We start from the raw sequence: 121896 nt of genomic DNA, 5'->3' as shown, positions 1-121896 counted from the left end.
TTCCAGGCAGAGACTGAACCAAGTTCTGAAGGTACAATTTCAACTTCTTTATGCGAGAACATAATAGTAGAGTGGATAAGACCCAGAACTCTTAAAAAAGATAGCCTAGATTCAAACCCCACCTGATGTGTATGTCCTCAGATATGATAGTTTACCTACTTAATCCATCATCAAGAAGGCATATAATCAGGTACCTTGCAATGGAGGAATAAAGATAACCATGTTAGGGCCAAGATGTGACTACGACACCAAGATTCTATGATAAAGTGTGCCGTTTGATGCAACTTTGCAATTGTAACCATGGGAGAACCACCATGGTACACTCATTCTGTAGTACACTGCAGTAGCATCATTAGAATTTCAATTGCGGTATGAAAGCATTTACTATTGCAAGTGTAAAAAGACACAAGTTTAAACGATAGTCATACATTCATATTTGTCAGTTAACCTATTGATTTCATTTGCTTCAATAAAAAGGCTGATGCATTCTAAAGCTGGACTGGTGTCGAGTACGGCCCCGGTCGATTCCAGTAGTCCACAGCTCTTACTCTATACCATCCATCCACAGCTGATCCTTTGCCTGTTCCTGTCCAAAAAATGATATAGTGATAATGATGCTAGTGACCACACACATGCAGTAAATTTTGCAGCATTTTAGTTTTTCAGAATGTTGCAGGTCGACTGATATTCATGAAATTCACAACTGGCAAAATTACTGCCTCCTGGAACACAAAAGGGTTGAATACTATCTTCAAGGTGGGAAATTACTAACTTTTCTCTTGAGGAGGGATAACATTAATTCATTGCCCCCTGTCGTTCTTGATAGCAACTACAACCGCTTGCAAATTCACAAAATATCAATCTAAAGAAATACATAGTACCACACTTCAAAGCCATGATACATCAATGTAACACATGATATGCATCCGCATATCTTTGAAATAGTGAGTAAAGGTTTAGACAATAACGACAGAGAATACCAATGACAATATATAATGAATAGCAATTAGTGCATATCATTATTTTGACACAAGAGCATGACATTATTTTCCCTAAAATCTAAACATATCACAAGTCTTACCATCTAAACTTTTGAAAAGTTAGAATGTAACAAATGTTGTTTCGAGCACTCTTATCAGCAAATAATGAAATACTTCGTCTGTTAGCCTTATAGGAAAAATCTGTGAATGCCGCCAACATGCATGTTTAGATTCACTATACACACTGAGAAAACATTGCGCTCATCAAAGACACAACAGTAACAACACAAATGGACAATCAAGGTAGAAATACCAGGTAGAAACTACTTTAAAATCTAATTTTTGGAAGAATGCTCAAAACACAAATACCTGTCTTCTTCTGTTCATCTGGTGAATACACAAATACGGTGAATATGAGGTCGACATCGTTTATTTGTTGATAAGGCCCCTGCAAACCTTGGATAGAGTGTTCAACTTGAAAGGTCAGAATGCAGCGAGAGGAGATGGCGCTGTCATCCCAGACGACAAGGACATCAGATGCTGTGTACCGATGCAGACGCAAATTCGTCACCTATGACACAAAATGGTGAATTTTCATTCAACTCCAGATGTCAATTCTCAAGTGACATTTTTGTTTGGCCTGCTTAGGTAGATAAAATGCAGAATGGAGATAGCAACATGCTATTTAACAAGAATGAAACCCAAACATGCCTGTGGATTGAGTGAAGGCAGCAATACTAGCAGAACACATCAGTGAAAGTTTGAGGAAAATCAAGCACAATCCGTTCAAAAGTTATACAGATTTTTAAGGCATCGCTGGCTCAGGGAGACTACTTCAGTTTGTGACATCACGTATGGCAAACAATGAAGAGAAAATATAAAGAACTTTTTTTTTCCATAAGTACAGATTCCCTTGACTTAATACTATCATATGTTAAGGTTAATATCATTTCCCCTGTTTTCTGAAAGAGGAAAGTCACATGCTTTCATGATGCCAGCAAAGAGAAAATATGTTGAATTTTCGTTATAACCCATATACAATCAGCATAATCAACATACATACAATCAGCATACAATGAACAGGAAGAGTCTCTGAATATTAACTGTCAAAATGATGGCAAAGCAATTATCCATTTAACAGTGAGCAATTACAACTCTGAATCAATGATAGTAACTGGTCACTCATAGTCAAGAAATAATGCCTATGTAAAAGATCATATCGTTATCACCTTTTCTGGTATTTTGTCTGGCTTTGCACAGATGTGTAGCACGGTGACTCCAGGCTTGCTAATGGACAGGTCAAGGGTCAAATTTGGTCCTGTGACCGACTTTGGATCACTGATGCGAATCGGTTCCTGTGTGGTATGGACACATCAAAACTCTATTACGACAGCTGCTATGCTTACATGAGCATAAGTTCATAATAGAAACTGGTTTGGAGATATTTGTAGGTTACCAATTGATGATGGTGTACTTTTAATGGAGAAACAGTTCATCAGAGGTCAATGTCAGGGACATTGAAGACAGCTCACTCCTTCACCACGTATCCCTTCCAACATTCCTAAAATGTTATATAGTTATCAAATGTGCTATAAAACAGAGCAGTCATCTTGTGTAACAGCACTAAGTTGGCATTGCTCAATATCAGACTAAAGAATAATGCCTGCATGGGATAAAATGATCTCTGGTTTTAAAATCATTTCCTACATAAGCTTTTGAATAAATCATCAGTGGGGGGATGCATGCTTTTCTGTCAGTTTAAAAAGCAATCACATTTCACACATCAATAAGACACTATGAAATGTATTGGCAAGGTCAATAAAACTTAAACCCACTGTTAAACACAAATCAATACATGACCTTTAAATCTGTAAACAGCCATGAAATTAATGATTCAGTATCTCTAAAGTAAGAGGAAGATTTCAAGTTCTTCCTAGTTACCAGTTCTTCGATGCCCTTGAAGGCTTTGTGCAATTTACCTCCAAGGACCATCATTACATCATGAATGCAAGTACATTTTGTATCACAAAGATACAAACCTGGTTCTGTCTGATCTTCCTGAACTGCTCTTGGGTTGGGTAGACCGGTGATTTAAATTGTGTCCAGACGCTTGCTGGATTGCCATGTATGTTGTTTAGGATGTACTCGGTGTAAACAATGTCACCAGTACTGTCTGCAGAGTGTATGTATATGGGGGGGGGGGGGGAGGGGTGGAGGGAGTTTAACAAGGAATGACTGTTTAGCAATTTCATGTTTTGCAATCCTTCATTTGTGCCTGCTTTATTCAAATGCTTCTTCATAAATTCCATATCTTGTTACCTGTTCATAAGCTCCTCCACTGAATCAATGATGAGTAATTTATTGGCTCTTTATGGTCTAAGTATGGACATTAAATACCAGACAGATAAGTATTAAAGGCTTCCAGTGAATGCCCTACATGAGATATTATACAAAACCTCATAAATGTCTTTTAAGGGAAGTCTTGTCATATTATATTCAATATGACATGTCAAAACTAGATATATCGCTACGGCGACTGATATGCCTCCGCCATAATGCATGGTTCTCCTAATAGGTCTACAGTACAATGTCTTGACAATGTGTGATGACAGTTTCACACAATTGGCAAAATATCAAAATGACAGGTTTGCCACAAATGTGCTGAATGTTCACTTTCCTAGAACTAGGTTCAATTGGATGAATGATTAAAAATGTCAGAGTGCAGGTACTTGGGGAACTGATGATTTTTACTTGACTTTCGACCCTTTTATAAGTTTATGCATTGAGTAATTTTCAAGGTATTGATAAAAAGTATAATTTCAGTATCAAATGGGAAAATAGCATTATCTAAACCTGGCCTTTGACCTTTGACCTCACAGTTCCAAAGAGAATCACTGTTAGGTTGAACATGCATAAATATGTAAGTTTCATGATGATACCTTGAGTTACTTTTGAGATATGGAGGAAAAAGTGCAATTCAACACTTTAACTTGACCTTTGACCTTTTGACCTTTGACCTTTTGGCAAGAAACTTCCAACAGAATATATATCGGGTAATACATGCATACATCAAGTTAAAAAAAAAAAACCTTCCGGCATTGCGTAAATATAAGGAAAGTAGTGATATTTTGAGGAGTTGACCTTGACCTTTGACCCCCTGACCTTTGAACCATGACCCCCCAACTTCCCTAGATAATCACTGCCCATTGGAACAAGCATATATACTAAGTTCCATGAAGATAACTTGAACCATTTGCGAGATATGGAGAAAAACATGAATTTTCAACCTTTTTTTCACAAAATAACCTGTGACCTTTGACCTTCGACCCCATGACCCTAAAATCCAAATAAAGTATCATCCCCCCAGGATATACCCTCATACCAAGTTTGATGTAAAACCACCACACGGTTCTTGAGATATCGACAAAAACAAAATGGGACGGACGTACGTACGGACGACCCGAAAACATAATGCCTCCGGCCACTTCGTTGGCGGAGGCATAGAAAAAATTGGTCACGAAGCAAGGCCAGCGTCGCACACACAAACAGACCCTGTTAAATTTACTTTTTCATGTATAAAGACGGAACAAGCGAGGGCACCATCACCAAAAACAATAGGGGTCTTCGTTTTACCAGAACACACCTTCATGCCAAATTTGAAGATGATCTAAGAAGAACTGCAGCCAGTAGAGTGCTCACAAGAAAATCTCTGCGGCGGACGCGGCGCAACGGGGCCAAATCCATAGTATCCTCCGAACTCTGTTCGGGGGATACAATGAGTGGATGACCTATATGTCAACACTCGGCATACTTTCACACCCCATGATAGCATACTATGCAAATGATATGCAAATGAGTCCATTATGCCCATTGCATATGGATATGAAAGATTGAAAATACTGAAAAATGTGAAATACATACACTTTGTATGACTACGTTCCTCTTTAACTGGAACATTTTCTCTGTGTGTACAGCTATAATTGTCATCTACAGAAACATTCAAATCCAAACTTCAAAACTTTACCTATTCCTCTCAAACTGAGGACTATAATTACAGTCTATAATGTTCGGAACAATTGTATTCTTTATCTGGTATGTGTTTGTTGTTGTTTGCCATTTTCTTCTCTGTTGTCATGTTTGAACATGTGTTATATCTATCTTTTCATTTATGAAGCGCCATGAGCGCTAAAAAGCGGACCTGTGCGCTATACAAGTAGCCACTATTATCATTATTATTATCATTGCTACTTCTACTACTATTACTACTACTACTACTACTACTATTACTACTACTAATACTAATACCAATTGAACTCTGCAATACATCTTGTAAAACTATGTCTGCTGATTCTTTAACTCCTTTACATGTATCAGTGTTTTTTGTGAGTGAATATATGCTACTGTCATACATTGTATAGTACATGTGTGAATAATGTGCACAGCTATTAATATTTACCAGGTACCATATTTTTTCCTTTCATTGATTTCACATTTTTCACAGAGGAAGACATTCAAAACTACAGAAGCACTCTGAGAGCGCAGACCTCCGCCAAGCATGCAGCTCATTTCCACCACTGACCTTGTTCTTCCATAGAAGTGATTTCCACCCATATATACATACTTATAGCATTGTGTGCTGAAAGTCGCCCAATTTCCCAATATAGAAGCCTTTGTTACGTCATAAACCCTCAGCTGCACGGCGCGCCTCGCCCTAGCAGAAACTAGAGCACGCACTTTAGTGCGCGCATGCAAACCTCAAATACGCGCAGCCTGAACTCCCAAGTTCATTGACCCTACCTGCCAAAATATCAAAAATCCTTCATAAATTCCTCCAAAATTCTCAGATCACTACCAAAATTTGATCATCTGTTACTTGTATCAATCTAAACCTTCCCTGCAAGTTTCATCCAAATTCGTTACCTACTTTTTGAGTTATTTTGCACACAGACAAACTAACTAACTATAACTAACAAACAAACAAACAAACAAACAAACCAACGGTCACGAAAACATAACCTTCCCCCTTGGCGGAGGTAATAACACAGTAACAGCAGATTTGTGACTGAAAAAAATCTACTTTGTCTGCAGATTATCCTATCATTGTTTTGATAGCAGAAATTCTAAAGAATTTGATAGGGTTGGGGTTTTAGGTGGTATGGAATTGTTAAATGGTATTATTAAATTCAAGTATCAGAATGGCTAGTAATCACTTTCGACATCCAGCTGAATCCCTGCTTGGCAAACTGCTTGGCACACTCTCTTATTGCCACAAACTAGCATTAGACTAACATGAAAACATATGAGTGGGACTGCAAGGACAGCAGCAATTCTGCTTAACCCACCACCTAGGCTTCAGTTTCTGTACCCGTTCACATGGGTGAACCAACATTTAAGAATTTTTAGCTGGCAGAAATGTATCAATACATTGCTTTGAAAGTGGTTGCTATACAGAATCAGAGCGTATGTGAGTTTTGTCCTGGCAGCTCATATTACAGGATATAACAGTAGTTGTTGAATTCATGTTCATGGAATACAGCAGTGAACACAGAAATGTACACATGCACGTTACATGATCAGGAGTTGATATTTTCACATGTTGTTAGATTTGCGAATAGTACCCAGATCGCAGGATTCCCACAAATAACCCCAGGAAAACAGGTACGGTATGAAGTCTCATTAATACAGATTGTCTTTGATGTGTTTGAGGTGACAAAAAATGATGTCAAGTATCAAAACTAAATGCAATCCTAAAATTTGCTTTGTGTTTGTTCTGTGTTGTGGGCTGCTCAGGTACAGCCCTGTCGCGATTTATACAGCGACTGGGCTGTGTATAGTTAGTGTACAGTGTATTTACATAATATGCACAGCCCTGTACAGTGTATTTACATAATATGTGTATGCACAGGCCTGTCACATCATTATCACAGCAAGTCATGACTGTGTATAGTTAGTGTACAGTGTATTTACATAATATGCACAACCCTGTACAGTGTATTTACATAATATGTGTATGCACAGGCCTGTCACATCATTATCACAGCAAGTCATGACTGGTACTCTTAGTGGTCTCAGTCCGCCTTGGGCCAGCACTTAGGCTCCTGGCCTCGGCCCGGCCTTGGGCCCCTGGGCCACTGGGCCCGGGCCCACTTGGGCGCTGGGCCCCTGGGCCTGGGCCCACTTGGGCTCTGGGCCCCTGGTTCCGGGCTAAGGCCCATGGCCTTGGGTCCGGCCTTAGGCCCCGCCTTTGGCCCGGCTGTACTTTGTACATGGTCTATGAGAAATCAGGCTTGTCTGTAACTGTATAATTACAAATAATTACAAATAATCACAACTGATCAACAGATCCATACTACATAATAGGACTATATGAATTTATGAATATATGATTATATGAATATATGAATATATGATTATATGAATATATGAATATATACAATGTATGTGAATATATATATTATATATGAATATATAAATGTGATCAGCCATTCTGTTACAGTGTCAGATCTGCAGTCATTCATATATAGCAAATTTTATGCATGTATAAATAGCATACATTCATGTGTACAGTATGCTACTTGATTGAACCAGCCAATGGAGAAAGATCACACCACTGAACAATACTTGAAAGACATGTACAGTTCCATGACTCAATGCTTGTTATTATGAACTCTGTAGAGGTATGCAGCCCTCTTCAGATGGAAAACATACAGTTGGCTATCAAACAGAGCTTGCAAAACCATCAACAATTTACTGAGTTGGATTTGTGTGTGTGTGTGTGTGTGTGTGTGTGTGTGTGTGTGTGTGTGTGTGTGTGATAGAGCTATTTGGCTTGTTTCCTTTGCATGCATCATCACAAATTCCCAAAGTCTGAATAAAGTGAAACCAAGACCTTCATATAGATGTGCTGCATTGTAAGGTGCTGGATCAGAGCACTACCATAAGATTGACACCATGGCGGGAATTGTGCTAACAGTGTACTATCCTTCCTGTGCATTTATGTTAAAGTGTACCAATATCCCGAAAAACACATTTTAAAAAATAGCCTGTGACCTTGACCTTCGACCCCGTGACCCTAAAATCCAAACAAAGTATTATCCCCCCAGGATATACCCTCATACCAAGTTTGATGTAAAACCACCACACGGTTCTTGAGATATCGACAAAAACAAAACGGGACGGACGTACGTACGGACGGACGACCCGAAAACATAATGCCTCTGGCCACTTCGTTGGTGGAGGCATAAAAAGCCAGTGGTAACAGATCTCACTCAAAATGGAAAGTGACAGATTCAAAAAGCATTTGAACACTGCATAACAGATTCACTGGAAGCTTATAGGACTATAAATGAAATATCACTAAAAAAAAACAAACAATTGTACAGTTAGGCAATAGTAAGCAAATAATCAACGTTGGTGAAGGTGATGGGACAAACTATCACTTCCGAGGCGATCTGGATGTAGCTTTCTTTCTGAAGCGCAGCTGAGGAAAGATAGCGTACACATTCAGATCGCCGAGGAAGTGATAGTTTGTCTCATTGCTTGAAACTAAAAGTTGATTATTTGCTTTATATTCCACATCTAGGGTCCTAGATATTCCCGTTTTATTCCACATCTGAATCCATTTTAGCTGCCTTACGGTATCCTCAGGGCATAGGCTACGTAGTTTACTTTAGACGTATGCGCATAGATGAAAAAACAACAAATTTGCGTGGCACCGAAATAAAAGTGCGTTGCACTGTGGTCTATCACTTGACCCAGGTCAAATGATAGACCACAGAGCAACGCACTTTTATTTCGCGCATACTCAAAATTGTAAGTTATATCACGCGTTAGGACTGTGTGGACTAAGAGATCAGCGAAACAAAATGACTATCATCATAGAGTGTAACAAACTTTTATTCTCAGGTAATGTGATGGGCAAAACTACGCTTTATCACGTGATCAGCTCTTGACCAATGCTATAGCAAGATTCTCAGTATGTGGAATATAATACCACCTACACTAGTTAGAGTTGTCTGTACAAGGTTAGTTGAGTATAACTTTCCCTATCCAAAGAATAAGTACTCCTTGAATGATATTTCCAAAGGCGGGCAAAATGCTTGTTTATAAGCATGAAATTTCTCATTTTGTGTCTCAAATCTACGAATTTTGGGAACTGAACTACATTGGCCAAATCTGTTGATTGCTGTATTTGCCTCTGAAAACAGTACTTTTCCATTGTGTAACACCATGAACCGAGATAACAGCAAAAGTGAAAAAGCTGCAATCTGCAGAAGTGATATGGATCACTGCAGTATCACAAGCTTTATAGATGTGTACTATGAAGATACTTGCTCTTTCCAATTGCGCTGCCCTTTTCTTTCGCTCCATAGCAAAATGAACAACAAACAAAATCTGACTGTCCATTATAACTCAAAGTAAGCACTCTTAAGGCCTTGCTGGATACATGCTTCACTGGCTTACCTATAGTATTCGAGAAAATAGGCGACTTAATCCCAGTAATTTGAAGCTGGACACTGTCCCTGCCTGTCACATTAGTAGTGTCTGCACTGTTAAATATCAGGATTGCTGCTTGCCAACTACGGAATGAGAAGAGCATACAGACTGAATATATACACACACACATACACAAATTATACATAATTTTGAGTGATTTTGGTCGAATGTCATTATGGGATATAGTAATGCAGGAAGAAGGAAATATGCTATTTCATTGCAAAGAGGACAAACATCTATACTAACCTGAGCATAAATATTGTACTGGCTCAGAAGAAAGAGAGATTTGCAAAGTTTCACAAGCATCATGAAATAATACTGAGAATTTGGGCAAATTCATTCTAGACACAGATATCCTAGAAGCTCCAAGGCATGTAACACATCACGTTGACTCACTGAATTTGTTTAGTATTGCGTTGATGCTTGTGCCATATTGATAACATTGTGAATTCCCCAACTTTTAACCAAACCACATTGCTGCCATTATATCATGAATGTTGTCATAGAAACATGTCTTTCAGGCAAACAAAAGATATGACAATGCTGCAATAAACAGAAACTGGAAAGATCTGTTGGGGATCCAGAGCAAGCAAGGGAAACTTGGGTTAGCTTCTGCACGTAAAAAAGGTCTGCTTTAAATCTATTCACTAAATAAAAATTGTGGGCAATATACTGGTATTAGGCTTTTGTACTCTTCACTTAGTTTCATGTGAGCTTTGCAGGAGTGCGGTCTGAAATCAATACAATGTGTAGATCTTTTTTAAAATAGAATTATTCTTTCTATAAACATTATGTATCATGATCAGTTATCTAAAGGTCAACTGGAATATTATTCCTACCTATCTGAATTAGACGTCTGCGACGGAGTATGAACAGAGCCCAGGACTCCTAAATCGCTCCATACTGCATTGACTTGAAATGGAGGAAAATGGCAAGAAATTGCGGTAAACCTATCAAATGCAACATGTCTTTCCCCAACTGAAAGCTTGCTGAAAGTTCAAGCTTCCTCATGGGAAAATAAACATTCCAGTCAATACCTCCTTTTCCAAATACACTAGATTACACTCAAATTCAAGATTAATTCTACAACAGACTGACAGTAACATATTCTCAATCACATGGTAATTCTTTTAAAAAGTATGTGTATTAAGAAATTGATATTGAGTAGTGCTATGGGAAAAATGTGCATGAACAGTCAAAGAAGTATTGCCAGGATATGGTATAATTCAGGACTGATACCTTCAAAGAGAAGTGAACCCCATGATGAAATGAAAGGCATGAGGCAGTGGCGGATCCAGGGGGAGCACATCGTGTGCATGCCCCCCTTTAATTTTGTAAAGGCACCCCCTCTTTAAGGAATTCCTGGATCCGCCCCTGTGAGGGGGTCTTTACTAATCTATACCATCCAAACACAAAGTGATTTCTAGTATGTGGCAGAAGCAAGATCCCTGTGAGTAATCTTCTGCAACACAACACTTTAATAGGCAATGTAAACAGAAGGTTTCTGGTATTGCTGGATTGAATGTAGTAGTCTGCATGCCATCATGCAATTCAAAACCACTTTGTTCCTCTTTCATTGTATAGTTTGGATATTTGTTCATTCTGAAATTCCTACGTATGAAGTATTATATCCTGTAAGACTATAGGAAAGAAAGAGGGAGAGAGACAGAGGAAGTGAGAGATAGATAAAAAGAAAATGAGGGAGGGATAGAAACAAAAAGGACAACATTACAACTCTGTATCTTGTGTTTTTTCCCCTTGGGGAGGAGGGGGAATATTACTGCAGCTCAAGGTGATTAGCACTTTAAAACCTAAAAGGATTGCATATGATGAGCAGGGTTCTCTTCTAAATATACTCATTCCCATGACACATACAATTGAAAGAGCTCTGACAAGAACTAACCTCGCTGATGACATTAGTTACCTAAAAGGATTACATGAGCAGGTTTCTCTTCTAAATATACTCTTTCCCATGACACATACAACTGAGGGAGGTCTGATAGGAACTTACCTTGCCGGCCGCTTGTGACATTAGTTACCAGAACCTGCCTCTCCCCAAGCAGAGAGAGTAGCCCCATCAAACTAAGCACTGGCTTCTTGACTGTCTGGACGCTAGGGGGTGTGGTCTTATTCATCTGGAAACGAGCCACCAGGGTACGCTGATCGAAGTAACTGGGGTAGAAATTAAGGAAGCCATTGTCGTTGCTGAGGAGGGTGAACAGGAAGTCTGGATGCTGCCTGATCAGCTGGTCCTGGTGCTGGACAATGATCTGGGGTCAAAGGTGAGATGCAAATGGTGAGATGAATGAACACATCCAGAGAATGAAAAAGAATAGAAAAGGAAAATTCTCCTCTAACCCCGGACTGCTGAAGGCTTTTATTTCACTGAGAGCAATTTGTTTTGAAGTGGAAAAGTAAATGGCAAGGGACAGCTCAAAAGATTGATAAAGCAAGACCAAACAGATAATACGACTGCTATGACTGTTCAGACATGAGTACTGCGCAATCAAAATGAAAGAGCAAATTGCATCTTGGCCAAGCCCTTATCGCTTTCAATTAGAATTGGTCTTCATCACAGTGACCAAATAATACCACAGTCATAATATCTTTCCTTTTTTTTTTTGGGGGGGGGGGGGAACCCACATTCTTAATACATCTACTCAAGTCATGTTGTTCCGATACCATAATCTCATACATCCTCCATCATAACACAACTGATATTTTCTTATTCAGAAAAAATAAAACCTAAAAACAGAGTAACCTCTCCATCTTAGAGGACTAAAGTAAAGAGAGAGAGAGAGAGAAAGACAGAAGGTTGGTAATTTAAAGCAGAGCAGTTATGACTTGACAAGAGGCATTGTTGCTGCTCTACTGGAAAAGAATATGAATGTACCTTAGCGACGATGGCCGCATACGTGGTATCAGCTCTCCACCACTCCGGCTTGCTCCACCCGACCAAAGGATCTCCCTCACTGAGATGGGATCAAAAGAAAAAAAAAATCATAATCTTCTTGCTTGAGATATGGTTATCTTCTATAAAGATTCATCCCTTCATACAAAGATGAAAAGTGGAAATACAAAGATGAAAAGTGGGAATGCAAAAAGTGAACACATCCATGTGTGCCAGGATGAAATTTCTTTATTTTACAGACACTGGATCGACCCTTAACATGCTTCGTTCATCGATTTGCACGAACACTGGAGTGCTTGCTTTGGTGATTGGCACAGATGCCTGGAAACTAACTGTCATTAAATAAAGATATTGAGTCACCATGGCCTTATCTTTAGACAGGGGCACTTTCCTACACCTCAGTGGGTTTGCTAATTTGTGATTAGGTCAAGTTTGGATGGATTACAGAATGCTGATGAAAAAGCTTGGTGAGTGAAGCTCACCCCGGGCACATACAGGGGTGACCTTCTTAGGACCACACGGCAAAATGCCTGAAACATTGTGTACACATAGCCTGCCAATGGCACTGACAGGCTCAACTGAACAACTGAGAAATGCTCCAACTGAGTCTGAAATATCATAACATGGTATTCTAATATCATTTGCAATCTTCTGACGTGACCTTTCTAGACATCTACACGGGCTTTGAAGGGAAAGAGTGTATGTTCTATGTTTGCTATAATCAATCTACATAACAATGAAGGGAGAAACGTTGATAGCACGCTATTACTCACTCATTGTAGAATGGAGTTTTCGAGTACTGTGGGTACTTCTCCAGAATCTCCGTAATCTTTGCTATTTCATCAGTAATAATAGTAGATGAATGCCCACCTCCCTGAAATGACAACAGGTAAATATTAGACATATCCCTTTCATATTGTTTGACTATTAAAAAAAAAAAAAAACCGAGCCTAACTAATGAACATTTAAAAACAAAATACATGGAAAGAGGACCCCACCAGAAAAAAAAAAAAAATGACACAACAACATCTGGAAGTAACTGCATATGAAAGCCCAGCAAACAAACAAACAAAAAAACAAAACAAAAACATAATGATTTGGAAATGGTACAGTTGAATTCAGTGTATTCTATCTCATTTGACATCTACTGAGGATGGAGTAATTTGATCAATTAAAATGGATATCTAATGATTAAGAGTATTGCTATGAAGCAAACCATATAAACAGAAGTGAAACATGAAAACAACAGACTGAGGACAAACATATCCCACAATGCTTAATTAACAGTTGCAACTATAAAGCACAGATAATGTCATGGAAAGGGAGAAAAGAAAAAAAAAAAAACTTCTCTGAAGGAAAAGAAATAACAAAAATAGCACATACTCGAGTAACATATGTAACAGTCCAAAGCAGAAAAGCAGCAAAAGAGGAATGCAAATGAGAAAGGTGATTATAATGTTCTTGTTAACCCTTTGAGGACGAGTCCCAAGTATGCTCAGGCAGGGGTCTATGGAAAATGCGTGTTGTAGCAAAATCAGCCTGTCCTCAATGGGTTAATCAAAAGAAAAATGCTCAATACTAACCTTGAGATGCAGTGAAATGTAGTCTAGCCTAACTCCCTTTTCCTTTGTGAAGTAGTTGATCCCATTGGCACAGTGGTCCAAGAGGGACCAGCTTTTTCTTGGGTGCCTCGGGTCAGGTTCCCTCATGCTGTCTGCTGGACCCCCAAGCTTCAGGCTGGGGTGAGCTGCAAGGAGACCCTCTGAGCAGGCATCGTAGTAATTCAGAAAACCTGGCAGAGAAGTAGAAGGAAGCATTTGAAGTAATCAACAAAAGAAATCTATACCAATTCATACTTTTAAGACATCAAAATTGCACTTGAACTAGCTCTTCCAAAATGGATATTTACCTGAGGATGTTTCTGTAGCAAGTCTAGGAAATGTGCATTTCAAAAGAAGACATTAGACTGGTGAATTCCTGCAATATTTCTTTATACACTATAGTTTGTTATTGTGACATCACAAATTGATGCATAGAGCTCCCACTGAGCAAAGACAGCAAACAGAATTAGCCAAACTTGAATGGATTTTTTGATATTTCCTCCAAATTTCACAAAGTGTTTCATATAATCTTTCTTCTGTTGCCAAATGTGCATATATTTATGGAAAACTGCCCCTCCAAAACATACTGATCATACCTGTATGGGCAACATCTCACAACACACAAAACTGTAAATTGATATGTATGGCCCCATTCATTAAAAAAAAAAGAGAGAGGAGGAGTTTCTGAGTATGTTTCAGATAATCAGGGAGGTGGGGTGGGGGGGGGGGGGGGGGTGACTACCTTGTGCGGTGAAGTTCAGTGTATCAAAGTCATGATGATCGGGTTCATTCCATGATTCAAAGTTCCAACTGCTGACATAATCAAGGCCATATAAATCTGATTGGAGAAGAAAAGCAAGGTGAGAACATATTTGTGATTCATGTTTCTGTCTTGTGAATGCACACAATTTTATGGCTGTCAAAGCCTGGGTGACAGAGTTTGATTTACAATGTTAATTCTTTGAATTCCATTGACAACATGAAAATGTTATATGGCAACAACATTACAGGTTGGTGGTGTTTATTAAAGAGAGTTTAATACATCTCTGCTGGATTCTCCTTTGACATAGCTACCTTTTGACATGAATAAAAAAGAGATCATGTGATATGTCAGTATCGGTTACACCTACATTATGCCTGGAATAAAGGAGCAGATTTCCTCCTGGAATGTGTTGTAGTTAACTTGTTGCAGAGAATGTTTTGATTAACACTGACATCTTATTCACTCATTGCTGACATCATTGGCATGTAATTTGTGCATCCAACAGAGAATTTTGAAAGTTTGTTTGCATATGCACTGATGAAAAGAATAAAACAGAAGAACTTAAGTTTCTGAAAACAAATGCCAGAATCACAATTAAAACTGGAAGAATTTAAATATCTTGATTCAATTAAGACTACTGACATTCATACACCAATAGAAAAAAAAAATCAAAATAGGTAACTAAAAGGTAAACTTATTTGAATAAGAGACATACACAGAATACAGATTTCATCTCATTCTAAGCTTCTGAGATATTTTAACACGAGAGAGCAGTCTCTTACCTATGTACCTCAGGGCCAAACTCTGCACCAAATCCCGCCAGGCATACACCTGTGTCGAATTCTCAAGGTCAGTGTACCAGTCGGATGGGTTTCCCATCAGCTCAAAGCCAGGCCGAAGATTATTGGAATGCAATAGCGCCACCATGTTATCCAGCAGAGTGAAGTTATAGTTGACCTTTGACCCACTGACAGACCTATTCCAGAAAGTTTGGAGAAGCAGCTAAGGCCAAAGTTTATGAGAGCTATTTGGTTAGCTACACGTTGCCTACTAGAAACCGTAATCATATAAAAGGACAAAAGGAAATACAGCACAAAATATTGCAATAGCTGTTCTTAGTTACTATTTACAATGAAATTTCACAAGAGATCACTGCTTCATTGTAACATTCATGTAGATGTAGTTGGAGACAAGGATATCCTCCATAGGTATTAATCTGTCCCTTTAAGAATTATCAATGTCTAGAGGTAGATCTAAGCATGAAAATTATTTTGTCTTGCGTTGCACTTGAGTTGACACCACAACCACATCTGTGGTATAAGCAAAAATCTGCATCCATGTTTAGAAATAATCTAAGCTGTACAATGGTCAGCCTTGATTAAACTTTGTCTTGTGAAAAATATTTTGAATTGGTACCGGTACTTACTCGACTTTGACGAGATCAAGCAGCCAGTGAATTCGGACTTGCTCGATGCCATTTCTTGGGACAGATCCAATAAATGCCAAGTTTTGCTTCTCATCTTCACTCAAGAAATACTTGTAGTCATCTTGATGGGGAGCTGGTGGACTGAAATTATGTTAAAAACAATTTACAGATGGCTCTAAAAAAAAAAAAAAAAACTTCTTTTTAAAAATATGTCAGATATGCCCAAGGTATGCTTATTTCCTGTAGAAACCTACCCCTGCAATATGCAATAAATAATAAATCAAAAGTTAGAACTTACTGAGATTGTGAACATCACAGACAGAATTGATTAACCTTCATTGTGTTTAACATCACACCAAAATTAGTTCAAAGCTCTTAAATCTACTTGAAATGTAGCCCGACCAGACGCTGTTAATACGCTACGCGAATACAGCGTCTGACCAACGAGCGGGCACCTACAAAGTGGGGAACCACAACACAACTACAAAACTTATGAAAATTTATACGTTCTTTATAAACAATGTACACGTTACCAAACGTTACTCACCTTAAGTGCATGCTTGTATTACAGAAGGTTCGTAAGTCCATTGAGAGCCCTCGTGATAAGTCCGTGGAACCAAAAAAATGATACTTTCTGGCGGATTCCCTAACACCGTCAGGGTTCATCGTTGCAGAATTCAAAATGGCGCCTTGATCTCTGCGGCGGAAATCTTTTGCGTGCGTGCGATGCGCTGCTTGAGTGTTGGTGTAGCAGCACGGTCGACAGCGCGACCTTTTGAAAGGGCATTCAGATCATGTGACCTCCCGGATATTGGAAATGGCCTGGCGTGAAAGACGATGTACCGTTCGTGAACCGTTCACACATGCTGCATATAACCATCATTTTAGGTAAGTTATCAAATCTAAATTTCAATATTCATAGCATAGATATGAAGTCTCATTATCATTTTGTTCGTCAGATGAGTTTGAAGTGACAAAAAAATGATCTAAAGTATCAAAATTCAATCCGATCGCATGCTATCGTTGGACCCTCTTCGTGTTTGGAGCTTCGTTGGTACAGCCCTGTCGCGCTACGTATGTACAGCGGCGACTGGGCTGTGTATAGTTACTTGAAATGTAAAAAAAAAAAACGAAAAAATAAACAATAGAAACAGAGACCTTTACAGGCACAGGCTTACACCAACACTGACAGTTGAATGTTTTTACTCGCGTACTACTAATAAAATTAACCCCTTCACTTGATAATTCTGGTTGTTTGTTTCCTTATTAAGTGAAAATAAATGAAATGAAAAATGAAAAATTACTGGATGTCTACCGTGTCGCCGCAGAAAAAACATCAATACAAATAGACGGGACTGTTATTTCAATATTTGCTTGACGCACTGTTACATATTCACACAACAAATCAGAATAATATTGCCCGTATACGCACCAAAATCCAGTGCTCTTCCAAAAGTGACGCAAAGTAGCTACATCCTGGTCGATTGATACACGGAAGATATTTTTGTCTGATAGTGCAAAACAAAACTGTATCATTAATGTGGAAAATGCCAGGAAGCGTCCAAGAAGCAGACAATCCATTTTCCTCTCTCTCGAATCTCAGACAGAAGAGGGCGCAATAGGTTAAACTTTGGCTGAACTTGGGATGCTGCTGTTCTTTTTGGTTGTCCTTCCAATTGCTCCAAATCTTGGATGTGTGAAAGACGAAAAACTTATCATATGCAAGGGCGCCACGTTTTCAAAAGTGTGTGGATGTGTGTGTGTGTGTGTGTGTGTGTAACAAGCAAGCAAGCAAAAAAAGAAAAAAAAAAGAAAAAAGAAAAAAGAAAAAAAAAAGCTTTCTTCTGGTGACGAGAAAAAAAGGCACTCAAACTTACAAGGTTTCATTTTTTTTTCTATTGCCACTTCCAGGGTAAAAAAATGAGGGGGCCCTAACAAAGTGGTAACTCCCTATGTATTCCTTTGCATGGTACAAAAAACAAAACAAAAACAAACAACAATCGGGGGAGGCAAGCACCCCCTCCCCCCGTATAGATTCAGCTATGAATGTTATGTATTCTTAGTAGGCAATAAATGGGGTGCTCATAATGCATAGCACGAAATGGTCACAAAGTTGGATCTGTAGAAGGTGTGTATGTGAAGAGTTTGATTGCAAAGTGGGTCAAGTGTCATTTTTAACACTTTAACGTAGTCCTATAATATGCCCATCATCAGACAGACAAAAGAAAAAATAATTTCATTGATACAGGTAAATCACTTGTTGAATAAGAAGAAATGTTTGTGGAGTTATGACTAGCAATACCTCACATTATTTCCTTCTTTTTTTTTTCATCAGGTTTCTTGTAAATATCTTAAATTGACAAGAATGGAGTTAACTCACTTTGCAAGCAAACTCTTCATGTGCAGTGAAGATTGAACAGAGTTATTGATATGCTAACTTCAAGATTAATGAGAATGAAATTTCACACACAAACACAAACACACACACACACACACACGCACAAGAAACTGAAGCTGTTCATGGCACTTCCTGCTATATCTTTTTGTTTTGTACGTCCTGATCACACCAAAACCTGTAGTGAAAGTCTCTCAATCATTGTACGTAACTTCATATACATCATGGCTGACACATTTATAATGATAATGATAATGAATAACATTTATATAGCGCTTAATACTGATGTTTTTAAGCGCATCAAATCAGGGAAAAAATAATATATATAACGTAAAAACAAAATACATCATTATGTACATATTATGATAACAACAGCAACAACAACAACAGCAAAATTAAGGTTGTGTAAACAGATGAGTTTTCAACAATGACTTAAACCTATCAACATTTTCAGCGTTACGAATATAAAAAGGGAGTTCATTCCAAAGAAGTGGGGAAATAACTGAAAAGGCCCTATCACCATAACGTGTACAGGTGCAGGGACCACGTGATAATTGGAGAGCGGAGGAAGAACGAAGAGAACGGGTTGAAGTGGAGGAGCGGAAGGAAATTAAATCTTTAAGATAAGATGGGGCAAGATTATTACATATCTTGAGTTGTAAACAATAAGGAGGATTTTAAAAGTGATACGTTGATGGATGGGGAGCCAGTGGAGGGATTGGAGAACTGGAGTAATGTGGTCAGATCTTTTTGTAAGGGTCACAAGCCTAGCAGCTGTATTTTGAATTCTTTGAAGTGGTGCAGTACTTGAAGCAGGGAGACCAACAAGAAGGGAATTGCAGTAGTCAAGATGAGAGGAAACAAATGCGTGAATGAAACGTTCTGTGGAAGACTGATCCAATAATTTACGTATTTTACCAATTTTACAAATACCCCAAGCAGCAGAACGACATGAATTCTTAATATGTTGTTGAAAGTTCAGATGCTTATCTACAATAACTCCGAGATCTCTGACGGACTGAGAGATGGGGATAGTACTATCTTCAAAGGAAAATTCTGTTAGAGAGCTACCCCGCCTGAACTGAGAATGAACATATAAAAATTCCGATTTAACACAATTCAATTTCAAATAATTATCGTGAGACCATTGCTTGATATCATCAACGCATCTACTAAGTTTGCAGAGTGCTTCGACTTGGGTATTTGGTTGTATGATTATGTAGATTTGAGTATCGTCGGCATACATAACATGTAAAATATCGTTATGAGAGTTGATTACTGAAGACAGAGGGGTTGTGTATAGAAGAAATAGTAAAGGACCAACCACAGACCCCTGGGGGACACCGTGTCTAAGAGGGAACGACTGAGAAAATGCACCGTTCACAGTAACCATCTGGTGGCGGTCGTGTAAGTAAGATGCAATCCATCTCAAGACTGTTCCCGTTAGACCAAAATTAGTCTCCAATCTGTTAAGGAGAATTTCATGATTGATAGTATCAAACGCAGCAGAATAATCTAAAAGCAGAAGAGCAACTTCATGGCCTTTGTCTACTGCTAAGAGGAGGTCATTGAGTACCTTCAATAAGGCGGTTTCGGTGGAGTGGAAGTGTCTGTAGGCAGACTGATTACTAGGAAACAACTGGTGTTCATCAAGATGATCTCTGAGTTGGCGAGCAACCACTTTCTCAAGAACTTTACCAAGAAAAGACAGATTAGCAATGGGGACGAAAATTATTCAAATCATTACGGTCTAAGCTGGGTTTCTTTAGAAAGGGCAATATGAGCGACCTTTTGAAGTGCTTAGGAACTACGCCTGATGACAACGAGAGATTCAGAATGTGAGTTATTGCAGGAAGAAATTCATCTAGACACTCTTTTAGTAGCCATGTGGGGAGAGGATCAAGAGAACAAGACTTGGACGGAAGAGAATTGATGAGACGTTTCATTTGTGACTCAGTGACTAAACCAAACTCAGAAAATACACACTCGGTGTTTATATTTATGCGAGAGGAATTAGAGAGAGAGATTTCAGGAGACACCGGGAATGAAGATGCAATGGTACTAATCTTGTTGTCGAAAAACTCAGCAAACTGATTGGCAAGTGCAGGATTTGAAGTATGGTCAGGAAGAGAAGAATCTGGATCTTAGGGCAGACTCACATTCTACACATTGCTTACAAATCAAAACATCTCACACATGGAGAAGCTGCACAGAATCAACAGCTACTCACAAAATCATGCATACATGGGACTACATTGTACAGCCTGCAGAACTTGTGATACCTGGTACTTGCCATTAAAGGACAAGTTCATCTTCATATACATGTGGATTAAGTGATTGCAGCAATATTATTAGGACACACTAGTGAAAGTTTGGGGAAAATCGGACAATCCGTTCAAAAGTTATGAATTTTTAAATTATCTGTGCAGTTACTGCTGAATGAGAAGACTACTACAGTGTATGATGTCACATGCGTACAACGATATAAGGAAAATATAAAGAGAATGTCATAAAAGTAAACTTTTTTTTTTTTTAATAAAGTGCACATTTCCTCAACCTGCCACTGATGTATGTTAAGGATAATGTTGTTCCCCTTGCCTTCTGAAAGAGGCAAATCAAGCGTTCTTTTATTATGCAAGAAAAGTGAAAATATGTTGAATTTTCTTTGTTTTCTTTATGTCGTTGTACACATGTGACATCACAAGCTATAGTAGTCTCATCCAGCCTTGACTGAGCAGAAACTTCAAAAATTCATAACTTTTGAACGGGTAGTCCAATTTTCCTCAAACTCTTGCTGATGTGTTCTATCAATATTGCTGCATTCACTCAATCCACATGTCTATGAAGGTGGACTTGTCCTTTAAAGGGAAGATAAACCCCAAGAACAATGTGGATTGAGTGAAAGCAGCAACATTAGTAGAACACATCAGTGAAAGTTTGAAGAAAATCGGACAATCGATGCAAAAGTTATGAATTTTTAAAGTTTTGGTGTTGGAACCGCTGGATGAGGAGACTACTAGAGGTTATGACATATGAGTGGACTACAATATCAAGAAAATATAAAGAAAATACTACAAAAATCCATTTTTCATGAAAATTACAAATTCCATCAACTTGATATTGACATATGTTAAGGGTAGCAATTATTCCCCCTGCTTTCTGAAAGCGGTTGGTCCACATGCTCTTTCATAATTCTAGAAAAGTGAATTTTTGTTGAATATCCTTTATATTTTCTTTGTATTGTTGTCCACTCATACGTCATATCCTCTAGTAGTCTCCTCATCCAGCGGTTCCAACACCAAAACTTTAAAAATTCATAACTTTTGCATCGATTGTCCGATTTTTCTCAAACTTTCACTGATGTGTTCTACTAATGTTGCTGCTTTCACTCAATCCACATTGCTCTTTGAGTTTACCTTCCCTTTAACTTCACACACATTGCATCCAGTTGTAGACTAAAAACAGGACATACAGTATGTGTATGGGCCTACATTGTCTGGACATAACACTAATGTCCAGCAAAACAGAAAATCACTGAATCTCATGCACCACCAGAGAATACCACATAGCAGACACTGGCTACTTATACCATTTTTTTTTTATTATCAAAATTTGATTGCAAAACTATAAAATGTTATCTCTTTCAGGTATTACAATACTCCAGTACTCATACTGATCTTGAAGATTAACAATACCATGATAAAATACTAATATGAACACAGTATTTTGACTGACATGATTTCATGGGGAAGACGTGCAGATGTAGAGTGACCTGCCTTCAAATGGTAAAAATAACACATAGTGCAAATATCAAATCAATTACCGGTAAGTGGAAAAAATATAACATCTAAGTTAATATCACACAGATGACACTTTAGGCTTAAAATAGAATTTTTGGTCACACTGTCCTGACAAGATTCAACATCTTACACAACATTGTTCCATAAAAATTTGATCATCTACAATTGTTTTCCACATTCTTAGTTCTTCTCACACACAGTTTTATACAAATCATTTGTGTCATTGAAGAACACACTGTTTCTCTAATTTCAAGTGTAAACAGTTATTCATTTATCCTATTTATTTTATGACCAGCTTCCTTCAAAAGACTTTTAATGTAATGTGTTTATGTGATGTTTTTTTTTTTTTTCATACATTGTGCCAGACAGAAAGAGTCAAATTATCAAATACATATAAGAGACCAACTTGTGGTATTTTCGTGAACAAAGCACATAGGGTAAGTACGACAAAAAGTGATGTCATATCTATGTAACAATTATCTATCATTTGAACTGTCAATAAAAGTATCTGCAAGATGATAACACAGCTCTAAAACTGTCATGACTTTTTCAACATTCACCAAAATGTTGCTTGAAATATCATTGATCAGGCCTTGTTACTACACCTTTCCTGTTCTTACAGAAAAAAAAAAAACACCTTTCCCATGCAATCAATTTCTCTTGTGTAAATACTACACACAATCTCAATGCATGGCATCAACGACTTACAAGGCAACTGCACTTTTACTCTGTGGAGTGATAAAAGTAAAGGTGGTGTCATTTGTATGGTTAGATTATGAATATTACCGAGTTTCTTAAGTAATTCACACATTGGTCCACAAAAAGCATGATTATCACCCATCAAAAACAATTCATGCAGTAAAAAACAATGGAACACAATTTATCTGATATACTACGGAAGCCATATCTTTGCCATCTCCAGCTTATGTTGTAATTCCAACATATCAATTTTTATGCAAACACATTATTCTGAGGTAGTAACTTACATCAGTTTCCACAACACAGAAACAAACTTCCCCTCATTCTGCTCAATGATGCACACATAAAATGCATGCTATGCACAGACTTCGCATAAATTCTTAAAGGGGAGTTCTGGACCAGTTAAAAATTTGTCTGATAAGACAGAGTAAACTTTTATAAATACAACAGTGAAATGTGACATAAGCAATGGTGTAAATTGTGAGGTAAAGGCATTATTCACAAAAATATTGGTGAATCTTCACAATTTCCTTCATTTTTATCTGATTTTAATCAAACTTACACTGTTGTCCTGAAGAAATTTTACTCTATCTTATCAGACTAATTTTTTAACAGGTACAGAATTCCCCTTTAATCCAAACATCTCCTCAGTGTCCATACTTTTCTTTGCAGAGTTAAACTTAGATATCTATCAACAGATATTTACAACCAGCAGCTACAGCCATATGAAAGAATGAGATAACATATCAAAATGTGGAACAATTAAAACAAAACTGGACTACAGAAGCACACATATAAAAATATCTCTTGATAAATGAATTGCTGATTGGTTCACAACAAAAAGCACGATGCAGAGCGAAATTGTTATTGTTTCGTTGTAATAAATTTGTGAAATGATTTTCTAGCAAATATTATATCAGAATTTCTAATGCATGATAACCTTCTTTCACATGTACAAAGAAATAGAACACACACACATAAAAAATTGCTATAGCTACAAATTAAAATCATACTAATCCTGATTATACTGGTCTGTCAAATCTTTAAGGATCACCATGGCAACAAAGGAAGTAGATTATCTCCACTTTGTTCTCTTACGGCATGTAGTTATTGCAAAATGTTCCAGACACTACAAATATAGACAATGCTATGAATTAGGAAATATATATACATCTACATCAAGTTTCCACCTTACAAGCAGCATCAGGATTTGATTGCACAGTTCTTAGTAGTATTATTTTAATTCACATGGCTAACTACCTGTAGCTTAGATTATGTAACAATAATCTACATGTCAGCAAATGCTAAAAATATGTAATGTTTATCATTCCAGATAAAGTGAAGACGCAGCATATGACACACAGATGTTGAACAATGTGAAAGTATCAACCAGACTTTTTACATGTATAGTGCTAGAACTATTTACCATTAGCATGTCATTGGATATTTCCTTCCTTCTAAGCAAACTCTTTCCTAAGTAGAAATACCAGGAGTGTTGTGCACCATACGTAACAATCGGCAACACACTGTACTGAAAAAGCAGCGGAAGGAATGTTTGGTCACTTCAATCATGATGGAACACCATCATTTGCATGACAGTGATAAATTAGATACAATGTTTTAGATGACACAATTCAAATGCAGCTAAATGAAGTGCCGAAACCAGATAACAATATGATACAAGCTATGTGATATATGGACGACAGCAACAGCAATTAATTTGATGGTCTTTGAATCAAAGCTGTACAATTCAACTTCTTGTAGGAGGTTATTTCCTGAAAACAATACCAACAGACAGATAAATGAAAGTGTATCCGTGAATCTGAAAAGCCTTAGTAGCGCTTCTTCCTTCAGTTTTCTTCTCCATATATTGCTGGCATTTTGAAACAAAGTAGCTAAACAGTTTGAAAAACAATCAGCTCATCCTACTTATTTTCAGAATAATGGCCCACAGCATTCTTTGGTATTTCATCAAATTTAGCACGGTACACTTGACCATATTATCACTTTGTCCACCTCTCACAGACAGAAGTCAATTGTAACAACAGCACATGGTATGGCACAAATTCAAGGACTAATATCATATACACACATACATAAACACAAGAGTTCTGTCCATAAGTTAAAGTACCAACTACACCATACAGATAAATAGAAATACAATGCATACGGCAGCATACCAATGTATATAATTTCTAAATGCAAATTCCCTCATTTTCTGCAGACTCTTGTGCAAAGTAAAAATTTCAGGTTCTTGTGCTCTCAAAACAAGGGAGGAATATTTAACTCGTGCATGCATTTGAATTTCAGTTCAAATATCTACAACTACATGCACCTACAAACAAGCTAACTAGAGAAGCTACCAAAAACTCTACATACCTAACAAGATGTAAACACTACCCACACAAAACATTTAATGCCCTTTACTAGCTGGAGTGCTTCCTTCAACAATTTGCACAAATTTCACAAAATACACATTAGCGGTCAATGTATAGGGACATACCACCCCAACCCCCTCCCTTCCAAGAAGAAAAGAAAAGAAAGAAAGAAAGAAAAAAAAAAAACCCTAGTAATCCTAACTGTATCAGAACAGCTTTCGTGTGCAACAACTGCACTGTGGAATGTGGCTGGTTTTGCCCGACTTGATTAGGGTCACACTTGTAGGTAAAAGCTGAATATCAATAAACAGTATAGCATGCTATGGCCTAGTAGAGAGAAATATCATAACATACTGGGCTGAATCATTCCGCCACATGATTGTGATAAGTGATGTCGATGTGAACAATCCTACTGGCGTCTCCTTAAAATTCTTCACGAATGTAAAACACTGAAGATATACCCGTTATTCACACAACTCTCAGACAAAGAAACTGAGCTGAACCTGAGTGCATAAAACAAATAACATCATAGAGACTCAAATAAAAAAACAAATTAGTTGTAGAATATGCTTGTTAAAAGCTGATATCTAATTTAAATCAAAATATCTCAAATTTACAAGCACCTAAAAATCATGGCCAGTGAAACAAAACCTGACAATCAATTACACGTATAACTCTGCATATTAGTTCCATTCATTGGTGATGGTACAGTGCAGATACATTACTAACAATAAGACTACATACAGCCTATGAAGACATGTGTGCTATAGATAAACATCATAACTACTTACATTTCAGAATATGAAGCAAAATCGTGACATTAGTCTCCCTCTTACACACCTGAAAATGCCTGACCACAGTAAAACCTGTGGAAAAGATCTGTTATTAAAAAAAAAACAAGACAAAAAACATTTAAAACTCCTGTAGGAGAAAGACTATTGTGTGTTGCAGGTTGTTCTGCACTATGTAACACCATGTTCCTGACACAAAATGTAAAACTCAAATCTGGATAGCGTGTAGCTCAGTTATGAAAAAAAGAAACAAAAACAAAATATTTCAGAGGTCACAATTCAAAAGCCATCTTTTCCCCTATGAAAACCCTCTCATTTTACACTAGTTCCATGACCTTCTTTGTGGCAACACTTTTTAAATGCTTATAGAGGTACGGTGCATTCGAGGATAGATAGATATCCATCTGCACTGAAAAGAATATGTCCCCAGGTAAACACAATTTCACTTTGCCATAGCACACATCCACCATAGACATTAGCCCAAGAATACCTTGGACTAGTCTTCCATGGTATCCTACACGTCATTGATTGTTTTCCTCTGTATATTGACTATCTACCAGTTTCAACCAATAAACAAATATGCATCTGCACATAAAGGACCAGAGTGTTGGCATGAATCTTTCCTCTACACTGTGAGTGTGTTGAGAATTTAAAAATTGCTTCATTTGCAATGAGTTGTGCACTGAATTGCATTGTACAAATCTTCATGAGCACGGATGGTAATTTTCAAGACATGCGAGGGACAAATTTTTTGAAGGTAATTTCTGTTCTAGGAGTTGCTATTTTACATCTTTTCAGAGTTGTAAGAGATTCAATGACTGAGCACCATTCACATACTGGTAAACATATGAGTGGATAGAAATGATGAGTGTTGAAACTACTCACTAAAAGAACTTTTTTGTGTTGCACATCACTGTACTAAAAGTTTTGCTCCAACATGTGCTGAATCTACAAAATCCGTTAAAAGAATCAGTGCTGACATGTAGATTTTTTTGAGGCATATGTCCATTATCCCATAATGGGATATACTCCTATGGGACATAAAGTAACTGCATGAAAATATTTAGAAGCTTGTGAAAAAAAAAAAAAAAAATCCAGGTGTTTCTTCTTACCATCAAAAGTGGATTTTAGCACCTTCTGGAATGGAACTTTTCAAATGGACAGCTACCCCGTCTGACCATTCAACCATCCTACTCCAAAGCCTGCCATCCCCCCTTGCTCTCCCAACCCTGACTCAGGTTCCTGCCCAATAACTGTATCACAGCAATGTGATAAGACGTGTCCATTGGGACCAATATACAGCCCACAAGCTAAACAACAACAAAACACCACAAACTCATGATTGAACAGTTGGTGTTGACCCACTAACAGACAGAGACCCCGTTTTATAAAAAGATATAATCGATTGTAAATTCCCTTACCACACAGGCTGCCATAGACTTATGATAGAAATCAACAATATAATCTATCATAACTCTTCATAAAACAGGGCCAAAGAATGACAATGCCTATCTACTATTTGCCCTCATTGATGATACTGTCGATGGAGGCGTACACCCCCGAGACGCCACCAGCCACGCCCAAGATGATGAGGCAGATGTTCTTCACCCAGATGACGGGGTTCAGCTCTTTACCCCTCAACACGAGATGAATGGAACAGGGCAGAATAAATCCCAGTATTGTGCTACCAATGGCACCTGTAATGCAAGCAAATAGAATGAATAAACTTTACATACCAAGGCAGTTATCCAAGATAAAGAAAAAACAACTGGGCAGCGTGGAAATATTTGCATATCTAACACTTTATTTAACATTTGTAAAAACATTTGTGAAAATTGAAATGGTTCAACAGAATATATTTGGAGATGCTTTGTGTGTGTGCGTGTGTGTGTGTGTGTGTGTGTGTGTGTGTGTGTGTTACACAGCTAGTTGACTGCTCACATCACAATAATTGCTAAAATGTTTCAATGCACATTTTTGCTACAAAGGTTGTTACAACATGCTATTGAGCAATTTTGAGTAGCACATACAATAATGCCACTATCACATGATACTGGTCCTATAGGCTCCCCATCAAACACGTAATTCCAATTTCCTCTCCCTTTAGAAATGACATTTGTATTCAGTCATCAGCTTGGATCATACCTGATAACATCCTCGGTGGTGTTTTTTTTTTTTTTTTTTTTTGGTCTTTATTTGTCCAGTGGAACAAGATAATGCACACAGGAAAAAATGAGACCCTCCATTTTATCAGACAAAGCAGAGTCAAATAGAAAATCTCATTTTCTATCCAATGCAAAACCTTGTACCATCGCACATATATTCACAATCTATGTACATATATCACTTGGAGACTATGCTGTACATGCACATACCAACAAACGCTCCAAAGTAGGCAATGCTATCATGAAGGAGTAAAGCTAGTCCAGCTTGGACGATCACCACCAGCGTTCTCAGAACATTCCGCTTCCAGGTGGCGACCTATCGGGCAGATCACACGATAATAAATTTTGGTAATGTACAAAAAGCTGCAATAAACACATGTTTAGGTCTACACAAACACACACTCTCTGTCTCTCTCACACGCATCAACATATACATTAAAACCACTGTCTCTTCTTGATAAAACTGATACATCTTACTCACATAATGCCACCATGCCAGATAATAAATACCTACTACAATATTCTAGTTGGATCCTCTACTTAATCCACAATGTGTGACTTGAAGGTTATATATAGAGGAATAATCGTATTTTGATACTTGTCAAATTATCATGGCACCATCTGTTATGATGCACAAGCAGAGTGGAGCAGGGTCCAAACTTTTAGAGAGATACTTCATAATTTCATCTTAGCAGGCAGGGGAGTAGCAAAGGACTACTGAGTTACACTACACTGTATAGGCTGACATACACACCAAACCAACATAATGACATGAAAGGTTTCAGCACATTTAGAGGATGGCAGTCAGAAATCTATAGCTTGAAATGAAACAATATTGTTGAAAATCTTGTGAGTGCATCATCAAATGACATTTTCACAGGAGAAATATGACCACTTAGAATACCCTGCCTTGACAATGGCAGCTTTCTGAAAATCCCTCATGTTGTAATGTATGTGCCATATATTTAGCGACACTAATTTTCTGCAAATCGCAACTTTATATTTAAACAATTCCATGAGTGATTAAATTTGAAATTAAGGAGTACAGTAATGAACAGAAAACTCCATGCGTTCATGTCACATTTATGTCAATATTTTTGTGTGCTGGTTAAGTAAACAAGGAAAAGTAGAAATTACGCGGTGCGTAATATATGTCCCCGCCGGAAGTTTAAATCTTTGGACTGGCATCAATGAGTTTGTTGCAGCTAAAGATAGCATTTTGTAGCAAAATGTACAATATAGGTCAAAAATCAAGGTCAGAGGTCAAAGAAGTCAAAGGTCAAAATTCTGTGTAGAAGTTTTGAAGCCCTCACCTAGTGCCATCACATAAAGCAAACGGAATCGAAATCGGGTTAGAAATGGAGAAGGAGTAGCATTTTGTAGCCAATGTAAAATATAGGTAAAAAATCAAGGTCAAAGGTCAAAGGTCAAAGAAGTCAAAGGTCAAAATTCTGTGTAGAAGTTTTGAAGCCCTCACCTAGTGCCATCACATAAAGCAAACAGAATCGAAATTGGGTTAGAAATGCCGAAGGAGTAGCATTTTGTAGCAAAATGTACAATATAGATAAAAAATCAAGGTCAAAGATCAAAGAAGTCAAAGGTCAAAATTCTGTGCAGAAGTTTTGAAGCCCTCACCTAGTGCCATCACATAAAGCACACAGAATCGAAATCAGGATAGAAATGCCGAAGGAGTAGCATTTTGTAGCCAATGTAAAATATAGGTCAAAAATCAAGGTCAAAGGTCAAAGAAGTCAAAGGTCAAAATTCTGTGTAGAAGTTTTGAAGCCCTCACCTAGTGCCATCACATAAAGCAAACAGAATTGAAATCGGGTTAGAAATGGCGAAGGAGTAGCATTTTGTAGCAAAATGTACAATATAGATAAAAAATCAAGGTCAAAGGTCAAAGAAGTCAAAGGTCAAAATTCTGTGTATAAGTTTTGAAGCCCTCACCTAGTGCCATCACATAAAGCAAACGGAATCGAAATCGGCTTAGAAATGGCGAAGGAGTAGTATTCTGTAGCAAAATGTACAATATAGGTCAAAGGTCAAGGTCAAAGGTCACAACTGAAATTCTGTGTAGAAGTTTCAAAGCTCCCATGTAGCGCTATCATATAAAGCAAACAGAATCAAAATTGGCTCATAAATGACAGAGAAGTAGCAAATTGAACATTTTGATCACACACGCACGCACACACGGACACACACACATACGGAGCCCGTTTCATAGTCCCCTGCTCGAACTCGTTCGGCGGGGACAAAAATAGCACCCAACTCAATGAAAATTGCAAAAATTAAAACCCCCACAAAATATACGGCGCATACAGTAAACCATTGCAATATTTGTTTTTGACACAAATGTACAGGTGGAGATAAATTAGATTCAGAAATGATCTCGGAAAGAGAGGAGGAACTCACAGAGGCTGGTATCGTCACCGTGACGACGCACTGTTTGAACGTCTCTCGCATGAAAGCTTCTTCCTCATCCTCTGTCGGAGGGACGAGAGGTTTATTCTCCTTGCTTGCATAGTAGGCCTCTTCATCACTGTCACTATCATTGATCACTTCCCTGTCTAGCGATGGCCCGAGGCACTGACCTAAATTGACACGTGATTGAGTACATTTATGAGGATGTACTAGTATGAGTAAAGCATCACCTGGAGTGCACAAGTATCTGAATGTGAGTACCAGGCACATACCCAGTACCTGGTATAGAAATATATTAAAGTTAAAGGGATGGTACAGTATTGGTGGAGGCGAGGATTGGGCTTGTTACTTTTTGCGAGATACCAAGAAACCACTTGTGAAATAGTACAGAGCATACCATTCTAAGATAAATTCAAAGTTTATTTGACGGAAATTGGTCTTGGAATGGCTGAGACATCCAAAAACAGAGTAAAATAAAGTGATTGGAATAAATGTTGGGTCCCACCTTTAGGATTACTCTGTCTAGGGTATCTCAGCCATTTCAAACCAATTTTCATCAAATAAATGCTGAATTCCTCTTGGAATTACATGATCTTTCATATTTCATGGGAGGTTTCTCATTATCTTGCCCCAAAATGCTAGAAACCTGAAAACTATACGATCCCATTATTATTTGAAGGGGCTGGACAGTGCTTGTCCCAGTAAGTCAAGACGAGAGAGATATTCTACCAATAGGTCAAGATGATATTGAAACTATCAGTAAGACATGACATCACCACTTCAGATTAAAATAAAGGTACAACATAGTTATCAAAAAGGCTCAAAGTTCATCTTCCACCATTTGCTTGCTATACATTGAAATGATCTACCAAGAAACTTGTCTGGCTGACTCAATTTACCAGCTGAGGACGAGCTGTTTTGGAGTATTAATATTGACATCAAATGCGTAAAATAATTTTGATGGTAGTATATTTTACACAACTTTTATTCCTGAAGCACCCTCTCTCACAAGTGGGTAGGTAGAATATAACTAGTACCTGATGACTGAATCATGCCCTACCAGTAGTACTGAATCAGATGCAGCTAACAGCTTTCATATGATTCACTCTTACGCGACGGACACTGTGCTAGCTACATGTATGCAATCGATGTAATTGATTATAAAACATCAAAAAGCAACCACAATCTGGTATGTTTTGAGATTGCAAAGACAATTTTGGGTGATATTTCGCATTACATTGTTACACAACTGAAATTGTGTTATCACAGCATTATATCCCACATTTCGTATGTATATGTCTCCATTTTAGAGCAAAATTCAAGTTTTCCTCAGTCACTAAGTTTTATCTTTAAACTGATGTGAGAGGTTGATAAATTAGGTGGTTGCTTCACAGTTCTGATTTCCCTTACAATAAACTGAGCACAGTACAGAAGGTGGAAAAATACCTTGTTGGACTTTTAATCTCATGCCAACGTTCAATCAGTTGTGACTATGATGTGAAAAACAATGCAAAAATATTCACGGGGTCAAAACCACAAGATTTGTGGGTACAAAAAGAAAAGAAAAGAAAATCATAGCAGGAAGTTACTCTCGTGTGAACAGTGAGGCAAGTACATCGATGAGAACTGAATTGCAAATCAAATAGAAATGCCCTGCCTAGACAAAACAAAGCATTGTGACATACAAAAATTTACATAACACTGGCTGGCCTTGGGGAGCAAACACTGAATAAGGTACGGCCTGAGCTAGGTTCATACAACATGAGTTGTGGACTACCAACAGTGCAATATGATACTACTGAGGGCAATATACTTTTCTAGTCTTCCTCAGCTTACCAGCCTATAGATATCTTTGTAATAGTTTACATATTGAACGACTTACTGGCAACCATCAAAGCTCCTCAGCTTTTCATGCAAACCTTGAGCTGCCAGCATTTACAATACAACTGTATACGCTGTTATTTTGGCATACAGATATTTTTGCAAATGAGGGGATCACAGACATTTTCGTGAGATGTTGTTTTCGTGAATTGATGCAGAGATCTTCATAAGTGCACTACTTACTTAACGCACGGTGACATTTTCATGTGTTGTTAAATTCGCAGCCCATGTGTGATTCACGAAATTCATGAAAACTAAACCCTCTCGAAAATAACAGCTTATACAGTACTAGATAAGCACTCTGAGAGTGCAGACCTCCGCCAAGCAGCTAATTTTCTCTACCACTATCTCCCATCCATACATATGCATGCTGAAAATTGCCCCATTTCCCAATATAGAAGCCTTTTGTTATGTCATCAACTTCCAGCTTTGCGGTGCTCCTCCCCCTAGCAGAAACTAGAGCACGCATTTTAGTGCGTGTATGAAAACCTCAAAAATGCGTAGCTTGAACTCCACAGTGCATTGACCCTACCTGCAAAATTTCGAAAATCCTTCATAAAATCCACAAAAATTTCTGGATCACTACCAAAATTTAAACATCTGTTACTTGTGTCATTTTCAACCTTTCCTGCAAGTTTCATCCAAATCTGTTCACAACTTTTTTAGCTATTTTGCACATGGACAAACAAACGGTAATGAAAACGTAACCTTCTCCCTTGGTGGAGCTAACAACAAAACTAAAAGTCACATGTACTGCACTGCATGTACTAACATGACTTGGATAGTGAGTCATACACGTTACGCAGGAATATGGAATTTTTTAAACAGAATGTAATAGAGTGTTATAGCATGAACACACAAGTCAAAAAGCAATATGGGTAGGGCCTATCACAGCCTGCTAATTTTGTACAGTACATTATCATAAAAACAAAAGACATCCTAATAATATGATGCAGCACATACAGGCACTTGCAAAATATACACCCAACCAGGGGCAGATCCAGGAATTCCCGGGAGTTGGGGGGAGAGGGGGAGGGGCGGTGCAAAAAAAAAAAAAAAAAGGGGGCGCACAGGCCCTCTTTCATTTTTTTTTTCTTTTATTTCAACAAAAAATAGTGGTGGGAGTCCGTACCCTTGGTACAGACTAGACCTGCCCACCGCAAATACGACTCATGTAAGGTTCACACATTGATTGTTCACTCAAACAATCTTCAGTGAGACATATTGCCAGTACAAACATACCAAGAAATATAATGCTAATCCTTGGCAGCTGGAATTCCGTTACTATTAGTTACTCATACTGATATGAAATGATGGTGATTAAAGGCAACTTGTGGGATCACAATGAAAAAAAAAGTTCAATCTTGCCACCAGCAGTATCAAGAAGATACTTGTATTAACAAGTAACAACAATATTGTTTAATAACACAAAAATGCATGGTGCTGAGTGCTAAAAATCCAACATGGCCCTTGCTCCCTGTCACATATTACTTCTACCACAAGAAATGTCTTAAACACACAATGTTAGATGCATGTCTCTGGAAACAAATTACAAAATGACATGACTACTACTTTAAGGAAGGCAGCCTTTACTGATTTCACCTGCAGAGTGTATACATTGTTTCCCCGGGAACAGGGCTCCAACACAGCTGGCTGTGAGTGTTGAAGTAATGCTATGTGGTGTTAATCCTTGAAAGGACTGTTTGGATTTTAAAAAAAGGGATAAGTACATGGAAAGTTGAGGAAAAGGAGCATCTTTAGCTAAAAATGAATAACAAGCTGAATTATTTTAGTGTAGGAGGTAGAAGTAGAGAGAGAAGGAGATAGAGAGTACTCTAGTAGAGAAAAGGGAACTCTGTCATCTGCACAGTGAAACTGAAAGTTAAGGTCAAAATGTGACATTTACAAGCCTAGCCTACTGGTGGCAAAGATATGAAAGATGTTTCATTGTGATCCCTCATACTTAAAGAATTGTGTTAGTTTACACACAAAGGACTATGACCAAGTATGACAGAGTTCAACATGAAAGATACCTTTCACTGTGATCCCTCATACTGAGAACTGTGTTAGTTTACACGCATGGGACAATGGCTGAGTATGACAGTGTACAACAACATGGAAAATGTTTCATTGTAATCCCTCATACTGAGAACTGTGTTAGTTAACACACAAAGGGCAATGACCAAGTATGACAGTGTACAACAACATGAAAGATATGCTTCACTGCGATCCCTCATACTGATGAATGTGTTGTTGTTTTTTAAACAGGCAAAGGACTAACGGCCAAGTAAGACAGTGTGCAACAATAATCGTGTCCCTCAAAATGTCTCCCTTCTCATCGCCACTACCTGAAACGTCACTTTCACTGCTGCCATTTCCGTAACCGGAATCATCCGCTTCTTCAATCTGCACGGCAGGTGGACCAAGACAGCGACCTATATAGTGGTTCATTTTCGCGTTGGACAGGAGTATATCAAGGGAATATAAGAATGCATTATATATAAAGCAGTATGTATGGCCTTTTTGATATCAGTGTGAAATAGGAAATTAATCATTCAAAGAGAAAATAAAAAACAAAACAAAAGGAAGAGGATGCTGAAAGGTTAAATTTAGATTTAGTATTGACGAGAAAGAGAGAGAGAGATAGAGAGAGAGAGGAAAGAAGTCTAAATGAAAATATGGACAAGAAGAAAAGCTTAAAGCAATGTAAATTATTAATAATGTCAGAATCATTATATTGCTTGCATGTTACATCAAGTTGATCTCTATGAGAATATAAACCAATGTCTGGATATAACCTACATGTATGTATGTGCCATGTCATAATCACACAAATAATATACATTATTTTCTACATGATCGTAGAGGTCAAATCATCACTTGAGGTGTCCGACAAGGATAAAAAAAGCCTGTGTGGGACTGAGGCAGGCAGAAAATTATGTGAGCAAAGAAGGAAAATGTGAAGATAAAAATTTGATCTCATTTTGCCAGCTGAGAGATAAATTGCATCAAGCATCTACTGGTTGAGCTGGGAGAAAAGCGTGCTTCAGAGCAGTCTAGCTTTGTTCATATTATAATGCAGATGAAACAGAGATTGAAAATATGCTAGGATAGTGTCATGACGATATTTATTTATTCATTTTGGGAGTGTGGACGCAGCTTTTGAAGGAAAAAAAAAATACTAGAAAAATCAAAGCCCATGATAATGCTCTATGATGATTGAACATTAGAAAAAAAATAGTGTATAATATCTACATATTTGTAATACAGTTTGTATCTGCACTAATATCCTTGTTTATTTGATTTTTGTATGCTTTTATCTGCCTTTTGGCAAATGATTGGGCGTGGGAAGTAGACTCTTTTAAACGATAACAAGGTAATAAAAACAAAATGAGAATATTCAACAGGATCATCACAAACAGAGCAAATATGCTATCATTTCTTCATCCCCCTTTCTTTGAAGAGCTAGGCTGCATCTCACAGATTCATTTTGAGACATACCTATATGGGAAATCTGCTGAAATGAAATATTCAAAATCAGTATTTGTCTCTTACAATCGTCAATATCAACAACTAATGTCTTTTGGTACAACTGGTTCGGCCTGCATTACGAAAGGCACAGAAATATGTCATCTAGTTATTAGGCAAATAATGTGCCACTACAGAGAGCAACGATAATGGGCCTTGCTTTTTCTCTAAAACTGTTTGAAAACATGCAGACATGGCACATGAAGGCAGAGTTTGCAGGTAAAGTGGTTGCAAGCACATCTGTGTGAAAGCAGAACCTACATGTATGCTATAGAAAGTGTGTAATTCAATATGCAATGTCAATGTTTGTTTATATTATGTGGGTTGATGGTGAATTCGGCCCATCCCTTATCACTTGTACTTAGAGGCTTACAAAAGGCAGATCTACTTGATACATGCTTGACTGGATACTTGCCAAATAGTCAGAATTTGGCCAAGAATGACAGAAACATGCACAAGTGATATTTTCCTCGCTGCAAATGATAGATTTGTTATGTTTGGCATGAGAGCCTAGCAGAACCGGCCCCTCCCTATGTTTGTTTCTTTTAAAGACGGTGTTGTAAACCCGTACTATCAAAATAATGACAAACATTAACATACATGCGATACTGATGTGCATGCATAACGTTTATGGTAATTGGGGAGCACATACTACATGCATGAGATTAATGATGCATTCATAAACATGTACATGAAGTAATCCATTAAGTCATGGGGGACTTTGCTGCTACAGTTTTCATCCATTTATGATTTATTTGACATTTATTTCCAATTTTATGGCATATCTTGTACAAAAACAAAATAAAATGGAACTGGTTGAACTTATTAAAAGTGTGCATAAACTCAGAAAGAAATAGAAAAAAATGCCATTTTGAGGGAAAACAGAGGCATAAATCTTCTATTCAAAATGTGTTGTCAATTAACAAATCAATTGTATATTTAAAAATTTAGAGGCTTTTGAAAATTCTGCGACTGAAACAAATGATTATGTTTGAACAACAAAAGGTTGAAATGGAACTTGATTTTTTGCAACACCTGCGATAAACAGTTATAGTTATCTTGAACGATAAAAATTTGAGGAAGTTTCTCGGACTTGATGAATAAAATCATTGTATTTTGGCAATCTCACAAAATATATGACAAAGTGCTAACAAACAGCTGGATTTTTCTTCATGACGATGTTGTATTTATTTTTTTAAAATCAATTATGTGTATCTAAATGTCTATTTGCAATCATAGTTTGTTGGATATGAAACAAATGAAAATGAACTGAAAAATGAAAACAAAGAAATTTATGCATGACAGCTATCAAGGGGGAAAATGTTCTCATGTGAAAGATTGTCATCATTGAGCATTTTTGTTGAGGCTGTATGACACTACTTGAACTCCTGAAAATGATTTGCTTCTTGTAGAACACATTCTCCAGAGTTAGAATTAGTTAGGAATCAGTATAATAGTACACTGTCAGCACATGCATTTAAACTGTGATGAAGCAGAAAACAAAAGGAGATATATATACACACACATGAGAGATGTTATGATTGATTGAGCAATGGCTATGATATCTACTACATGAATTTGAAAATTTTGCTACCTGGCTACTTTGTTTTGCTTTTTACAAAATACTTCCTTGATAACACAACCTCAAGTAAAGAGTACCTGGCCCAAACGTGATCTGTTCCAGTATTTCGATGATGGGAAAGACTTGGAGGGGGAATGTAAAAACGACGGCGATGACCAGCGTGATGTTGACGGCCAGCGTCAGGGGGTCGGACAGAGGCAGGCTCCACGTGATGACCTGCTCGACGGTGGCGCCGTAGTAGAGGTATCCCATGATGCCGATGGAGGCCATGAGCACGGTGAAGAAGAGGACATTGAGATGGAGGAGGAGCGGGTAGAGGTGACGGTTTCCCTCCATGCTGGACTCAATGGGGATGATCTGTGTGGACGGTGGGCAGTGGTATACAAATGATGAATGTGTATGAGTTCAATGGACAGAATGATCCATTCAACGCGCCTGCATCTCGCTGAATGGATCATTAATTTCATCTCTCGGCCAATGAAATATTCTGTCCATCGCACAAATGAAAAACATTTATTGTTTTATTTACCACCCAAAAGTAGATCCTTGCCATTTGATGTTTGATGAATTTAGAAACAAGAGAGAATGTGTAAGATCTGAGATCGAGAGTGCCGAGTGCTATATGCTAGCACGCTGTCGGTGAATATGCTTGAATGCATGCACATTGCAAATGCAAGTGTTTTACATATGTAGTGTGCTGGGCTCTCGGCGTGCGTGCAGTGGAGCAAATCGCATGGATCCAAGATTGCATGGTAAATGGAGTTACAATTGCACAAATGATGATGTAATAGTAAAATGGAACAAATGATCAATGCCAAACAACAAATCAAATGACAAGGATCTATTCAGGTGTTACATGTAATGGGTAATATGTCAAACAATCCTTACAGCCAGTGGTGGATGAAGACTATATGGATGCCAGTAGCACTACTCAATGGAGGGAAACGCTAGTCTTCATACACATAAGGCACAGTTACACTAAGCAAAACTGTGCGTAGGTTCACAACCTGGTATTTTGCTTCGCGTAGTTTGGGCTGTGTGACCATAAACTTCTAAAAAAGTTTCTCACAAAATTTCATGCAAAATTTTGTGCATGCATTTGGGAAGTTTCGTACTTCTCGCAAAACTGTGTGCAATTTTGTGTAGTGTGACTGTGTGAAGCTGGACCTGCCAGAAGTTTGTTAAGAGATAATTGTTCCATTCATGTTGTTCATGCACACTGCGCATTTCTTTTGAATGCTGTTTCACGTTTGCCTTACTTATAATCACGGGGAAGGGGACTTTTTTCCTTCTAGATTGAAACTACAGGTAGTTTTGCATCACTGAAACTTCCCAGTTTTGTTAGTAGTGTGACCACGTGCTCAAACTTCTTGAAGTAACTGCAAAGCAAACTAGGCATAGCTTTGCACGGTGTTACCACAGCCATAGACTTGTGTCTTATTTCTTTCTTAGACATGTCGAGGAATAATTTAGTCTTCATTATCAATATGAAGTCTAACAGATTCACATTTCAAACTATTTCTTCTTGTTTACTGCTTTGATATACTGTTTGTGACAAGTTAGCAATGATGGACACACCCCAACATATGCCCTCCCTTGTACATCCTACACCTCCCCCTCCCCCCCCCCCCCAAAAAAAAAGAAAGAAAGTGGGAATGAAGTGGAAATATGGAAACAGGATGTCAATCGACCCATATCAGAAGAGCAGGAGAAAATAAGTCTCAGAATATCATAGTTCACAGGTAGGGTCATTGTACAGACATGAATATCAGACACTCACGGTTCCGATGCCCTCATATGAACCAGTCACCTGCCCAAAGAAGATGGGGAATTTGGCCCAGTTCACCTTCACAATATCTTTACTGACTTTAAAATCTGCAGCAAGAAGAAGACAGAGGGTGAAATGAGAGGCACAAAAGAAGATAATATGATTAAAAAATTAATAGATCAAGAAATAAATGAAAGTATAAAAATGCAATAAAATCAATAACAGCATGATAATGATATACACAAACTACAAACTAGTACATATATATATATATATATATATATATATATATATATATATATATATATACAGTATTCATCGCATAATCGGGCATCTGATAATCGGGAACCTCGCTTAAATGACATATGCTTCCCAGAAACATTTCCAATGCATGTTCTTTTCACTGGATAATCGGGCGGGGACCTCTGATAAACGGGACAATTTTTCTTCAAGCGATCTTTGATTTTGTTGATATTTTACACAAAAAATCTACCAAAATACCACAACAATATTTCAAAGATTCCCTATCAGTTGTCATTTACATCGAACTTACAAAGCAAGCTTCGGACTGGTGTGTTTTGACCTCCGTCCATCCAGTACACGTACATGCATAGCCATGAAAGAGCCGTGTAAGTTATCCATGCCATTGCGAAACACATGCTTTCGCGAACATTCTTCTCCCCTACATATAAGCAAAGCCATGTGCAGGGAGAGCTAAAGGGTCGCGCCGAGGGGTAGCGTGGTTGTGTATTCATGTACACGTACAGTACGTCAGTATGCATACATGTGTGTGTGTGCACACTACATGTACATGTCGTACGCCGTTAGTGTATGGTGAGTGCTCATCGCGAAATCGGGCACCTCGCTTAAAGGGGCCATGTTTGCTACTCCCAACCTGTCCCGATTATGCGATGAATACTGTATATATATAATATATATGAGTATGTCGGGGGGGGGGGGGGGGAGGACAAAAGTACATTGCGTTTGTAATCATACAGTATATAATGTACATATCATAGGTTTGCATAAACAGATACATCATACAGATACATTGAATACATTATATAGGACAGCAATCACAAACTAATGAAAGAACAAAGGTGTTTCCACAAATTTTTATTGTCTCTTCAGGTGTCTTCAATAGACAGAATGAGGTCAACTGCCACAGTCTAACACACATACTAGAGTAGTTTCACTACTGACTGAGCACTATCATTCTCTTATGATTCCATCAAACTTATTCCCATACGCTTCAACGATATGAAAAACTAACTCCTTCCACCAGGTCTATACTCTCTACAGGTTTGGGTCTCTGTAACTCACCTCGCAATATGTAATACATGACAACACTGTATGCAATAAACACGGACAGGTTGGCAATGATGCTGCTCGATCCCAGCTGCCGAATGCTGCGCAGGTACGCAAATGCGATGAATATGGGGAAAGGAATGAGCATGAGGATTTGGTAGGGAGGCGCGGTGGACTGCAGGGCCGTGTTGTCAATGTGCGATAAGTTTACTAATGGCTCAGTGGCCGTTTCTGCAAATGGGAGAGGAGTTGTAGAGATGTTGGTCCAGTCACTAATAGTTGCATTCACAAAGGGGAACATTCTCTGCACCGTGTTGCCAATGAAGACGAAGTAGTTCGTGCAGAAACCAAACTGGGTTAGCACCAGGCTAAAATTGGTCAGCCAGATCCCCCACTTCCCGAGAGACAGCCGGGCGACATCGCCGTACGACAGTGACTTCTCGATGCTCTGCACCAGTTTGCGGTGCGTGAGGGACGTCTCCGGTGTGAGGTTAAACTTCTTGACGACGTCGGCAATCACGTAGCGCTTGCACTTGACGATGAGGTAACAACAGTGAACAGTCACGGTCGCAATGAGGACTAGACCAGCAATGCCAAGCTATGATGAGAAACAGAAGAAAAAGAGAGTGCATTGTACTGAAGACCTCTCCTCCAATGTATTAAAAACAATTCCTCACTCCATTTAAAAGACTTACTGTGAACACAAAGGAGGAACCTAAATGTCAAGCTATTTTAAAGTGAAACTTTATGCAGTTATCAAATTGTTTACAAAGAAAAAAAATGTAACATATTTGTGAGGTGAGGGGATCATCGCCTCTTCTGATTGCACATTCAGTTGTAAGCAATCTCACGGTTTGAAATTACATATGGGAAAGTTTCAACTTCTACAACTTCCTTTTAAATTTCATGTGCACATTAACTATATCCTACACCATTCTGTTCATTATTGCTCTTATTCTACATGTACAGAAACCTGAACATGTATGGCCCAGCATTCCAGATGCTGGTCAGACCACATTGGAGGAGTTGAAACATCCTCTCCAATATTCAGAAATACATGAGTGACATGTTTCAGAATACCTAGTTGTCAGTGAGATGCAAGAGAAGTACATCTTGAGGAAAACAATGTTGTTTTTTTTCAATTTTTTTTCAAGTTGCTCCCTCTAATCAGACTTCTGGTTTGCTCACATTCTCATTATGAATACCCTGTACTCATTTAAATGGTACGCTTGAGGTCTAAAATTAATAGCCTACGTGTATCTGCAGCCATGAACAACTTAAGCACATTAAAAAATCAACAAACACTACAGGCAGACAAGACAATGGCACTGTCGAGGCATTTATTGCCTCCTACGAATGATGTACAAAAGTGAAGTGTCATGTGCACAGCTCAGCCACAGCATTTACAGTATAAATGCTTTCAATACTCTACTAAATCTTAACACTATAAACACTTTATTGTGTTGTGTTCTTATGGTTTAGTTCTAACCTTTGCCTCTAGCTGTGTGGATGAAAGGGGCAAATGTATGGATTGAAAAATAAGGATCACTTTTTTCGGGGGGGGGGGGGGCCGTTATTGTAGTATCAAAATAAAAACTTCAAGACATTTTGTAGTGTGTGACTTCTAAAATGTATTTCATTACTTAAAATTTGTCTACATTTTGATTTGTGGACAGATACAGTTGCTTGGAAATCGCTTATCACTGAGAGAAATGTAGTCATACAAGATGAATGCATACAAGTAATCCTTTTCCCTTATTTCTTAATATATATCCGATTCCAATATGCACACTTTCATTCCACTTACAAACTGAAAGAGAACCTCAACAAATAAATTCATTAAAGTTCAAGTCATATTTGGACTAACCCATGATGACCATGCAAATTTTAATGGACATGTGATCAGTTTGTGCAATCAATCATTAGCCATGTGGTCCTGACAAATGTGGCATCGGTCAGGACGAGAGCAAAGAAAAAAAAAAAAAGTAATGATACTACAGAGACACAGCAGCAAACTAGAGAATGTGGTTTGTGGGACTTGGTAGGTTGATGCACTTTAAAGGGGAAAAAACCCCAAACACACATGTGAAGTGAGTGAATTTCATGCAGAAATATTTCTGGAACACATATTTAAAGTTAAAGTTGAGTAATGAAGGAAAATCAGAAAATCCATTCAAAAGTTATGAATTTTGGTGGCACCATCACTGGGAAGACTAATATATAGTTTGTGATGTCATGCATGGAAAACGATTAATGAGAGAATTCGATAAAATTCCAATTTTTATAAAAAGTACACATTTCCTTGACTTGTTACTGACATACAGTATGTAAAGGGTAATATAATCCCTCTGCTTTCTGAAAAATAAAGTCAGCATTCTGTCACTATGCTAGAAAAGTGAAAATATGTCAAATTTTCTCTACAGCACTGTCCATACTACATATGCTTGATGTCACAAAATGCAGCATTCTCATCAAATGATGGTAGCGTCAAAACTTTATAAATTCATAACTTTTGAAGGAACCGTCTTATTTTCACTGATGTGTTTTACTAATGTTGCTGCATTTACTCAATCCACATATATATTTGGGTTTCATTCTCCTTCAAAATCTACAGAAGAAATTCAAGAGAAACAGCTTGTCAGTTCGACCCTCTTATTGCCACTTTCCTCCCATTAGAAACAACCTAAAAAAAAAAAAACTAAACTGCAATGAATAACATAGATTATGACAACCAGTAAAAACATTACTTCGCAATCTCCCCTTACTTAAATTTTCATCATTTCAAATATATTCCATAGCTGCTGCAAATCATATTTACTGCTGATTGCAGGTTTCATACATGGGTGCACCTGCATGATGTATCTAGCCAAAAGACAAATTATGTAAAGTCAAGTTAATTTTTTCTTTGTTCCATTAAATGAGTCCACACTGGAAAGCACTGCATCAAAACCATAAATATACATAGGAAACATCATCAGTACCATTCGTGCAGTGACAGTATTGTGGCTGTGCAAATATCACCTTTGTCCATCTTATGACTTAACCTATTGAGGACGAAACCTGAATATACTGGGGCAAAGTGTCTATGGGAAATGCGTATTGTAGCACAATCAGTCAGTCCTCAATGTGTTAATTTGCTCATGATGCAAGATCTCCACTGGCCCAAGCCCTAATGTAGTCTCAAGGATAACTCATATCAATTATGAAAGCACAAATATGTAGATATATTTGTACACCCAAATTTGTTTTTCCGCACTTCTTTGAAAGGCATTTGGCCTTAGGAAGTAATGATGACTAAGTCATCCTTCCACAGTCAGATGGTTTCACAATCAAGTGTTCATATGATCAAACAATTGACAGTGACCTTCACTATTTAGCTCTTTTCACCACAATTACCCAGTTCAGAGATAGCTGGTGTGCACATGGGTTCAAATGACCTTTCTTTTTTGCTCAGTTGGTTAGGCACTTCACTCGATTCAAAGCAACACAATGCATCAGCTTGCCAAACACAGCATTTTATGGAACTCATGTTCAGACAAAGAATGAACCTGCATAGACAAGGTGACAAAAATGGTTTGTTAATCAACACTTTGCTGGCAAGGCATCCATTTCATTGTTTTGCACTGAATGAAAATTGCAATTTTTCTGCAAATGTTGCCGAATACCAGGCTTGCTGCAAGGTGGATGTACTGGCAAGCACCACTGATAATGATTATATCTATAGATCCTTACATCAAAGATTCTTATCTCAGCGAATTTTAAGACCAACATGTACACGTCACTACAAATGACCCTTTTGTAATAATGTGCACACTGGAGTCCCTAACTGGCTTATAACTATGACAACAGCAATCAGGAAGCGGTGTGTACAGTATCCTCTCCCATTTCCTGTGTATTTTCCCTCCCAAAATAGTGAAACCTTCATTCCCCCCATGAGACTACAATGGAACTCACTTTGGAATGCTTACCATTGGGAGCAGTGATTTAAAAAAAAAAAAAAAAAAAGGTTTGAGATATCACATTTGATGCATATGTGTAGGTCAGTTGTATCACAAAATATCACACCATATAAAAATTTTGCAATAAAGCCTAAAATATAACAAGATATCACTATTTTTCTCAATAAACAATAACTGTAGATGATTTAGTCCAGAAACATTTGTTCACATTTTGTATATATCTTAATAATATTTATATCTAAAAATATTTAACATTGATTATGCTGATTCAAATTTGTACATTGGTTGTTTCTATCCCTAACTCACATTTTAGAACTGTTGTGAAGCACTACAGCTGGGTCTTTGTTTCATGGGATCTGCAAATCATAAATAATGCCTTTAACCTGGCTGTGACTGCAGGCAGGGGGAAACAGAGACAATGAGAAGTTATGTCGATGGGTTTTTCTCTCATCTGGCCTGCCATTGCAGGCAACTGTTTCTCTGCATTCTGGCTAAGTCTTGCGGTGTCTCAAGAAACTGTTTGGCTTATCCAATGTGAATGGGCATCTAGAACCATTCGCTACTAACTACTGTGCATGACTTGGGGCAGCTGTGTATACATACATTGTATGCTGTGTATCAATCGAAAAAAAAAAAAAAGAAGAAGAAGAAGAAAGCAATTACAAGCAAACAGTGCGATGGGGCAGATGTAAGCTAGACCACTATATATGGTGAGGCTGTTACACACTTTTAAGCAATGTAGCTACACATTTATAGTGCAAACTACAATCAGTTTTTGGCAATACATTACATATTCTACCCTTGCATTACATGCATGCTCAGATTACCATGACAACCAAGGGATTCTTTAGCAAAAAGAGAGAGCAAAGTCTTTATGACTGCTGATGTATTTGATGAAAAAGAAAAGAAAAGAAAAACTAAAACAAAACAAAAAAGTATGTATACAGACCAAATTGGCATGTGATTCTCTGTGCAATAGTCTTTATGTATCTTGACATGGATGCATGGTGTGTTCTCGGAGCTTCTTTTTTGTGCTTACACAGTTACCTACACAAAGTTTAACCAGCCTACCGTACCATGGTAAGATGAATAGCAAAAAGAAACAGGAGAAAGATGATCGAAGGCGAATAATGACAGTGAAAAAGGCCTTTGGGCCGAACAGGAAAACATAAACAAGCAAGGCGCACCTGGTAAACTAGGGACGGCGAGCGACGCGGTGCGACGCTTCCGCAAATTTCTTTCAATTTGCGACGTCAAAGGACACCCAGCGACGGTTAGCGACGGTGTACAATCACTAGTTTAGACTGCGTGTCGGCGGGCGCCGCCGAGCGTCGCAAAGCGTCGGCTAACTCCCATGTATACTTGTAAAAGACGAGCCCTCACAAATGGACCGTTGCATGTACGAAAAGGAGCTTACCTGGTGGCCGTCTCGCTGCGTCCGGAAAATAAGCTCCTTCCCTCTACCCTCCCGAGATGCGTCCCGATGCGTCTCGAGGCGTCCCTCGTTGAATGGCGACTATTGTTTCGTAATGAATAGAAAGCTAAAGTGCTACTACTAGTGCTAAGCGGAGAAGCCATCGGCAATCCAGGATTTGGGGCCACGCACTGTTTTGACATGAAAATTACACTTACTGACACATGTGCAAATGTATTTTAGGTTACAGAAATGATTTGTGACATGATTCAACTCCTCAGCAATGCAACTGCGTACCAAATTCGGCAATTAGTATTAAGGAAGAAATGCCATATACTATTGCTTGATGCTTAAAAAAAAATCGCGAGTTTACCGTTTAATTCGCGCTACTCGCTCGCTACTCATGATCCGAATCCCCGATACGCGTGCGTGTACGTAGTGCAGCGTCCGAGTATTGGGCACACAATCTGCGCCCTGGGCTTGAGATGAAATTTTATGAAGCACAGCTGTGACTTCTGAGAGCTAAACATCAAATGCAAGTCCCCGCACCGTACGTAATTCAAACGCTAGGAAGTTCATTGCTAAAAGGAAGCGTGATTCCGTAGGCAAATATCGAACGCAACCTTCACTAATCCAATGGCAATGGAATAGAAAGTGCTACATATTATTACTAGCAGACAAAGCGGAGAAGCCATCGGCAATAGGAGGGTTTGGGGCCACGCACTGTTTTGACCTGAAAATTACACTTACTGATTTTCTAGGTTACAGAAATGAATTCTGACATGATTCAGCTCCTCCGCAGTGCAGTTTCGAACCAAATTCGGCATTAAGTATGAAGGTAGAATTGCTGCCCGATGCTTACAAAAATCGCGAATTTACCGTTTCGCGCTACTCGTTCGCTACAACTCCCGATATCGATCCGAAAATCCCCGATACCCATAAAGTAAATGCGTTATAGCGTGTGGTATAGTGCACATAATCTAATTGGGAAATTTCAGTATTTGTGAGAGGTAAAGCATCAACAAATGCAAGTTCCCGCCCGAGAGCGAGCCGTACACAAATTTGCATTTTATTGCAAGCAAGTTCATTGCTAAGCGGACGCTCGATTTCGTAGGGAAAATATCGAACGCAACCTTGACTAATCCAATGCCAATTTGCGTTTGTTTCTAATTCAACGCAAATTTTAAGGCAAAACAAACTGTATTATTTTGCAGCTGCAAGTCAAATCTCTCACAGGGCCAGCGAGCCCTGGTCCCAACAACTTTAGGCACGACGGACATCCACTCGTTGGTATTCCAGAATGCGTTCGGAATACCTTTTATCTCGGTGGCATGCACTCAAGAATGCGCGCATTCTGTACCCATTCCGGCCGTCGCCTGGGAATGCTCAGCTTAGTAAACAGGCCGGGCATTCCGGAATGAAACTGATAATGCATCAACAATGAGGGTGACTTTGTCTAATCTCTCTATTGTCTGTTAAAACCTAACAGTAACACTACCAACAGGATTAATTTGCCAGGGTTCACAGCCTTTGTCTTCTAGAATGCATTCGATCAGCCCCACGCTTTCACTAATGAGGTGCATTTTGTATACGTACATGCCGCTACTAGCTCACCGTTTTGCTTCCTTCGCTAGCGCTCAACGATCGAACATGTGGCTCTAGCTGGCCGGCGTGGTACATTGCGAAGGTACCAAGGTAGTCTTTATCCAGGCATGCTAGATTTCGAATTTTCTATCAAAGGACATTTAATTCAGTTTTCGCCTAGAAGGGATAAATCAATCCTTTTGCATGGCTACGTGAACATTTGTGATATCAGGGAGGTGAGGTCTGTTCGCTATATGCTTTTTTTTTTTTTTTAGGCGAAAAGAAAGACAAAACAGTATCATGTGACGTTTACAGGAACTCAAAAGGGGCTTTTACTCAAGACTAGTGCTAGGACTTTTCTAAATGAGACTTCAAACATCACATGGCCAATGTCTCCTCAACACAGATGAAACCTGTATGGTCATCCCTATGGGGATCAGGACTCAAATAATTGATTTCCCAATAGATCGGATCACCTAATTTGTCAGTGTTGACAAATTCCGAGTCTAGTTGATATTGAAACTCTCCTCACTTTCCATGTATACATTTATTTCTCTGTACTCATAACTTTTGTGTCCAAGTGTATTCAAAAATCTGACCTGGATCAATTGCTTTCATCTTTTGCTGATTTCATTAAGTACAATTTAGAGGCAGATTCTACCTGAAACATATGAGAAAGAACAAATGAAATGTTGGGGGGGGGGATGTAAAAATTATACGAAATGTCTCACCATCCTTGAATTACAGCAAGGTGCAAAATGCAGTGAACATGGATTTTTTTTAATTTTATTTGTGGAAATGTTCATAAATTTCACACTCCGGTGAATTTGCATGAAAAAAGAACACTAGAATATCTAGTGGAGATATCGATATATCTGCAGTAATAATGTCATCTTGGAAAATTAGAGACACATGATTTCCACTGAAATTGGCTCAAAGATTAATTGCATGAAAGCCTCCACTTTTACAGTTAGGTAAACTAGTGTAGGAATGTATTTTAACATATTTTTAGTTCACTTGCCAGTTCCTTTTGTGAACTTTTTAAACATGATGTAATATTGTTGTCAAGTGGAGCTCTTTGCCAGGTGTGAACACGTTATGTTTCCAGGGTTCAATAAAGATGTCAGGAGACATTGGTTAAAGGAATTTTGACCTTTTATTGAACTGAATAAATAAATTTAAAAAATGAATCCAAAAAAAAAAAAAAAAAAAAAAAAAAGACTAGTGCTAGAGACATGTCCCTGGCTCACTCCCACTCTCAGGCCAGACTGTCTAATTGATATCTACACGTGGTTTACAACGCGGGTGGGGTGTGAAGGAATGCATACGCGCATTCCTTTGCTGGCATGCAACACTAACTTGCAGAATGTTATTGCTACATGTATTTACTTTCGAACATACAAGCAAACATCAGACATCTATTTTATCATCGTACGGAGTTGAATATTATCGTTATTCATTTCCGAAAGTTAAAGGAAACATTCCACATTTATTTTAGCATCTTCAGGGGCCGATTATTACTGCTATTTACTTTCGAACATAAAAGCAAACATCCGGCATTTATTTTACCATCGTACGGAGTTGAATATCATTATTATTCATTTCCCAACGTCAAAGCAAACGTGCGATATTCATTTCAGCACATTCCACAGCCGAATGATATCCTTATTCATTTCCCAACGCAAAATCAAATACTCGACATTAATTTTAGCACCGTACGGAGCTGAATCTTACCGTTATTCATTTCCAAAAGACCATATGAAAACATCCGACATTTATTTTACCATTATTATTCATTTCCCAACGTCAAAGCAAACGTGCGATATTTATTTCAGCATCTTCCACAGCCGAATGATATCCTTATTCATTTCCCAACGCAAAATCAAATACTCGACATTAATTTTAGCACCGTACGGAGCTGAATCTTACCGTTATTCATTTTCCAAAAGTATAAGAAAACATCCGACATTTATTTTAGTATCATACAAAGTGAAATATTACCGTTGTTAATTTCCCAAAATTAAAAACAAATATCCGACATCTATTTTAGCATCTTTCGGCGGTAAATGTTATTGCTATAGATTCGAACATAAAAGCAAACATCAGACATTTATTTCATCGTCGTACGGAGTTGAATATTATTGTTATTCATTTCCGAATGTCAAAGGGATCATTCGACATTCATTTTAGCATCTTCCGGAGCTGACTGTTACTGCTATTTACTGTACTTTCGAACGTAAAAGCAAACATCATCGTATACGGAGTTGATTTTTTTTATTATTCATTTCCGAGACACCAGAGAGACACCTGGAAGAATTTTTATATACCGGTACTTCGAAACAAAGGGAACGAATATAGTGATATTAAACGAAAGAAATCGTACCAAACGAGGTATGAGAAACAGCGGAAATAAAACAATGAGTAGACACTTCGGCGAGGGCTTACTTCGTTTCATCGGGTGATCGCGTTCGGGTCGGGTGGTCGCGATACACGACCTTTTGTAGATTATATGCCCTAATATACGAAGGGTCGGGTGGAGCATTTGAGAATTAGACCCCTATTATTTACGAAGTATCGGGTACAACTTACCCGAATCTTCGAGAAAAAGCCATTGCAAATATACGAACGTTCGCGTGTTTTATCTCCGAATACGCGATTGTTTTCCTATGTTTTTACACTGAAAAAATTATCACAAGCGTTTGTATACAAGGCTAGCAGCAGATGATGCTCGCCGTGCATAACTATGGCAAAGCGATACGCTCGCGTGCGATAAAGTGATCATGCAGGTTTCAATGGACGACCATTCATATTGTACAGTATGTGCGGCGAAAGTTTTAGTCGTCTGGACTCGTAGATTACAACGATCTGGTCCTTCCTGTTCTATCTGAACATCTTGACAACATTGTTATCGGCATTATCGTGGTTTCTGTCTCCACTCATTTCTTCACTGCTGGTGACAACTAGCTCATACCACCTCCATGGACTTTATTGGGCTGAATCGTGAACTTTACCATGTGCAAAGTCTATGGAGGTTGACAGCAGTCACCGTCTGCACTATGACGAAATACAAATTACGTACACTTGTACTATGTACGTGTAACTGAATGGCGGTGAATGGAGTGGGGACCTATTTCAAGATAAATGTCCTTTATTCTACAAAACCACATAGTATCGATATGGAGACATTCTTTTACATCACTGCGAATACTTGTGTTGTTTGACTGAAAAGATGGGATTCTTTTCAGATATAATCAGAATCTGGTTACCGGTGCATGAAATAATCCCTTCAAAATTTGATAAGATTGTGAAACCTTTTTAATCCCTTTCTGAAATATTTTTCAAAACTGATTAGTTTGTTTGGTTGGTCAAAGTAGACTCACACAGAACTCTGATTAATTGGTTCAGTTCACGTTCTCTGCTTTACCATGCAATTCTATGTTTTGTCGACCCTAAAGACTATGCATTAAATGCAAACTTTGGGATTGAATGAGCATTGATTCTGTGTACCGTCGTGATTTTGTTGCAAACATTTTAACATAATTTAGCCGATGTCCAATATACATGCTGGTTGCTATAGCGAGCGTATACACTGACAACCATGTCTGTAGGTTTTTGCGTGTTTTACTGTTCCATCGGACCTACCTAATAAAGGATATTTTCGGAAGTTTGAATACCGGTACAATGTATTCATATTCTCCATCCTGTAATGTTATTGTTTTTACTTAGTATTTAGCCATAAAATTATGTTTCTGATGATATTTTATACTCTTTTATTTGTAATTGCCATTTTTGTGCTATTTTGTGGCCTGTTTGATGTCTTTTCGACTTTTGCTTTGATTTATTCACTGGTTTCGCCGTCCCTGATTCACCCGATACTTCGTCACTTGAATGACACTTTTTTACGTATAGTCGCGTTAAACGATCAGCCTTATGTCAAGGATTATCTGTATTAAATTGTAATTATTTTACCCATCCTTACCCGACCCTTCGTAGATTAGGGCACCTAATCTGCGAAATGTCGGGTAACGCGACCACCCGACGCGAACGCGAACACCCGAAGGAACGAAGTAAGCCCCGAATCTGGGAGGCTTGTGCCGAAAGGGTGGGTTGGGTGGTGGCGCGTCGCGTTAATGGGAACACCACCCTTCGTCCAAAGCCCCCCCGGTTTTGCCAAAAGGGTGCGTTGGGAGCGTTGGGTCGCGTCGCGTTGACTGGAACCCCACCCTTCGTCCAAAGCCCCCCCCCCCCCCCCCCCCCCCGGTTTTGCCGAAAGGGTGCGTTGGTACTTTTTCTCATGTAATATTAAAAGACGAGTTTTGAATTCATATTTAACCTTCAAACAACCATTTCAAAGAGGCTATCGTCCTGATCGGTTTACACTCTATTACCACCTAGTTTACAGCCAGTTGGTCTAATAGACTGTTCAATATCAGTTGGTCTAATAACCAGTTGGTCTAGTCATCATTTCATCCAATTACTGTTTGGTCTAATTGTTATTTGGTTTAATTACTATTTGGTCTACAGTCAATTCGTCTAATAATAGCCATCTGGTCTATTTTTGGTCTATTATGAGTTGGTCTAATTCCATTTCGTCTAATCATCAAATTGTCTAAAATAAAACCAAATTTGTCCAATATAAATTTGGTGTATACACATCAATAAAAAGCCCCCCCCCCCCAAAAAAAAAAAAAAAAAAAAAAAAAGCCCAGTTGAGTTGGTCATATAGACGAAACGATGATTGGACCAAATGGTACCTGATTAGACCAGGAGGCTGGTTATTAGACCAAATGACAATAAGATCAATGGTTATTAGACTAAATGGGTGTAGACTAAATGATGATAGACAGAGGCTAGACCAACTGGGCAATGGACCAAAATTAACGATGTGTACACCAAATTTATATTGGACAAAATAATTTGGTTTTATTTTAGACCATTTGATGATTAGACGAAATGGAATTAGACCAACTCATAATAGACCAAATCGGTATTTGATGATATAAATTGGTGTTAGACCAAAAATAGACCAAATGGCTATTATTAGAAGAATTGAATGTAGACCAAATAGTAATTAAACTAAATAACAATTAGACCAAACAGTAATTGGACGAAATGATGACTAGACCAACTGGTTATTAGACCAACTGATATTAAACAGTCTATTAGACCAACTGGCTGTAGACCAAGTGGTAATAGAGTGTAGACCGATAATAATAATAATAATAATAATAATAATAATAATAATAATAATACATTACATTTGTAATGCGCTTAATACAAAATGGAATTAGACCAACTTTCGTCTCTTCCCTGTGCGCTTAGAAACCGATCCGGACGATAGCCTCTTTGAAATGGTTGTTTGAAGGTTAAATATGAATTCAAAACTCTATTACATGAGAAAAAGTACCAACGCACCCTTTCGGCAAAACCGGGGGGGCTTTGGACGAAGGGTGGGGTTCCAGTCAACGCGACGCGACCCAACGCTCCCAACGCACCCTTTCGGCAAAACCGGGGGGGGGGGGGGCTTTGGACGAAGGGTGGTGTTCCCATTAACGCGACGCGCCACCACCCAACCCACCCTTTCGGCACAAGCCAATTTGGGAGCACCGAACACCACGCGAAAATTATACAAAGTCAACACGTGGCAACTCGCTATGACGAGATTTTTGAGACAGACATATTTTGTTCTATGTAATCTTTATCAGTAGACAATAAACAATACAAAACAGAAAATGAATTCGTTGGGACCGGAGAAATTAGTTTGTTATATCGGGTATTATTTTGTTATATCAGGATCTCCTATGCCTATATCGAGTTTCCACGGTACACTGGAAACAGAGTTCGAACGCTTTTTCACATGCACAAAATACATGCAAGAACAATTATTGCAGGAGCAAATGTGTCATCATCCAGTTCATTCCCAAAATTGATTTTTTTTTTTCAGTCACAAATTATCTGAAATTGTTGTGAAAATTGTCCCGAAACGGGAGAGTGCCACAGAACTTCTTAAGAGTTCTGTGGAGAGTGCCCGTCACCTTCTTCTGAGGGAATTGCTAGTAAGCCCGACCAGACGCAGTGCAATTCTATGCAGCGACAGGGCTGGGTAGTTAGTGAATGAGTTGCCTCCTAATCCGTCTTTTGTTCGCACGAGGCATGGCGTGGACATTCTGTTTTGAAATCGGCAAGCCTTAATGCCATTGTCTTTGATCAAAGTTACTCTGTACAATGTACTTGAAAGTCTGTGGTGTAGGGGTCATTGAGACACCTTCCTTGCAAGACACAGTGCGATGCGTGAAAAAAAAAAGAAAAAAAGATTAGTGCTTGTTCATTAACTTTCTATATGCCACCACGCCAATGTGCTGAATACGCATTGTATCACGTTATGTGTACCATCTTGTTGATGAACCCTATGAATTTGTTTATCAAATCGTTGCTGACCGTAAAAGAGAAGTGGAGATTTTAAGTCACGAACTGCCAGCCGCATGACAGAAATGTACCAAGCAAGCAAACAAGCAAGCACCAGTGAATGCCGTTTACAAACGCAAAAACTTGAACTGTTAATAGCAAAATCGACTGAAATCGTGTTTACACTAAGTAAGAAGCTATAGGGCCTACTCGTACATTAATATTGCAGAGATCAGTTACATGATTTCTAACAGAAAGAAAATTCGCCTTTTAGAATGCAAGGTAAAACTCGCTCCACATCACAATAGGGCAACGAATAAGTTCAGATTGTCTTTATTCACTTACTGTTGTCATATCACTACCCTGATTAAATTTTGGCTAGTCCGCAAAAAAAAAAAAAAAAAAGAATGACTAAACAAACATTACGACAGTATGCCTTAGTAATAGTATCGTCCAGCTTGTATACCAGCAGCACGATTATAAAGATTCTCGAGTACTACGTGTACTGAGCTACTGTACGCGATGTACATGTTTGTTGATGTACAGATCAGCAGTTGCCATCTTAACAAATTTAATTTGTAGAGGGAGACAAAGTGAAGAAACTCGCATCTGAACCTTCACCCCTCTGAATAATATCTTTCTTTCAATGCAAAAAATTGTTGGGTATATTCAGTTGTTCTTTACTATAAAACATAGTCATGTGTTATTTTTCAGGCTTTTCATGTTATTTATTGGATTCTAAACATCTTAACTATTCCAGTTTCTTTTCCCCTGACTGATATCACAAAGTCTGCCATAACGATGTTCGCTAAACAGTTTACGTTCCATACGAAGAAATCATGTCTTTTAAAAGAGGAAAAAACAAAAACAAAACAAACAAAAACGAACGAATGTTGATAGCCAAATAACTTCACAGTTCGTAGGTGAAGTTCCTTCAAACTTTCCAAAGTAATACGTAGTTTTGAGCGTGAAATTGTCAGGATTTTGCTGTCTAACCGGGTAGTGGCTGCATCACATACTCGTAGTGAATTTGTCTGGGCATACGAGGCCTTTCGTATATTTCTGTGAGTAATAGATCCCTTCCTATACAATTTGTAGTTCAGTAAACAATTGAAATACTCAATTAAGTACACATTAATAAACTGTTCGATATTTCTACTAACGGTCAAAAGAAAGGCTATAATTAGAATCACGATCTTTGCGATGACAACTCATGAGCTAGTTCTTCGATCGATATTTCCAGGCTATGTACACGCGGTTTATTCCAGTGCGCGCATTCTTTCGTCTGGCACCTTGGGTCTGGCACCTGGTTTTGTGGAAAATTTCCACAAGGAGGGGAGAAGGGTGGGGTGTCAAGTTTCTCGTAATGCCAGAGACTGCATACACAATCTCTTTCCCCTTTGCTGGCAATGAACGTCTAGATTTAACTTTACGAAGGTTGCTAGCACGTGGTTCTTTTTGTTGTGAGGAGTATGTTTTTTTTTCCCCATCATTCATGGGCCGGAAGGGAAAGAAGTATGTTCAGCAAGCTGTCTTTTACACTCGCATTAGTAATAACTTATCATCACCATCACTCGGATCACTCAGCCTTTTTCTATTAACAGTCAGAAACATGACCAACATCATCATCAATCAAAGATTATTCCTCCCGTCTATATTTCTTTTCTGAATTATCCTCCACTGCTCGCTTTAATGATTAACAAAAAATCGTAACTGTTCGTTACTTTGAAAGTTTGCAATTTCCGAAGTCTCGTTATTCGAAAAAAAATAAAAGCAACAACAAAACTGTGTTGCTGTTTTGAAGATTCGTCAATTCAAAAACGAAGGAAGGTTTGGTTTTCTAAATGCTGTTAATCCGAAAACAAAACAAATTTTTGACCACGTTATTCGTTTTCAGATTAACGAACCGTATTTCCCATTTTCAGATTAACGAACCTTTGGAATGTCACAAAATGTTCGGATTAACAACCCCTAATACATTTTCAGATTACTATAGTAACAAACATGGAATTTGCGGAATATAAGTACACCTAGTATCATCATACATGACTCTTTTTGGAATAATAACCACCACGCAAAGAAATTAACAATGTCAAACTGAGAAACTGATTTCTTGCCTCAAAATTTTCCCTGATGCCGTCTATATATTTCTTTTCTGAATTACCCTTCCCCCTCCACTGCTCGACTGAAAAACAAACAAACAAAACAAAATATAAAGTTACAGTTCGTTACTTAGAGTTCGTTATTCCGAAGGCTAAGATTCGGAAGAACGAACCAACGGAATAAGTAGGGCTATGACTCTTTCCAGAATACAAACATCACGCAAAAAAATTAACGATATGAAACTGAGAATTTCACTTACTTGTATTTCTTGCCTCAAGATTTTCACTCCCTTCTATATTTATTTTCTGAACTACCCCCCCCCCATCCCCTAATCGACTGAAAAAAAAAAATAAACATAGTTACAGTCATTCCGAAGGCTCGTAAATCCCAAATTGACGAAGGGGGAAAAAGTTTCGTTTTTTGAAGAATCGTCGACTCGAAAGCGAAACGGGGGTCGATATTCTCAACGTTGTTAAACTCAAAAGATAAATGAATAATTAATAGATAAATAAATAAATAAATAAATAAATAAATAAATAAATAAATAAATAAATTTTCGTGCCGGATTAAGAGTTTTCAGACTAGGCACCTTCGGAATAATCCCACACACTGTTAGTTAGTTAAAAGTTGATGCCTATATAGGTGGTCAAAACTTACGTTTGAAATGAGAAAATGGGAGCATTTGCAGACATTTACAACATCCGACATTAACGTTTTAGCGCTATAAAGAGCCGAAAGTTTTCGTTATTCATTTCCGATTGTAGGAGCAATCACGCAACATTTACTAGTATTTTAGCACCTTACGGAGCCGAATATTACCGTTAATCATTTTCAAATGTAAAAGCAAACTACTGACATTAATTTTAGCGTCTTTAGGGAGCTGAATGTTATCCTTATTCATTTCCGAACGTGAAAGCAAACATCCGCTATCTATTTTAGCATCTAACTGAGCCGATTGATACCGTTAATCATTTCCAAATGTAAAAGCAACAATCTCTTATTATTTTAGCATCGTATACGGAGCAGAATATTACTGGTATTCATTTCCAAATTTAAAAACAAACATCCGACATTTATTTCATTATCATACGGAGCCGAATGTTATTTGCTGCTGTCCACTTCCGAAAGTGAAATGAATCATCTGACAATATTATTTTAGCATCGTACGGAGCCGAATAGTAGGGCCTACTGTTGTTCATTTTTAACGTCAAGGCAGATATCAGACATTTACTTTCCCATCAAACGCAGCTGAATGTTACTGTTATTCATTTCGAAATGTAAAAGCAAATATCCAACATTTATTTGGCATCGTATGGAGCAGAATGTTACTTCTATTCACTTCCGAACGTAAAAGCAATCATCTGACATTTATTTCAGCATCTTCCGGAGCCGAATGTCATTGCTATTTACTTTCGAAAGTAAAAGCAAACATCCGACATTCATTTGATCATAGTACGGAAATGAATATTATTGTTATTCATTTCCGAACGTCAAAGGGATCATTCGACATTTATTTTAGCATCCTCCGGAGCTGAATGTTATTGATATTTACTTTCGAACATTAAAGCAAACATCCGGCATTTATTTCACCATCACACGGAGTTGAATATTATTGGTATTCATTTCTAAACGTCAAAGGGATCATTCAACATTTACTTTAGCATCTTCCAGAGCTGAATGTTATCGCTAATTTACTTTCGAACGTTTAAGTAAACATCCGGCATTTATAGCGTCTCCCGAAGCTGAATGTTATTGCTATTTACTTTCAAACATAAAAGCAAACATCAGACAGTTATTTTATCATCGTACGGAGTTGAATATAATTATTATTCATTTCCGAACGTCAAAGCAAACATCAAACATCAATTTTAATGAATCAATGTTACTGTTATTCATTTCGAAATTTAAAAGCAGACATCCGACATTTTAGCATCGTATGGAGCAGAATATTACTGCTATTCGCTTCTGAACGTAAAAGCAATCATGTGATAGTTATTTTAGCATCTTCTGGAGCCGAATGTTGCTATCTACTTTCGAAAGTGAAAGCAAACATGCGGCGTTTATTTTATCATCGTACGGAGTTGAATATTATTGTTAATCATTTCCGAAAGTCAAAGCAAACATTCGACATTTATTTTAGCATCTTCCGGAGCCAAATGTTATCCTTATGCATTTCCGATCGCAAAATCAAATATCTGACATCAATTTTAGCACCGTATGGAGCTGAATCTTACTGTTATTCATTTCCAAAAGTATAAACAAACATCCGACGTTTATTTTAGTATCATACGAATATTACCATTATTCATTTCCAAAATTAAAATGAAACATCTGACATTAATTTTAGCATCTTGCGGAGCCGATTGTTGCCGTTGTTCATTTCCAAAAGTAAAGGCAAACATCTGACTTTTTCCTACGGGAGAAATAGGACGACTTCGTAATACACTGTATTCATTTCTTGAGTCACTTGACAGATAAAAAAAGATCTCACCTCATGCATGCAAAATTTTACATGTATGGAGCTGCCTAATTAAGGCATACATTCGCGTATGAGTGTAGACCTACATGTGTTTTCATAAACCATCTTCGATCGCTGCTTTCAAAGTGTTCTCCGTTCAGTGAGATCACACCCCATAATTACGTCTTCTTTTCACCATCTTATAGCCAAACGAAACGCAAATCAACTCATAATCAATGTTGAGACAAAGGAAAGCGTCTGGACACGTCGCTCATCGTCGGGCTATCACGAGCATCATTTGTAATCAGGAGAGGTGCGTCTGAACACGTCGCTCGCTATTCAGTTTGAGCACTGGCCGTGACCATTCAGAAATCTCGCTACATCTCAAGCGCCGTGTCCCGAAACGTCGGCACTATAATAAAACGAACACTTGCGTGAGCGGAGGTCACGCAACATAGAAATAATCAACAGCTTCTTTTGAGGGTGTCGGCAAGTGTCAGCAAGCGTCGGCAAGCGTCGCGGTATCATCAAAATAATGGCGCGTAATGCTTGGACCGACGCTTAGCGACGGAGTAAAAACATACTGCGACGCACTTCATTGTTCTCGCAAGAAGTCCCCGTCGCTGAGTGTCGCTCTCCGTCGCTCGCAGTCCCTAGTTTACCAGGTGCGCCCAAGGCACTTGATTGCACACTGAGAAAAGGCTCTAATATTAATGTTATCCTTATTTCCCTTTTTATGTGTGAAACTTGATGCCCACAACTAATGGAAAAGAAACATTCTATTAAAGAAAAAGGAGAACTTTTTGGCTCAGTTCTACCACCTCTCCTATGCTCCCACTGCATGTTTCTATGGCTGTGTTTATCTAACTTGAGAAAGAGAATCACGTTTCAAAACGTCTTTGGAATGGCGTTTGTGAACGTGGCTTGGAACGTTATTCTGGGGGTGCCACGTTTATCTAATCAACATACAATCTCGATTCGAGTGTTGTCACTGCGCAGCAACTTTGCGCCGTTCGACCTGGGAAGTAAACGTCAACTGCATACCAGCAAACATGCCTCATCAGTCACACACAAAATAATGGGTAGAGAGCACAACAGGAAACAGCTGGGATTTGACCTTGAGAAATAAACACGTTTCAAAACGGCATTGCGTTACCTGCTCACAGAACGACGACTGTGGTCTCAAACGCGTTTCAAAACGCCCTTTGAAAGGCATTTTAAAACACCATTTCTAAACGCGTTTGAAAACACAGTTGCTAACCCCTCAAAATGCCTCGAACGCGTTTAGGAGCACGATTCTGCCTCAGAAAATGTTTAGATAAGAGCAGCCTATATTCCCTCTACATGGTCAGGGCACAAAGTTTCAGAGACTTACGTAAAGGCCACTCATGCTGAGGGCGAACGAAACCATGAGGAAGTTAGTTCCGACGAAGGCCTTGAAAATGTTTGCATTGTCCAGGAGGAGCTGCCAACACTTTGATGAAAAGGACCTGGAAAGGGAGATAGATAGATAATGATATGAAGCAGAAATGATATACAATGATTAAATGTAATAATGAAAAACAAAATATGAAGATAATCTGCCGCTTTGTTGCATGACAAACCAGTTTTGTTAGTGAAGCTGTACTTTTATTATGCCACATTGTTCCACATTCATCCCCATGTTTGCTTGTTTTTTTTTTTTTTTTGATGTGGTTCTATTGTCTGCAATTTGGGATTGACATTAACTGTTATACTAAGCACTTTTGATTTGTTTGTATCTTCACCACTAGAAAAATACATTGACAATTTAAAAACTATTAGTACAGCTGTAAGGCAGGGAAAACTTAAAATTTTGCTTTTGCATACAGCAAGATATTGATTAAAAAGGAAACTATTCCTTACACAGCCCCAAATATCCAGTATTTGATAAAAAGTTGCAGCAAAGAGTAAAATGTATTACACTTGTATGCCCACACACCAATGAACAAGTTCTTCAGCAACTCTCAACAGATCTTATATACTGTATACTGTACTTATATGAAATGACAATACCCAAAACAAATCAGACCAATTTCCCTAACCCTCCCATTTTTTTATTATCTTCAGTAGGCTATTCTTCAGCTTTCAGGGTACAATCGTATGTGTACACATGTAGTTGTTCCTTTAGCAGGCACTACATAATTTACATACAAATGTATGGATATCACTTCACATATCAAAAGCTTTCACTTGGTATAAGAACAATACATCACATTAAACCTTTTCAGCCTGTTTTTAGCAAATTTTATGGCTTCACACAGTAGATTATCATCCTTTTTCTTTGTCAGTGCTTTTAAAAATATCATCATCTCTAGACATGCTGCCAAGAGTTAAAGGTATCCTACATGTATAGCTTTGGTTAAGACCTAATTTCAGGTTTCTGACATTTTTTTTTTTTTTTTTTGGTGAGATAATGAGAAACTTCTTATGAAATATGAAAGAGTATGTAGGTCCTAATTAAAAAAGGGGGGGGGGGGGATTCAAAGTTTATTTGATGAAAATTGGTCTTTAAATGGTTGAGATGTCCAAAATAGAGCAATCCTAATAAAAGGTGGGACCCATCTTTTATTAGGATCACTCAGTGTTCCTTTATTTTGGGATGTCTCAATTCCTCTTAGAATGGTATGCTCTGTATTATTTTATAAAGTTCCTTGGTATCTCGTAAAAATTTAAAGCCCAATACTCATCTCCACCAATACTATTCCACCCCTATAAGCGCATAATGTCTAAAACTAACAATAAATGGATACAGATGTATTAAATGTCATTCATGTTATGAATGCAGATTACATGTATGAAATGTTATCACCTACAGACCCCATGACAGATCCATAAAGACTACAGCTGATTTTGTTTCGGTCGGCTGCATGTGTAATCCCATAATACCAATTAGGCTATTAACCTCCATGAATTGTGTAGTAAGACTAGGAAACCAGAAACATGATGTGTATTAATTACATCTAGTTCATTACTGTCATTCTCGTATGAATTATTAAAGATTGAAACTCCTAATAGACAAGGACACTGTAAAAAGATAACCCCTCTACAATAGCGTATTGCATGAACAGCACAAGGCAATCCGTAAAATTGATATTTTTGCACGAGTAATTTCTCGTGCTTAGCTGGGTAAGATGAATTTCTCGTGGTCAATTCCATAGAATCAGGACATTAACAACGGGAACATACTGTATGTCATGCAAAAATATTTGCGTGCTTTTATTTTCGCGCGAGCGTCTGGTTGCAAATTTCACCACCACAAAAATTTCCACTTTGACAGTAACAAGTACTGTTGACTTTGCACATGAATCCCAACCAATAACACTCTTTGAAAAAATGATAAAAAAGAAATGTCATAACTTTCCTATTTTCATTTTCTTTTTTTCATTTTCTTTTTTTTTTTTTTTGGGGGGGGGACTGTTGATACTGACAACTGGCATTTTCTGTTAGTATGACTGTACTGTTCTTGCAAATTTTAAAGCCAACACAATCTCACAACTGGATTTTCCCTTTAAAGTAAATTGTTATGGTTCAAATACTTAATAGCCTGCTAGCACATTATTGGTAATGTGATACATTCACTTGTTCTTGCTATCAGTTTGCAGTCATTGTTCCTGCTCATTAATCTGGGCAGATTGTATTGTGTACAAGCATGATTGCTAATCAAAAGTTTTAAATCCAGAATCCTATTTCTATTGTACCTGTTTGCCTGGTAAGAACTTTAAATGCACTTTGCTGCAGCCCACTACATTCTTCCTAGTTACCTCCGCCAAGGGAGGAGGATATGTTTTCATTACCGTTGGTTTGTTCGTTCATTTGTTTGTCCGTGTGCAAAATAACTCAAAAAGTAGTGAACGGAATGAGATGAAACTTGCAGGAAAGGTTGAGAATGACACAAGTAACAAATGATTAACTTTTGGTAGTGATCTGAGAATTTTTGGGGAATTTATGAAGGATTTTTTATATTTTGGCAAGTACAATGTGTAGGGTCAATGAACTACAACGTAGGGAGTTCAGGCGGCGTGTATTTGAGGTTTGCATGCGCGCACTAAAGCGTGTGGTCTAGTTTCTGCTAGGGAGAGGCGCGCCATACAGCTGAGGGTTTATGACGTAACAAAGACTTCTATATTGGGAAATGGAGCGACTTTTAGCACACAGTGCTGCATATAATATGTACGTATGGGTGGAAATCAGTAATATCTCTATGGAAGAACAAGATCAGTGTGGTGGAAATAAGCTGCATGCTTGGCGGAGGTCTGCGCTCTCAGAGTGCTTTTCTAGTTTTTGTTTATGTGTTTTTTGTTTGTTTTGCTTGCTTGCTTGCTGTAGTGTTGTTAGTGTAAAATATTCAGTCTCTAAATAAAGTTGGCACATACATAATCATGACACTGGTCAGAAAAAAAAAAAAAATGATGCACATAATCAAACATATCTGAATAATCATACCCACTCTGCTGTACTTTGTACATGTACAGGTACAGTACTTGCCTGATTACAAATAAGCTCTTATCTACACAAATTTCTCATATTTCTGGGTTCTTACAATAAGATCAAAAAAAGTATCGGTATCATTCATATGCAGCAAAACACCACATTTCTGTACATTGCCATTATACACATGAAGCATACAATGTCAGTGATCAATATCGATCATTTCATACAGTATCATTACACTATAAAATATCATACAATGTATGTATTGCATCAATAGTTCTACTGCATCCAGTAAGGTTAAAATAACAAATCAGCTTGTATTTACAGTCAGGGAAACAAACAAACAAACACATACTTAAATTTTTCTTTAAGTAAAAAAGACAAAAAGGAAAAAAATGAAAGGGGGCTATGCTTCCCCCCCCCCCTTAACTTTCTATTGTACTTGTAGTGGCACCCGAAAAATGAGCAATAAGCCTATAAGTTTCTTTCTTTTTTGCTCGTCAAGCGATGAAACTCGAAAGTTGCAAGAGAAACAGAAAAATTGCACACGCACATTTTTTTTTTTTTTGGTCAGCTGATTAAAATTGAAAGTGGCACCAGAAATATTTTTGTGCCACCCCTTTATGGAATTCCTGGATCTGCCCCTGATGTACAAGTGGACGTACAGTCAGAATGTGTACCTCGAATTACCAAAAATCTGAGATACATAAATTATTTACTGAGGTAAGAAACCTCAATGAATTGCAAGGTCACTATTCCCTTAGACACTTGTAACCTACATAGTCATACATAAAATTGAACACATTCACAATTGAGCAACTGGTATAATTCAAGCTTTCTATTACCTAGGTTGGTACTTCAGTTTTTCTCAGTATCATGGAGTTCTGAATACAGGCTCATCAGCATCAAGTGTGATTCAGGCATGAGACAATAGAATAGACTTTATGAATACCAGAAACTAAAACTAAAGAGACATTTAATGGTTAACCGAGCAGGGCTGCTGTAATGAAAACATAAAGAATTCACCAGGAGCATATAATGTCAGTGCGAATGTGAACAACCTGGAGTAATGGAGCAATAGAGAAATGTTTTCTGAATCAACAATCCAAACCTTCCAAAACATCTACTGTAGTCAAATGACCTTCATCAATTATTGTCTAGATGGAAGTTCAACATAAAATGCATTTGTCATTTTTTCTTTATTTTGTGTGTGTGTGTGAGTGTGTGTGTTTCTTTTTTTCTTTTTTTTTTCTTTTTTTTTTTACTGGAACGAACTGACACAAGGCAAAAGTGCAGAGAACACAGAGTGTAGCCAGAGAGGTGATGTAAATATGTTTGCTGTAAATACATTGTAGGTTGTTTTACATGGAGTCCTACAGTGAGCTCAAATCATCAGCTGAGAACCATAAGGGCGCTATCGCATTCTAAGATCTGAGTGTAAACAAAGACAAAACAATCCGTTTTCATGAAAACAAGTTTACTTTTTCAAAAGTAGGTAGATCTATGAGCATTGTCCAAATATCAGGGATAATATTGCCCTTGCGGTTTCCATTTATAACATTTTACTGAAAATGAAAATAATTCAACATTGACACCATAATGCAGAGGAGATCAAGCTTTACAAGATGTTATCAACAACTCAATGTACAGTATACCCCCCCCCCCCAAAAAAAAAAAAAAATGTGATAATGCCCTTCTGGTTCTCAAACGATACAACCCATTTGCTCTCAGCTGTATGTGTAGAATAGGTTTTCCCGTCCATTTTCGCACTTTTAAAATTCAATTCCAAAGACTTTTCTTTCAAATTCGTCCCGAGAAACTCACAGAATGCAAATCCTAACTTCAATTTTGTCAATCGTCATCGTAATTTGTTTTTCGTCAACCATTTTCAAAGACATCGCAATCAAAATCGTCGATTGTCATTGAAATTCGTTCCCGCCGCCCCTCGACTGGAGAATGTAAGAATCAAATTCGTCTTTGTTCACACAATTTCATGATTTTTTCAAACAAATTCGTCGGATAGCATTGGTCTTTTAGTGTGAGGGTGAACTATTATTCTAAGCCTACATTACCTCACTTTCTCCCGGTATTGGGATCAGTAGACATTATTCCTACACTTGTAAACCGTTTGCTTGACAATATATAATATATACACACACACAGGAGATTGAAGGATAAACGGCAGTCAGAGAACATTAAATACAGTAAAGGCAATCTTTAATCATGTTGTGAAAACTTTTGGACTTGAGCTCTTTTACTTCCTGATTTTATGTTATTGCATGAAACAAACTTTATTCAAAATGATTAACAGCAAAAAAAAAAAATTGCTGTCTTTTTATATACATTAAAATGGGCTTAAACTCTACACACATGTGAAATTGTCTGGAAATCGTGGATCACTGTTTTCGTTTGTTTGACAGTACACAATATTTGTTTTCGTGTGTTCTGTGAGAAGGGTGTGTCTGTGTGTGTGTGTGTGTGTGCATGTTTGTGGTTTTTGTGTGTTGTTGCGGGGGTACCGTACACATGTGTGTTGTATGTTACTCCTAAATGTGGAAAAAGTGAACGGTTGTACGAAAAATTAAACAACCAAGAAATCACAAAAGAAAAGATATGAGACAAATTTGAAGGAAAATTTGACGAGTATGATTGCCAAAAGACGAAAGTGCTTTTGCTGTCATGAGTGCAGCGAGTGTGACGGACGAATTTGAATTGTAAATGACGAAAATGTGTGACAAATGGCTATTAAAATTGAATAGACTTTGTTCGAAAATGATCGATAAAAGACGAATTTGAAATTGGGATTGGCATATTCCAGATCTCTCGGGACGAAATTGAACCATAAATATATCAATGTGAATGAAAAAAGTTTGAAAATGAACGGGAAAACCTATATTTGAATGTTGCATGCACAAAAACAATTCTAGAAAAGCAATCAGAGAGTGCAAGTCTCTACCAATCAGCTCATTTCAACATTACTGATCATCCTAAAAATGACCCTGTTTCCCATTGATATTGATAAAGAATCCTTTCTGGTTTCTCTGCCTGCATAACCAACACCTCAAAATAAATGAAGTTTGCATTCCCTGCTTTATAGGCCCTACAGGCTAATTGATGATAAAGACGCCTTCAAATACTGTATCATCCCCCCCCCAAAAAAAAAATAAAAAATAAAAATAAAAAAGATAAAAAATTCCAGGGTCCAGATGGTGATGCGGATCATTACAGTACCTAAATTTAATCATCTGTTCCTTGTGTCATTATCACCTTTTCCTGTAAATTTCATCCAAATCAGTAAACAACCTTTTGAGTTATTTTGCAAACAGACAGCCAGACGAACAAACAAATGTGGGGAAAAAACATAATCTATTTGGTGGATGTAAAAATATATTTACCTGTAAATTTGTAAATAACTGAAAATGAAAAAAAAAAATCTCTATTTCATTGCAGTAAATGCATGTTGGTCTACTATGTATGATCCCCATCAAATCATCTGAAGTAATCTGACCAATACCGGTAGTTAAAATACAAAACACATCAAAGAAAGAAACAAGCAAACAAACAGACAATTAGGGTCCACAAACTTCAGTTGCATGGATTGATAACTACAAAAATGAAGGAGAGATTATGACGAAGACGTTACCTGCTCTGATTTGGATCGCTACCAGCACGTGTTGACCGCACTATATATCCTCCTGCCATCCTGAATCCTGGGTATCGTCAGCTCACTCACGTTCCAGCATCTATTTCAGTACACCGTCTGTCCAGTAAATGAGGAAACAAATGTACACAATAATACTGCTGAAAACAGGGACAGAATTCTTCATGTATGTGTTTTCCATACAGTTTACATGGCAGAGAGAAGAGGATACACTCCATTTCTACATCAAAATTAGAGTCAGGACAATTTTGCTAAATTGTAGCTGTAAGAAAATGCAAATATTACTGACAGTTTATTCAGTGTCTAAAAATGGGACAGACTAACAGTACAGCCACATCTAAATACAGGATATAATTATAGCAATTGACAAATTATCAGTTGAAAATGTATGCAAAATTCATGAAAATAAAGCCACCACCATACACGTAGGCATACATACCATAGCATATTATACGGTGCCCCTAGTACTTAGTAGCTTTAAGGAGACAGCATTAATACCATCCCACAAGGCACAATTATAAAGGGATGGAAGCACAGATCAGTTCAAGTTACTTAAACCACTCATAATCCTTTATGTCATTGACATTGTCCTTCAGAGTATTGGGTCTTATCTGACCAGCAGCTGGTTGCCAAGCATGCGACCCTTGGACATATGGCATGCCTCAAGGGTCCATTTGTTTTGGGCCAGTAACAGTTCACTCTGCCTTCTATTTCTGCCCCTGATCTTAAAACAAGGTATGATTTTGATTACTGGACGTGGACACGCCATATAGAAGGTAAAATTTGCTGTGACTCGGGACTTCCTGACAATTTCACAAGTGTTGTAATTTGTGATAGCTGAGCACATTAATGAACAGAGAAATGTACATTGCAGTCATGTTGGAATCAGAGTATATTTGTGTGTTAATTTGTGCATAGCATGCTAATCATAAAATTCTTAAAAATATAAACCCAGTGAAAAGTATGTTGTATTGCATACATGTATGTAGTGTATGCTGACGGCATTCCTGTACAAGACTGTATGCACTTTTTATAACCTCTTTCATTGATGATACAATTGTACTGAAGTCTCTTGGAACTGCTGGTTGATGATCTCTAGCTCTTCAGAGTGAATATCTAAAACTTTAAATTCCAGAGTTATACTACTTTTCATGCCAGTATAATGTAAATAAACTGAAGCATAGCACACTTTTGGCTTTCTATGATGTGGAAAATTAAATAAAAGATTACTAAAAAATATAGTCTGCAGCCGCGGTCACACTGGCAAAAGATCAAGATGTTTAATATTGCAAAGTCTTTGCATTCTTTTGTCCTCTGTTCACACTGGCAGCCAAACTCGAAGATCTTATTAAGTTTGGGTAACCAATGCAAGTGCACAAGAAAGGAGAAAGAGTTTGCCATCTCACGGCTAACGACTGTGATGTAAACAATGCACATGTGCTTCTCATTGAGGCACCGCCCAAAATCCATCGATCGATGCTGCAAACAGATGGTGACTGGAGACATGACAAACTTTGTGAAGTTTCAGTTGCAAGCATTCAAATATCCCTGGTAGTGGGAAGCATCGCAGAAAGTTTGCAGTCACACTGGCAAAACTTTGAGATCTTAAAATACTGCGATCTTAAACTTCATGATCTCTATTAAATTGCCAGTGACGCAGTGTGACCGTGGCTTATGTCACCACAGACTTTTCCTGTTTTTTTTCTTATTATTCATACACATCAAAAAGAGTTTTTGTATGTAAAATACCTCAGTGAAGGTCTGGTGTCCTGATCATAGACATAGAGAATTTCTTATTGTAGTGTGGTGGCATACCGCAAGTATGGTAGATCTATAATTATAGATAGAATTTTTTTCTTCTTCTCATCATGCATGGAGAGTGGACATGTGTACGATGTAAAAAAAAAAAAAATCACAGTGCAAAATTGCGACCATTTATATATCAGATACTGTACAAGCTGAAATTTTCACGGTGGTTTTATTTTCGCGAATTTCGCGAATCGCCTTTGAACCGCGAAAATAACAACGCGCGAATAACTACATGTAAGTTCAGTATAGACCCTCGCAACCGCAAAATTAACAACACGCGAAAATGTCCTCAAAGCAGCGATTCTCGAAAATATCTCTACGCGAAAATTTCAGCTCGTATAGTATGAGATGGATGAGAAGTGAAGAGGAGGCCTCATGAGCACTGCAGGGAGGGACCCTCTTGAATACCCCATAGAAGTCTAGGTGCTCATGAGTGAGAGAGTGCCTTGTGAGACGAAGCCCCCCTCATGAGCGGATTTCCCGGACTGATTTCTACCTTTCATATGAATAGATGAACCGACATGATTCACGTTCTCTTAGACAAATGTCATGGAATTGGTGGGAAAAAGAACTAGTATGTGTTGCAGGAAGTCGAAATGTTGGAAGGATGCCTTGCATCTAGCATTGCTGATTCTAAAACTAAAAGTCTGTCGAGCCATCAATCGAGCACTCAAATGGGAGACGTCCCGTGGGTACGGCGACGCCGAGATCGAACAGCGCGCTGCGCTGGCCGTGCGCTTGGCCTGCACTTCCCCGTAATCCGTATGGTATGGCTGATGATCATTTTCGAGGTGCGGAAAGCAATTTTACTGCAAGGCAAGGCAGTCGCTATTTCACGGTTTTGAAAGACAGTCACTAACAATATGAACAATATAAACGATATCGATACTATGAACATGTTGATATCATTCATCAGTAATGAAATCAATTTAAAAGTCCTTGTATTACTTACCTAATCTGTACCGAAAGACACTCAAGCTCCCGCCGTCCCGTCTCACGCCTGCACTAGTGTTCGTGTTCAGATCTATCTGAGTACCGGTAAATTTCCACGCGATGTACAGTACATGTACTGTATACAGACTACGGGCGGCGCGGCGTGGGTTGAACTGTCGTAAAATTGACTCAGAATGTAAACAATATAGTCCAAGAGCATTAGGTCAAAAAAGGCTTAAACCTGGACATTTTTGGTAACAAGCTGATTTTTTCAGGATAGGTCCAGAAAAATGTCTAGAATAACATACTAAAAGTCCTCATAAATCCTCTTTGAGCGTTTTCCGCAATCCAAGATGGCGTCCAAAATGGCCGCCATTTCCAGAAATTCTTATAACTTTTCAACCAGAGAACCAAAATACAAAATTTAAATGTCTAAATATATGTTTTGAAGCATGAAGAACTCAATAAAACACATATCAAGAGATTTTGATACACGCGAGTACGGTAATCCAAGATGGCGTCCAAAATGGCCGCCATATTTTGAAATTCTTATAACTTTCCAGCCAGGTAACCCTAATACAAAATTTAAATGTGTAAATATATGTTTTGAAGGATGAAGAACTCAATAAAATACATATTAAGAGATGTTGACGGACATAAGTACCGTAATCCAAGATGGCATCCAAAATGGCCGCCATATTTTGAAATTCTTATAACTTTCCAGCCAGGTAACCCTAATACAAAATTTAAATGTGTAAATATATGTTTTGAAGGATGAAGAACTCAATAAAATATATATTAAGAGATGTTGACGGACATAAGTACCGTAATCCAAGATGGCATCCAAAATTGCCGCCATTTTCTGAAATATTTCAAATAGGCAACCCAATACAGAATTTAAGTGTCTATGTTTCGAAACATTTATAAAGAACTCAATGAAATAAATATTAAGAGATGTTGACGCACGCATGTCCAGATTAAACCGCTCGAGCTCTTCCTAAAATGCAAAATGGCGTGCAAACTGGCTGGCAGTCACAATTTTATCTCACAATTATGTAAACAAATGTTAGTATAGCTTTTTATTTACAAATAGTTCTTATGAGTAAAGTATACAAATAAAACATTTGGATGTTAAACTCAAGGAGTGTGTCCTTGTTTCGATAGAAACATTCACCATCAGATATGTTGCTAAGCAGAGAGCCTACTAGATCTTTTTACCACATGCTCTATTTTCGTCACCTCAAGCACATGAAATGAAAATTTAGTGCTAGCCCTTTTTTATTACCAACGAATTTGGTGTCCACCATGAGGTGAGTTACACTTGAAACTGTCAGTTATCACTCAAGAAGTAAAAACAATTCTTTCTGATGTCTGTGCTACATAACTGTTGAAAATTAGTTTCTTCATGTGCGACAAAATAATGTGTAATTCATCAAATGACAGTGAATCTCTTTGCTGCAGTGTATTGCTCCACCTTAAAACAAAGTGTCTAAATTATCTTAGGGTGGCCTATTTATTTCGTGTAGATTAGGTAAAATTATATTACAGATAGAAATCAGAGAATGTGGCACTCATAGTTATTGGTACATGGAGGAGGAATACTCCTCTCCCACACGAGGGATCTTCTTTTTTTTTTACTCGAAAGTGAAACATATTGTGCAAACGTTTGGTAAGATATTGAATTGCTTTCATCAAAGAGTAGAAAATATATAAAGAGTTTTCAGGGAAATGGGCAATATATGGGAGGGGGTGGAAGGGGATCCCCTCCCCCAACATGAGGGAGATTTTGCATTTTCAGACTTGATATTCAGACATTTGATGCACCATATTGGTGAAATATTAATTTTTTTGTTTCCATAAAAAGGAACAAAAAGTTATGTAATCATGGAAGTGCGCAGTCATAGGGATGCCCGCTTCCACACGAGGGCATAATTTCGTATTTTCAGACTTGAAATTTACAGATCTGTTGCACCTATTTGGTGAAATATTTGATATTTGTTTTCTATTTAACGCTGGAAGAACGAATTCAGGAAAGTGTCGGGGAGGGGGAAGTGTGTGGGGAGAATACTCCTTCCCATACGATGGAGATTGTGACATTTTCCCATTTGAAATTCAGAGATTTAGCACACTCATTTGGTGAAATATCTGAGATTTGTTTTTGTCCTAAAAGTAAGAAAATATATATTACTAATGGAAATATGCAGGGGAGGTGTATAGGGTGATGCACCCTCCCACAAAATGGAGGTTTTTTGTTTTTTTCTTTCAAGATATAGGGGTTTTATGGTGCACAATGTTGATGACATACCAGATTGTTGTTTCTATTAAAAAGTGTAAGTATAGAATAAAGAATAAAGACTAGTATATCCAAGGCAATGAGCTAGTAGAGGATGTGGGGGGGGGGGGGGATCCCTTTCGACTGGAGGGAGTTTGGCATTTCTATGATCATTAACCGGCCTAGTGCACCTTTGGTGTTATATTGATTGTCCATCCTTAAAGGGTAGATAATTCATTGTCTCAGTATCCCCATCCCCTCCAACTCCAGGGAGCTATTACACTTGAATTGAAATGAAAATAATTATATTATTTACATACATTCGATGCAATATTTGGGAATTGTTAATCAAAGGGGTATTTAATTTATATTGGGGAAGTGAGGGGTGGAAGGATTTTGTAGGAAGGGCAAATTACCCTTACATTTTGTAAGTGAAAGATGTAGTGCACACTTTTTGATGACAAATTCGGAAATTTGTTAATCTCAAAAGTGTACAAAGTCTATGGAAAGGGGCCGAGCGAGGGACGTTTTGCATTTTTATGATTGCAATTCAATGACTTCAGGATGAATATTTGGAAAATAATGATTGTACAGGTCACACCTTTCCCCAAGGGGGGGGGGGGGGGGGGGGACAATGCATCCAAGCGAACCTTTACCACCAGTCCATCTGAGTTGTTGGATCTCGAACATTATGTTGAATATCTTTGTCTCGTGACAAACAAACGGCGGCCATTTTGGGCAACATTTGGTTTTCGCGAAGAACTCACGTGGTTTTATTTGTACTTACGTGCTTCAAGATCACTGAATAAGTATTTTGTTGGGTTCCTTATGTCTCAATAAGTGCGCATCGCGGTTACGTAGTTGCAGGGTTATGAGAAAAACAGGAAATGGCAGCCATTTTGGACACCATTTTGGATTTCTGAAGTGCTTAAATGCTTTATTTGTGTTTCAAAATCTCCGAATAAGTATTATATTTTGTTCCCTGTGACTCAAAACGTATATTTCGACATTACAAGTGTGTACATTTGAAATCTGCTTGCAAAATTATGAGAAAAAAAATCAGGAAATGGCGGTCATTTTGGACGCCATCTTGGATTACGGTACTTATGTCCGTCAACATCTCTTAATATGTATTTTATTGAGTTCTTCATCCTTCAAAACATATATTTAGACATTTAAATTTTGTATTTGGGTTACCTGGTTGAAAAGCTATAAGAATTTCAAAATATGGCAGCCATTTTGGACGCCATCTTGGATTATGGTTCTTGCGTGCAACAACATCTCTTAATATGTGTTTTATTGAGTTCCTCATGCTTCAAAACATATATTTAGGCATTTATATTTTGTATTTGGGTTCTCTGGTTGAAAAGTTATAAGAATTTCTGGATATGGCGGCCATTTTGGACGCCATCTTGGATTGCGGAAAACGCTCAAAGAGGATTTATGAGGACTTTTAGTATGTTATTCTAGACATTTTTCTGGACCTATCCTGAAAAAAATCAGCTTGTTACCAAAAATGTCCAGGTTAAAACTAATGCTCTTGGACTAATAGGAAGACATGGGACTTGGCCGGTCAGCTGTTTTTGTAACCCCGTCGCGGGGCGCTGTAACACAGTAAGTATTTTGTCCGGATGGGGTCTCGCTGCTGCGGTTACTGTTTTTGATTCCCTATGTTACAAGTCAGCATTCGTAAAGGGTGAAATGATAATGTTTATACAACGTCGATAAGAGTCTAAAAATTGTTCGCTTGATATCTTTAAAAGTATTTTGATTTGAAAAAGTATAATGGCATTAGATAGAACAAATATCTATACAATTCGAAAAAGACGAGTTTGTAATTCATTATATACGAACTGATCAAAGACTAATATCCTCTGCGCATTGGTTTTCCGGTTATCTGCTTGCAGGACATGCTAAATATCAGAGTTCGATGGACTAAAATAAAATCGTATAAGAGTATGCAAGAGATAAAATTCGTGTGGCGTAGACATTCAGCCTGAGATAAAATCTCAAGTTACGACAAGTGACAAAATCACGTTCACCGTGGAACACTGATCGTCTGTGCTGCAATAATATATTTATGTTACAAAAAATGGCAGCCTATATCTTTAACAACCCCCACTTCAGTTTTTTTCGCCATCAATTCGTTAGAGGAATATTAGTATTACACAAATTTGATATACCATGCATTGAGAGGCTAGAGTGGAAATTAAGGATTTTGACAGGAATAACACTCTTTTATGAGGAACACAACCCCGAAGAGAATAGTGCAATACATCTCACCTATAGGCCTCTATAGTCCTATAAGGAATCCACACAAAATTGGCTTCAATTCAATTCAATTCAATCATAGTTTATTTCCAATCAACTAAAATAAAGACATAATACAAAGTATACATGTCATGAAATGAATTGTTCAAACCTTTACAAAAGATTCATGTAGTATATGAAATGAATTATAAACAACATTTATTTGATGACATCGATCCTTCAGTTGTAAAGAAGTCAATATATTATTTTGTAACACCATTGTGTCATATATTTAATTCTTCTATAGAAAAGGGTATATTTCCAGAAAATTTAAAAGTAGCCAAAGTTATACCAATTTATAAAAAAGGAGAGAAGAATGTTTTATCAAATTATAGACCAATTTCTATTTTATCTGTGTTTTCCAAAATATTTGAGAAACTTGTTCATACTCGTCTCATGTCTTACCTCTCCCAAAATGATATATTGTTCAGTAAACAATTTGGATTTCGACAAAAATACTCCACATACATGGCATTATTAGATTTTATAGACAAAATCACAACTTCCATTGAAAATAAGAACCTGTTAGTAGGAATATTTTTTGATTTGTCGAAGGCCTTTGACTGCATTGACCATACTATACTGTTGAGTAAACTGCAGTTTTATGGAATAAGAGGTACAGCTTTGAATTGGATTAAGAGTTATCTTTCAAATCGTGTGCAATATGTAACATATAATGGTTTTTCTTCTCCCCGTGTGACTGTAAATATCGGTGTACCTCAGGGGTCAGTTTTAGGCCCATTACTTTTTATTCTTTACATAAATGACTTACAGTATGCTAGCAAATATTTAGAGTTGATCTCATATGCAGATGATACTAGCTTTTTTATTTCATGTGAAGATATACAAAGTATCAGTGCAATCTTAAATTGTGAATTAGAGAAGGTTAATCAGTGGTTCATAGCCAATAAATTGAAATTAAATGCAGATAAAACATCATGTATGATTTTTAGACCAAGAAATAAAGTAGTAAGTATTGATAATTTTGATGTTAACATTGCTGAATTTAAAATTCCGGTTGTTTGTTTTACCAAATTTCTTGGAGTCATCATTGATGATCATTTAACATGGAGATATCATGTCAACGAAGTATGCTGCAAAGGCTCCAGAGCAATAGGTGCAATCAATAGCATACGTGCAATCGTACCCTCTGAAATTCTTATAAAGTTATATTATACTTTGATTATGCCTCATTTATCTTACTGTAACATAATATGGGGAAATTGTGCAAAGTATCTCTTAGAGCGCATTTTTATTTTACAAAAGCGTGCAATTCGTATGATTAGTAATCGATCATTCCTTAGCCACACAGGTCCTTTATTTAAACAGCATAACTTATTGAAGATTTTTGATATGCACAAATTCTTTCTCGCTGTTTTCATGTACACATATATGAACAACATTTTGCCAAAGTTTCTTGATACTTCCTTCATCCAAAATAAGAATTATTACAATACCAGACAGATGAATAGATTGCATATCCCAAATTTTAAATACTGTGTTTCAAGATATACTTTTAAATATACGGGACCTGTCTTATGGAATGATTTGCCAAATGTAATAAAGTTGTCTAATAGACTGTCAATATTTAAAAGAAGTTATAAATTTTTTCTTGTTCATAAAGATATGCTATAAGTCTCAAGTTTTATTCAGTGTATAAGCATGCCACTATGGAGACTCTTGCCTTCTTAAATGTATGTGTTTTTTCGGTAGTATAGTTTTCTTGTTTGTATTCCATCAATGTAACTATCTTATTTGTAATACTTGGGATCAGCCATAGAAAGACCAAACGGTCTATGTTGATCCCCCCACAAACTGAACGAATTGCTTTTATGTTGTGTATGTATGGTGTGGAATTGTTATAAGTTGAACATTTTTCTGTATTGTTCCAATGTTCTACTGTGTATGTGTTTGTTCTAGTATTACTTGTATGTTTTTTATCAGGATGTGGAAATAAATGGAATGGAATGAATGAATGGAACATAATATGTACAATAATTACGAGGAACAATGCATGTATACTTCGTGAGCGTTCGGAAAATAACTTCAATTATGGAAAATAGCGATCCACTAAAAGGCAAAGCTTGTGGGACGTGGATCGCTACGATGAGTAAACAATATATTATTCAAGGTGGGTTTTTTTTTGCAGCTATTATGATTAGATATAAATTACTTAAGTCATTTGTAAAATATAGTTAGTTTGCATGAGATACGCTGGCTTCGGCAATAATAAGAAATAAGAATATAGAGTATCAATGCTTGAAACGGTATAAATGATAATAATGTATATATTTGATATCACGTCAACGAATGAAAAAAAAAAGCAGACAAAAGGAACTGGTAAAGCTGTTTAGATTTAATTGTTTAAACATATTAACATTGTAGCGCAGATGATCTATACTGCGTTGCACGTGATTATACACAGTGTTCAACTCTTCTTTTTTATCTGTTTATTTTTTCCTAAAAAAATGAAATACCAACTGATAACATCATTCATTAAAAAACTCAGAGCATTATGTGTTGATTAAAAAAAAAATCGTTAAGTTAGCTTAATATGAAAAAGACAAAAGTATACATTTTCATAAACTGCTGAGAAAAAACAAAATGTTTCTGAGAAAACGAAAAATAAAATATATGTGGGTTGTCAGCCCATTCCTCCTCCAACGGAAAAACTTAAACATACTCCAACACACCTCATTCATGCCAGGGAGGGGTTTCTTGCATGTTTCTTTTTTTTTTTCCAACAACCAACAGATCAAATTCACCTCGGTGTCTTTGATGCCGATACAAATTTTGACTAGAGACTATAATGACCTAATAGTTATGGTATAGTTCATTATTTCTGCTTTGGATCAAAAATATATCCCCTTGTGATTGGTTGAAAGGACTTCACGTATTTTCATATTTTACAATCTGGCATGTCTGACATTCCCTGATAATAATAATACTAGGCCTTAATATTTGGAAAATGACGTCACTTTTTATGGCGATATTTTCCAAATAGTTTATCATATTCTGTGAAATGATGTCAAAGCTGTATTCAATGAACTTCCGAAAATGTTAGTGCTATTCTAGAGCCACACGAGAGCTCAAAATGCCTGCCAAGTGAGTGTCACGTTGTACGATAATCACGTTTTTGTTTGTTTTGTTTTGTTTTTTTAATTTCCGACCACTGGGTCTGTGGCAGGATCAGAGCCTTAGAAAGCTCTGGGCCGGATACCGATAGAGCGCCAGCTTTTGACGGGATATAAATTCGGCCAAGCAAGTAAAAACAGTTTACTTTTGTATGAAAGTTTAGTTAATCTGAACAAGTTTTAATATCGCTTATTATAGCAAGATGAATACGTATTATAATGAAGAATTATAATAGGTATGGACCCTTCCGATACCATACTCTCTCCAACCATGTTTTCATTCCAGCAGGCTTTTATCACCTGATGACCTTTGTCACAACTAACGATCTATGGTAAAAATGGCGAATTTATTTTGTGTCTGAATATAGATTACGTCTGTACCGTTAAGAGAGATTTATAGGGAAACTTTTAATGTGGGTCTTAGGGATCATTAAAATTTGAGTATACCAATTTTCTTTTTCTTTTTTTTTTCTTTTAGCAAAGGTGATCTGGAGAGTGAAACTAACATGGAAACCATTTTGCTGTATAGTGTAACTACATTCTCGTCTGTACCGTTAAGAGAGATTTATAGGGAAACTTTTAATGTGGGTCTTAGGGATCATTAAAATTTGAGTATACCAATTTTCTTTTTCTTTTTTTTTTCTTTTAGCAAAGGTGATCTGGAGAGTGAAACTAACATGGAAACCATTTTGCTGTATAGTGTAACTACATTCTCGTCTGTACCGTTAAGAGAGATTTATAGGGAAACTTTTAATGTGGGTCTTAGGGATCATCAAAATTTGAGTATACCAATTTTCTTTTTCTTTTTTTTCTTTTAGCAAAGGTGATCTGGAGAGTGAAACTAACATGGAAACCATTTTGCTGTATAGTGTAACTACATTCATAAATCTTGATGTTTACGAATGAAAATCACTTTCAACCGATGACACGAGATACAGCGGTTAGTCATACTTTTTATTCCGCACTAGTATCTGCACATATCTAGCATCCTGCTATCACCATCATATTGTATTAGTCATTTTCTTTTGAATGTTGAATATATTTTCTTGTCATCAGAGGTACACACTGCAGCCTCTTTAAAATTTCACTTCACCACGGTTCTCCGAGAGGGCTCTGTCATTGATATCACTCTGACATTGACGGGTAAGTCGATAAATGTCATGTCTGACTGTCTTTGTACGAAAGAGTCTAAAACCTTGTTGTTGTTGTTGTTGTAGCTGCTGCTGTTTTTGTCTGTTTATTTGTTTTGCTTGTTTGTTTTTGTTTAATGGCATTTTCAGTCATACGTGACTATACAAGCCATCAGCTACTTTCGGAGGTTCAGGTTCTAACCCAAATGACATTCTACTTCCAACCTCTCTCCTTTTTCTTTTTTTCTTTTTTTCTTTTTTTCGACATCACTCTTACCATGTCTACTATACATCAATGAGGCTTTAAAATTATACAGAATGCCTTCCCACATTACCGGAACACGACAGCCGAAATAGCATACGTTACAGCACCCTCTATTGACCAAAGGGGAATATTCGTCTGTCCTCATGTCCACTGAAAACATGACTGAGGTCTACTAACATTATCAGTGCGCGAGACTAGAAGTTTCAAACACCTGTCCATTCAACAAAATAATGTCGCACTGAAATCTTTTGCATGAAATGTTGTAACAATAACACAAAATCGTAATCAAAAGGCATACAATGTGAGTAAACCATTTATCACTTATAGTGAGCAGACACACATAATAATATGCCCTGCGCATGCACGCAATCGCGAAGTCTTCCGCTTACGGTTAAGTGTGTGCATCCATTTCTATTCAAAAAGAGAAACTTGACATGTATTCATGTAGGCCTATTAATTAATTTTTAAAAGAATCTACTTTCAATCTGTTTCATCTAGAATGCAAGTTGATGTTCTTTGCATCCTTCCCGTGAAAGTTCATAATTAAGGCAAAAATAAATCGAGATAATTATGGGATGGGTGGGATGGATGTGTTACTATACTCTGTAGTTACCATGGTAGCAGCCAGTAACTCAACATGCATCTGAAAATTGGAAAATTAATAACTCGACGAACGATATACATCATACTGCGGAGCGAAAGGTATTTACGAAAGTATTCAATTCCAGTTTTTATTCTCTCGTAATCTGAAAATCATTTCAAGCAAGAAAAGACAGAGCAGAGAATGGTCAGGACATCGCTGTCTCGACCATTTTTCTTTTTTCTTTTTTTTCTTTTTTTTTTTTGCCGTACGAGAGATAATGACATACAAAGCTTTTTCTTTTCTTTTATGGAGGAGCCACCTATTGCAGTTCCCCATTCGATTCGATCTGAGCAAAGTATATCGCACTTACTCCCTATCGCTCGTGTCTCACAGATAAAGTTCAGTGGCCATTCTCTCCCACGTCACAGGATACGCGCACTTTGTTGTTGTAAGTGGCAAGCATGACAAATATATTTCCATAAAATGAGCATTCGTTTAGGCATCCATGTGCTCGTCCGCTCATTCATACAAAGTGACTGCACGCAAAATATAAACCGACAAACCTTTTCCACCCCTATGCGATGATCAAGTGAACCACACGATATCCGAATGAAGCCGGCAGTGCGAACGGTCTTCGTCTAGGTCCCTTCAGCCATTTTCATCGGGCGAGTTATTCAAATTGCCCATCACGCGGAATTGGCTTGACGGCGAAAACTCTGCTGTCTAAATTTGTGAAAGGGGGGGGGGGGGGGAATGTTTGAGGAATGCTATCAAAACAAAATGGAAGCAAAGACAGAAGCAGACATTAAACAAGAAACAAGACCCCCTCCCACAATAGCCTGCCATTCATGGCGCATGTCATCCAGCCCGATATGTTCCACTACTATACATCAATATAGATTTTATGAGTACTACCGACTTCGACAATTTTCTGAACAAGACATTTTCAGCTTAGCTTTCAGATGCGACCTTTTCGACGAATGGAATTCAATACAATTAAATTATGTTTAAAGAGAGGAATGGAGGTGCTGCGCGCGAAAAAGTGACAAAAATTTCGATAAGCACCGACTCACTTACTTATAGTACATGCACACAAAAACACGAGCGCATTTTGATAAATATTTTGGATTGTGATGTGGAGGAAAGAGGAATTTATTTTGTATGAAATTGGCAACCCAAATACTTTTGAGCTGTGCAGCAAAGCTATTAGTTTCTGCATAGCATGCAAAGATATCTGCAGACGGTATGTCTTTCTGTCTGTCTGTCTCTCTCTCTCACTAAATAAATAAATAAATAAATAAAGTAAATGAATAAATAAACGAATATATACATGAATAAATAAAGAAGGAAATAAATAAATAAATAAAGAAATACATACATACATACATACATAAAGAAAAATGATATACACATATATCTTTATCTAATTCTGTATTTATCATTTATCTGTCTATTATGTATATACATACATACATACATACATATACATACATACGCACACAATACCTAATAAAAGTAATATATCGCATTCAAATCATACAACACACAAATACATCCTCCCCCACACCACTTGATATTTCACAAGCTCTGCTCATAAGATTCGGCTTGTTGTTTTATCCCTCACACGATGAACAGCACTTATAGGATAAGGTGTCTGAAAATGCCAGAAGCATTCAAAATATGATATCCCATTAACTTAGTTAGCACTGTTGTTGTTGTTGTGAAATTTGCTCACCCATCCCGCTATTTCGGTTGCTCGCTTACTGTTCAAATGCCTGAATGGGGAATATAATAATGAACATTATGTATATTATTGTAGTGATATAGATATATTATAATGTTCCTATGTAGTTATTACACTATCATGATTTTTTGAGGGAGAATGAAGATTATCAACGGACTCGTGACAATCTCTATTGGAATTTTCCTTACAAGCGATGCTACAATATTTATGAGAGTGAAAAGTTCCGCCGTACATGACATAAGAGGAAAACACTACATGCCATATATGATTGAAATCAGCAGGTGTCTTTCAACCAATTTGGAAAATTGTCTCCTTCTGAATGTGACGTGGAATGAACTTCCCTCAGAGTCAACGTTTGCTTGAGAGGTCGTACGTTGTGGGGATGGCTGAAACTCCACCAACCTTTTTTTTTTTTTTTTTTTTTTTTACTACAATGAGAAAAGACAATCGCAAGTAGCGAGAGAGATAGAAAGATAGATAGATAAGGAGAGAGAGAAAGACAGAGTGTGTGGGGTGTGTTGGTGTGCGTGTGTGTGTGTGTGTGTGTGTGTGTGTGTGTGCGCGCGTGCGTGTGTGTGTGTGTAAGGTGCTTGGGGGTGGGGGAGGAGGGACGGAGGAGGGATGCGGAAAAGGCGCGTTTACAGCGGTGTACCAGGACACTTTGGTTTCATCACTGTACGTTCTTGATGCGGATTGTCCACATTCACCATCATCTTTTCTCCCGCCCTTCTCCGAGGCTGACGTGCGATTTTCTCGCGGTGGATAAATTCCATATTGCCAGAGCTGACTAGAATTACGAGATCCAATCGACGAGATTAAATCTACGTTTTCGTTAGCGATTTGAAGGCACGTTTTCTTATTTTTGGCACGTCTTTCTTCCACTGCTTTTCTTCTTCTGATGATTTTTCCTTCGCGGAACGTGGTTAATATCAATTTAAGCCATACAGTGTTATCAGAAAGCTGACAATGTGGTCGGAATCAAAACTAAGCTCCTAGATTGGCTCAAGTATAGATACCAATTCCGCACTGGATTCGCGAAATAGCTGAAGGTAAAGTTACTGCAAACAAACACGAATTTTTCTTTTGCTGTGAAAATGTAGCATTCGCAATAATCTCGCTCCATCAATCAGAACATGATATTTTCGCCGTCTGCCCTTGATTTTTTTTTATCTGATTGATTAAAAAGCGCCACCCACCTCCTCTTCCTTCAGAGAGGAAAACCCCCATCTCCTGTTCTCACTGCATTAGAAGGCATCACTCTCTTCCATTCTCGCTTGGTCGACGGAGTGTCCTCGTGTGACGCTACATTGCAAATCCTCCGCAAACTTTAAACCAGGGAGGCTCTTGCTCTCGCCTCAGACGTCTCAATCGGGCTGCGTCCAGCGACGCTTTGAATCAAAGTTGACAAGTGTAGGATACCGATGAATCTCCACATAGCCATATAACCATCTATGTACCTTTTTTTATTATTGTTTTCGATGCATCGAGCTGGTTTTCTCTCCCGATTGCCGAATTTGAAACTCGGAGGTGCCATGCAATATTCCATCATGTTATCAGAGCGTGAGAGACAAGTACTGCTCTACGCGAAGTTCTGAAGTGGACGCTGGTGTGTTACCACTAATATTTCTCTACATATTGATATATTCATACTCCGCGATTCGACGTACAGCACCACTAAGACTTGTCGTTGTGACGTCTCACGGCAGTGAAAGGAAAATAACTACCACAACCAAAAGAGTTCGGATTGCTTCGCTTGGCTCTCACAATTCTTGGGTCGTGTGTGGAAGACCGTGGCATATAGACGGTGAGTCAAAATAATCAGCTCCCCTATATATTTTGTTGACCCCCCCCCCCTTCTCACCCCTCAAAGAGAGGGAATATAGACTTGATAAACCACTGACACCAATTCGTACAGTGATGATTAGATAAACCAACAATATCATTTCATACAGTGATGACTACATCACCGAGGATGAAAGTGATCCATGATGCCTATAAGAATGGCACTTAATGCAAGAACTAATCATTATAGTAATACTGATGATCAAAGTACTGAAATGCATTGCTGCAGACATCGAAGAAAGCGCTGCCATGCAGGAACTGGCTTGAAGAACATTCTTTGTGTTTGTATGGATATGGAGTTTGTTACTTTGACTTGCGACCATGTATCTCTTCTCAAAGAGCGCTAGAAGATTATCGTATTTATCACTTCATGTGTGTGTGTGTGTGTGTGTGTGTGCCTGCGTGTGTGCGTCTGTGTGAATGCACATTAATCGCGATCGAAATCTTGCTATTGGTTCAGTTCAAGTTTAGGTTCAAGTTTATTTCCACTATAATATTACACTCTCCTCCCATCTCATCTCTCCCGGATCTCTCTGTTGTACTTAGTATATCATTGTATATAATTATTATGTATGTATATATATGTATATATATATATATATATATATATATATATATATATATATATATATACATATATATATATATATATATATATATATATATATATATATATATATATATATTATATATATATTATATGTGAGACGGAAGGAAAACTTGCAGTATAGACGTTGCAGTGGTGTTCAGTCTTGCCTTTATTCCCCGAGCTTTCGGCTATTTCACTAGCCTTTCGTTTTCCTTCCGTCTCACATATACCAATGATGCAGTACCCACCACGTACGAGGCCAAGCCCGCTTCACATTATTACATGTATATATATTATATATATAATTATGAAGAGCTTGCTTCCAAAAGGCGCTAAATCCATAATTTTTAATGGATTTAGAGCCTTTTGGAAGCAAGATCTTCTATATATATATATATATATATATATATATATATATATATATGTATATATATATATACATACATGTACACACACAGTGACACACACACACACATACACACACACACACACACACACATATATATATATATATATATATATATATATATATATATATATATTTCCCACAAAACCTATCTGCAGACAAGCTTTAAAATATAAACTTGATTTTTTTTTTCCTTTGTCTTTTACGTGTGTACAAAACACTAAAGTGTTATGGGGCACCCTATCTACAAGCACCGCTTCTCCTGGGGTTCCCGCCATCAATTTAAACTCTTCTAGTTTTGGTTTAAATTTACCTTGTATATGATTATGTATTTTTGTGTGTCTTTTTATTCTACTCCTGAAATGATGGTAAATAAAACTGAACTTGAACCATGTGAACAGGGTAAACAACATTAATTGAAACCTTCTAGTATTGCTACATTGTAATGAGTACTTAAGTAATCAACGTGAAATATCAACATATATTGTGCGAAAAATGGAAGGACCGTGCTGCCCTGAAAAGACGATTCTTGCAGAATGTGGGCCCCTCTTGGAAAAAAGATGAATGAAAAAAAAAATGGTTGAAACAACAACAAAACAATTTGAAAGTACCTTTAACGTCACTCCATCTGATCAACTCAACTATAAGGGTAAAGTTGTGACGACAGTGGGTCAGTCCTGAGCAACGAATCGATTTGGCCTATAGAATGAATATCGCCTATTTTATAGAATGATAACAACCAGAACGACACATTTTCTGGAGCAGCTAAATTCCGTCGAAGTAGCACTTTTGCAGACACATAGTCTAATGGTATACTCCACTGGCTGAATTCACTGCAATCTCATTTGCTTCAGAAGACGTAGGTAAGCCTTATTATAAAAACAAACAAACAAACAAACAAACAAACAAAGATATCGGTCTTTTCATAACAGCGAGTCTATAACTGCTACACCCCTTTCAAAAAAAAAAAACAACAACAAAACTGACTGCTTTCAAATTTTTAGTTTGGTGGATTGCTGAGTAACGGCACGGTTTCTTCAAATATATATTTATTGGTTCATGGGTGAGATGATAGACAGATAGACGATGATAAAAATACTAACCTCTGATAGCAAGCCACACTGCACGCCACGCCGTAATGGAACACTATTACTCTTCCAATGTATAGTTGCAGCCTATAGCGAGCCGTCATAAAAGATCGATTACTGGCAGTGCATTCGAATCATTTGATTCGAATCCAAAATGTAATGCGCTTGGAATCGTCTTGGGGGAATAGAATAATGGTGGCCAGGAAGGGGGGGGGGGAGAGGGAGAATGGATGTCGCCATGTCCCTATATCTTGCTTATGACGTCCATGATGGAAACCAATGCAGTAAGGTTTCTTAAAATGCACACAGCTCCATTCAGTCTGCAATGGTTCATTTAACTAAATGCGGCAAGTCACCATACATTAATGATAAAATCAGGAGGGTAAAAGAAAGAAGGAAACAAAATTACGCGCGCACGTGGGAGGGAGAGATTGTTTGGGGGATACGCCGGAAATCAACTTAATGTCATATTTTCATACAGTTGATCAGGCATTGACAATGACGTGCTTAGATATCAGTCTCCTCATACATTGTAGGTCAATCAGTGATGGGTTGCTCGGTTACCCTGGGGAAAAATCTATACCATGGCAAAGCATCAAGAGTGTTGGTAGCACGTGTGGCAAGCTTATTGGGGCTCCATGAAGATGCCATATTTTTACTGTTAAACATTGTCATTATTTTGGCGTAAACCTCTGTGTGTGTTATCATCGTCGATCTTTATAGTTCACCTTTAAGATTGCAAAAGATTGATGTTACTCATTACCTAATCTATAATGAAATTAAGTTTTCATTCATTCAATTTTATATCTTATGACATTCGGACATTATCTGGATTTCTCAAATAGATCCGATACTCAAAAAAATGCATAATAATGCATATATACAAACTTATATCTGTGTGTTATGCGTGTGTGTTCGTCTGTCTGTATGTGTGTATAAACAGTACTTCGTTGTGTGAGTATATTATGCATATGTGTGTACATGTGTGAAAATGTCTTGTAGCGTGAGGTTTCACTGTAAGTTAATTAATTTCGTTTTATATCAACGCGTCACGTCCCTGATACATGCTAAAAACAACCAGAACAACAAAAAGTGACAGCTGATCGCAAGAAAAAGGAGCATATTGCAACAAACTTGAGCCAACTGTGGAGATGATTTTGTGGTTCCCCTGAAAGACTCGCTTGGATGAGCTGTCATGTCCGAGCGAGCAACGGACGTGATTTAGGTGGGGACAGTATGGCGCCTTTCGCAGATATTAACATTAGCTGATTGGACAGCCGACGTCCATTTTCTCGCCCGCCATTAGGTACGATGACAGAGGAATCCATTGGTAGGGATTTGAAAGCTAACCCGCCCGCGTGTTTCTGTACTCCACCGTATTTGGAGGCGTATAATCAAAAGTGGAACGTGAGTCCCACAACCCGAATATCCGTGTTTGTTCTCATCGGAAGAAAATTACGCGTAAAAAGCACTACAGTATATTTTCATAAGACCAAGATGTATCTATGTAAGGCCTGGCTGATATCGGTGACTTGTTTCCCTGAAACAAGACGATGCTACGCATTGGTTCACGGGACACCGAACCAAAAACAAATTTATTTACGTCAAGATATTCCTTACAATCTGCGATGAGCAAATCAATTTTCGTGAACGCGAGAGGCTATTGAGTGACACGACGTTCCTCATCTTATTTCTTTCCTGAACTTGATTGGCGATTTTGAGTTTGAATTTAACAGTATGCAGATACAAAAAAAAAGAAAACTAAAAAAAAAAAAAAGATGCAGACGGAAAGTGACACGGGAGTGCGAGACATAGAATCAAGAGAATAAAATGCAAAGAAAGAAATTGCAAGAACGTCTGCATCGTATTTGTTTGTTTAAGGAAAGTTTTCCAAATATTGGCATCTAAAAACTTCATCAGCCCTGCACGAGTGAATAGGGTTGCAGGGGAAAAATAATCTTGGCAATTTTAATTTCCAGGAATCACACTGTCTATTATAGTAACTGATATATAATGAAAATAAGGTTTCTTCAATATCCAGGGTATACTATAGCCTCTTCAGCTTTACCACTGTTCTGACAGAGGGCGCTGCCATTATACACAAGCGTTGCCAGGTACCCATTGGTTGTACATCTGGGTCGAGAGGGACAGGGTCATAAGTAAAAATACCTTGTCCAAGAACGTAAGCACTGGGCGGGAATCTAACTCGGGTCCTCCGATTGGGAGTCAGGAGTTTTATCCACTATATGCCACTAGCATTTGTGATTATGCCCTTGAATGTACAACTACCATTATTGATCTTTCAAATGCCAGAAAAAAAAAAAGGAGTTGTTGTTATGGCTAAGTGGATAAAACCACGAACTTTCAATCGCGAGCTCCCTGGTTCGAATCCCCGTGGCCGTAGCGGTTGTGCCCCTGTGCAAGGCACGCGACTCTCATTGCATAGTCCTCGTGAGTTGACTAAGGACATTCGGTCCCTTGGGTAGCTTGCTCATTCACATAGGCACCTCGGAGTTTCCTTAACGGCTACGGTTCATGATAAATCCGATCAACCGAACAAACGACCCTGCTCAATTTTCTAACTTGAAGATAACCTATGCACTATTCGTCAATACTAAGTGCGTGCATGCGTTATCTATGCTAAATTCTGCTTCTCTTTCTCACTCAAACTGCTATTCTGCTTCCATGACCATGATAACATTGGTCATGTATAAATTCCTTGATTTTTGTTCACGCCAGTTCACTTTGCGTTCTCTCCACTGCTCTATCAGATTGTGTTCAGGTGTTCCAGTCATTGCTCTTTTCAGCTTCCTTCATCCACACGAGCATCCGGTATCCCCTCCATGCCCCCCTCTATCGATGATCCTCTCGCATGCCTACGCACGCACACAGACCTTTCTTCACCCAAATTACCCCCAAATCCCCCCTCGTTTTACCTTTCGTGGTCACTCTCTCACATTCCTTATCTTGTTTACGCGGGGCTTATTAAGAAAAGTCAAATGTTATGCTTTTGCTCGAATTTCGCGCCTAACACGCCTTCTCGATCTAATTTAAGCGCAAAGGCATGGCCATATCGCGTTGCCGAGTAAGGTGGGAAAAAGAAGTTGACAGAATGGTTGTACGAAAATGATAATTCAGTCATACTACTCCTTCTCCTACACTGTGGGCTCGCAGAATGCTCATGCCAAAAATGTTATTACTGCAGGCAATATCGGGAACAACCTTAAAGGGTGTGTACAGTTCTGGTCAAGGTGAGGATTTAGCGAGATATTCAGAAACCACTCTATGAGATGTCAAAGAGCATGCAATTCTAAGGGGTATCAAAAGTTTATTTGATGAAAATCGGTTTGGAAATGGCTGAGATATCCAAAAACAAGGTGAAACAAAGAGATCCTAATAAAAGGCGTGGCCTGTAGCCTTTTATTATTATCACTTCTTTGGATGTCTCAGCCGTTTTAAAACCAATTTTCATGAAATTAATGTTGAATCCTTCTTAAAATTACATGCTCTTTCATATTTCATAAGAGGTGTCTCATTATCTCACTTCGGAATGTTCAAAACATAAATCCCCACCTCAACCAGTACTGTACAGTCCCTTTAACCATCGTGCGATGAATTCAGATTTAAGTGAAGAAAAAAAAAAGCATCACTTATCAGAGCAAGACTTATGGGGAAGCTTGACAAATAATATTAATGAAGGTCTTTGAATCTGAGATTGTTTTTCAAATCAAATGCACTCATAGATTAAGGAGACTTGTAGAAATATTATCAGTTTCATGCACCTTCAGGCTTGTTCCGTGCTGCGCAAAATTAATGATGCATTAACATGAAATCTGACTTACTTTGCAGGAGGAAGAAAGTGACAGAATTCTTATTTCTATTTTTTTTTTAATTTCCATATCATTTCTATATAATTCCCATCAATATCACTGTCATTCAGTTATTGTTATGATATTATTGCGTGTTTAATATCGCTCAGTAAGCATGGTAGAATGACTTCTTCTACTCAAAACTTGTCCTACGTCTATTGCATGCATGCCCAAAATCCGGTCAAACAACATGTATACTCCATTATGACTGATTTGTAACTTGCGTAACATAGGCAGCGATGTATCGGGAAAAATAGTTGAATGGCGCAAATGACAAAAATAGCTCATCTTAGACTATATATGTGACTGAAAATAACATCCAGAAAGACGACACAGGCCAGATCTTTTACTGGCCCCAAATTTTGGAACACTCTCGATAATAGTATGAAACAAGTTCTAAGTTTAAACACATTCACATTTAAACTGAAGAAGTTGTTCATAAATTCTTATTTAGTTGAATGAGTTATATTTTAATTAGCCTTAATTCTGAGCTCTCTTTTATATTCGTTATATTCACTCTTTTCTTTTATCTATTCCTTTCCTACATTATGTACATATACCTCGGTGATCCACCGCATCATGTGCCTCGCGTGTGCTGGTATAGACCCTTCATCTCTTCTCCTTTCTCGCCTTTCCCTGTCCTCTTGTCTCTTTCTGTTTCTTCTTTCAAAATAATTTCCTCTTTTCCTCTTTTTCCTTTACTGTGTTTTTTTTTTCTCTCTATCTTTCTCTTTACAAGAGAGGTTGCTTGTGTTTGTTTGTCCGTCTGTTTGTTTGTTTGTTTGTTCATATGTATAGGTCTGTAAGTGTTGTACACCGATATATTATGTCTAGCTAATTGCTTTTTGTTGTTATTTAGTCTTTTTGTCCACGAGGAGACTGCAAAATACAAGCTTAGCTTTTTAGCATGTCTCCTCCATTTCCTGCAACTTTAGTTTCAATTCAATTTTCATTGTTTACTTTGCTTTTGTGATGCGTAGTATTGTCAACTTCACGTATTTTTCTTTGTTACTACATTGCATTGATATTGTGTTATTTTGTGTATGAAAATGTTGTTAGAAATGAAATAAATGAAATGAAAAATGACTGAATCAGTCCTTCGTATATATCACGACCATTATTTGAAGTATACCAGCAACAGAACCTAAATGCTCTAGTTCGGTTGTCCGTGTCTCTTGAGGAGGTACTTATTACTTAATAAGTTTTAATCAAGGACATATTAAAATTGCACTAGGCTTTTAACTGAAAGAAAAAAAGAAGACCAGCTACCACCAAAGCAATAACTATAACAGCAACAACACCACCACCAAAGTTTGTTTCACTGTATTTGAAATTTTGTCACCCCCGATACACATCGCCCTCTTTGCCAATACATAAACCCTGGATCACTGAGGTTCGTTGTACGTTGATAGGATTGCCTAGGGCTTCACGTTCTAAGTATAGTGTCAGGGAATTGACAAAGATCGATCATGTATGCAGCATCCAAAGTAGCGCGTTGGGATCCAAGATGGCGTCTGCCTGCGAAGGCTGTGGTGACGGACTACCGGATGAAAAGTTCTGGGCAGCTTTACACAGCTTTTCTGAAATGGCGACGGTTGCCGTGACTATCCAGTCCCATTTGGTTTTTATGTCTATCGGTTTTGAACATTTGAACAATGAACTTCCTTTCTCCTCATCATTGTGAAGAAGGCGTCCAAATTCACTGAGGTCCGTCAGGCCGTGATTAAGTGGGGGTAGATCAGAAAGCTAAGTGCACGGATGAAATGTTTGAACATACTGATGATAATATGATGAAGTACGAAGACGAGGAATACATCTCGCAGGGATACGGGATGCATGCAGATGACATGACCCCCAACATGCCCGAGGTACTAGTAGATGAAGTGGATGAAAATGGACCTGACGTTCTGTCTGGCGGCTAGGATTCTTTGTCGTCTGCGTGCCATCTAATGTGGGTCTACGTCTGGTTGTTCACTCGAGCTTTAAAACCACCCTGGATGGGTACCACGCGCAACCCGCTATTCGATTATAACCATAACGCATCCCATTCATGTTCTTTTGGAGAATTATTACACCCACTCCATGGTTCTTCAAATAGTCAGGAGATAACGAGGAAGTGAGAAAGAGAGAGAGAAGGGGGTGATGAGAGACAGAAAGATGAGGAGAGGGAGAGGGGGAGGGGGTGGAGTGGAAAGGGAGGGAGGAACGGTGAGAGATGGAGAGAGAAAAGTGAGGGTTATTCACCTTTTGACATAATCATTTTAATGATGCATTAGCAATCACATCTTTGACTGGGCAGTGACGAATGCGTAGTGCCAAACGTATGAACGCAAAAAAAAAGAAAGAAAAAAAAAAGAACACGCACTAAATTCTGTACAGATGTAAAATTAACATGTTTTATACATTAATTATGTTATATATTATATTTCATATTCCCAGTAATGCACGAGATCACCATCATAATTAGGCTCCTATGCAATGAATTAGATAGTCATTATTTGTTTTTTGCCGATTTGTCCCCATATTATACACAATGTCATCATTTTTGGAAATGTCAAAAAACAAAATGATCATATAAAAAAAGAAAGAGGAGCAGGGGATGGGTGCGCGGTAACGGGACCAAGAACGCCTCAAAGGATGGTTTACATCATAGGTCGAGTCTGTGGAGTTAACGCCTTCTGCTTCTTAATTATCCACTAACTTGGTGCGAATGTGTAATGCGTTGTGATTTTGAGCTATTGTGAGTATGTATGTTTGTACTACCATGACAGTGTAATGCATTGAAGGTGTAGGCATATTGAGGACATTTTGCTTTGTGTTTGTGTGTAATTATGTTTGTTCACATAAAATACGTAAACATACGAATTCATATACACGTAATACACAACCACACACACACACACACACACACACACACACACACACACACACACACATGAATAAATCATATTGGTATATTATGCATGATGTGCATATCATGTATATGAGTATTAACATAAACACCCACACGTATGTAAAGATTATGAACATAATTATTATACGAAATAATATTCATGGGTTATATAATCATATTTTATATACAAATCTATATACACCTTGTATATTATACATACAGGTAGAGAAAGAGCTTGTGTATGTGTGTGTGTGTGTACTATAAAAGTGTATTAAGAATGTACAAGTTTTTACGTGTAGATTTTTTTTTATTATTATTTTACTTCGTCAGATACAACATAACAATTATTGTGGATTATTGAAACTGCAGAACCACATGTATCATGTGTATTAATCTGCTTCTTATTCACTCCAAGGATAGCGTGGATAATATATAGATGTGTGTAGTTTAATGGAAGTGATGGGGGGGGGGGCAGACGCACTCAGCCTGCTGCACAAGACCGATGCCTACGATAACGACGTTTTTGCCCACGGTCCACCGAGCATTTTGGAATCGGCGCTATTCATCCGCATCCTCGGCCCCTGGACGTACAACCTACCTGCCCGCGAGCCACATCTCATAGCTGCCTTGGTAGTGGAGCAAGTCGTCCACCTTTAACTATTTGAAGTCCAATACCCCACGTCTTCTGGTCTGCTGTGACGTTATCGCATTGGCTCCAGGCACTGTGTAATAAAAATGGACAGTGTATTTTGGGAAACTTGATGGTGTCCCCTTGGTTTACAAAAAAACAAAACAAAACACACATACATACACACACACACACACACGCACACACACACACACACACACGCACACACACACACACACTCTCACACACACACACAATCTCTTGCGTCACTGTATTATTCATGTCTTTGTAAGAATGGCTTTTCCTAAGTGAAGGAAAATGATATAAACAAGGGTTCTATGATAAGCTAGATGGATGTATTAAAAAGTCCATCTCAGGCTAATCTTAAATGAGATTTCAACTTTTTCTCATTGAAGAACACTTCATTTGCTATTCACACTCACAACAATGAATGATACACAGTGATGCCGAAAAAAAAAACAACATTCCATTTCGTCTTGTCACTAATTCACGCTGAGAGGTAGGCCCTACAGATATACTTTTTTTTAAAGTTAATTTTCTTCATAAACGAACCAAGTTTATCGAGAACTGCACGTAAGCGAAAAAAAAATCTTAACGACACATTTTCTACCTGTCATTTTCATCTAATAATCGGACCACAACCTGCTTAATCGGGACACATTATGCCCCCTTTTGATGTCTCAAAAATGATGACTTAATCCAGACAATTTCACCTGATAATTGGGACACAAACTGCTTGATCGGGACATATTTCGGTTCTCCGTTAATGTCTCAAAGGCCTTAGTGATTACTAAATCCAGTCATTTCACTTGATAATTAAATTGAACAAGTGTATTTTGGTATCCCGCTCAATGCTTCCAAGTGATGACTAAATCCAGGCCTTTTCACCTAACAATCTGAACGCATCCCGCTTAATCGGGACAGATCCCCCTCTAATGTCTCAAGGTAATGACTATCAGCTCCGACAAAATAATTATTCACAGAGATTCCATTTCAACAGCAAAACGGTAACTTTCTAACTTATTCGAGACAGAAAACTTGCAGTCAATTATTGCAGTCCACACATCAGCGTTTTGAAAAAGGATACTTTGTAAAACATAACATTTCTTTACTTGAGCTTTAGACATGATTTTAATGATATAAATGGGAAATAAAAAAGTACTCAAATACGTGGGGAATGCAAGACTAGCAAGAGAGGATGATTGATGTATATGATCATACGATCAATTTAGAATGATTTAATGCTACAGAACCAACAGCGGACATTGAATCTATTTACATAAAATCTGGCGCTAGGCGAGCAGGGAGCGACGTGCCATTAAACAGGCGTCATCGCTACCCTCAAACGACCCCCTGGGAGCGGGCACGTTAAATCCTCAAACTCGGCCACTGGTTCCTCACGCTGGAAGTGTCACGAATTCGCAACCTAAATTTGAAACTCTCCAGAGAGAGAGACGATCTTTAAAAAGACGCCCGATGCCAGGCCCAGTCAACTGGATGTTCTTGTAGAGATTAACCCACAGAATACTGCTCCACCCATCACGGGAATAGCATTTGGTGTGCAAGGACATATCGTCCCGACTGGCAGATGTTTGCGCGCAAGCTTCAATTACTGTGAAAACACTCGGTCCGGTTTTGATGAAATTAGCCTGGGGAATTCATAACTGGCACACCTGCGGGGAGGCAGACAGAACGTTGACATGCAAAGACAACATCATTAGGGCGATCGAGGAAAAGCACGCCTTGAGCGAGATGCCACGAAATATACCTGAAGAAAAAAGGCGTTGATAGATGGTAGATGTCAAAATGATAGAATGAGCTAAGGGTAGCAAGAGAGAAGCATTTTTTTTTACCTCCCTGGATAGACTGACGTACGACCTATAGACAGACCCAGTTTTTATTTCATCATGACGTCATCTATCTAAAACACACTATACCAATTTAACAATCCATTAATCATGTCAATTGCGTGTCTTAGATCGTTACAGCAAATCATAATGATATTGAATCATATACAATAGACAGTATAAACAAACAGCTATTAAGGCAATGGTAATCATGACAATTAGGGTTATCGAAATATAGAGGAGTGAACAAGAAATGTTAGGAGAGTTAAAGGTCCTGTTTACCTTTGGGAGCAGTGATTTAAAAATATTAAAGATATCACATTTGATGCATAGTGTAGGTCAGTTGTATCACAAAACATCCTACCATATCAAATTTTGCAATAAAGCCTAAAATATAAGGAGATATCACTATTTTTCTCATTAAACCATAACTGTAGACGGTTTAGTCTGGAAATATTTTTACTATAACTATTATTCACATTTTGTATATTTAACAATACCTAACATCAATTATACTGGTTCAAATTTTTACATTGGTTGTTTCTATCCCTAATTCACATTTTAGAACTATTTTCGAGCACTAAAGCTTGGTTTTTGTTTCATTTGCAAATGGTAAATTATGCCTTTAAGTAATTCGATGGAACAAGGAATACTGCAGGATGCATAGCAGTAGAAAGTTGGAACGATAGATGGGTGAGCAGATGACTACATACACATACAAAAAAAAAAAAAAATGCAAACGACCTCACCGCCCGCATTTGGACGCTTTATTTACTTTCACTGATCACCTTCCTCGAGAACTTGCTAGAATTTTGTTTACGGTTCAGCATTTTCCTTTCTGTTGCCAGTTAGATTAAAAGAAAAGTGTTTAATCTCTATAGAAGAGTATATTTTCTTTTTTTTTTTATTCGGAGCAAGAACTTCAACATGTTCAAACAGACAAAAGATGAATGAATGAATGAATGAATGAATGAATGAATGAATGAATGAATGAATGAATGAATGAATGAATGCAGAGATAAAGATATGTAAAGAAGGAAAGAAATATAAATTAATCTTTCCAGGCAGAAAGATCGAATGGTGAACGATAGCCAGAAGAGAGATGGAGACAGGCAGACTGACACACGGACAGATAGCTACGAGTAGGTAGACCTAGATCAAGTGGATTTATTGCATGGGGGCCAGAGCTGCGTTGGATTCAAGTCTAAAGCAACGTTTACACTTTGGCGAGTTGGAGTCGCGAGTCGTGCGCGAGCTGTGCGAGCTCCAACTCGCGTTAACTCGCACAAACTCGCGCGAAATGTATTTTTTATTCTGGAATTTGCATGAGTGATATAAGACTCAACGCCGAGTTCACTACGCTCGCTGTACGAGTGAACCGAGCTCGAAACGAGACATACCGAGCTTAGTATGAGTTGCAGTGACCTTTATACGACTTAAAGCGAGCTTTAAACGAGTTGTCAAGATTTTATCACGAGTAATAAGAGTTTTATACGATCGAGGGGCGGGAAATGCACATTTTTGGCGCTCAAAGATGGATGCCAGAAGCATTTTCGCTCTGCTTGAAGAAGAAGAGACCCTGATCTTCTGCACGATTGGTGCGACCCTGTTGTCAAGGAGGCGCCGCAGAAAAAGAGATGCTCAAGAGAGGACCAAAATGCTTCAAAGGAGGTTTTGGACAAGACCCTGGTTGTTGAGGAGGCCAAAGTACGGACACTATGAGACGCTGATGGCGGAGTTAGCTGGTGAAGACCTGGACGGTCTTGCGGGGGGATATGACAAGGCGAAAGAAGACCTTCGTAGATCTCTGACCTCATCTGCTCGCTGGAGGAGCTACAACATAATAAAAGGACACCAGTCACTTCAATACTCATAAGGGTACATCGTTTATATTTCACCATGTTACACAAAACTAGTAAGTTATTGAGCAGTTAACCAGGAATTATACGGTATCACGAAATTATCTCGAGAGTACTGAAACAAAAACAAAAAAAAAATCACAGTTAAGCAAAATGTTCTGCACACGTAATAAAACATATTGTGAGATCTTGAGATTATGACAGTAATGTAACACTTTACTTTTCCTTTTCTTTAATACAGAATAATGTTCATTATCATAATTTTTTCCCCTTCCACAGGGTTCCTTTATTAGATAATATCATACACACAAATATATACAAAAAGAGATATGTATGTACATGCAGATTTAACACATGATATTCTTGGCCATTCTAAATACAATAAGAACAGCAAACAGTTACAAAAATCAATTATAAATTGCAAATTCTTTTCAAAGTGTCAGAAAATTACCTGACAAATCATTTCATAAGAAAACACAATCAGAAACATTTAGTAAAATGTAACCGCTTTTTCATAAATTTCTTTTCTTTCAGATTTGTTTTACATATATACTTTTCCATATCATAATAACTTTTTATCGCTGACATGATTTGTTCAAAAACTGCTTCATATGCTTCTTTCGTTAAAAAACAAAGTGTGAATAGGGAAAAGGATTTAGAAAAGAAAATTGAAGAATTAGAAAGAATATTGATAATTTTAAATGATAAGAATTCCATATTAGAGGAAATTGAAAAATTGAAATTAGAACTAGAAGTTTTCCGTTTAAAAACAAATGAAGGAATTGTGATTAGATCTCGGATAAAGTGGATGGAGTTTGGTGAAAAACCTTCTAAATTCTTTTTAAATTTGGAAAAGCAAAATAATATCAATAAAGAAATACGTCAGTTATCCACCGAAAATGGTGATATTTTAGATAAACAAAATGACATACTTAAGGAAGTGTTTGATTTTTACTCTAATCTTTATGCAGAAAAAGAAACTGATGAAATTAACTTGGAAATGTTATTAAATCATCCTGACATTCCTAAGTTGTCTTCACAATTGTCCTCTTTATTAGAAGGTCCGCTTAGTGTTGATGAGGTCTATTCCACTTTAAAACTCATGAAAAATAATAAAGCTCCCGGACAGGATGGTTTTACTGTAGAATTTTATCATTACTTTTGGGAAGATATTAAATACTTTCTTGTAAGATCACTGAATTATGCGTATTTCTCAGGACAATTGTCAAACTCACAAAAAATGGGAATAATAACCTTGATTCCTAAAGGAAATAAACCTAGACATTTGTTAAAAAATTGGCGCCCGATCGCTTTACTGAATGTAGTTTACAAATTGGCATCCGGTTGTATTGCAAATAGACTCAAGGGCGTTTTGTCTTTTTTAATACATGAAAATCAAACAGGATTTTTGAGTGGTCGCTTCATTGGCGAAAATATAAGTCTATTATATGACACGCTACTTTATACTGAATTAAATGATATAGCAGGCATGCTTCTTGTTGTCGATTTCGAAAAAGCTTTCGATTCCGTATCGCATACTTTTCTATTCAAGGTCCTAGATTTTTTTCACTTCGGTCCATCTGTAAAGAAATGGATCAAGTTATTTTATGCAAATGCATCCTCTTGTATATTAGTTAACGGATACTGTACAGATAGATTTGAAATAGGACGAGGGTGTCGCCAGGGAGATCCTTTGTCCCCCTACCTCTTTTTGTTAGTCAGTGAAATACTTGGTATCCTAATACGACACTGGGATTCTTTAGTTGGATTGCATATGAATGGGAAATCGCTTAAACTTTTGCAATATGCAGATGATACCCTTTTGACACTCAACGGTTCAACCCAGGATTTACAAAGTGCTCTTACAATACTTAATGAATTTGCAAATATGTCCAACCTCAAAATTAACGTAACTAAAACTCAAGTAATATGGATTGGGAAGAACAGAACTTTCAAAAAAGAGATTTTACACGAGTACAAATTAAATTGGATATCTGAAGGATATTTCAGGTACCTGGGCATTGACTTTTCAGTTAAATTATCTGAAATGGTTAATCACAATTATCAAGAAAAGGTTAAAGAGATAAAATGTCAGATAGCGATACGGCTGAAAAGAACATTGACTCCCTTAGGGAGAGTAACGACAGTAAAATCTTTATTGATACCCAAACTGAATTATTTGCTTTTATCTCTTCCAGAACCAAAATTAGAAATTATGAATGATGTTAACCGATCTTTTTATAAATTTATATGGCACGATAAACCCGATAAAATAAGTAGGAAACAAATGTGCCAATTATACAGTGATGGTGGGGTTAAAATGACAGATATTTTTATACATTCTAAATCACTCAGAATATCACGGATAAGAAGATTATTTTGTTATCCAAGTAACGAAAATCTCACTTTACATATGTTCCAATCATTCTTGCCTCCATCATACACATCTCTCCACTTATTCATGGGGGCTGAACATTACAAAGAATTAGCCATCTCAATGCGCAACCCATTTTGGAAAGAGGTATTATTAGCCTTTTCAGATCTAACTCAGTACATTGTAGATAATATCGCATGTCAACCCCTTTGGAACAATCCTAGAATACAAGTTAATAATAATGTAATTTATTATAAGTCATGGTGTGTTAAGGGGGTAGGTTTTGTTAACGATGTTCTAGAAACAGATGGAAAATTTCTTTCATATTTTGATTTTCAACGTAAATACAATGTACAAGTAAACTTTCTTCAATATTATGGTTTGTGTAATGCTATTCGATTTGGTTATAATAAAAATGTCATACCTAAGATTATGGAACCTACATGTATTATCCCTGAAACATTGTTTTTAATTCTGAAAGTGAAAAAAGGTTGTGCACATATCTACCAGGCTTTTTTAAAACATAAGACAAAGGAATGTAAAAGTCTTATAAAATGGAAACAGGAGTTTGATTTTGACAATATCATTTGGAGCTTTTATTACCAAATTCTCTTTTATTCAACTGTCGATGTAAATATGAGGTGGTTTCAGTTCAAGATGTTAAATAGAATTCTTTATATGAAAGACGCTTTATTGAGATTTAAGTTTGTAACAGATAACTTATGTACTTTTTGTAATAACAGCGAAGAAACAATTATGCATATATTTTGTTCTTGTATATATTCAAACGAGATATGGTCAAAACTTGAGTTTTGGCTGTCCCGTAATGCTATTCATATTAAGCTTACAAATCAAAATAAATTATTTGGTTTTTATGGACGTAATAAAAGTGCCCTCAACTGCATTATGATTATAGTAAGGAAAGAAATTTTTACAGCCAAATGCAAAATTGTTTGCCAGTTCATTATCATAATGTTTAATCACCTATTAATGTATTCAGTGGCGATTTCAATATTTTGTTTAAATGTAGCTTATTACAGATCTTAATAAAATAAAATGCATATTTACCCTTCCCAATGTTCTCCCTTTCATCCTCACAATATGTCCCTCCAGGACGCGGAATGTATTGAGAATCCACTCATCTCTCTCACTGTAAGGTGTGTCTCTGGTCCCCTTTCCAGACTTTGGGTTCGTCAGACGGCTGTACTGTGTCCTTATAGACTTGAGGAAATTGTTCAGCTGTTCAACTGAAAAAAAAAATCGAACACTGGGAATTTAAATCACATAAATTAATGGAAAGAAACAAATAACTTTATTTAATTCTTGTTTCTCATACAGTAAAGTATATAGCTTGCTAACGGGATAAACGAAATGTGGGGGTCAAAATTTTCAGGACTAAATATTATGCATGTCATGTTGTCAGTTTTTTACAGGATTTTCGATAATTATGGCAATCATAATCATAGTAGTAATCATGGTAATGAATTCAACAAAATATATTTAGCGAAACTCCGTTTTGCCGCCAGAGCCCCCCTAAAATAATAGATATCAATATTCATCTTCACTTACCGGAGCACACCGGATCGTACTCCTTGGCCTTCTCTTCGATTAGCGTTGTCTTCTTTGCAGTATCCTTGTATGACTTTAGTCGCCTGTTATACAGACAACCGTGATCTCTGTACCACTCTGCTTATTCTACTTCTTGCTCTTCAGTGAATGTGTATGCAGTAAGGTGTTTTTCGTCTCTTCGGGGTGGACTTCTTCGGGGTGGACTTCTTGTTTGGGGTGGACTTCTTTGTTCTTTTTTTTTCCGTCTTCCCTGGCGTGCCAGACGGAGAACCTTGCGAGTGGAGAAAAATGGGTTCATTTTCCTCCCCAACCAATTCGACAGGCGAGGCCTGATGCTCAGTAGTTTGAGCTTGGACCTGGTCTAGTTTGGTGTCTTGTTCTTTTACCTGTCTCTGCTCGTCATTGATCTCCTCTTCCGTCTCCATTCTCTCTTCCTGCACTTCTTCTACTTCTACCCTTGATTGAATGACATTATTCTTTCGGTGTTTAACTACCTGAATGGCCACAACTCTTGGATCTCTTGGGTCGGGGCATATTCCTCTCCTATTTTTGCAAGTTGTAATAATACAGTGACAATGGCCGTTTTAAAAGTACGTGTACATGCGTGGGTCGATTAAAATGTGCTCTGATTTTAAAATATATATGGAAAAATATAGATCACTGGATATTTATTATTCAGCTGGCATGTCAATGTGCATTTGCAACGCAATCTGACTAAACTCATACGAAACTCGCTGTAACTCGGGGTGCTCGATCTGAACTCGCGCTAATCTCGCGGGCACCTCTCCTTCACTCGTAATACGATCGCAGTGCTCGTATCTCGCTCTAGTAAACTCGGAATGCACTCGCGTATACTCAAATATGGCGAGTTATTACGAGTTATTACGAGTTTATCTCGAGCTTCTTTCGAGTTATTGCGAGTACCGCGAGTATATAACGAGTCTAGCTGAGTTCAGCACGAGTTACAGCGAGTTAGCAAAAATTTTGAACATGTTCAAAAATTTTGGGACTGCTCACGACTTCAAGGAGAGTTGTCCCGAGCTTGAACGAGCTCCGCCGAGCCATGCCGAGTTGTCGCGAGTTATCCCGAGTTACATGGTGAGCTTCACGCGAGTTATCGCGAGTGCCTCATTTTGGCAACTCGCCTTAACTCGCCATTGCTCGCCATGTCAACTCGCCAAAGTGTAAACGCTGCTTAAATATACCGAGAACCATAAATATTTTAGAAGTTACAGAGAAGGGAACAAATCAAAGCAAGAGGTTACAATTCCAAGCAGGTACTATATATCATTGTTGATGTAAGGGCGAATTACGTCATAGCATCCAGCTTATTTCAATGTTCATGAAATAATTCTCTTTAAATTATTCATATTTTAATTTGCACGCACAAAGCGCCTACAAATTCCTTTAATGTGTAGAACAAAAAAAAAAGGGGGGGGGGTGAGAATAATCCTCATTATTTCTTTCTTTCTTTGGTTGTTTGTTTATGACGTTTGTTGTTCTACTATTCTTGAGGAAATGTTTACAGGTGGGTGAACTGTATGTGACCCCCTCTGCAAATAGTATGACTGAAGGATGTTATCGCCTTCACCGATGCATTCCATTGTATTCTATGCCGCAATACCAGGGTCACACTCTCTTCAGTTTTCTATAACAAACCGACGATTGCTCTTTATATCTTGATGCATCTCCAAAATCTGCACATTTCACTGACTGACATTAGATGTTGTAAGGTTTGGGGAGCCTTCAACAAACTGAAAATGCTTTCTACCTGAAATAGACGTCGGTATACTTTACTCCTGTATATTGCGATGCCACTCCGTCAACATATCAGTCTTCATAACTGCGATTGGAGCCTTTGACATTTTGATGCAGTATCCGCAATACATTTGCGAGCTGATGCGTTGACTTCGCGGAGCTTGCATTTTAAAAGTCACATACTTTCGGGTAGCTACCTCACTTCATATTGTCTCTTCTTGGAATTCCAAATTGTGACAAATCGACAGATATTTCAAAAGTGTCTTTATTTATCAAAAAAAGTTTTTGACTGGAATGGTTATATCTTTAAGAGTACCAAAGCAAAAAAAAAAAAGTTACATATTTGTCTCAGTCATGCCATAAAGGCACAGCCACAGCAAACAAAGTAAGTTAGATATTCGTTTAAAATCTCACAAGTGGACGATATAGAAGAGACTCACAGATAAAGACTAATATATATATATATATATATATAAACGGATAGATAGAAGGATTGACAGATGGATGGATGTATAGGTAGATAGCTATAGACAGATGTAGGAAATAGATAGGAAGAGAAAGAGAGAGAGAGAGAGAGGCGGAGTGAAAGAGATATATAATTATGGGTAGATAGAGGGAAAGAGAGAGAGGGGGGGGGGGTAGATAGGTGGGTATAGATAGATACGAGTAGGTAGACAGAAAGAGAAAAATATAGAGAGAGATACTGAGGGAGAGGGATATATTGGGTAGATAGAACTAAGAGAGAGAGAGATAAATAGGTAGATAGAATATAGACTGATAGGCAGAAAGAGAAAGAGAGAGAGAGAGAGAGAGACGGAGGGAGAGGGAGATAGATGGATAGAAAGAGGGAGAGATAGACACATATGAGAAAGGTGCATCTCTCTTTTTTTTTCTCTCTCTATCGCGATCTCGGGTAGAAAGTAAAACGACCCGGGCCGTCATTGAAATTCCATCTGATGAAATTACTTACCCCATTCCGCCAACAAAAATGAATCAGATGAGGAGTGCTTAGCTCTGACAGGGGATAAAAATAAGGTTATAATGGGCGAGGAGGGCCATCAGTTCTCCCTTCAACAACGTCCTGACACGTGGAAGACAGGACTTAAAGTGCAAGCGGTGTATTGGTTTAGTGGCATCAATTCCCGCTCCCGGCTTGTCAACTGCAAACATCAATTCACGGAGCCGCGGAGGCCAATATACAGTCTTGTATAGTACAGTCATGAATGGGGAGACAGACAGGTGTAGAAATGGCGCCCACCTGGAGATAATGATTAAAAACTCACGCTGAATGGAATCGATTTAAACACAAAGACACTGAACCCCATCCGGTAAGGCAGTGGTTTAAATATAACCGTTAAGAAATAAGAAATGTTAAAGGTGACTTCCGAGCTAAGGAAGACCGTTGTTAATTCGTTTTTGCTTTAGAAACACATGCCAGGGTGTACAAGGGGACAGAGATGTAAACACCTTACATAATTGCTTCATCACAAAACATCAACCCGGGACAAAGGATTGTACAATTTGATATTAGTCTTTTGTATATAGAGTCGGTATTATTATTATTATTATTATTATTATTATTATTGTTATTTTTATTATTTTATTATATATATATATATATATATATATATATATATATATATATATATATATATATATACATACGTATTACACGAGAATACCAAAGTAATTATGATATATTATATGAGTGGTATATTTGTTAAAACAAAGTCCGGGCCCGGCGGTATACCTTTTATTCACAGTGTGAAAACATATTGTAATCGCTTATTCTCTGTCCACGGACACGTTGAAATTATGCAATTTGTGCAGGTCAGGTGTCATCTTTAAGATGGATGTATGGGCTTGTAAGGCGGCGGCGGCGGTTTATTTTGTCATTATCCCTGTAACTTTGAATAACCTTTACCCAAGGATGGATAATCTCAAACTGATGGCCTTTCATGGGATTAGTTTCTTTACAATCATAGGTTTGTGTTCATTTCGTTTTTGTCATCACGCAATAGTTGTATTGTTGTTTTTTTTTTACACCTGAGAATAAATAAATAAATAAATAAATAAATAAATAAATAAATAAATATATATATATATATATATATATATATATATATATATATATATATATATATATATATATATATATTTATTCTCAGGTATATATATATATATATATATATATATATATATATATATATACATATTCAATTTTCTCCTTTTTACCTACGAAATACTTTTGACGTATTTGCTGGTTATCATTGTATCAAATATGATTGCGCTCCTGGTTTATGTTTTTGGCTTCCATCCTTAATTCTAGGTGCCGGCTTATAACACTGACCTTAAAGATAATACCTCACAGTCATTGGTTTACCAAACGAGATCATTGATTATAGAGACATTCCTTAGCATTGCAAAAAAGCAACACAGCCAAGCACTGAAAGAAACAAAAAAAAAATAGCACCGGAAAGAAAAGAAAAACATTTACAACAATGAAACAGAGTAGAATATATTGACTAAGTCAGAAAAGAAATTTTTTAGTTAGTTGGATAACATAGAAGCGGACATGAATGTTAGAATCAATGCCCATAAACAGATAGAAAATAATATAAACCTTTTTTTCCCATTGGATGATGATATCTATAGCAATGCGTTCTAACCATAACAGGCGTTGATATAGAATGATGACTCACAAATGTAGGGGAGTTCTCTGCAATTTTTGTCATCATTAATTCAATTTCTAAAGATGTTTTTATTTTTTTCCCGCACACTCTAAAATGTGCGAATGCACGTTTCATTTCGTGCGTGTCATCCTTTTTCATTACATGTATTACAATCTTGAATTCGTCCGTCATTGCAGCTGAACACGAGAGAGCGGAATCAGTTTCGCCTTTTTGGCGTTCATTGTCATCAAAGTTTCACTCATAACCATCTCCCAGATATCATACGGTGCGATGCTATGTAATCATTGCCTTAGTCGCTTATTATGTAAAAACATATTTTCCTTTCACAGTCACCTATCCCGTCGGCAGACACACAGAAAAAGTCCACATTAACATGAAATATACCAGCACTATATACAGTACATGATGCGATCTGGTTTGCCCTCCAGATACAGTTCGATACTATTTGAAATAATGAAGAATTACATACGTGCATTTCTAGTTCCCTAAGCGACAGAAACAAATTTCAGTGACAATCGACGATTTTGAATGCTTGATTAATAAATTTGATTGTCCCCTTCCCAATAAAAAGAAAACAAAAAACAAAGACAAATATGAATGACGATTTGACAAAATCATACCACGGACTTGGAGGCAGTAAGCTTTTCCGGATGAAGCTGAAAGTTGATCACATTGAATGAAGAAGTGACGAAAATATGTGGGAAAATAATGTGTGAGATGAGAGATAATTATTCTGACTTCATATGCTAAGGGTAGAACTTTTTCCTCACGAGTCTTACTTCTTCCCTTTGATGAAATATGCTCATCATCTTCAGCGAGTGGCTGTACCCGATTATATAGACCATTTCATCTCTATAATATATCCGGAACATTTATCACTCTGCAGAAGAAACCGTGCTGACTAGAATGTATGTACATGGGATATCATCAGAAGCTATGATAAAAACATTCTCAGTAAAACGGATTCAACTGTAATGAGGACCCCAAGATTTTCTACTTTTGATTGACTGACACACACACACACACACACACACACACACACACACACACACACACACACACACACACAGGAAAATAAAATTGTCTGATAGGTTGCAAATCGCAAAAGGAGACATTGAGGTCTCATATCAAGAGACAGTAGTATGGTAATCATGTCCTCGGCGTTTTCCTGTGATAAATGATATGCTAATTATCACTTGTTCCATATGCCAGAGATAGTTACTGTAGGAGGGAAAATACATTTGAGGGATTTGGACATAAATGGGTCGGTAATTATCTTCTCCCCCTTTTTGTTTGTTTAAATGGACGTGAAAGAAAGTCTCTAAATCACTAGTGAAGTAGAATGTATGTGGAAAAGGTGGCAAAGAGTGTGTTTTCAAACACTTAACAATGTCCGTTAATGCACCTGAACCCATATTGTATGCCACATATTAGCTGGCGGCTCAATACTTATTTCAACTATTGGTAAAGACAAGCTATATACACAATGTTGGTCCGTCTTCCTCTAAGCTGCAAGTTTTCGTTTCCTGTGGCATTGCATTGGATGCTGTGCGTATCTATCGAGGTTAGATAGACACACTGCAAGTTTCAATCCTCCATCGAGAATTCTCTGTAATGAACTGAAAGGGTTTTCATTACTCTCGTATTACCGACACGGTCACGCACCCAAAGTGGGTGTCAATAATGGCTAAAGAAACTTATACGAATCAAGAGAAGCGAACAGGGATGAACTTCGAAGGAAGGGGGGGGGGGAAGGTATTTACATATATCTTGGAACCATTTGGTTAAGCACATTATACGAGGGCGAAAGGGGCGGTAGAGCGTCAGCTTATGTTAGACCTTAAAGCTTTTAGTTTATGGACGTAAATGTCACAGAATGGACCCGTAATTATCGTTCTGTGAATGACAGACGGATAAATCATGGAATTCGTCATCCAGCCCCAACGAGAGGAAACGAGTAATAATGAATCCAATTCATAAATGCCAATTTTCTTATTCACCCTCGCATGGTGATTGTGATATGAAGGAAGCAGACGAAGGGAGCATTTTGCACTCAATGGAGAGCAAAAAGACAGATATTGAATGCTTTCTAAGCTACAATAAGCTCTGATAGCGATATATTGTATAATAAAGAACATAATACAAATGGGAATATTATGGCAGGGAATGAATGATTCCACAGTTCCTTTTCAAAGAAATGGTGCAAATAGAACAGCCACAAAAATGTGTGATTGTAATTGTGCTCACGAACCCTGCAATCCGGAACAAAACCAATCAGACGAGTCACAATACTATACGGAATGAAGAAACCAATTTAGATTGAATTGAAAGTCACGCGATATCCAAGTAGATACTAGTATCCTAGTAAAACTAGATAAACAGAATGATATATCTTTTTTTTTCTTCAAAATTTCACATAAAGTGCGGCTGTTATGAGAATACGAACTTTCTCACGTTTTCTCCGAACACGGTCAACTTGGAAGAGGTGATGATAATCTTGTGATAGGCGCCAAGCAAATACGTAATTTATGTGGGCGATTAACTGCAACTTTCCCCGTAATCGTCCGACGGACGCCGGTGCGGTAAAGTGGAGGTAACTTTGATTGCCCAACTGACAGGTCCATAAGTTGCTCTCCCCTGCGAATAAGTGAAGCCAAGGAACACGTTTTATATACATCCAGTCTACTTTCAACAAGGAAATTGTATCTAATATTTGTTAAATGTATAGGGTCATATCTCTTTTGCTAACAAACGCAATACGTGGAATCCATGATGAGGTAATGATACTATTCACGTATGAATAGAAAAACACGCTGACGATATTTGAAGAGGCTGTAAACTAATGAAATTTGCTTCTTAAAGAATACACTGTGATGATATTGTCAAGATTCAAGATTCAAGATCATTTATCATCATGCACTAAGGCATAAAAATCTTCTCAACAGTCTCCATTTCAAAATTCCACATGTAAAGGAAAATAAATATATATGTATACATAACTGAAAGGCAAGTAACATAACACTAAACAAAGTACATCAAATACATGTATTCTAATAATCAATTGTCATGTTTTTCCAATCTTCAAAACGTTGTGCATTCATGAATTCCTACACTTTGCGATGAAATCAAATGATTTCAGGGCCCGTCTTCGACTAAAGCATGTGATGTCGTGTCTTCCTTTTTATACTAAATGTAACTTAAGACTTTATTTGCTAGTGCAGGAATGCTGATTATACAATTATGAGATGTCGAAGAAAAAAAAAAGAAAATAGATATTGAAGATAAACGAGAAGAAGGCAGAGAGAGAGAGAAGCAAAGACACACACAAAAAGACATTGAACAACAAAAAGACATATCTGTCCAAAGACATTAAGCAAAATGGCACAGGCAGTTATACTCAAAATGGAGCGAACAATTACTATCCCATAGCGAGCTAAATCAAACATTTTGATTTACATTTCTTTTTTCTTTTTTTTTTTGTGGCGAGGAACTTTGAGGACCTGTTTTCCGATAGAAGGGCGTCATTTTGTCCCGCCACCGAAATCGTAATTCAATCAACCTCATTTCGACAGGCAGGTTCTTTACGTCTGTCGGCAAATTTCCTAAATTCCTTGTTTTTAGATGCCTAGACGGAAGAATCCCATTTTTCATTAGCCGACATCTGTGGGACAAAATTAACACACAAAAAGCCTGAATCTAAACGTTGTATTTTCATGGCATTAGCGTCTAACGTCGGTGATTGATTCGGTCGCTAATTGCCTAGCTGGTGGCTGGTCCGTGCGCACAGAGAATCAAAGCTAGATGCATGATGACTCGGTTACACTCAGTATAAAGGAATATCAATAATATTGAAGTATATACTGAGTAGACATTCGACACACCTGAACCAACAAACCTCTCTCTCTCTCTGTCTTTCTCTTTAAACACCAAACACCACTTGTATGTATAACTCAGGTAGATAGATGTTAAGATATACAAATTTATCCTCTTATTTACACTATTATGTGCACATATAATATGACTTTATACCACTTATATATAGAACTCAGATAGATAATGTATATTATGCTCGTTAACACACTAGTCATGACACATTCATAGTTATTGTGAAAAGATAGACATAAGTCTGCACTTTTAATTTGCTTATGTATAATCATGACAAAAACGACGAGCAGAAAGACGGAGAAAAGAGACAGGGGCATGTAATAGCCATCTTTTATTTTAACTTGTGTTACCTCCGTTAGCAGCGTCTATCCTATACCGGAATAGAGACTTAAAACATGGTTTGATGGCAGCTGTGTTTTGAAAAAAGTAGTTCAGCTGAGCTGATATTCTATAAAGTAGGCCAAGATACGCTTCTTTTGAGATTTTGACATGTTTCTATCTTGTGGCGATCGCAGCCTCTTTGTTTTGGGAATATTTTTTTTTTTTTTAGCCCACGGATGAAGTTCTTTTATGACATGTTCGAGGGCAATAAATGTCACTGCCTATTGAATATTAGGAGGTCTATGTGGACAACAGGGAACGTCAATCATAATACACCCATAATTGTCACTGGAAGAGGGAAATTATAAAGTTCGGGTTTAGGTTCTACGTTTCATGACTTCTTGAGGCGAATCCACTTAGAAGGCGAGTGCGGGAAATGAAAGCTGCGAAACTGCAACAGATCATAAGAGCAAGGATTAGGGAGTCTGCGTGAGAGATATAGAGAGCTAAAGAGATAGAGAGAGAGAGAAAGGTGAATATATATATATATATATATATATATATATGGCTATAATGTATGTATAAAAATAATTTATATATAAACATACATAATTATACACATATATGTATATATACATATCACATATGATATACATACATGTATATATGTATGTATATACACACATTGAGATATGAGTGTGAAAAAAAGATACAGAAACATGTTGCACATGTGGGAAGAGTGTAACTTTCTTTTGGTCATACGGCTTGATTTCTGTAATGAAAACAGTTCTCTAATATTTATAGGAATCATGACGTCATTTTGGGACAAGAATCTCGCCCTGATATTATAAGGCAGAGCAAAAAGCATAGCAAAGGTGCAGCTAATATTGCACGTGTTATCAAACCACCGTGTAAAAACGTTAAGCCATCGTGTCGATAAGCTTCAGCGCAACCGTAGAAATCCAGTCGAGTGAGCGCACCTGCGAGGCCGATGCATCGAATCAGAGGGTGCATAAATATTAGCAAACATTTTTCCTCGGGTAGTAAAGGCTGAAGGGTGGATGGGGAGGAGGGTGGGGTGTAGAGAGGGAAAAAAGACGAATGTATGCATAATGCCCAGTAGGCGCACGACGAACACGCAAAAAAAAAAGAAGAAGCAAAAAATGAATAATGGATCGCAGTCAGTCCCACTGTGGAGTCCCCGCAGACATAGAGTTTAAACCAATGAATATAAACCTCAGAAGATGAAAGAGAAAAGTAGTGAGATAGAGAAAGGGGGGGGGGTACAAGGAGAAAAGAGAATGAGAGATTTAGATAGATCATAGATACATTCATATAGAGAGCGAACGACAAATAAATGATACTGAGTGAAAGGTAAGAGGGGAGGGATAGGGAGAGATGAGAGAGAAGCGGAGAGAGACGATGTGGGAGATAGATAGGGAGGTAGAAATAGAGTGAGAGGTGAGGGTTGGGGGAGAAAAATGACATTAATCATCAGGGAGAGAGAGATGGAGCGAGATAGACAGGGGGGGGGGAGAGAATGCAACTCATGTCATTTCGCGAATTTAAGCTCCACTCGTAAGCAAGAGATAACTGGTTCAGGATGTTTCATCTTGATAGTTCGAGTTATCTTGGTCTAAATTACAGTGACATAACAAGCCTTCATAAAAACATGAAAAACCGAACAAACAACATCCTACTATGATTAGTAACAACGGCACTGACGGATCGTCTTGTGACGCTGGTATGTTCTACTTTCACTGGCAGTTCAAACGTGACAAAAGTCTATATGAAAACAACTATGAAATATGATACAATGTTTATCTTCGCTGGTTCAGTATCCCTGCACCACTACTGCATACTATTTCTATTATTAGGAACACTCGGGTTTTTCTATTGTTGGCGTGCAGTAGAAATTAGTTCAACAAGCATTTACAATAATAAAAACGTTTCTGGAGAGGTTTTCGTCATGAATAACACCGAATCCGATGTCTTGCTTTTGTGTTGTTGTTCTCTTTCTTGATTTAACATTCATCAAAATTATTGACAGATATATCACGTTTCCTTGCTGAAAGACATAATAACGTCACGACCGGCCGCGGCCGGTCTGACTGCGGGACCAAACTGGAAAGTAATCGTTGATCACGTCTGTGTGTTGATAGTAAGGCAATGTGATATCCGGAATGATAGGTTTCAATGCCGTGCCACGCTCACATCACGGGCAATGACAAAAGAGGCAACGTATTCCTCATCCCCCATCCCCTCCCCTCACACACACACACACACACACACACACACACACACACACACACACACGCAGACACACACACACACACACACCCGCGGAGCTGAAATAACAGACATTAAGTTTTCATTTGGGGTAAGCAACGCAATCTCAACACTTGGAAACCTCTTTTAAGGCCCCCTCCCACATCTGTGCTTCTCCGTAACACACAATACACCAAGACAAACATAAAACACCAAGATAAACGAACAATAACAAGGGAGCCATTTCTTTCATTCGAGGAGGCATTAATTACATACGGAAATGAATTCAAATAAATCATGAAGCTAGACAAAAAACAAAAAAAAACACACACACACACACACACACACACACAAAGTAAATGAAAGTTCCCTCGGTCTGTGTTCTACCTGTGATGACAGAAATGAGACACAGGACAGACTTAGTAAGTCTACTGTGTAAAGAGTAGCTTTTAAAATGTATATAAATTTGTAGTAAATCATAGATATCATGTATGTTCATGATTGAGAGAAATCACGTAGAGAAAAAAAAAGAAGAAAATAAAAAAACACTAAAGCGACCATGGAGTGTTACTATTAACCAAAAGCACAAAGTGAAATGATCACAATTCGAACGCTAGGATTTTACACATCTTCAAAGACATTGTGTCGTGACCTACAATGACAAAGGGAGTATTTCCAAACTTGATAAGTTGCTATATTGTTTGCCTTTTGATATGTTCTAAAATATCATGACTTTGACCATGTTTCATGCCGGAAATGGGGGATATGGTGACTCAAATGTAAGCTGGTGCTTTGATCAATTAAGGGCTTTTCCCGCCTGTATATGAACACCTGCGCCCACCCGATGGCTAGAACTTGATATCTTCATTAGATGACATCACCCTGGCATACACGCATGCTCGCATACACGCTGTTACTAGATATACTAGCTGCGAGCGTTTAAAGGCATATCTCGAGTCAAGGTTCTGTTAGGGCCCGTTAGGCTTTACCACTACTCGTCAACATTCGAGGGCCGTATTTTGAAGACGCAGCCAGCCATATAGACTAGGTCCAAAGATCCTCGTCAATGTGGAAGTAGTTTTTGGAAGAAGATTTCTTTGCAGGGAAATTCCTTCAAGAAATGGAGATTCTCCTAATTGATGATAACAATGACCGAATTCTTTAGAAAATGATTTTATTATTCCTACGACAATTTTGTTAATAATAACCAATATCTATGAAGTACATTTCTATATAAACTCAAGGCGCTTCGACAATTACAGCAAAATACACGAAATCAACACAAACAGTTCTTTGACACTTGTTGATAGGGTATGCAGACAATTCTGAAGTAACTAAGCTCTGTTCTACGGGATAGTCAAATAGACTTTGTAAATCGTATGATTTATTAATCATTATGTGTGGCTGTGGCTAAACTGATGAAGTGCTGGTGTCTATACAGATAAGTTTGATCGCCGACCGCCTTAGAAACTCTCATTGCCAATGGGATCTTCTCCGAGGTGTTTGGTAGTAGAAGGTTGGCATGCGAAAACGGGTCTCTTTCTAGCTAATTAGACGGCTGTGTTTCGGCCGGAGCGGTCTTCGTATGTTGGTCGGATTACATCCACCGAACACTAAGCAAACTTCTCAAATCGAGTCAGTCGCCGAGTGTACGCGCACGTAATTGAGCTGGCGGGTGCGACAGGTGACAGACCCCCGCGCGTCGCCGCTGTGCCAAAGCAGGAAAGCCCTTTACACGAGGATAGAGAGAAAGTTTCATTCAGTTCAGACGAAAGAATTGTGAGCAGTCAAGGAATTCAAAAGTGACTGATGTTTTCTCGAATTAGCGAATTTTGTCACTCTCACATTTGAAAATGCTATTCCTTCCGTGTTTCCCAATGAATTTCACATAAAGATATTACATCAAACATCATGAATTATATTGCATTATATATATATATATATATATATATATATATATATATATATATATATATATAAGATAAAGAACAAAACTGGAACAAAGTTCATGCTGTATTCAACGGTTTATTTCTGCACACAAATTTTCGAGCGACTCGCTCTTTCTCAAGTGTATATATCCAATGTATATATATATATATATATATATATATATATATATATATATGTATATATAGATATATAGATATATATCATATATATATATATATATATATATATATATGATATATATCTATATATCTATATATGTATATATAGATATATAGATATATATCATATATATATGATGAAATATACATATCTTACACATATATATGTACTTATAATTCTTTCCTCTCAAATATTCATGCACCTGGAATGTCTTTGAAAATGTAACTTTAGAAGAGAAGCTTAACATAATCATCATAACTATATCAGCACAAATGGCTATTATAACATTTTAGCTCGAAACAAATCCATATGAAAGCTGTGACTTCATTCGCTTAACTAATTTTCATATGTGATTCTGGCAAAAACTAAAGCTACATGAAAACTCGTGAACAGTTGAAATTTCATATCGTTCCAATTTTTCTGTCTGATATCTATTGAACACCAGCATTGGTTATTTTTTTTTAATATTCCAACAGCACACCAGGAATAGAAAACAAATACATTAACTGAAAAAAAAATCGTCAGCAGAATAGAAGTAACGTAGGATATTGTAATACAAACTCAATAATAGCATGTCATGTCATAATGGTTTTAATGAACCTTTTTTCCTTCTGGTGATCGGACTTTTTCTGGAGCCGAACATCCCTTTAATTTATCACGGCGCGTTGCTGTGCATAAAAGCGGTGGCTGAAGCTGCGTTCCACGTGTAGTCAATGCATGCATGGGCACACAAGATACGAAGCGACAGGCCTCTGTCAGATGGAGGTCAGTCATTAATTTTGCACAAGTTTAAGGAAAGGGAGAGATGTCTTGGGTTTTTTCCTTTTTTAAGTCTCGGGTTTTTCTTTTGACTCGTCATAGTCACTCTGTCCTTTAAAGAAAAGATGGAAAGTTTGTAAAACACAAACATTTTGTCGATCGTTAAGGTAGGAAGAAAAATCGGGGGAAATGGGTTGCGGTTAATGGTAGAATATGATGCAGCGAGTGAGAAAAAAAAAAGTATTTCCAGGCCATAATTTTTCTCAGGTGTACTTGTGGCAAGAAACCGCAGAAAACAAAACTTCGCAGATAAAGAGTATAATGAGAGAAAAGAAGACAAATGAAAACAATTTTCTTCTGTCATTAAAGAACTCGACACCCTGTGGGCAAAAGGCTGTAACAATCAAACAAACCAAAACATGATACAGTTTTAATATATGTATATAACATAAAACTGTCGAAATATTTACTTTTTGAAACCAGGGACGATAGATGCGGTAACGTTAATGATGTAAATGGAAGTGGTGGGGATGAAATAGCCGACGATGTTGACAATCTTGTGGTCGTCTAACAGAAATATTACCCATCTCAAATTATGCAACATCGTTATAAAGAAAAGAAAAACAAACCAACACACCCTTGCTTTCCTTAAACCAAGAAATAGAAAAAAAAAAGAAATTAGAAAATCATGTCAATTATACTTTAACTTTACTCATCATTTACAGTATATAAAAATTTAAGAAACAGAATTATTGCACGCCATCCTTTCAGGAAGCGATGGAACGAGTTTATTCTTTCAGTACATAGTTTTCACCCTTTTCATCTTTACTTTGGAAAGGCAGTCCACGAAAATTTCTATCATACATGGATAAGTCCTGCTTAACAATAAGTCTTCAGGTTTTCTGGTTCTTATAATACTGTGGATATGTGCTACAGTGAAATGTAGTGACGTTGGATGTCAAACAATGTCTTACTTTGTTGTTGTTGGTTTTTTGAAACAGCGAATTTCTGTGTTTCACAATCATTTTTGCCCCTGATTCGAGCGAACTCTGCCGGCAAAGAAAGTCAGCCTCATAGATTGCGGCCAAGTTCTCGACGAGGGAGAAATGGGATACCGCACACTATACAAGAAACACCAATGCGGTCTATCATTTCCACCTTAGGATATGGCATAAGGTCCACTTTCCCCTGGGTTGGCTTTTATGACATTCTTGCCGGCAGGTATATGGGAGCTCGGGGGATTTCCTCGTGTGAGAGAAATAATGCAGGTGAGAAATATAAAACGTATTAAAAGAACACAAATCCGTGTAACTCGATAAATCTCTTCGATATGTTTGTCTTTACATAGGTGGAATGATATGAGAAAAATCTTTCAAGAAAGTATTGAGATATGGTCTGCCTTGTCTGGAAACAAATTGAGAGAGGAATTAAGAGTGATGGAAATCAGTAGGCCAAGGAAGCATACTCAAAAAGATTGTGGAATTTTAATGCTATTTAAACCTTTTTCAGACTTTTTAAACAGTCGAGTCTAAGCGAGTGTTTTGTGTGCATGAATGTCTTTCTAACTCCATTTTTTTTAAAGTATAACGTAAGTATGCGTGTCGACATAGACATATAAAAAGATAGATAAACAAACAAATAGATATGGTAGATCTTAACATAGAGAAGCGTGCAAGATGAATGATTAGATGGAGAGATAGACAGACAGATAGACAGATAGATAGATAGATAGACAGACAGATAGATAGATAGATAGATAGACAGATAGGTAGAGACTAGGAAACGGGGAGGGGCAGAGAAAATGATAAGATCAGTTTCTTTGAACTTTTTTTGTCTCATCTTTATATACATGCTGACTATCAAAACATAAAGTCTATTTTTGCTTTTCCAATTGACATTTTGGTGTCTTTCACAGTTAAATAAAAATACTTTTCCGTCATCATAATGTTATCTTATCTGATACTAGATCAGCTCACTCAGGCAACTGTACTGGAATAAGACCAAGTCAATATTGGAGCCTCATTTGCATACTTTTCTTTACTTTACTTTTTTGGGGGGTCGTTAAGATGGATAGCAAAGAACAACGAATTTATTAGACTACATAAAAATGCGCTCAGTTTATAGTCGTAATGCGTAATTTTGCTCGAATGAAATTCCTTTATTCCAGTTCAACCGGAATAGGTATGCAGAAAAATTTCAAGCAAATCAAAGGATACTGTCATTCCAACCTGCCATACTTACTCGTGATATACCAATGCAGAACATGACCATTGTAAAAAAAAAAATCCAAATTATACAATTTGAAATGTTAGAGAGCTTACAAAGTATTACCGCCATTTCAAATAACATGCAAAGATAATATTCAATCAAGAGGAAAACCAGACATAATTGGTAAATATCGAAAAGGGAATACATACATTATTGATGTGGTGATGATAAGAGGAAAGGAAGAAAGTACCTCGCATGATCACCATTTTTCTTCTCATGCTCTTTAAGATCAGGTAGACTGATGGAATACTAGTAATCGTATTATCTCTGACGATTTTGCAGCCCATTCTTGAGACAAAATCTATCAAAACCTTTGAGGAGCGAACCCATGTTGCGAGTCACATCACGCGTGTCTTTAACGATTGGTGGCATTAGTATTCAAAGTGGTCTAGAAATAAATTGACTCAATTCCCTAATTCCCGCAATACGTCTTACGAGCGTTTATAGGGCATAATCGATGACTACCTTTTTTCACACAGCTATGCCTTGTTTTATACCGACCTGCCTTTACATGCTATAACGAACGTGCTATAGAGTGCAATACAGCAATCTAAAATGCATTGAATGAAATGATATCGGTAGCGCCCAAGGGGCGAAACCGAGATCTCCCCTTGGGGGCGAAAGAAGAAAGGTGTGAAAGCTAATGCCGCGTGTTGTTACCATGGTGATATCTATACCACCTGTTTGAACTAATCTTGATATCACATCGCACCCTTCCATCCCACATCGCTCCTATTAAAACATTGTCACGGTGGATGAAAAAGGTGATCGTGGGATGTCCAAAGTAAACTATTACTGAATTCATTGTAAAGCCTAGCTAGGTTTCCCAGCAGGTAATTGTGCCTCTGAAGGCATTCGAGGAGCATAACTGAAACTGACGATAGTCTTTAGAATGGAAACAGAGACCAATGTTATTGGGATGACGTAACTTGAGTTTGTACATCTAAAGTAAAAGAAGCAATAAGCACAAGCAAAAATGTATATGGAACGCCGGATTTAAATTCCCTCCGAAGGAATAGGCGGTGGTGATAGATTAACAAATTGCATTTCCTCTTAGCGTTGCTGACAGGGGACTCGGGTGCACGTCACGAGTTCGACACCCACGAATCATACAGCCCACGTGTCATACAGCCCATGAGTCATACAGCCCACGAGTCATACAGCCCATGAGTCATGCAGCCCTTGAGTTCGACCTTTGCAAATAAGGCCCACGATTTCGACACTAAGCAAACGTGTCCCACGAGTTCCACGAGTTCGACACAGGAAAACAAGGCCTACGAGGCGGAAGCATTAAGCCCCGTAATGTAATGGCGAACTCGTTGGTTCTTTTTACCTAGATTACCAGATAGTGTCGAATTTGTGGGCTTTTTTGTTGTTGTTGCTTAGTGTCGAAGTCGTGGGCTTGTTTGCCTAGTTTCGGACTCATGGCTCTTATTTGCCTAGTGTTGAACTGATGTGTTGTATAACTCGTGGGTTGCATGACTCATGGACCTTATTCGATGTCGATGTCCGTATAGCTCGTGGGTTTCGGTCTCGTTGGATGTCCCCGGGGACTCGAACCCAGAGACTTCGTGATTGTGAGTCTGTTGTCTTATTCGCAGATTTATAAAAACAGCTAATAATCGTTAAACCCATTGGCAACTATAGAAAATGGCAACAATATAATAATGGAATGCAAAACATTATACAGCGTCATCAGCAATAATTCAAGGAACAGAGGACAATGACTGTATACGGTTCTAAAGTTAAACGTGTGATTTTTAGCCAACAAGAATTACACCAAATCTCATCTGTTTTGTGCAATGATTGTGCTGCACTTAAAACAGTGGTTATGATGATATTGATTTAATGATAATAATGAATATGATAATGATGATATTACTATTACGGTATCATTATCATCATTAGTGTTATTTTATCATTGATATCTTGACATTATCATTATTATTATTATTATTATCATCATCATCATTATTATTGTCATTATCTATAACAATTATAACACTAATGATTTTGAAAATACTCAAAATGATAATGAAAAAAAGGAAGAAAATTAAAGCAATTCCCTGTTTTTGTTCAGGCTGCTCAGTCCTTTGACACACTCAATATGAAACAGTGAAATGGTGCTCTCTATAGAATATCGGGTATTATTTCCTTCTTTAAATGTTTGTTACTACACACTTCTGCCGCAATGAATTTGTTTGCAAAACTCTGTACTCGTTGTACACGGCGTTAACTGAGGCGCGCAATTCACTTCCCACGACACCCAGCGAGTCCCACCCGTTGCTAATCGAAAGCGAAGGGTGTTTTGATGAGGGCTCCCCGAGGAACCTGCCGAGAACCCGCAACGTTTATTGACAAGATCACTTGACGTAATAGAGTGCATCTCTTTGGTATACAGTAACATCAATTACAAACATGAGTTTTCACCGCCAAATCTGAGTTATTCTCCACGGCTCAGCACGTGCACAACGCTGACAGAAGTCCATGAAGACCGCTATCGCAGCATTATGGCCAGAGATTGTTTTAGAAAGAGGAAGTCGCATGGAGTGTTATTTACCAAGAGAGAAAATGGAAGATGGTGAATGGGATGAAATGAAACAAGATACGAAGATTATGTACGGAAAACGATAAGACATGAACAAATTAAAGACTGTGAGTTCTATGAATTTCTGACAAAGAAAAAAAAAACGATACAAAAACAAACAAACAAACAAACAAACAAATAAACAAATAGAATTAAATAAAATAAAAGTAAAATGAGGGAGCTTATGTTAAAGACACCAAATCTTTATCTTGGATAAGAAATAAACACACAATTAAGAATGGATGAAAGTACACTTGAACATGACTATATACAAGCACTGTACGTAATCATATCTATTATATGATTATATAGGTAGAGAGAGCAAGGGAAGATACGCAATATTCTTGCATATTTCTGTATTTCTTCTATCCTTCTTTGTTTCGTTCTCATACAGGACATTTCAATACCCATTGATGTTTGAGTTTTGGTTGGTAGAGCTCCATAGATGGACAAAACAAATCAACTGCGCATGTGCGGCAAAAATCGATTACTCGATTACCCCAAAGGCATGGTACTCTATAAGATGAAGTTGAAGTGGATTAGCGTTAAAGAGAGACAGGAGAAAATGACATGTCGAAGAGAGAAGGCAAAGGGGGGGGGGGAGTGGTGAGAGCAAAAACTTGAAGATAAAAAGGAGGACAGAAAACAGAAGAAAGGGAGAAAGAGAGAAAGAATGAGAGAATGAATGGTACATAGCAAGCAGTAAAGGAGGGAAGCTGTGGCTAGTATAGGGGCACGGTGACAAGTGGTGGTGAGGGTTAGGATACCCGATGGGGGTAATCCTAATTACTTCTCATTGACCCGATTACGGAATGCATTCATGAATACATCCCCTTGCTCTCACAGCACACTGCACATAATCCCCACTGCGTCTTGGCCCATTCCACGTACAGGTTGGGTGCGGGCGAGCCCTGATCTCCCTCTAAGCCCGTCTATACGATCTCTGGACAGAATTGCAATATCGAATTCCAGGTCAGAAATGCGCATGATCACCAGACCTAAATCCTGACGCTCTGGAGATTCCTTTGAACTTGAACTTCTGCATGGATTGGCTGGGACTCAGTAGTAATCAAATCCGTTGGATTCCTTTCCTTTGCTCTCGTGATCATGGAAATGATAATTACACCATCCACTGTCTACTGTATAGTCCAGCCAGGTTTGCTCCGGTGATGTTTCTGAGCTGTGGCAGAACCGAGGAAAATTTCTAAAAGACGATTCGAGAATACAACGTTCAAAGTCAATAATACATGGAATATCAAGAAGAATGTGCTTGTGTGTGTGTGTGTGTGTGTGTGTGTGTGTGTGTGTGTGTGTGTGAGACTAAATATGTGAATATTAGCTTCATGTTTAAACAATTCCAAGTTTATGAATAAACCGCATCAAGTCCTACGAAGCAAAATGATTTCATGTATGTTAATTGATAAGCTGGTATGTCCCTTGGCGGCAAATATTATCTTATCATAATCATTTAACGGTAATCTACGTGAGAAGTAGAAGGTAAATGAATTAATGGTGGATATGACACTGAATTTATGATGTATCGCTGAATGTTGGTCCACGTTTTCGACGACTTCCTGACAATGTTCAGTAGTTAATCTTTAACTGTCCCATCACGTGCCACACGTATACGAGGTATGGGTAGTCTGCAGAAAAATTAAAACAATTCTGCTTCGTCATCAGATCCACAATGTTACCGTCGACTGACTGCTCCGGCGGTGGTCAGGAAACAGCTCCTCAAACTCTGCTGCGACAAGCCAGAACAAATCCGGGAAGATCACGACGCCCTAGCTGCAAATTACTTTAAAAATCTATGAATAATCGAAATTCTGTTCGTATGGGCTACATGCCATTCTGTTATTTCGACGGCAACATGTGATATTTCGTCAACATTTGCTGGCGGCTGCACGTTACATTTCCTTCGCATTCGTGCAGTCTCTTCATGATTGCTATACTTTCGTCGCAGAATTAATCGAAATCGTCAAGACACGTTAGGATTACCCAACCTACAAATCAACGTGTGGCACATGGAAACAACAAGGCGTTTTGAAGCTACGTGGCGAATAGTGTCTGTTTGATGTGCAGTCTAGAAGGACCTACATCACGAAGCGGAAATTAAAAACTGCGTCAATCGCAGGCTGAACTTCAATCAAAAGGTCAGTCGATAAAACACCCTCCAGCTTCCTCCGGCTGTCGAGCCAAAACGTCCTTATTTTCTTCCAAAGAGACACAATTTGCGGTCGTGTGCCAATCATGCCCTGAAATGTACGAATATCATGATTTCCTCCCGATGGACGTGAAACCTAGTGAAGTAGACAAAACAATACAACCAAAACAAACAGGCAATAACATGGACTGATACACACACACACACACACACACACACACACGCACACACACACACACACACACACACACACACTCACACACGCACACATATGCACAAACACAGGCACACCCTCCCCTTCCCCCCCCCCCCCCCACACACAGACGGTATCACACATGCGAAGTATTCAGCAATTATTCGATTATCATCAATGGCGCCTTATGTTCGGGAGAACTCTGAAATATATTCAGGCTGTTTATCTTCACATTGCAGTGTGCTACAAAACTACCAGTTTGAACAGCATACTGTAGTCCGCTGTGTGAACTTCATCACAGTACAGCACACGTTGGTGAAGGGGGTTTCCCTCCACTCAATGGCTACTGGATTGGTACTTTGAAAGATTTTTCCTCCTTCGGTGGCTGTTATTGCTGCATGACATAGATGCAGAAACAAAACAGACACAGATGTATGCTGCATAAATTTTGCATTCACTCGATTTCTAAGTCATCGATGCTTATTCACTACAACAGCTATTTTTCATGTCCGCAGAGCAGGCTACCGACTTCACCTACAAGCTATATGATTATAGTGTAATAAGGTACGTTCAGGCCTATACTCCCTTATAAAATTCACGATCATTGCGACATATCGCTCACGAGTACAGACGTTCAAAAAGAAAAAAAAAAGCTGTTTGCACTACATTGGTTACAGATTACTACTATAGCCAAACAATAGTTACAAGTTACGTGAGTACATTGGCAACGATTTACATTGAATTCATAAGTTAGAATGGGAGAGAGCAGAAATAATAGACGGAGAAAAATACTT

General features: G+C 37.8%; 2 protein-coding genes across 2 annotated transcripts; both read right to left on the bottom strand.

Annotated features, from left to right (window-relative positions):
• Positions 1 to 488: 488 nt before the first annotated feature.
• LOC140241828 (alpha-L-iduronidase-like) lies at positions 489 to 17694 on the bottom strand. Its single transcript, XM_072321582.1, has 14 exons — positions 17610 to 17694; positions 16178 to 16318; positions 15534 to 15727; positions 14731 to 14826; positions 13971 to 14179; positions 13161 to 13261; positions 12370 to 12448; positions 11488 to 11746; positions 10316 to 10388; positions 9444 to 9559; positions 3020 to 3153; positions 2210 to 2335; positions 1335 to 1551; positions 489 to 568 (listed from the first exon to the last, which is right to left on the bottom strand). Exons 3-14 carry the CDS (start codon positions 15676 to 15678, stop codon positions 489 to 491), a joined length of 1635 nt encoding a protein of 544 aa, XP_072177683.1. The 5' UTR covers positions 15679 to 15727; positions 16178 to 16318; positions 17610 to 17694.
• A 9749-nt stretch (positions 17695 to 27443) lies between these two features.
• On the bottom strand, positions 27444 to 69765 carry LOC140241857 (proton-coupled amino acid transporter 1-like). The gene is made up of 9 exons (XM_072321608.1): positions 69694 to 69765; positions 66915 to 67031; positions 60195 to 60309; positions 40912 to 41494; positions 39601 to 39695; positions 37898 to 38177; positions 30821 to 30999; positions 28616 to 28721; positions 27444 to 27937 (listed from the first exon to the last, which is right to left on the bottom strand). Exons 2-9 carry the CDS (start codon positions 66971 to 66973, stop codon positions 27756 to 27758), a joined length of 1599 nt encoding a protein of 532 aa, XP_072177709.1. The 5' UTR covers positions 66974 to 67031; positions 69694 to 69765; the 3' UTR covers positions 27444 to 27755.
• Positions 69766 to 121896: the final 52131 nt, after the last annotated feature.

This window comes from Diadema setosum, chromosome 18, assembly GCF_964275005.1.
Source record: "Diadema setosum chromosome 18, eeDiaSeto1, whole genome shotgun sequence".
Classification (NCBI taxonomy): domain Eukaryota; kingdom Metazoa; phylum Echinodermata; class Echinoidea; order Diadematoida; family Diadematidae; genus Diadema; species Diadema setosum.
This window is presented reverse-complemented; position numbering and strand designations above follow the sequence as displayed.

What these genes read in the sequence shown, in the direction of transcription:
- LOC140241828 (XM_072321582.1), bottom strand. Translation starts at nt 15,678, where the DNA reads ATGGTGGCGCTATTGCATTCCAATAATCTTCGGCCTGGCTTTGAGCTG. An exon ending in ATGCGGCCATCGTCGCTAAG is followed by an intron (nt 11,747 to 12,369) that starts GTACATTCATAT and finishes CTTTGACCCCAG; the next exon opens with ATCATTGTCCAGCACCAGGA. An exon ending in TATTTTCTCGAATACTATAG is followed by an intron (nt 3,154 to 9,443) that starts GTAAGCCAGTGA and finishes TACACTCTGCAG; the next exon opens with ACAGTACTGGTGACATTGTT.
- LOC140241857 (XM_072321608.1), bottom strand. Translation starts at nt 66,973, where the DNA reads ATGGCAGGAGGATATATAGTGCGGTCAACACGTGCTGGTAGCGATCCA. An exon ending in AGCGATCCAAATCAGAGCAG is followed by an intron (nt 60,310 to 66,914) that starts GTAACGTCTTCG and finishes CTCCCTTTCCAG; the next exon opens with GTCCTTTTCATCAAAGTGTT. An exon ending in CGGTGACGATACCAGCCTCT is followed by an intron (nt 28,722 to 30,820) that starts GTGAGTTCCTCC and finishes TCTGCCCGATAG; the next exon opens with GTCGCCACCTGGAAGCGGAA.